The sequence below is a fragment of the Micropterus salmoides genome, unplaced genomic scaffold (genome assembly GCF_014851395.1).
Source record: "Micropterus salmoides isolate LMB-PRFRI ecotype aquatic unplaced genomic scaffold, ASM1485139v1 Ms_hic_scaffold_5, whole genome shotgun sequence".
Taxonomy (NCBI): Eukaryota; Metazoa; Chordata; class Actinopteri; order Centrarchiformes; family Centrarchidae; genus Micropterus; species Micropterus salmoides.
The window spans coordinates 19613977-19757566 of record NW_024044237.1 but is presented as its reverse complement, the minus strand read 5'-3'; the positions used below and the strand labels follow the sequence as shown (position 1 = coordinate 19757566).

Below are 143590 nucleotides of genomic sequence, written 5' to 3'. Positions count from 1 at the left end.
TATCAACAAAATGTACTTTCAGTAACAAAGGCAAAAGTACTCATTATACATGCAGAAAGGCCCTTGTCAGTGTTATATAATTATATATTATAAAATCACTGATGCTCTAATGTGTAAACTGCATTTTAATGTTGGTGCTGGTCATGGGTGAGCAGAGGTTACATACTGTTAGCTTTATTTACTATAGTAATGCATCTTATTTTATATACTTATAAATTTTTTAAATCTGTAAAGTAACTACTAGCTATAGCTGTCGAATAAACGTAGTGGAGTAAAAAATACAACATTCCTAATTGAAATACAATTGAACTGAAATGTAGAGTAGAAGTATAAAGTAGCCTAAAATCGATACTCAAATTAGTCTTTCTTTCAATACTTTCAACTTCCTTACACTCGGCCCAAAAGCCCCTTTGTTCCTACCATAGACATACATCTTTAAAAACAAGTGACAAACATATAGTTTCATTTAAAAAAGGCTCTGTCAATACTTCCCAGCTGGGCATTTTATGTAAATATTACTTAGGTAGGAGCAAGTAGTGCATTTGTTGGGGACTATTTTCAGCTGTGGAGGAATACACTTTTTGTGCTCTACTGCAGTGATTCCCAACCAGCGGCTCCTGTACTCTAGAGGCATCTTCTGCACTTGCTATTGGAAAGATTGTTGAGTAAAAAAATATTAAAAATTTAGTTAAAAAAAAAATTCCACATATTTGTGTTTAGGAGAAACATAAACACACAAATATGATTACAAATGGGTATGCTGATCTTTAGTATTTATTGTCACAATAACCAACAACAGTCACAATGATGAGATGTGTCTATGAAGGGGCACTTCATATAGCTCATCTGATTGGGCTGTGGGGATAGTTAAGAGAAGAAAAGTTGGGAGGGAGCCACTGCTCTAGTGAGTATGTAGGGCACCAGGACAGTTTACGTAGGGCTGATTGTTCATTGTAGTGAAGGAACATGTCATCTTGAAGGTGTTGCCTATTATTTGTGTTTTTGAAGTAAATCAGGCTTTGGTTACACAGAAATTACTTGGTAGTAGGATGACTTCATTGTTTGTTTTGGTCTTTTCATGTGATTTGTTTGGAATAAGAAAATGTATCCTCGTCTGAATCAAGAGTTAACACAAAGAGGGAGTCATATGTTGCATACATTGTGAAAGTAAGTTCCTGACCGCATTTATGCACTGCACTGAGTTTACAGAATCTTTTCTCTTGTGGCAGGTCTGGTAGTGACTTTGAGTTTGGCCTGGGCTCATTTAGCTTATTGGAGGAGATCGTCACAGGTCAAGAGTGGGCCAAGTTCCTAAACCCCAACCAATCAGTCACCTCAGCAAATCAGAGACCATCAGAAGAGCAGCTGAGCCATCTCAACATCCCTGCAAATCCTCACGACAGCGGTCAATCATCTGTGATTTTGAACCAACAAGGAGGTGTGAACAACCAGTGGAGCTTCAAGGGCACTGAGGCATCAGGAGTTTCAAATTTCAGCACGGCACAAACATCACCTGATACTTTCCAACCTGTCGGCATGGACATAACAGAAGAAAAACAAGCTGGAGTACAGGATGCTCAGTCAGAACCAATGGAGCATGGACATATCCGCAGACCTCCCTCGTTTACAAAGGTTAGAGTCACTATTTAAACAAAAATCATTTAAGAGGTTCCTTTAATTCATATCAATACAAGGGGCCAAAGTAAAAACACCCAAAAGCACATTTGTGAAACTCTAGCGTTTGTATTTTTTAATGAATTTTACTTGTACTTGTGTGTTGGTCACCCTGTTATCTGTTTGTATTTGCAGCCTGCAAATATTGCGATCAACTCAGCGCCAAAGAGCAGACTCCAGCTCAACAGAAAGAGACAGCATCAGTCAGCTGAGAGGCTTCAAACTGAGGATATCAGTGACGGTAAGGAGGCAGACAGGGGTCAGAACAACTTAATGCTCTGCACAATCAGATATTTCAGGCATCTGAGTTGACAGAGGTTGTTGTAGTTGCTGCTGCTGATATGGCTGAAATTATGTTCTTTAGAAACTCAGTTCTCTTGTCTCTCATCTCACAGAGCGGCCCTCATCTTCACTAAGCCTGACAAGCAGCCATGTGATGGAGACAGGAGAGTCGCACCATGATAAAGTCATGCCTTTATACATCCTTAACTCTTCTCCTCCGCCTCTATCTTCATCTCCTTCTACTCCTTTTGCTCCTGTACCCAGGGGTGTCCTCAAACACTCCATATCCCAGAATTCCAGAGAATTGCCAGAGTCTTCAATGGAAATAATGACAAAAAGGGTAAGTTTAAAAACAGTAATTGTGTATAACGCTGCCTCCTTGTGGTGTGAATAGAAAAAACGCCATCTACACAGCATGTCTGTGTCTCAAACTCCATTTGAGTAGGTAGTGTGGTGACATACTCAAAAGAGTCATTGTTCAGATATAAAAAAACCTGACTTTTGAGTGTGCTGCTGACGCTATTCTCCCATAATGCAATGCACAATGGAACCGGAGGAGTTGGAGGCAAATGGCTCTAGAAAACTACTGATAATTACTTTTATTTGATACAGTGTTGCAGTTTGATTGCCTTTGCATGACAAATGTATTCATAAAAGCTAACTGCAAAAAACTACAGATTAATATACACTGTATCCAGTTAGTGAGTACTGTAGTATGGAATTGGAAGATGTCGTATGTTGCAGCTACGTAGATGAGGTTAAAGTGGCTATGGACTGTAGATCTTGTGATTGTGAGATTTATTTATTTTTTTCATACACAATGCTAAAAAGAAACATATGTCTCAGACAGATGGTTATAAAGTTTATAGATGAAATTTTCAGGTTTTTTGAATATTGGTTTATTGTTTTATTTGTTTATTAGCAGATGCCGAAGCAATCGGCTGATCTTTCTGGGGTCCACAGCTGACATACTTTACATAACACATTACATTAAATTGCATTAATAAAACCACCTCAATACTTTGTATTAATATTTTACAAAAAAGAAAAAAGAAAAGTGCATCTATACAATTCAAAACATTCATATATAATTCAAGCTAGTCACCACTGAACATACAAATTAGGTAGAATACTGATTGGAAAAGATGATATTTGAAAGAATGAGAATTCTTATGAAACTATGTAATTTGGTACTAATTGTAAGGAAAACTAGTAATTCCCTTAAAAGAAAAGCTTAATAAAACCCATTTAAATATTAATTCATTACTCTTTTTTATTTTAAACTTTATATATGTACAAATTTGAGAGTTGAAAGTTGAAATTGAAATAACTTTCTAGGTTAAACTTGCAATTAAATGTAATAGACTGATTAAAACTATTAGTAAATTGTTTAGAAATAAAAGATTCCTTAAATAAAGTATTACCGAAATATTGAGTGATCAATGTCACATAGCCCAAATATAACACTTTAGAAAGATTATGAAGTAAATATGACATTTTATTAACTATTTTTTTTTCTGCTGTTTTCTATTTGTCTTTCCTTTTTTTTTAATTCCATTCATCTTACTTTGGATCAGAGGCGAGTTGAGGAGAACCGACGGGTTCGTTTTTCGGAGGAGGTGGAGACCATAGCGCTTCCAGAGCAGGATCTGGATCTTACAGACTCAGAGGAGGATTCAGGAGCGGATGAGGACTCTGTGATAGAACAGGAGTTTGAGGTGGAGCAGGCAGCAATAGAGGTGGTGGCACCACCACGCCGGACTGCTCTCCCTACCTGGATACTCGGTCTGAAGAAGAGGAACACTGGGAGGAAGCACAAATAGTGAAACTGCAAAGATTTGAATTTAGTCTCACAAACATGTCTTAAAAAAAAGGAATGAACAAAAATCATCTGGGTGTGTTTTTGAAAACCCTGAAACATGTTCATTGCATCATAACCTCACCTTTTGGGGATTTTTTCCCCCTACTTGGCTTGTCAGAAATATGCTTTTAAGACTTATAAGACAACTAAATATTATGTTAAGGTGAGGATTTTCTGCAGACAGACGGTTTGCTGACTAGATTTCTGTCTGGACACTTAAAGCCACCTCTTTGTGGAAGTGCTCCTCGTCTCTCTTGAGACCACCACATGTCAGACTTCTTTAAGCGTCACTTTTAATTTAAGAGGATTGCTTTTTTTTACCCTTTACAGTTTCCTGTGTCCATGCTGTCCTCTCCATCTATTTCGACTGGATTATGTCCTGACATTCTGGCATCAGCTGCATAAGTGTTTAGAGTAAATATTTTACCACCATCTTTTTAACAGCTTTTACCATTAATATTGTATTGTCATCCTGCTGTCTGCTTCACTGGCTCACTCTGTCTCTTGTTAATGGCTCCCTGTCCAGCCATCCTAGAAATTATCTCCAGAAGAGAAGAGAGACAAGCAGTGGCCGCTGCAGACTATTAGTGGTTTCTGACGGTCTGCAAATCTCTGCAAAAATGTTGAAACCATATTTTAAAGTTGAGTTTTTACTCTGAGTCATTATTATTGTCATCATCAGGGCTCACATCAGTCATCCTTTATAGGATAGTACGCCCTGACAACATTAACCACCTCTGTTTAAGCTGTTACAGACTAGGCCTGTAGCCCATTAAAGGAATAGTTCACAACATTTTTGGAAATACGCGCATTCACTTTCTTTCTGTGAGCTAGATGAAAAGATAGATACCACTTGTATGTCCATGAGTGTGTGTGTGTGTGTGTGTGTGTCATTTTTACACAGTTTTTTGTATGGATTGAACTAATGGAGAGATTAAAGAGATATATCTTAATTTGTGAATTTTATGTGCTGGTAGGTGAATTTTGTTCTTTGTGTTATGCTAAGCTAACTTACTGCAAGTGGTAATGTAGCTTCCTATTTACCATTCAGACATCAGTGATATCATCTCTTTTAAGTTACCACCCTAACTTCTTATTATCCTGGACAATGGTTTTTTTTAATTTGTAGATCACATTTTTAAAGTGCTTCACAAAGGCAAAGAAAACATTTGAAAAAACATTTTAAGGAGTTGTGGAAAATCACCCACATTTTGCCTACATTGTCTCCCCTACATGAAAAACTAGATAACGTACGCACTGCTTTCCATGTTTCACAATAGCACACAAATCTGGCCTTGCTTGGCCTTTAAATGCTGTTCTAGTTGTCAGAAACTATTTGTTTATTCTGTCCAAAGCTTCAATGAGTGACCAGAAGCTTTATTTAGAGAGATATAGTACCTCATGGCACTGTCTATCATTTCCATTTTCTGTCATGCATTATATTGATTTGTGTGATTAAATTAGTTCACCAAACATTATGGCTAACTGCTGTCCTTTCCTCTGTGGCCTCCTTCTTCTCCCGTAAATCACTGTCAGAGCCATTAAGAGGCACTTTAGCTGATCTATTAGTGGTGGTGGGAAGGGGGGGGGGGGGCAGACAGAGGAGGACATTAAAATGTACAGTATGTGTGTGACAGAAAGAGAAAGAAAGAGAGAGAATTGCCTAAATGTGGGAGTAAACCAGAGAAAAGAAACAGAGAATGTTGGATCCATTTTGAATTGTCTGGACAAAAAAAAAAAAGAGTAATTACATTAGTCCATCAGTCTACAGTAGCTCCTACCCTGTGTCATCAGCCAGAAGTGGACTAATAATGGCCCATTTGTAAACCTCAAGCCACACACACATTTATCCCACTGCTGCCCTCTCCCATAACACACACACACGCACGCACACCACATTACTGACCCTATCTTTACAGCATCAGCATACTCTGTAGTGCTTTTATTTGCACATTTGAAAGGCAGCTGGTGAGTGTGTGCACATGACAAGAAAGAGAAATACTCAAATGTTAGCGCAAATAGTTTATTCTCAGCACTATTTTTCATATTAAATATGTTTTTTTGAATTCTGCCGCCTCGTGTGAGCAAAGCTAACTGAACATGAGAAGAGCATTTATTGAGCTTTAATATTTTGCCAGACAAACTGGAGGTTGCAGTTATAGTTAAGAAGTTGTAAAATGTCTTGTAAAATGAGACTGCTTACAATAAAATAACATTTTTACTTCTGGTTGTTTCCCTCCCTCCGTTGAATGACTGTAGTTGTAGTTATACTAAGAGTGGACCATTCATTGAATTTCATCTTAAATCCTTCTCAGGGGAACTTGATTGTTGCTAATCAGGAGGCTACAGTGTGCCAGCTATTGTCATGAGCTGCAAGGCTGTAGTTCTTTTCTTCTGACTCCTGCTTGTAGTTGCGAAATTGTGAAGACGACAGGCGAGGCAATAAGGGAAAAAGAAAAACAGGAATGTCCATTTCTTCAGATTATTGTCAGTCAGATGACTTGGTCAGCGGTACCGAGGGAAAGAGCTCCAGAGTCACAGGAGCTCTTGATACCTGGCTTGAGTGACAGCTGGCTGCCAGGGCTCTGAGCCACTGATGCTTCTATCTGAGCCTCCGACACCTGGAGGCAGAAAAACAATGACAATCTGTGATAAAGCTCACCTGGACTCAATGTCTTGGTCAAAGCCACTCTGCCCTTACTGTCAATAGTCAAATGTGTCCAAGTATATTACTGTATTATAAAAAAATGCATCACCTCTTCAAACTTCTTGGCTTTGTACTGATCTGCCCCTTTCAAGAAGTTCAGTAAGATAATGTCACAGAGAACTGTACCCTGTCGACACAGATAAAAGAAAGCTGTAGGCGACAAGACAAATAAATTTTTTTTTATCATCTTTAGCCTGATCAGAAATTCCTACCAGTCCAACAGAGGTGAAGGCAGCTACCAAGTTGATCAGTGTTGGGATTGTGTCAAACTTCCCTGCCTAGAAAAGACAGATATTACAATGGAGTCAGTTTAGGTGACATAATGTATAAACACTACCAGATAGAAGTGTTCTTTCCAGAATTTTTACATTAAACAATAATAATATTTCCTTTTTTAGAACAGTGTTTTGTTTATTGAAAAGCACATACATTTTTAAAGATGATGATATCAATATACATTTACAGTCACGGATGGAGATTTTAAAAGGGCTATATGTAGTTTTTCAATTAAATCACATCAATAAATAAGTTTTTTTCTGCCTATTTGTCAACGGGCTGTAACCTCACATAGATATTAAGCACACTCCTGTTTTCTCTGTTGCTTGAAATGGCCACTATTCTGCTTCTTATGTGAAGGAATCAGGTTGGGCGCTCCCGAGCCTCTTGCCTGTTACAGCGACAACACCGCAGCTAATGTTAGTAGACTGCCTGTCAGTCCACTAAAACCACAAAACGACCAGCTCTCAGCACAACACAGACTCCAACACACACTCCACGTAAGGATAAAAACAACAACAAAGTTTTATGCGCTGAAACCCATCAGGCCAAACGAGAATCAAATCGATGTCGGGTGAAAACACGGTCAACATGAGAAAGACTTAAGTCACGGAGAGACCTCTGCTTTGTTTTGGAACCAACAAATCCGACCCAGGGTTGTCTTTCAACCTATAGGAGAGGCAAACTAACATCACTGCAAAGCATGTGAAATAAATTGTGATGTTGTGTATTAGTTGGCTCAAGTCAGGTAACAGCAGTGCTAACATTATTTGGTGCAAAATACTGAAGTTCTATGGCTGGCCATATTACTTCACCAGCTAATACAATCCATTTTACTATCCTGTGTACCACTGGTATTATGTCAAAGTGTTGATATTAGCCTGCAAGAAATGAAGTAAGGGTACACAGCAAATGTGGAGTGATATGTTTCACTCATCTATAGTGATGCAAGGCAGGGGCAGCCAGCTGTTAGCATGGATCCGATGCTGTTTGCTTCATAACGTTCAATTTATTGACGCTTTCAGGTTCACAGCTTCTTCACCCGTCTCAGTCACTGTAACTTACTTGGCCCACATAATAAACAACTATGCAACATAACGGCGCAAGACAACACCACAGTGCAAGACCAATTTAGTAGAGTAATGTTACTAACTACAGTCTAACTCTTATAAAGTGGGGCAACAATCTCATTTATAAAACTCAGTCCTGCTCACTAACTGTTTTCGTTATCATCCAAAACATTTAGCTGTGCTGACATTGCTGCCTCTCTGGTGAAAGAAAACAAATAACATTAGTTCCTGAAAAACAGGCAGGCTAACTTACGTCAGCGTATCACATTGGCTAAATGCAGTCTATGTAAAGTTATCATGTAACAATCATGGATTAGTTCAACCTCAAGATGATAAAAATTTCACTGTAACATTGCAGTGGGAGATTACATGAGTTTCCAGAATGTTGCGTGAAGCCAGTGAGTCTGTCTATGTGTGTCGGATTCTGCTCGCTCATGAGTTCTAGCACGCGTATGAGCACACACATGGTTGCAATCTAAAAACCGCACTGCTAGTAGCCACTGAAAACTACAAATAGCCCCTTTAATTAAGATCGATACCACTCTCACGTTTGTACAGTAAATATGAAGCTACTGCCAGCAACTGGTTAGCTTAGCTTGAGGACTGGAAACGGGGAAACAGCTAGATTTAAAAATTCCCAGATTGACACGATTTCACACAACTCACACTGCCAGTGACCATAACATCAAAGCGGATAGCAAATGCTTTGTGAAGTGTCCGAAAATCAGTCCCGTTCTCTGTCTTGAAATATTTGGCAAATCTGCATTCAAAGAGAAGACAAAAAGTGACCAAAGATAGAAAAGGAATAAAAAGATTGAGTTCACATCCAAGAGGAAAATCAGCCTTGCTACCTGAAGTTGTAGCCACTGGAGACGTCATTCTTGGCAAATGGTGTGTCCAGTCGTGTAAAAGAGTACCTTGGTACACAGTATTCAATGTTCAGGTCCAGGTTACACTTCCACTGAATGTTTATTCCTATTTCTCCACCCTAAAAGAGAAGGGTGATGAAAAGAGAGGGTCACCTTGAGCACTACACCTGTAAGTATGTGGTCAATAAGAGCGTACCCACTAGTGTTCAGAATAGATTTATTTTAATTGGGTTTATCCTTAATGACAGTACAACCCTCCTGCTCCGATTTCAATGCATGTCAACAAAACCTTCACTGTGTGTAGTTTCCTGTGCGGTTACAACATTTTAGCCTTGAGGATGAAGAGTGTGGAAATTTTGAGGCGAAAGAGGAGGAAGAAAGAGATGGAGAACAGATAAGACCTTTCTTGCCAGGGCAGAAACGTTCTGTCCGGTGTAGCGCAGCACGTCTCCCACACGAAAGATGGGGCAGAAAGGGTTCGTATCCGGATGGTAGATACATTTCTTGATCTGTGCAGACGTCATTGTGTTGGGAAAGTTCCCTCTGAGAGAGAATTTCATGTTTATGATCAAATGATGTAGTTCTTTAAAACTTCACATATTTTCCACAGGGGTTGCACACATCCATATACTGTGACGTCCATTTTGAGAATGTGTGCGCACGCTTCCGTGTGACCTACCGGGTGACATTGAAGAGTGGAAAGCGAATACTGTTCTTGATGAAGATGGTGAAGTTGTTTACATCCAGCATCGGTGTGCTGTGGAGGATGGGGTGAGGTGAGAATGAAAACGGAAGTTTTTAATGACAAAGCATACAGTATGTGCATGTATGTGTGTGAGTAAATGTTACCTCTCGACAGAGTCGTCCTCTGCTGGACACCATCCTTCAATCTCGCACTGACCCATTGAGTCATTGGAGGGTTTAAGGCAAACACCTGTTATTATGCCTGTTGTGTCAGACAGAAGGAGAGGATAGTTAAAGGCAGACACTCATTGTTTTTTGGGGAAATTATCTGGCTAATACGGTGCATTTTTGTGTGTGTGAAATATTTTCACCAATTACATATCTTTTGGAGTGTGTGAATGTGGAAAGATGCTACTTACTTCCTGGTTTTTAGCTTCTTGCTCTTTGTTTGCTGACTGGACGAACTAACTTATCAGAGTCAACAATGATCCATATGACTTACCAGAACGTTACACTGAACAATGGTTATGTATACCCTAAGCTAATTTTAAGCCACTATGTATAGGATTTAGAAAACGTTTTACTTTGACCTGGTGGTGGTATCAAGAATTCCACAGCATCCCCATAAATCTCACACATAGTCTAGATATTCAAGAGCCCCTTTAAGTTCACTTTTTTTTTTATATGTTATAAACTGGCTTTGCATGTTCAGGTAACATCGTGACATCTACAGTAAAGAAGGGAGTAGAAAGAACAAGTTAGACTCACCATTGTAACGGACGGAGCCAAACTCCTTGTGACAGTCTTCATCTGTACTACAATTAAATTTCTTCATAAACACACACACACACACACACACACACACACACACACACTTATGTGAGTAGACTGTTTTAGGGCAGTAAACCTGGATGAAGTGTAGGGCTTTTTTAGACAAAATTATTTTAATTATTAAACATTTCAGTAGTATGGATGGTAACAAAGATATAAGTAAGAAGGTAAGTTAGAACATAATAGAGAAATATTCTATTTCTATGTCTTTCAAGTTGATTGCCCTGAGAGCTCTGATTTGAAACACCTGCTCTTGTCAGAACATCTGACTGTTGTGATTTCATACTGAAGGGGGCTGCGATGCCAACCTTTTCTAGTTGAAATAAATGGTTGCATCGGCGTTATGAGTGTGCAGCTTTCCCAATCTTTCTTATTGTTGTGTTATATATCTGCCTCTGAGCCAGCACCTCACTAGAATAGCTGTGCGTTTTCCCTCAGTTCTTCAACATCACACAAATGAAATACAATAAAATAAATATAGCAGAATAATTTCTGATGTTAAACTGATTTAAAAGATTTTCCCGAGTCTGAAGGATGATATAAAGAATCACATTTGGTCATGAGCAGGATATAGAACTTGTCAGGAGAATGCTGCCTGAGGATGTGAGGTTGCACTCTGGCTCAGAGGGGATCACAAACTCAGTAATACAGCTCAGAACTAGCCCATGGGGTACTTCAAATGTAACTTAAAACCTTTAAAATCCACTGAGACTGATTGGCAACCAGCGATTTGAATGTGTCCTCACCTCTGCACATCTTCCTCGGACCTGATTTTCGGTGATGATGAGTTTGGTCATGATGCAGAACACACCTGCACCCTGAAACACAGCAAAACATTTATGGTGTACTGTGTGTTTATGTATGCAATGTGCCTCACATAGCACCACATCATAAAAATGATTAAGACAAAAATAGAACCACAATTTCTGGATTAACAATGGCGTTATCAACTCACACTGACTTCAGATACTGACTTTCAGTTGCTTCACATGCCACACAAAGCACCACCAAACCTGGTGAGGTTATGTGTGTCGTCTGTCTGATAGGGTCCCTCAGACAAAGGTGAACCATTTCACAAGATAGTTATCTGAAAGCAGTGGTTGCACCTAAAGGTCATGCTTAATGTCTGTTTGGGCGTTGTCAGGGTCACACACCTGTGGGGGCAAGACATAGTCAGCCACATCCATCACCTGGTCCTGATGGTAACCGAAGCCTTTCACTTTGGTCATCAAAGAAGACTCGATGCCAGTGTCAGTCACCTGATAAGCTTTCTCGTGGATGAAGACCCAGCTGCAGGAAAAACGACATGATACACAAGATTTAACAGCAGGTCAAGAGTTCAAATTGAAGAAGTAGAGAATCCAAAAGTTTTGCTTCTGGACACAATTAAATGGGAGCCTGAAACTGGTAACGCACATTTCCCACAAGTCTTGTTTATATCAGATTCACGAGGAATAATAAGGTAGTGAAAGTAAGTAACTGCCTACCCCAGCTTTAAGTAAAGGATTCGAGTTCTTCTTTGTCCTGTTGTTTGACAATTTAAGAAAGGGGATTTTGAGCAGGTGAGGCATGTGTTTTTTTACATTTACTTCACTTGGTGGTATTTCTTTCTATTTGATACTTTTTCTTCTGGAAGTAGTTCCATTGAAAACTGTGGTATCTACTTAAGCAATGTCTCATGCATTCGTCCCTGTGAAATAAACAAGTAAATAAAAAAACATGATTTTTTTTAAACCTCTAAGAACCACAAACAAAATTCCCATCACCTCCATTGTATTTGCGTGACTGCAGAAGTCTCAGAGGAGGTTATCTCAAAACCTGTCCAAATCTAACCAAAACTATTTCCGTCCCCAAATGTAACAAGGGGTGAGTGGAAACAATTTAAATCTTTGTAATTTGGTCAAACCGATCCATTAACAAGAAAAAATCTCAGAGCTTTTAATCTCTTTTCATTTAATACACAGTTTAAAAAAAAAAAAAAAAAAATCAAACCTGACAGATAAGAAAGAAATCCACAAAATATGCACAGAAAAAAAAATCCTCACACATCACTGACCCCACAAAATATGAGATGATGAGCAGCTGTACGAGCCGGTTGATGATGCCAACACACCAGCTCTTGACCACCACAGACTTGGTGGTCTCGTAGGTGAAGAAGTCAGTGATGCAGCCCCATACGAAGAATCCCATGGCTGCTTGCCAGTACAAGTCAGAGAGCAACGACTGGTCAGGTCCTCTTGAGTCTGAGAGAAAAGTCCAATTCCTGCCGAGCCTCAACAGGTGCCTTCAGACAAGTGTGCTGGTAAAACAGTTTGATTTCCAGAAAGCTCACTCCTGATTCTAAGAAGAGTAATGTAGTCTTAATCTTCAAACTGGTCCCGTCTTTCACTCGTTGGTGTGGCCTGTGATCATCTGCTTCATTGCATGTCTGATTACTCTCACTCTACTCCCTTACTGTCTTCGTTTCATTGGTTTATGACACAAACTGGACCTCCCCTTCCTTCACTTAAATGAGCAAGAAAAGTGTAGCTCTGTCCCTCCCTCTTTCCCTTTCTTTCTTCACCACAATTTCCCATCTTCTGTGCCCCTTTTCTCTCACTATCTCTAGTTTATTACAGCTATGTACTGTTGAAAATATACAGTTATTCAGGGACACTAATCGCTAACCCATACATCCATTTTCATTTGCTCCAGACACATGTCTGACATGCTTTTAGTGGGTTTTGACATTTGTTTAGTGCTTTTATCTAAAGCAAGCTACATTACCATCACTAGATTCATGTCTCGGTGAGTGACTTAGAAGGAATCTAACCCACAAACCTGCCTATTTCATTCAGAAACATAAATGATGCAACGTCTAAAGCTGTTTGATAGCAGCAAGCTACAAAATAAAAATAAGTTTGGGCATTGCATTACCTGTTTATTTCATTGGTTTATGTATTGGTTCATTTTACAGCGAGGCTCTTTAACAGGCTTTACTATAAATGGGACAGAGCTGGTCAAAAGGTTTTCCTCTGTTCACTCTGGTCAGATGTTACACAGGCTTCATGAGGATTGCTAGTTAACAACATACAAGTCTATTAGTTAATTTCTGAATCAGCCTGGTCCCTTTGTGTGGTTTCAATCGTAGATCAAGCTGTTGTATAGTTTGGATGTTGTCCTGTTGGGGTTTTTTTTTTTCATCATTCCTTCACAAAGTGAAAGGGTATTTTTCATTGTACAAGTTTGTCTTAAAAGGCATTTTTAAAGCAAGATGACCATTCCTTCATCAGTTTTAAAATACATCTATCCATCTGTTAATCTTTTGATATGAGCGGAACCGATTCACTGTATATGGGACACTATTAGCGGGGGCGGAGCTAGATTCTTAGCACAGTGAGGGCGGAGCTTCATCATGGGGCGCACCTGCTACAAATTAATTTATACCAAGTTTACATGACCCCAGACTCGAGCTAAGCGCAAACACAGCGCACTGCTCGACGACCTTGCGCGCATGTCGCGGTCAAACTTTCGACAAAAGTTCGATTATTTTGAACTTTGACCGTGGCATGCATGCTGCGCTTTGCGCGATGCAACGATAAACCGCCAGTGAATATAATGGGTTTTACAGCGCAGCAGTGTGGTTGTCTCAGTCTGTCTGAAAGGCCCATAAGTCTGTCCCTCAGAATTCCCATGATGCATGGCGATTAAGAAAGTTTTGTTAAAATTTGCTAATAAGCCTCTTATTTATTTAAAATACAAAAGAATTATAAAAAATAATTGTCATTCTTTACTATTGAAACCAGGAGTGAAGTGCCTGTTTCATTTGATAAGAATGGCTGCACTGCATGTTTTTACTTTGTTGTTATCTCAATGTAATTCTTTTCAACGGTCACGTCTGCATGCAAATGTCATGACCGTTGATGCCAAACATCTGCGGCCCACGTAACGGGTCCCCTACCCAGCCAGGGCCCTGGGTCGACCGCCCCGATTAGTGATGTGCGATACAACTAAATTCCTATTCAATCCAACGCCAAGTAACATCCAGGCTGGTATTATCAATACAAATTTTTTTACATATTTATTTCTAGTTTAATGTGACTTCCCCTCCACCCATTTCTGTATTTGAGGGAAATAAAAAGTAGGCTGTAGGCTTACCAATTTCAAGTAATAGCTGCATAATGACAAGACATCAAACTAATCATATTCTTTAATTATAATAAAAATATCCTGCTCAGAACTGCCGCTTCATAAAATCATCATATTATTTTGACTTCATCTCAGATGTTTAGCGAAGTTGCCAAAGTATTTCAGCCAGACCTGACTGCTTTTACAGTCAGCCATAGTCTGTATTCAATCGCGGGAAATGTAAAGGGCTGCAGCGGCTCACTTCAGAGAAGATCCGTCACAGAGCCGTAGCACAAGCATGACTTTGACAGGCGGAAGGAGAAGTAGTTCCTATCAACCGACTATAATTATTGACAGTATGATATACACACACTCGAATTGACTGTGTTTAGATATCGATCCTTTACGAGAATCAACCCTAGAACAGGAAACGTTGGTATCAGAAATATCAATACTTTAGTATCCATCCGCACATCACTAGTCCCCATCATACAGTCTATGGTCCCCATGCACCCACGCTACCTCAGCTTATGGATATTAGCTGATGGTTAAATAATTTTTGTATCTAAAGGCAACCCACAACCAGCAGGGTCTTCCATTTTCAACACCACTGACAGGACAGCCAATCAAGTTAATCTGAGATCCATTTACAGTTTCTTGAAAGTAGCTGTGAAAACTTCTTAAAATGTCAAAAGTTCAATTGTAACCACTCAGACAAAGGCATATGTTCAATATGTCTCCATTAAACATCATTTTGATCGCCAAAAGTATAGAAAAAAAAAAGCAATCTTATTCTTTACTTACAGGGCCCTATATGAGGCTAGAGTCTCAATGCACTGTAATAAATTACAAACTGTGTTATTATTGACAACTGTGCAATAACTGCGACACACGATAGGACCACTTCTCAATACACTCACGAGCACCGACAGCATCACTGCCTCTCATATCAGGGAGATAATGTAATGATGAAGTGTGTGTGCGTGTGTGTGTGTAGATGTACGTGCCTGGAGAGTATGTCATTTCTTAAGTGGTCCATTATGTGTGTGGTCAATTAATGGTAACCTAATACAAGACACACATAAACACATGCTTTGTACTACAGACAAGCACAGTTGCTTTCAGGCTGCATCTGACTGTAATGTTTATTTTATTTATTTATATATATATATATATATATATATATATGCATTCCTGTAATGGTCAATGATACTGTGAAACCTGTACATCTAGAAATATAAGATGCAATTTGTCAGATCCCAGATGAGGACAAATGTGAGGAAGGAGGGGGAGGATTTTCTGTAGATTTCTTTGTGAAAGGTGAAACCATTGTGAAAGTGATTGCCATGTAACAGGAAGGAATCTATGTAAACACGTTCACACTCAATCCATCTTTTGACCCCCACATTTAGGACATGCCAGCACAAACAGCCCAAGATCACATGAACACAACCTCACACATTAACACACCTACATGAAGGCAAGCACAGACTCTCTTAGTTGGTTCCATGGAAAGTAGTTAAAGATGCAATGGGTAAGAAATGAGGCCACTCTACACCTGTCTCATGCATACAGCGTATCACATATGAGGTCACACTGGTGCTGAGTCCCAAATGGGCACCAGAACTGTATAGAGGAGTGAGCAGCAACGGAACCGTGCTCAGCCTCACAGTGATCACGGACAGACCGGGGCTGAACACAGCCTCTGAGACAGGGCAGTTTGACAACAGGGAATACAGTACCGAGGTGTTTTACAGCAGCTCCAACCAGGACTATGACTCCGGGGAAGACAGAGGCAGGGCGGGTTCAGATGGTGACAGGAGAGGCATCAAGCAGAAGAGCGAGAGGGAGGTCGGGCATCAGAGAGGCAACCAGAGCCAGAATGTAAGGTGTAAAGAATATTTCCTTTCTTGACATTGTGAGTTTCTTTTGTTTATTTATTAGACTAAAAAAAGACAGGTTGTTTAACCCAGCAAACTCACTGCTTGCACACATCTCCCAGCTGAAATTAAGGGGGAGGGTTCAGGTCACAACACCGTCCAAGTGGAAGTGAACCACACATCCGGGAACGTTTAGCTCTTAAAAACCACCCTGTTAGACCCTAACATAGCAGCCCTTCTACAAACCGCTGTGCTCTTATGCTTCGGCCTCCCATTTCAAAACCACTGTCTCTCTAATATTCACCAGTGTCGCCATCTAACTTGCCCTGATAACATGCACTCCCAAACCACCCTGCCTTGTTAAATGGGCCTGAAGACTAACACCAGTGTGGATAGGAATTCTATGAAAATTTCCCATGTATGGCTACAATAACAGCTTGCTCGGTAATGTAGTGGGGCCGCAGCGGCATTCTTACAGCGGTTAGGTGGAGCCTTTCATACGGTGAAAGCCTATGGGTAAAACCATAAACATAACCAAGTTTCATAACATGCACGCTTGGAAGGGATGGCAGCAGGCATTAAAGCAGAGTACCGGGAAGGGGGAAAAAAAGATGACTGTTAAGCATCTTCAACATTGTAAAATTTGACTGATTCAATCAGGAACCAATTTTTACTCATACATACCATTAAAAAATGCCGTCCATATAAAGCCAAAGACACCACCAGAGCTGACATATGCAAATAGAGGTGACATCCTGCTACACTAGGCCTTTTTCACAGCAGACAATTTGACTTGTCATAGTTGGAAAATCACAGGTGTTTCTAATAACTTTAATGATGGCTGTTCACTTTAGGTATCCCACTAAGCCCTGACAGTGAGCCAGCATACACAATGCCAAGACACTGAAACTGAAGCAGCTACATTGAATTCAGCCATCATTAATTGTATTATTTGCACTGATTTTTCTACTCGTGTGAAAATGTCAAGTATATTTTTAAATAGATGCTGCACACACTCACACAGCTGTTATTCAGGTTGATTGCACCTTCTCTCAGGTCAAATGGGAGCAGAGCTATGAGGGATTACATGGAGGTGACCAGACTCCTTGTAGGAATGTGTCCCACCCTAGCAGGTGCAACAAAGTAAGACAAAAAAGGATGTGGGCGATGTCCATTAGGCCCATATAGTCCTGAGAAAAAGTCCAAAGTATATATTGGGTTTGCGAAGCCTTAAAACTTAAAGCTGCTGGTTTCTATTATCACCCAGCAGGATGATGCAAACATTTAATTACAAAACAAACAGCAAAGTGAGGATTTATTAAAAATGGATTTATTTATTCATTCAAGGCTGTAAACATGAAATGGCAAAACACACCCCAAAAACACTTAACTGCAGTTAAATGCTCTACAAATGAAAAACAAAATGGTTTCACATCTGCTTCTCTCTGCCTTATCCACATTAAATCTACACTCCTCAGAGCTAAATAGATAAAACTACCACCACCACCAACGATGGAAAAAACCCTATAAGAATTCTGGGGAAAGTGGTGCACCAGCATACCATTTCTCTGAACTGTCAGCAGGAAACACATACTCAAATATCAAATCATTACATGATATTTTAGATTCAGCCACAAAATGTGTGCACTCTTAAAGATAAACATGTAGAAGATGAAGAAGGTAAAGAAACAAAACCCCAACTCAAGTCTGCTGATTCTGTCAGTCCATTTGTGTGATATCAACACAGAGAGTACAAATGCTTGGTCCTTGTTTGTGTGTACGGTGGGTAAAGGTTTTTGTGTTTAGTCAGACTCTTCCTCTGAGCTGGCAGGCGTGGACACAGCCTCTTCCTCCTCTTCATCTGAATCCTGGTTACAAAGGACCAAGAAAAGGGGGTAAGAACGTGTGTAATAAAGACAAGATGTTTTTTAATCTCTCTGTAATTATAGGATGAAGTTAAAATATGTAGATGTGAGCGATACTGAGGCTTTACATCAATTTTTTCAGTTTAAGTAAGAGATAACACACCTAATGAGTTGTCAGGTATATGGAGCTAGAATTGTGTCTCTATTACATGCGAGAAAATAAATGATCTGAGAGAAAAAGTTATCACACTGATAGCAAAAAATAATATTTGAGACTAAAAAAAAGTTTTGAGAGAAAGTATTTTCTCTTAGAACATAAAAGAATGTAATTTTTTTAATTATTTGAGAAAAAAAATCTCTCAAAATACTTTGAAAAGAAATCTCAAATATATATTTTTTGCTATCAGTGTGAAAACATTTTCTCTAAATGCTAAAGGTAAATGCTCAAGTTAACTTGTGATCCAACAGCTGTAGCTACCGTCGCTCATTTCACTCACTCATTTAGCGCACACACACAGAAGTTGGAAGCAGGGGTGGTGTAGGCCATTTACGATGTAGCATGGTCTGTGCTCACTACTGGTGTGTGAGTAGGTCTGCACAACACAAACCGAACAATGGTGTAATGGTTCAGTTCGACTCCCAAGACAAGATGATGCTCACCCGACTGGCCAATAGGAACGTGGCCCCGCCCATGACACAATTTTCACAGCGAAAGCAAAATCCTGACACGAGAGCAAGAAATTGCAAATTTGCAAAGAAAAGAATTTTGATTTTTTTTTTTTGAGAAAATGTTTTCACACTGATAACAAAAAATAGTTTTAAAGTATTTTAAGAGAGATTTTTTTTTCTCAGAAGTAATTTCAAAAATTAATATTTTTTCATGTTCTATGAGAAAATACTCTCAAAACTTTTTTTAGTCTCAAATATTTTTTGCTATTGGTATGAAAACTTTCTCTCAAATATTCTTTTTTCTCTCATGAAATGCTTTTTTGCCATCATTGTTAGAACTTTTTCTCTCAAACTTTTTTTCCCCCTCTCAGATCATTTATTTTCTCGCATGTAATAAAGACACAATTCTAGCTGCATACAGGTGGTGCCAAAAATGTCAATGAGATGTTTGAGGTAATTTAGAAAGTGTTTCCATTCCATTGTTTTTCCACCAGAGACAAGTTCATTTTTCATTGGCACAATTTCCCACTCGGTCAAAATGAACCACATTGAAGAGATTATTTGTTTATGGTATGTTAAAACTAGGGCTGAACGATTAATCGCATTTGTGATATCGCAATGTGATAAAATGAGATTTTCTAATCGCAAAGGCTGCGATTACGCACTGGTCACATGACACGCAAAAGTAAACCAGTCTGCAGAGGAAGCATCAACTTTGCAAGTTTCGCTGTACCTCGACTTGTTGTTGTAAAATAGCACCCGCCACCCACGGGTAAATTGGTGGTGGTGGGTGAAATATTTGGGCCACAAGTACTACAGAGGCCCAGTCTGTCCCGAGTTACAGCCTGGTTACAGCCAGTGCGCTACTTACCAGCATGGGAGACTGCGGGGGTGAGGGACTCCGCTGTTGTCGGAGAATTACCAAGCTTGTCTATTAAACACGAGAGGCGTCACTTGGTTTTATTTTCGGTGGCCAACTTTTGAACTGAACCTTAAACTGAGTATTTTTTTGTTTGCGTACTGGGATATAGAAAGATTGACTCCTCGGAGATTTGAACTGAGATAAGGACTCATTAATTGGTGGTTGAACTGTGGGTTTTGTATTGAGTGCTTACTGTATAACACACTGTAACGAACTTAGTTTTTCTTGTGGTCTGTAGGTAGGCCGACCTGATATTATATCATTATTTAATGCCATGACTTGACTCAAATTATCTTTCTCAAATTTTAAAAATTTGATACTTCTTCCCCACCATTGCTTATAATAATTCATGCATCACCAAATTTCATTAACACAGGCCTGACCCCTAAAAAAGAACAGTGTGTAGTATGTTTAATCTATCTAATCTCTATATTTTGTTCGTCATACTACACTGATTTACTGCTTGTCCGTTTTGAATACAGGAGGTAAAGACCTTAAAAATTAATTGCATATTAAATCGCAATATTTATAAAAGAAATTGCAATTCGATTTTCCAAAATCATTCAGCCATATTTAAAACATTTCTGTATCACTGGATATCCATATATAGATTTTTTTTCCAACTCCCAAATAATAATTAATATCAGTCTGGTTATAGCTGCATTACACACACTAAGAGAAATGATTGATTGCTTCCAAATTTTAAACACACTTTACAAGAACAGAGAATACCGGTGCACTTTGCTACGTAGTATAGCAGAGATACCTTGCGTTCCCATGTCTCTTATATACACATATCACCTCTCTATCACAGTCTCTTGCCAACTCTAGCTCTCACCTTCGACTTCTCCACATCCTCTCTGATCCTCCCCATTTAAAAAGTCCTCCCTTTCCTCCTCATACCATGAGTTGACTTGGATGAACATAAAACATGTTTGAAAATGAACATCCCAAGTCCTTACTAAGTAGCTATTCTATCGTAGCTTATCTATAGATCAGTTACTTGTGTGTGGATTTTTTTATATTAAAAATACAGCTTAACCTCTAGTAAGTTTTACTGTCCTTTAGTAGAGTTTAATACTGCAAACAAACACCTGCAACATTTTGGGTATAATGTACTCAGTCACTAGAATCTAATGGACACCTGCTAGTGAATCAGAAACAATCAAATAGCCTCTATACTGATCTATAATGCACAGCCAGAAGTGGTGGGAAACAATGTTACACCCTAATGTGTGTTATCACTACCAATTTGTTTTATCCAGAAAACTGACTCACTGCAGTGAGTGATGACATGAGTGTTGTGGTGAACGGAGAGAAACAAACTGACGAGGATGAATCTGATAATGGATCCTGCTGCAGCCTGTCTGATAATCGGCACATCATTAACCATTACTGGCTTTACCTTCTTCCTCTTGGACTTGCTCTTGTGGTCGGAGTCTGATGAACTCTCGCTGGTCTCTATAAACTCTCGACTCTTGAAGCTGTCGTTGCCGCCTGCCCTCTCCTTGTCCTTATCTCCTGCAGCAGACTTCCTTTTCTTCTCCTCCTTTTTACCTCCAGATTTTTTACTCTCCCTAACGTTTGAAGGGCGGGGAAAAAAGTCACATGTGTGTAAGACTGGTAGAAAGAATAAAATGAACATGAGTTGCCACGTTGCAGGCCTTACTTCTTGGAACTGGAGGTCGGTGCTCCGCCGCTCTCTTTGTACTCTTTCTTTGCTTTGTCATACTGGCTCTTTGCCTCGCCTGCCTTCGTTTCCCACTCCTGTAGGAAACGGTGAAGAAGGAAAGGAGAGGAATGAATAAAACATCACAGGACAAATGGATAAAGACTGTAACATCATTGGTTTGTTTTAACATTGACCTGCATAGCACAAGATCAACGCAGCACAGATGTAATGAAACGATCATAATTAAACTGTTTGGTGAAACCAATCTTTCTGTGCTTTCTAAAACTAAATGCATTTAGACCAATTAATACAAGCTTACTTTCCTAACACAAAAAATACAACCTAAGATAAGTGTAGGCTCTGTTCTGACAACTGAGGCATGATAAATGTCATGGCCAAACCTTAAGCTAGACACCCTTTATACATTACATCAGATGCATTTTTTTGTTTTAAAATATAACCCCTTACATGATACTTGTAAAAATGTAAACAATCATACAAGACTTTGAGACTATAGTCTATTAGCGGCATCTCCTGAATAAATTATTCAAGCAAGACTAAATTACAAACACTATTTCTAAGTCTAATTTATTAAGTGTTTTGGTTAGTCAGATACAATCTTAGGGAAACACCAACAGTGGCTGCAGAGAAAAAAAAATGTAAAAAGTATCTATCTATCTATCTATCTAAATTAAAATGATCATGACTACAGCTTGCATATTTCTTGCTTCTGAATCATTCTATGGCTATTCTCACTGAACACAACAGTCAAAAATAAATATCTAGGGTTGTGAGAGCAGAGGAGAAAACTAAAGCAAATTGTCTAAATTGCAAATTGTCATGTCTCACCTCCTTGTCGTCTTTGCTCAATTGCCTCCACATTTCTCCGGCCTTCTTGGAAATCTCTGTGATGGAGATGCCCGGATTCTCCGACTTGATTCGCTCGCGGCTGGAGTTGAGCCACAGCATGTAGGCACTCATTGGCCTCTTGGGCCCGCCGGTATCTTTCTGTTTCTTCTACTCCGATTGAAGGAAGGAAGGAAGGAAATTAAATGTTTGCAATTATACAGGTTTTAAAACTAGGGGCATCCTTCTGAAAAAAAAAGAAAAACTGCTGCTTGAATATTGTCTTCTTTTGGCTGTTAAACTAATGCCGTAAAACCAATGTTTTTCTCATGTTTTCTCCCTTTGCCAACCGCTCTCTCACCTCTTTGCGTGGTTTCCTTTCTTTTTTCTCTTTCACCACTTTGGCTTTCTTGACTTTCTTCTTCTTTGCGCTCTCATCCTCGCTTTCGTCCCCATCGTCACTGCTGTCGCTCGCTGAGGCATTGCTGTCGTATCTGATTGACAGAGATCGAGAAACAGAACAGGAGGGAAATTTATAAGCTGGTGATAAAGGTAATGTAGCAATATATTCCCAAGGAAAAGGTGAACAGACTCAAAACAAACAGCAATATTAAGAAAAAGTCGCTCACTCTTCTGCAATGTCGTCATCTTCTTCTCCAGGGTTGAAAGACTCATCTAAAGAGTGAAAAAGGACAGAAAAGCCCCCAATCAAATCTGCTGATTTTCTGAACTCTACATGTATGGCCTACTTCTGTCATACTGTGACCATTACTCACCGCTTTCGCCATCTGATTCGTCGCTGTCGTTGCCCTCCTCTCTGATTTTGCCCTCAGCCTTCATCCTCTCCAGGTAGGCATCGTGCTGGTCGTCATCTGAGTCGCTGTACTCGTCAATTTTACCCTTCATACCCTGAAAGTAAATTGCATGGTCAAAACCACAATACAGGATAACCATAGGAGAGTCCTCCTCATGTAAGACCATTTTTGTATTCTTAACTGTCATGTTTCTTTCACCAACATGTCAGTCAAGAGTAAATAGAAGAATTTCACACCACAATGTTGTCTGTCCTGTTGTCAGAAAACCTCAGACAAAAACATGTGTTCAGACTGCAAAGTGACCCACATCTGATTTTTCACATGCGGGTCACTTTCAGGCAAATTGGAGTCTGATATGGGCCACATTTAAAAAAATAATGTCAACAGTCAATCAAAATAATCGGATCTGGGCAATAAATCAGAATTGAGCATTAAGGCCAACAGTATATTGTTTCAGCATCAACATCGCATTGTGCCCATGCGCAATAGTCACATCGCAGGACATGCGATGTAAACCAAGTCAAATTAACTCAAGTTTTTTGCTCCTTGATACAAAATGAAAACTTGCACAGTTCTCATTTTCCATGACTAATCTACAGGAGAAGTCTGTCTGATGTAACAAATTACTCTGATTTAAGGGTTCTTGGATACACGGAGTTTGTTGCTACTGAGAGACAAGCCAATCACAATACTGTTCTTCCTCAGTTTATTAAACAACCAAAGCAGGCCCCCGCCCCCCGTTAGTTGTTGACAACAACTTGAAAATAAGTGAGGAACAGGAGAAAACCACCACAAATCCACAGTGGATTTGTTTACAAAAAGAAAAGCAATTTTTGTAAACCACTCAGGGGGCTGGTGTTCAGCTGCTCTTTTTTATTTAAAATACATTTACTGCATTAAAGCTCAAAAAATATGGCTTATTTGTTTTTATTATCTACGCATTTTCCCCCACACACCGAAACACCCCGATAATTTTAGGATGCTTAATTGAGCAACTGGAGTCATCTAGTGAAAATTCCTGTATTTTTTCTTATCGCAGAAATAAAAATATTGTTTTTTCCAATATTATGCAGCCCTAGCATACAGAATGAACGTAGCCATAGTGTCATGTGTCAGATGTTATCTCTTACTTTTTAGGAATACATAAACGTGTAAGGACTTTTAGAGGCTGACAGTGTTGTAATGTTATCTTAGACCAAAACTGAACTATTTTCTCGCTGCGTTAGTTCCCTTTGTCTGTCAGGAGACGGAGAGACAACAAACCAGGGAGACTCTTATTAAAACAACAGGAAATGGAGATCGGGCCCATTAATTTTCATTAACCTACTCCGCTGACCCCATCACCATGCCAACTACCAGTGAAACACAGTTGGAGCTTCAGCTGGGTTGACCAGGAACTTGGACATGTCAACAGACAGCATTGAGAATAATGCAATCAGCACTGCCTGTTTGCAGCAGTGGTCGTGATGACAGCTGTGTCGAGTGTTAAAGCACACCAAACGTCCCCGGGCCACACATTAGTCAGCACGATGCAAAGAAACACACACAATCAGTTATCGGAGTCCCACACTCCTTCACCCTCATGTCCCATGATTAGTCATATATTCACTTAGGATTCATCATGTTTGGTCTGACCAAAATCAAGATTATAGGACAATTCTATTCTCACACACCGCAGCACACCATGCAAGCAAAAAAATAAATTAAAAAAAATCACTCCACATCGCCAAATTCAAGTGTATATTCCACATGTGACGCCCATAACCATACCCACCTTCTTCTACAGGAGTACAAGGACAAACACATAGGAGAAGGCGAATCAATATCTGGTATGGAAGTCTGTCAGAAGTCATGTAATATCTTTGCTTTCAAACTGGGAGATGTTGAAATGTGAAATGACAAATGAGTTACCTCTTTGAATCCTCTGTTCTTGATGTTGAGCTTCTTGGCATTAACAAAGTCAAACAGTTTGCCGTACTCTTCTCTAAAGGAAAGGAGAAAGCCTGGGTTACTTTGGCTGAAATTCACAACATAGGATCAGGGCTGGACGACATGATCTAAAATGTATGTTTATCTCAATAACAATGGATGCAAGTATTTTTCAAATACATCAATACATGACATTTCCAGTATGGCCAGGTTGAGTGTCTGGACTGATTACTTGACTGAACTTCTGGTTAGATGTCGTTGGTTTCTTGCTCAATTTTGTATTTACTGAAAACGGAGATCAGGTTAAATTTTGGTTAAGATTCAAAATGTCAGTAATTCAATAGATTTTGTGCTCTGAGAATGTAGTAAAGTATAATAAACTAAACTCAATGAAAATGTGTGAAGATCCAGGTTGGAATCTCATCTGAGGAGGTAGTTTAATTCATACAGTCTTTTGAAATACAATCATGCATTACAGCAACTTTACTGCAAACCTCCAACCTTTATGATGACCATTATTGTCATGACATACTGTATACTGTTCCAGTCATTAATACTTGCTAAGCACCTAAATACAAGTAAAATTCTCTTGGTTATTTGAACAACCTGTAATGGTTTCCCACCACGATGCACTCTTTTAGGTGACATTGGCCGAGTTGTATACAGTTTGTTTGCTCTCAGATTTTGGCTCTGCTGATAGCTATACGCACAGGGTGTGAGACAACACAGCTCTACGTAAAGAAGCAATAATCAATAATCTGCTTTTCACTGTCTGGATGTTTAAAAAAAAATCCTATCCTTGTTTCAGAAACCCAGATAGGCCTTTCTGACACTGACTGTCACAATTCTTTTCTATTGATATCTTCAATAAAGACAGTGTCATTAAAAAAGCAGTCAAGATATTGAGCCTACCTACCATTGTAAACCATCAGAAACCTGGATAATGTTAGGATAAACTATATGGGAGTATGAACAACCAGGTCACTCTATGATCCATAACAACATCATGTCCTGATCATCTTGATCAAAACCACGATGGGAGTCATAACCAGGATGCTAGTGTGCATGAAAAAGTTACAAAGCTTCTGCGTGTGGTGTCCTCACCTCTCAATGCTGCTGAAGGTGTACTGATTCCCCTGCTTGGTCTCAATCTCAAAGTCAAAGGATCGCGTCGTGGTGGTGCCTCGCGCGAAGTTCACGCAGGAGATCTCCTCAAAGCGCAGGTGCACGGGTGGCTTGTGGACATAGATGAAGCCCCTCTCCAGAGGGTAGAGGAGGCCTGAGGACGCCTTGTAGGAGCAGGTGATGCACTGAGCCCCGGAGTGACTGTGGAAGAATGGGGCATGTTTAACAGGGTCTATTTAAGTATAGAAGAAAATTAGTTTTTAATGTGTCTATTAGGTGCTCACCCCTGGAAGTTTCCAGGCACGGTGATCTTGCGGTTGACCAGAGCCTTCATCACCCTGCTGACCATCTCATACAGAGACCCTGACATGTTTTTACTGAGTTTGCCCTCAAAACGGCGCTCCACGTCCTCTCTGTTAGACACACAGAGGAAATGACAGAATTACTATGTTGGAATTAAACACTTTCCGGTATCTGTAACAAAGCAGAAGAACAGAAGAAGTTGCTGGTGCCACTGTGAACAAATGAAAATCCCTCCTCTAGATATTTGCTTCCCCCTTGTGGATACAAGCTTTACAACATAAAAGGTGATTGTTGACCACACTCAGATTTTGTGTTCTCATTAAGTTGTGTTGCTATAAGAGCGGTCTTGCATTACCAATATAACAGGCTCATATTGCTTTTGACTAAATGAAACTCATGGCTTCCTTTACTATCACACACTCACTCGCTCATGTTGAGGGTGAGGCTGATGTCCTCTTCCTTGGAGAAGAGCAGGATGAGAAAGTGATAACGAGTCTGACCCTGCTTGATGGGAGGATCCAGACTGATCTATTAAGACAACAAAATAATGACAAAGAGTGTGAAAGGGAACAAGAGAAACAGCAAGGGGAAGGCTTATTTGGGTTACAAAAATAAAATATAAAGTCCACTTACCACAAAGAACATCTGCCTCTGATCCTTGTGTGGCAGCAGGAATAGACGGAGGACGGTGGTGTAGGGAATCTTGTAGTCAAAGGTCTTACCATGCAGGTGAAGGAAAGTTGGGTAGATACGGATGTCGTATCTGAGTGAGCAGAAAAGTCAAATCAGAGAGCAGTCTAGTTAAATTCTTAACTAAGTTGAATGGTGTAAACAACAGTACTCTAAACAAGGGAGTTGAGCACAAACTGTCATGTTTGGACATTTACCAATGTGGCTTCCCCTGCCAATACTGCTTTAATTCATGACACTACAAGCTGGTGCTCACCAACGTTCAGTTAGTTTTCAATTGACGGGATAACATAAATGAGGAAATCTGTGAGTGACTTGGTTTTGTGTTTAAACGTTGATCTTCTACCTTCCTCTGGGTGTAAGACACTGCAACTCTTTGAAGATACACACAGCGTCTCCTGTGGCCTGGATCACGTCAGCCTTAGACAACACACTCTGGGCAAACGCCTGTGGGAAAACACACTTTAGTACTATTACCAACATAGATTAAAAACAGAGCTTTAAGCAATATAACAGCTACTGGTAGAAAAGGAAGTAGCCCGTCCTTCTTCACCTCGACAGGGTCTTGTCGTTCATCAGCCTGGCTGGGTGGGACGTAGAATCGGACCTCCATGAGGGAGACCTCGGTGTCGTCATTCTGGTGAAATTCCAGAGTTACTTCGTTCTTCCCCGTGGCGCACTGGGACACGTTGGACAGTGGGATCTCAAACGCGGAATTGTCGTTTACATCAAATGATAACAGCGGCCCTGCAATGAGAGAAGGAGTCACAAACAAGAAACCTAGTGTCACAGTGGAAGCTTATTATTTTTTTTAAATCTAATTTTCACTCAGGTTATATCATTATAGGATCTTTTAGTTAGTAAAGACGAAATTCAGGTCAGATAGACATAACAACATTATCGACTTTTTAGATTTGGGTTGATAATATTGATAATGACATGCTGAATCATTGAGAATAAAATGATCTTGACAGCCCTAGCTGCTAATTTCACCCTGGTCTTCACTTGCAGAGCATAGTATACATTACAAATGAAGTGAAATGAAGTAGGTTATTTAATTATTTATTGGCAATATTTGATCATTTCAACATTTCAAACAAAAACATTTTTGTTTTGAAAAATCTGACATTTTATAGTAAAACCAATTAATTGAAAACTTGCAGATTAAGCGATAATGAAAGTAATTAGTAGTAGTATTTAGTTGCAGCACTTGTATCCATTACTACAGTGACGCTGTGTCAAAAATAATCTTGCAGAAGCTTACTGGTATGGACATTTCAGTCGCTGTGTGTTTTTACCTGAGAACCTGGCTGTTCCCCAGTTCCATCCTTTCACACACATGTCCTTCTCCACCAGCTCCACCTTGTAGTTAGTCTTGAAAAACTCTGAGATCTTCTCAAAGTCCTGAAACAAAGTTGACAGGAGAAGAAGTGATGAAAAGAACAAGAGGAAGGCTTCAAGTTAGCAAGACAGCAAGACCCTGGCACTGCATGGGTCAGGAAAAAGAGGGGTGAGGGGATGGAGGGCTAATTAATCACAACGCAATTATAACCACGCCAGCCGCTGAGGCCTCTTGGGAACACTGGAGGTGAATGTAATCCATCCGCCCTCCCTATCCTCCTCCTCCTCCACACACCGCTGCTGACAATCAGCCTGTTTATTTATCCTGCAGGAAAGGACACGCACTCACACACAGAGACAAACACACGGACAGTCTCTCACACACACACACACACACACACACACACATGTGGAAGTGATTGCGGTGCGCGAGTGTGTGCAGGGTAGAGAATGGGACTCTGTGGGAAACAGAGTTTACGCACCTGGATATCTGCCTGTCCATAAGGTTATTACAGCCAATTAGAGCCCAGAGAGTCAGTGTGTGCGCGCACTACAGTTCATCAGTGTGTTTGTCAGCCTGGATTAAGGCGTTGTTTACATAGCAGAGCATGTGTGAGCAGATGTGTAAATGCATACAAATCAAGAGTTTGTGCAGAAGTGGCCTGTTGGTGTTGATGTATGAATGTGGGTGCGTGTTTATTCCCAGTGTCCTCATCAGGGGCGCTGTTGAGTGTTTCTCATTCCTCATTACAGTTGTGGCAGATTTGTTGTTGCTCAGCTCATTTAATCATAATAAACACAGACCCCCCACTGTCCACCACAGACATACACACAGGCTAACCATACATAACCAGCCCCTGTCTGTCTTTTATTACATTTTTCAACCATGCTCTCCAAACAATCTTTAACCTCTCATCTATTAAAACCATGGATCTATTAAGAAACACTGGTTAATGTGTTTCTGCTTCCACGTGTATGAGCCCCCAGAGACACAAATGGCATTACAATTATTTAACAACAAAGCTCTTCAAGACTTAATGGATCAAATTCTGATTATACAAAGAATCATGTCGGGGTGTTTGTGATACTCAGAAAAGTGTATAAATCGTTTTACAACCGTTCCTTTTCTGATTGTATATGGGGGGGAAACAGTATTTTTGAGCCAGTGTGCGTCATGTAACGCTACGCTACAGAGTTTGGCCATTACATCAGAATCACCTCACAGACCAACGCTGCCTCAATACTCACATAAATGTAATGCTGAAATTTGCTGGTTATATAACTCAGTTTCAGTACTGGTGCAAAATCATTGTTTTCTATACCTGACTTTGACGAATATAAGCATTTTGTTCACCTAAAAAAAGAAGCCAGATTTATTTAGTGTTAAAAATAGAATCAGCTGTACTGGACTTGTCTAAATAAAATACAGTTCAAAATCAACAACTCTTTTCTTTTAATCAGTCACACCTGTTAATAAGTAAAGGAGACTATGAATCTGACCAGGCATTTAAAGCCAACTTTCTTGACATTATTCTAGATATAATTTGTCCCATAAGAAAGGACTGAGGTTGAAACATTTCCGTCTTTACCAAAAACACTTTGTCGTTCGATAAATCAGCAAAATGTAACCAAACCATGCAACTGCGTACATTCAATGCCCATGTCTTGGGCCAATTACAATCTCCACTGCGACACAACATAGCGACACAAACAGAAGTGACACACACGCCTCTACACCCCTAGATGCTCCAGCAGACATTTACAGGTCAGCTACATAACAGCCTCTCTGGCAGAGAGTCAATGTCGTGCTCAACAACACTTCAGAAGGACAGATGCAGCAAAGCTTCTGTACAGCTCGCCAGCGGCTAAACCTCCGAGCCAATTCTCGATTACCGACACTGGCTGTGGGATAATAAACAATGACATCACACCCTGTGCTTTGGGAAGAGAGGATCCATCTCCAAAAAACTATGCTGATTAACCCCAGGAGACGCCACCGCTCACAGCCACTGACTCTAGGTTATACCCGCTCCTCGATCCCAGTTTTTTTACTTGCGTGCTGACATTCCCTATACTCTGAGCAGCAGCAGGGGGGTGATAAAAAACAAACAACCACATTTTTTTCCCCTAGTCTGTCTTCTGAGCCAAATTGTTTCAGTGGATTGATATAAACACTGACTCACATGAACCGATGATTACACTGTTTATGGAACGCACATGCTAGCGCTGGTTTCCCTCATTAATCCCATTAGGAGCCTTGGAGAGAAGAGCCAACTCATTCACATACTTCTGACACACACACACACACACACACACTCAAGTGGTGGCCTTTTCATAAGATGGGACAGTTTTCCGTGGAAATGTCAGACAAGGGATGGAAGTTGTTTATCGGCGGTCCCCTTGCTTGTGTTACATCCCAGGTCATAAACACAGCGGTGGACAAACCCAGTGGTTTGTCTCAGTCTGTAATATTCCACTGTTGCCTTGTTCTCCTCTGAGTAAGGTAACAATTATTTTCCAGAAACCGAGAAGAAAAAAAAAAAAAAAAAAAAACACAAGGGAGAAAGATTTACAGTCTGCTGAGAGCCAGATCCACCTTCTAAACCCCAAATAGAAATTAACATATCTACAGGGAGCCTGCAGGTATGTCTCCAGATAAAAGAACCACACTCACCGTGTCCCTGAAGCCATCATATTTGTAGACATGTCCTGTGCTGGTGCCCAGCTTGATGCCGTGACCTAAACACACACGTCTCCACTGGGCCAGGTTGAGTTCACTAGCTGGGATGCTGTCCACCTTCCCTGTCTTGCTGCTCTTATAAACAACATTTTGCTTGCTGAAACGCAGTCGCCCATCGTTCTGCAAGGGGAAGAGATACAGACACAAAAAGACACAGGACTTCTGTTAAAATTATGGATTTTAAAGCCCCAAGAAAGCTTGGTTATAGTAAAGCTGAAACGAGAAGCTGATTAAATCGACTGACAAAAATTAATCAGCCCATTTTGACAATTGACCTAACAATAGTCGTTTTTTGAAGCAAAAGGGAAAAAAAATGCACTGGTTACAATTTGTCAAATGTGAACATTATCTCTGGATTTTAGACCGTTTGTCGGACAAAACAATCAATTTGAAGGCGTGAACTTAGACTCTAGATTTTTTCCCCTTTTTTATGATATTTCTGACCAAACAACTACTAACAAAATAATCTGCAGATTAACTGATAATTATATGAACTGTTATTCTGTGCCTAGCTCACTGGGTAAACATCCAAATGATTTTGGGCGAAAAACTATGATTGATCATTTTCCCCTTGACAACTTTGAACATTTTGAACCAAAGGTGATTAACATTTAAACATAAATAACATTCAGCGCAGAAGAGTCTGTAGAACCACAAATCAATGATTAAAACCATATCAATAATAACGAGTTTCAGCAAATACAAAGCAGGTTACTCGTTTCAGACTTACGCCTATACTATGGTTACAGGGTCTGTTTAAAAATTTACAACAGGATGTTTTTATGTTTGACTAATTTTACAAATTTATTCAGACACACGTTTTATAACTCCACAAATGGACAAATATTTGGAGTATTGCTGAGCTGGTATTATGCCTTTTTAAAGTGTAACGTTATATCAGCCTGCGTTTCCAGCATAATTCCTCTCTATGCATCAGTTAGAGAGCAGAGGAGGTTGATGAGGATTACTGACCCAGGAGCCTTTGACCTCCTGGTAAATCTCGTTGAACTCCAGTGTGTCTCCCATCTCAGCTACAGGCGAGGACTGGTGCTCTGCAGGCAGAATAAAATACATTAGATCGACCAAACACCCGGGGACTTATATCAAGCATGCCATTTATCATTGGTTTATCGTTTGTATTGCTCCCCCTGGTAAAGTTATCAGTTTGGTTGATGAAAACATGATGGTCTGACGCGCAGTGAGCGAGCCAGACTGAAGAGAGAGGGGTACCTGCCATCCTGTGATGCTGTAAATATGAAAAGCTGATTTTTTTTTCTGTTAACTGTTGGATTTATTTGTGTTATGCGTTAGAGTTTAAAGCACAGAGTAGAGATGTGAGCTAGCTAACGTTAGCTAACAGTTTACGTTGTTGGCAGTAAAAGTCATACAGCGAAGTTTCACGAATATTTCAACCGTTATTTTCTGCTGACGTAACTCATCTCGTTAAGTTAACGGTTAACGTTAGGTCCCACTGTTCCTGAATAAAAACGATAACTTACGTCAATGGGGCGCCTCTAACAATAGCCAGGCTAACTGGAACTGCAGCGGGTGCGCTTGTTTTATGACTCGATGTTGCAATGAGTCCGACTTGAGTACTCAGTTTAACAGAGTTAACATGCAGCACCGCCATGTAGAGACACGACGTACATACAATCGAGCGCTCCGGCAAAGCAAGGCCGGTGTAACGTTAAAGAAATCAAGTGATGTTCAGAGACAATTTTGCAAACGTAGTACGACCAAATAAAGCACGTTAGCAATCTATATTCTTTTTACGTACAAACATCCCACAATTAGTTTCTAAACAAGCTATAAAACACCATTTCAAAACTTCAAGTCTTACTGTCTATATGCTGAGCAGCTTCGCCTGTTTCCCGCGTGTAGCATCGGGCGCTAGCGCTACGTCACAGGAAAGAATCAGAGGATGCTTGTATCTACTTCCGGTTTGACCAAGTTGTTTTTTTCTTTTCTTTTAATCGATAAGCTTTTAATGGAAAGTACACACATACACACACACTGGAGTATTTTACTCGCAGATGTGTGTGTGTGCTCCTCGGAAACTCCTGTCTGAAAACAGAGGCGGAGCAGACTGCAGTGACCACGCGTCACCACTGGAGGGCACACAAGACATCTAAGGAAATTATAGAAAACACAACTGAACACAGAGTGCAAATCTGCTGGGGTACCTTATCTCTGGTGCCATAGCTTACGTTATTAATACGAGTGAACGGTGAATAATAGACTACATAATTTACTATGCCACAGTCTAAACAGTTATTTAAACTTTTGATACAGAGCAGACCTCATGTGACCGTGGGAAAGTCCTGCATCACATTAAACACATGCGGGATAGGTGGCCAGATTAATCTGCCAGGAAGGTTTGCGGCAAAAATTAACTGTTTGGTCCCTACAAACTCTTCTGTTTCTCCCACTCTCTGTGCAGCGTGTTAATTTTTTCTTCTTGCCCCTAGATTTGCTTCGTAGTAATTTGATTAAACAAATTAATTTAAGAAAATTAAACAGCCTTTGGAAAAGCACAAAACTGAAATAAAAAACAGGGACTCATTAGGCCTATATCAAATCAGGGCCCTTTCAAGGCCCTTATGTCAGGTGACACTGTGTTTTAGTGGTGTAGCTTATAGGCCTAGTCCAAATTTTCAATCAAATAAGACAAAACCAGTTGACACACCCTGGAGCCTGTCAGTCCATAGAATAAGGTCTCTTTATTCAGGAGCGCGATAAATAGGCCTATTAGCATACGGAAGAATTTTACCAAGAGGCCCCGGGAGGTAACAGCAGAATTTTTATAATTTTTTTTATTTAACTTCCAGGACAGATTTAGTATCCGCAGTGATGCTTTTACCAGAATCTCTCTCTTATGTGCGCGCGCCACGGTGTAGCCTATGCTCTGTTGCAACTGAGTGACAGGTGGAGGTGAGAGAAGAAGATCACCGTAATCCCACTGTCAATAAAAACTAAAACCTGAGGAATGAAGGGAGAGGAAAGAAACTCCGAGGAGCAGGCAAACACTTGTCTTCATCCTCTTCCTTTCTAAGAAACAGACAGAAAGCAGACGGTAATAGCCTATTGTTTGACCCACTGATTACTTGTGTCGAAACTTTATCACGAAAGGCCACAATTTATAGACCCTCGTATTCTTCTGATAGTCCTGTCCACAACTATCCGCGTTACTCAATAAGCCTAAATACGATTGGCTTTTGAATCATCAGATTTTTAAACTATATGATAGCCTATTGTTGAGATTGATTATTGGTCATTGTTGAAAGCCTATTTGAAAGTTTTAATTTACATGCCTATAAATTAGGTAGCCTAATTTAAGATTAGGCTACTTTGCGTAAAGAAAGCGAGGGGAAATTATTATTATAAAATAGCCTACATTTAGGCTATTTAAATAAAGACCCCTGGATGAAAACGTAGGCCAAAAAATCCATAGGCTTTTTAAAAAGGCAAGCGAACACTTCTCGTTTTTCAAAAAGTTGGACAGACAGAGATAAAGTAGAGAGGGAACATAACCTAATTCCTGGTTTCCTGAATGATTTAAGGGTCGCTGGGTTGCCGGGTCCTGCTGGCCTGCAGTGGACTGATCCAGCCGGACTCGCGCCTTATTAAAGGGAAGCAGATTAAAGATCAAACGGCCTCAGTCAGATCGTGTTCAGGGGGATGACGAGGGGAGAGAGACGGGAATGAGTTGTGACAAGTCCCGTGGTTAAGAGACTCTGTCAAGTCGAGCTGCAATGCCTCAACGCGGTGAATCACCAGCACCGAGGAGGAGGACAACGAAATAAGGAGAAACGGGGATGGGAAGGAGGGGAGGAAAGGGAGAAAAGGGTAGAAACAGAGGAGGAGGAGGAGGAGGAAGGAGCCTACATAAAGGCTCTGCCGTCGTTCAGTCCGTCACACGGACCACAAGCACCAAGTCAGCGGATCGTCAATATTTCAGCTCCATCCTGAGACTCTCTTTCTTTTAATATAATCAATACGGCCGATTATAGGATTTAAAAAAGCGACATCACCTGCATTTATTCCCTTCATCACCTCCAGTGCTGTCTGAGGGAGGAGACCAGATTTAATTGAGCACTAAGAATAGTTTGCGATTAATTTGAAAGAGCGAACTAATCCAGGAGAGGAGCGGAGACGCTTATCGGTTTATTTCAGCTCCTAAATTTGCCAGCGGATGAACTCCTGAGAGCGCACTGAACGGAATTAAAGGAAAAAATGAAAAGGTGTTGTGGAGGTAAGCAGATTAATCTTTTTTTTTTAATGGAAGTTTTAGAAAACTTACACGCCTGTCATTCCTGTTCTACTCTAATAATGAGGCTTTTATAATATTTAGATGCAATTTTCCTGTCGTTCGTTGATATTGAGATTTCTTTTCTTGCAATTCAAATTAATACTAAAGGTTGTGAAAATGTTCAAAGTTGGGAAGGCCAACATAACATGTGGGCGTGAGTTTTCTGTTTATGTCCCCTTTCTAAATATCATCCTATCTTGTGGGTTAATTGTGCATACATTTATGCAAAGAATGAAATTAAAACAGGCTCTTATATTCCCTTCAAAGTGTGTTTGTTACCCTGGAAAGAAACTTTTTTTTAATGTTTAAATGTACTGATGTTTTAAAAATAAATGAGAGGTGATTGTAAATCATTTCTTCAAATTAGAGAAGCTGATGAAACATATGGTTTTGGTGGCTCACCAGCAAAACCTCAGAGGTTAAGGAATTAATACAGAAAATCAAATGTTTTTTCAGATTTTCTAAGAAATGCAAAGCCAACCAGAGAGGAATGTGAGATTAACAGACCATGAAAAGAGAGAGAGATGGGGAGTAAGAGGAGTAAAAGACTGAAAGAAAATGTATGTATAAAAGATAGAGAAGGGGGGAATCTTATTCACAGTAAAAAATGACAGGGGTTGAGGGGGTCAGAAGCAGCTAAAGCCCCTGTCTAGTTAGCTGTCACTGATATGAGAAAGTACATGATTCACGTTAGTCAGGGTGTGAGAGGACACACACACATACACACACACACACACACACACACACACTTTTCCCCCCTGGGATAACTGGTGCGGCTGCTGCTCCGTGTCTATGAAAGGAAGGAAAAGGAGGTGAAGGAAAGAGGGAAAGACTGAAGGATGGCTGTGTGATGAAATGATGCGCTGAACAAAGGATCACCAAGTTCCTCTCCGTCCCTCTCCCTCCCCTGCCTCCCGTCATCCTCCGTTGCCCTCCTCGTCCCCCGCCTAGGTGGTCACATCGTGTGAGCCGGCCCGGCCATGAGCAAATTTGGTGTAACTTTAGAAGGACAATAAATAGAGAGAGCCCAGTGCAGAACAAGCTGCTGCTCCCACTGATACTCAAATGAATAAACAGAAAGCTCAGCTGTTGAAGACCATGCTCACACACACACATACACACACACACACACACACACACACACACTCGCCTCCCCAGGTAGACACACACAAAAACACATGTTTGCAGAAACATGTTTTTTCTTCCTTTTAATTACACATCCCCCCCTCTGTCTCCCCCCCCACACACATACACATACACAAGCACACACACACACACACACACACAGACAAGGCCTGTTATTGCTGCGAGGGTTGAATTAGTGTCGGTGTGTTTCAGATAAAAGCGTTAGTGTGTGTTGGACCAGCAAACGGACCGGCCAAGGAGGAAACAAAGGAGGAGTGAAAAGAGAGAGAGAGAGAGAGAGCAGGGGATGTGAAAAAGAACCTTTCACATCTTTTGATTTGCTCAGCGCCATCCTCAATTCTTCACGGTATATATATGTGGATGTCAAGAGGACATTTGTGTGTGTGCATGTGTGTGTGTGTGTTGGGGGTGGACGAGGGTAAAGAGAGGTAGAGACAGATAAAAGTAAATACAGATAGGGAGGGATAAGGAAAGAGGAACTGGCGGTAGAGGGGTTAATGCAGTGCAGATTCACGATTGACAGAAGTTAGCAGCACCCAGAGGGAAAGAGAGAGGAGAGAGACGGGGGGAATGATATAAAATGAGTCGGTCACGCTTTGAACAGTTACACATGCTGTTTACATTTTTCCCAAATTAACATGGCCCCTCGCTTCACAAAACTCTTCCCTCCACCAACTCCTTTTCCTCTCCCTCCTCCCTTTCAAATCCTGTCTTCCTCCTCCTCCTCCTGCTCCCCTCTGTCTCTATCCTTCAAGACCCCAAAATATCTTTCCTCACGCTAAGATCCAGATCCATTAGTTAAGTAACCTTAGTAATTCAACAACATAAAAGTACTCTTTTAATAGTCTGAAAAAATTATGTTACCAACATTTTAATGTCATGGTGGTTCAGGGTGGAGCTAATTTAAAGGATCTACTATTGAGCAGTGTTAATGTCTGTATAACAATGCATCGTATATTTTAAATGCTCATTTTAGATCCATAAAATCTTAATCTGCACAGTGAAATAAATGTAAAGTGTAAAAAGGACAATATTTACCTCTGAACCGTAGTGCAGCTGAAGTAAAAAGTGGCATGCAGTTTATTGAAATACTTAAATTGAGTAGATAAGTATATAACTTTATTTGTTCATGCACAGCAACAAATAACAAAATATACACAAGTCAAGCAGCTCACAGCAGACAACGTACCGCATGAAAGACACACCATCATGCTAATAGTAACACTAACACCCAAACTAATACATAACTAACACATATTCCAAGAAGACATAGCTCAGGGGCCTGCCTAGCCATTAAACTAAAAGATAATATATTAATACAGTCAATCAACAAATATATAAAAAGCTGACCGAAAGTGATGCAAAAGACCAGTAAGATAAAACATAAAACATTTAACAAAAAATTAACAAGGGGAAACAGACTAAAGAAAGGCCCTACAGGGCTGCAACTATAACAAATATGTTTTATTAACAATTAATGTTCATAAAAATCACAGCATTTCAAAATCACAATTTTCTAAATCCCCAGGTGGCATCTTCAAATGTCTTGGTTTAAATAAACATCAGCAAATCCTCATGATGTACACTATACATGTGAGAAGCTGGACCTAGAGGAGAGTTTCCATTTTTTCACTTGAAAAATGTCTTCAGCGATAAATTCATGTGTCTGATTTTTAGGTCATTTTAAAAAAATGAAAACAAAGAGGTGGAGGTTGGGTGTAGCCGGAGAGAGGGTAGCGGGGGAGTGTGGGGTGGTGTTAAGAGGTAAATTAAAACCCGAAGGGCTGAAAAGGGCAAAGGGGAGGGGGGGATAAAAGATGCTGATGGAGGGAACGGGTGGAGCCAATTAGTGAAAGGAAGAGAGAGGAACGGTAATTAGGGAGAGAAGGGAAGGAGACTTGAAACTGGAAGTTTTATGTTTCAGGAAGATTTGGGGGGGGGGGGGATGAAGCGACAACAAAATTGAAACCAAAAATGGCGATAAAGTGTGGAGCGAGTGGAATCCACAGAGTTTAAAAAAGACATGGATGGACTGGCTTATAAGTTACAGAGGGAGACAGACATCAGGGTAAAAAGGGGAACTAAACAGAGGACACTGAGTTTACGACTAGCGAGAAATTGTTGCGCAGAGAGTTTCTGGACATAAACAGAATTTTTATTGGATTTTTTTTATGTGTTTGTTTTTGGGTCATTGATGTTATTTGGCAACGCCAGTGTGTGTCCAGTGCCAAGAGGATCAATTTGAAATTCAGTATGAACAAACTGCAGAGGAAGGAATCTCATGGGAGAAGTGATGGGAAAAGCGTGTGTGTGTCCTTGAGTACACAATGGTTTGTTTATATGTATTTATTCAGTATAACGTCTGTGCATACATGGATCTGCGCTCTAGTTCACTGTCTGGATGCGTATGTGTGCATGTATTTTCTCGTTTGTGTGTGTTGAGTTAGTGGAGGAATGCACATTTGATTGAGTACAGGTTGCACATAAATCTGGCCTTTAACTGTACACAGACACACAACTCTGACCCTGACCCCGGACTGTCGCTCACCCTCACTCACCTCGGCGGCGGCCAAACGCTTGTCTCTGTCTGTTTCCACTGTGGCTCTATCTCTGACATCAGGCCTTTGATGTGTACATGTTTTTGTCCCAGGCATCCTGCACAGGTGTGTTTATGTTTAGGGTAAGTGTTATGACAGGAGGAAGAATTGCCACCAGGTACATTGCAGCAGAATAATTTTTAAAAACTACGCAAGAGTTTGGCAACGATGGGTCTTTTCTGTCAACGAAGCCACAATGAGCCTCCAGCTCTGTCTCTGACACATTAGCGAGATGACAACAAATATGCAAGACACATGTGAAGTAAAAAAAAACTGGTTATAGATACAATTTTAAAGCAACAAGATGGCTACATTGTGTGGATTTTAATGGTACTGAATGATGAACTAACTTAAAGAGTGTGGAGACTCATTTATGATGGAAATGCATCTCTGATCAAATATTCTAAACTCCGGGTTTACTTATTAGCTTTCGAGCATATCCTACAGTCTTCTTCATCTTATGTGAATTTCTCAGGTGTTGTCATAAGAGCCGAATTTGAGTTGGTGATGACACCTAAACAAGTGTGGTTGCTGAAGAGGACTGTGGAATACGATTACAATCTCTGGAAAAAGCTAGTAAGTGAGTGTATGCTGCACGCACACGACGTGGGCGGAACAGGAAGGACAGTAAAACCTCCTGTTATTCTGACTTGAGTGTTCACTTGTTAGTCCAATACAAAACTGATGGCACATCATTTAATGAGCCTAAATTAGCATATATGTTTTATGTGCTTGATAACATATGAAATCAATCACATTTTGAAAAAAGTTTATGGTTCATTTTATTTTAAATTAGATTAATCAATTCTATTAGTGTTAAGATTGGATTTAACTTAGATGTAACTGCCAGGGATTGAGGATTTGCAGCCATTTCTCCAACTGTTTGTTGACACTTCTGTAATTCTTTTCAGCTGTAAGAAATTTCTGATGCCTCTAACTTCAGCTGACGGGATGTTTTGCTGACTCTGCTGCTCTAAATCACATTCTGAATGATATGACGTGAACCTGGCGTTACAGCGTTTTATCCCAGGAGCTTTTTCAGAATTGCAGCCCAGATCAAATTGTCAGTTCAGATCGTAACCAGATTTCTTTCATCACTTCTGGACAGAAAAAATTGCATTAAAAACAATTCATGTACTAAATCAGATAAAAGATTTGTAGGTATTGATTTCTAGAGCAGTGCCTGAAGACTGACTGAAGAGTGGATTTTGATCTGTCTTAAATCACTCATAACATAACATATAACACCCATGTCTCATTCAGGGAATACAGCTTGAAACATGGCTGGATACATCGCCATTTCTGTCACTAATGTTGTCTAATATTGTCCTCTGGTGGAGCAGAGTTCTGCACAGTTCTGCCCAGTGAATAGATAACACACTGAAGTGTGAAGAGTGAGGATGTTGAAGGCAGCATGTCGTTTTGGTTCTGGAAGACCCACCATGGATGATGTTACAACCTCTTGTTACAAAATCACTCTGCATTAATGTTAAATCTTGTCTATTTTTACAATGTATAAAAATAAATATGCTGTAGTCATCCTAATCAAAGTTACACTGGAAATGATAAACATCTAATTTGGACTGAATTCATAACATCTCCTATATACTGATGTTTCGTTTTTGTTTAAGACCTCTTTCAAGTGGTTAGAGCAATGGAGGGCAACCTCTTCTGGCACTGGAGCTAGTTTTCCTGGACCAGACCAGAGAGATTAACTTGCACATGGGTTTCCCACAACACCAAATTCTGTTTAAGTGCTTGTTTAAAACCTCAAATGGTGGTGCATGCTGGGAAAGATGAAATGCTAGCCCCCTCAGATGGAAGCGGTACAACAGACACAAACACTGGGTCACCGGTTTACCAAAACACCGTCTGGAGTGTAAAATGTCAAGTGCGTTACAAGGCTCTTTTTGCCCCTGAACGCAACCTTGGGCCCCAAAATTCAACTCTGAACCCCATCGCTGTGGTGGTGTTTAACTTTGAGCTTTATGGAGCTCAGAAGCTCTGGCGCCTGAACTTCATGTTCGGCTCTGTATTGCAGATGGCAGCCAGACTCCCGAATGCCAGATCTGACTTTACATCAGCGAAAAAGACGTAGATAACGATTTGATCTGTTGTGAATAATGGAGCTCCCCTGCTCGTGCATGTGTGTAAACCTAACAAGTATGTCTGCCAAGATGTGCACAGAGTCACACATACACATAAGTGCACAGAGGCAGGTCATGGTCGGCCGTTGTAGAGAACCCCTGTGTTGCTGTAATGCAATCCTCCCATGGAGAATGTTCTGGTTTCAACCCTGCCCTGCAGAGTGCTTCCACTGCCAGGTACACAGACACAGCCCCAAGCCTGCAGGGCTCCCGCTTGAAGTCGGGCTATATGCCGGCTATATGGTAGTTACTCAATATAATATTATATAACTGCAACATGGCTCTGGGTTTGAGTTATCTCAGTTTACTCGTACAAAAGAGCGTTTGTTTTAAGCCACAGTGCAGGATGCTTTTAGACATGTCAGCGTTCAATCAAAACAACAAGAGAATTTCACGTCTGGCAATCATCTCCGAGCATGTGGCTGCAGACAAAAGGAAATGCTTTGGAACTGTTTGGGTTGATTTTTGCCAGGGAGAATTTTCTGTCTCTGTGCAAGGCTCATTTTGTTTTTGATACCTGTTTATTCCTTCTGAAAATGACCATTTTTGCATAGTGTGTGTCCTTTCCCTTCAGGGCTATTTACTCTGAGAGTCAACGATGTCGTGCTAATTTCGGGGTGTTTTGATGCTGATGGAGGATGTTCCGGGGGGGAGCCCGTGGCTTGATGAGCTCCAAATGTTCAGGCGTCGCTGAAAGATGCTTATTGCTTCTGACAGGTGATGAGGCTTTTGCGGTTGAAGAGGTCGGAGAAGGCTTGGCTGACGGGGGCTGTCCTAGTTGACTGATTTCAAGGTGTGTGTGGGAGCATGTGGGAGTTGCCCCGGCCCAACCACAGTGTTTTAGAAAATAGTCTGTTAGGATGCTTTGATGTAGCCGACAACTTGGGGTCAACAGGTAGTGGAAGAGATCAGAGATGAAGGAGCTGTTTTTTTTTTAAAATAAAGCAGCTGGCTTGGTTGTTTGTTCAGGTTTTGTCCATGTCACTCTGATGACAAGCATTTCTAATCCTGTTTTAATTTGAAACTTTCCCAATCTGCCATTCAATCTGTCAAAAGTCATTGGATGAGCATAGGGTTTTTTTCAGGGAGCTTGACCTTGATTGAATATTTTGGAAGCAGAATAGGTTACTTTAAAAAGAAATGTCATCACAGTTCCTCGTTACCATGTCATCATCGCAATTTGTAACATAATCAAAGGGATTAACTCTTGTCAGTGTATTCTAGTGATTTGTGTTCTTTCCGATTGCTTAACATCCTCAGTAAGGGCAGATAAGACAAAAAACTAAACATGAAACTTAATTTCTGGATATTTTCTTCTGTGACACATTTTGTAAAGACAAAGTTTCATGCGTACTGCAATTATACACATTCTTGTTTTAAGTGGCACTGCAGACAATAGCCGTTTTGGTATTGAGTAGTATAGAGTACATAACATCATTCATTTTCTACCAAACCCTGTTTGGGAGTGCATACTGACACGTAAATGTTAGCGGTTGAGTCAGAGGAAAAAGGTGTTGACTGTTTCAGAACTCGTTTTCTTAGAACCACTGGAAACGTGCTGAAGTTAAACGTTTTGCAAGTGTTTAAGCCTTTTGCTTAAAAACTAATTTTCATCCTGTGGGGCCAGCTGTGACGGATAGATGAAAGAAAAAGAAAAAAAGGGCAATAGAGAGAGAGCTGTAATCGGGGTTAATTGGCTGATGTTATTTTAACCCGAGGCAGAAAAGAGATATGAGCATCAAGAGGAGAAAAGGGAAGAAACATGGGGAGGTATGAGGACAAAGAAAGGAAAGTCTGAGTGCGGTGGGGCTTGTTCAAGAAGAGAAGGTATTCAAATTGGTGAGGCAACGGGAGGCCCGAGGTGAGTCAGAGAAAGACAGAGTGAGCGAAAGAGAGAAAGCTGACAGGGTCAAATACACTTGTGCAATACATAATTCACACCTGTTGAACAGCAGCATGTTTTGCCCATGATTACAAGCATGAATCACTGCCCTCCGTCTGGGTGTCAGAAGGATGACACAGACAGAGAGAGCGCAGACAGGATGGGAGAGGATGATGGAGAGCAGAGACGACGAAGGAGGAGGATGTGTGCCGTGCTGGAGTGAAAGGGCCGAGGAAGTGTTGAGAGAGAGAGGGTTAGAGAGTGTGAAAGTGGACACGTCCAGACACAGAAAGCAGGGGACAAAGAGAAGAGGACGTACATGACGTTCCTCAAGTTGAAAACCACCTTTCAGCTCCAATTTTCCCTGTATGAAACAAGGGCACTAAAAGGTTTCCAGTGTTACAACCCCCTCTCTCTGTCTCTCACACACAAACACAGACTCAAAATCATTGTGTACACTCACTGCCATGTGAATTTAATCCACATATATAATTACGGCTACAAACATTCTCACAAACACTCACACAGTAACATAAAACACCCACACAAACACTCTGAAACCTAAACAAGAAGTCCACAGCACATACAACATACAGCAGATACAAACACATTAATGTTTGTGATTGTAAAGAAAGCCACATGTCTTTGTTTTGGGGATATTGGTCAGGAATGAACGTGTGTGTGTGTGTGTGTGTGTGTGTCTGTCTAAGGCTGGTGCATTGAACATAGGAGCCATTTGTCTGACTGTCTGAAGCTATTACGCGAGGTTTTATTTGAAGCCAGAGTAAACCTCCGACAGCCAGAAACCTCTAAAATTAGATTGGAAACGGAAAAAGCTTTATTGGCAGTGTCAGATGACTCTGACCTGGCGATACATAAACAGACAAGGCCATCACCATAGAGACAAAGAAATAAACCAGAATATTGTAAAAAAAATTCCTATAAACAGTGTGATGGTGCGAAGACTGGAGCAAAGCGTGGAAACTGTTGCTGGGGGTGATTTTTGTCTGTTGAGCTCTCAAATCATCAAATTCATTAAAAACCAAGCATCCAAGTTAAATAATCACAAAATGTCTGAGAAAATAATGTCAGGGGAGAAATTTCACCTCATTGCTATGACTACAAATACCTCTGCAGTGTGTGTTAATTATCGCTTGGACACCAATGATGTGAGTGCCATTAAAGAAACATCTCACACCGTCTGTCTGAGTTTTAATCAGTCTTTTTTTTTTTTTTATGTCTCCACAGTCCATCAACAGCAGCTCGTCTTGCTATTGGCTGCTGCCATGGCAACAGCCCTGGATCCTTCACACAACCTGGCCAGCGAGAGGAGTTCGATAGAAAGCACGTACGAGCTGACCAAATACCTGGAGTATCAGCTCAAGGAAATCAAGACATATATGTGAGTATTATTATTTTAGGATACAATTCTGTTTTTTATAATTTCTTCCATGGAAATGTTTTTGATTTAATCAGTTTTTCATAAATTTAAATGTATGTATTAACTTCACTTCAAAACAGGTATGAACACTTTTTGAAAAATGTTCACCTCTGAAGGAACTTTATCCCAATGAGAAACACTGCTACAAAGGTTCCCATTAAAGCGGCTAAAATCTGTATTTTAAAACACCAATGTATTAAATCACATTGTGAAAACAATGTGACAATGAAAGGGGTCGCTCACATAAACCTACAGAGAATTATCACCTAAATCTGCAGCTCTCCTCAGCTTTACAGAATTTCATTGAGAGTTTCAGCTCATTGTTTAGCTGTCCGGCCAGCAACTTTACTGTTGTGGTTCAATCTCACCACTCACTCTCATGGCGTCGTTTTTTGGCCACACCAGGCAGCAGTTTTCAGTGAAAAAGCTTTAAAAACCCACTGTGCCCTACCTGTCCAACAACAAACTGCAGACGGACAAAGTTAGACTAGCTGGTGAACATAGTGGAGCATTTAGCCACTGAAGAGACAGATATTCCCTTCAGGATTTGGAAGAGCCATTTAGGGAAGCTACAAACATCAAGTCATGTTTGTGACATGACTTGCAGAGATTCAGATGAGAAAATCACTAAATATGATGCAACTGCCAGAAGCTGGTTGTCAAGGCTTAGCATAAACACAAGAAACAGCAGGAAACAGTTGGCCTGGCCCTGTCCAGCACCAATTAGCATTTGTTTGTTTAATCCATACACAAACGGAAAAGTAAAAACAACCATTTCTGGTTTTAAAGGGAGTAACATAGTGTAACTATTTCTTGATGGCAGTTCAATTCAATTTTATTTATATAGCACCAATTCATAATGGCAGGTATAGAGTAATAATGTAGTAATGTTATTTACAGAAACCTACTGTAAAAGTTCCCCAAGGACACTATTGTTATTGATTGATTAGCCTACCTTAAAGAATTTAGTCTCACCTGTATCTTATTTGTGTAGTTTTGGTCATTGATCTTCTGTGTACACATAACATTGTACTCACCATGTTAATTGCTGCAAATGTCTCAGAAATAAATATAAAGAAGTCTGTCAAGCCAAGAAACATGAGCAGTCAATTCAGATCAGTTAGCCAACCTAATTCAGAAAAGAAAACAAAGTCAAACAGCAAAGTCATTGTTCCATCACAGTTTAGAGGGTTGACTTTCCGGTTCAACTTTGTCCTACTATACCTGTTTTATTTGTACACACAAGGCTTTCCTGTGTATTGAGAGATTATTACAGACACAACAACTTTCAGTTTAACCTCCAAATAAACAGGCTAAACTGTTGGCTTATTTACAACCTGTCTGATCATGTTTCTTGGCCTGACAAACTTTACTGCATAGTCATGATGGTGTGTAAAGCATTAGGATGAACGATGGCCCAAACAAAGTAATAAACCACAATTATCGTTTAAACATTCTCATCTTTTCTTCTCATTTCTGTATATTTCCTCCAGCTGACCTATCTTGGCCCTCCATTCAACGAGAAAGACTTCTCCCCTCCACGGCCCAACAGCACGGCTCTGTCCCTGCCCAGTGCGGCCACCCGCCTGGAGCTGTGGCACGGCCTGGAGAACCAAGCTCGGCTTGCCCAAAACCAGAAGGCCTACTCTGTGCTGCTGGCAGCCGTCAGGGAGTTGGCCCGCTCCACCCTCTGCCCTTCCCTCAAGACCTCCCTGCTGCACTTTTGCACAGGCCTGGATGGGCTGCTGGGCTCCATATCCGCACTGATGACCACCCTCGGTTACGCACTTCCTCCTCCTTCTGCAAACCTGGGAGTTAGCACTGGAGAGCTGCAGTACCCTCAGAGGGGGGCTGGAGTCGACCGACCAGCTCCACTCATGAGCCAGAGCCTTTACAGGTCCAGAGCCGGGACGAGGACAGAATCCGGTCAGCGTACCAACCAAAGAAGAAGCGGGACAAGGGTGGTTGGAGGAGAGAGGGAGGATGGCGTCACCGTAGACCTGGTGGAGAAAAGGAGAGGGAAAGAGGGCAGGAGAGCGGAGGCGACCGCCGCTGGAGGAAGGATTGGCGGATCGAGGGAGAAGGGAAGAGGAGAAAGAGGGAGGAGAGGGAGGAGGGAAGAGCCAGAGAGCAGGAAATGGACCGCCAGCGAAGAGGAGAGAGTAGGGGAGGATGAAGAGGAGGAGCTGGAGCGAGAGGGAGGGGTGGAGAGATGGGGGAGGAGGAGAAGGTTGTTAAGTATCAACGAGGATGGAGAGGAGATGGACAGGCAGCCTGAACCCAGGGTAGACGTGTCGTACCCGGGCACAGAAGGCTCCCTTCGACAACAGACCATCCAAACCAACGCCAACAATCAGTACAGCTACAACCTGAACTCACTTCAGCCAGACACACTCAGAAAAGAAGATGGATTTATTGTAGAGCGAAGCAGAGTGTTATTAATGGAGGAGGAGAAGCAAATAGACATGGAAGCTACCTCTTCTTCCTCGACATTCCATCATCAGCGTCGGCCTCCTCGCTCCCTCCTCCCCCCGACCCTTCAACCTCCCCTGTCTACCCTCTCTCCTCTACCAGTTCGGTGCGGGTGAGGAGCACACCCTCCTCTCCCAACCCATCCCTTTGTCTTTACAGAGGGGCACCTCCCTCCTTTCGCCTCCTCTGACACCGCTCCTTTCCCCCACCTCCTCCTCCTCTTCGCTGTTGTCGGTGCGGCCGACCATGAACGACTTCGCCAGAAGGTAGAGGGATTTTGGATATTGCGAGAGCTACAGAGTTGGCTGTGGCGATCGGCGAAGGACTTTAACCGCCTCAAGAAGAGACTCAGAGGCTGAGAAGCCAACACACACAAGTGCAGTATATCAGAAATCTGTCATTTGCACAAAATCTGAGTGGAAACAAATTGAGAGCTTTAACAGACAAACTCACATAAACACATTCATGCTTAACACATTCATTCATACCGTACTGGAATAAGTGAATGAAGGACTATTTGGCAGGTCACCAGAAGTGCTAATGGAATATAACAAACACAAAGCCAACACATTACCAGCACTGTCACCCGTCTGATGCACATAGCAGCTTGTTGAGCGAGACACACTGAGACTGGGCTGAGTTACTGGACTTCACGGCTCATAGATCAACAGAAATACCACTGTAGGTGGTTACACACACACACACACACGGGGGTAGAGAGTGTGACGAGTGTGACAGGCAGCGAGACAGACAGTGCAGCCATTGAGTGAGAACTGATTCAGTGACCCCAGATGTGTGAATCAGCAAACATTCATTTTCTCTAAAGGAAGAAGGAAACATTTCTGAATGGGAAAAAGACAAAAGGGGAGAAGGAAATGGCCAGAGGGATGGAGAAGCAAGAAAAGGAGAGGAAGATGGGAGGATGGGTGAGTCAGGGGGATGAGCACGGGAAATAACGGGCAGAGGGGTATTGCTGAGTAATCAGAACTCGGTTGTTCAGTTACAGTAACTCTACAACAGTGCTACACATAGTGTCCAGACAGAGAGGTGGTCAAACACACGCACACACACACACACACACACACATACATTTATTGTGGTTAGGTGCCTTAACATACCATTTGATTTAGCGCTCATTCTTTTTACCACTTTTTAATGATTTCCTTCTATAGCAAGACATATTTAACACAGACTGAAAACTTCACATAGAATAGAATCATTTTCCTAAAAGAAACACAGTTGTGTGTATAAAGAAATAGTTAAACATTTTGGAAAATATGCTTACTTGCTTTACTGCTGAGTAAGATGAGACCATCCACTCTCACATTTGTACATTGAATATGAAGATGGTCAGCAGACAGTTAGCTTAGCCCAGCATAAAGACTGGAAACAAGAGGGGGAAATGTGAGCCTGATTCTGTCCAAATGTGACAAAATCCAGTGCCAGACAAAAACCAAGGTGTAAAAACGACATGTTGGAGTTGTGGAAACTTGTTATCATTGTAGGGTTGTTAGGCACCTAACAGAGATCTACTTTTTAAGCCTTCTGGCTGCAGAGCATTTGCACAAGTTATATGCTGAATGCGTTGATTGCCAATGACAAGAAAAGAATGCTGGCCTCACCAGAACCACGGCTCTGCTGCCGTTGCGCTCCTTACCCACAGTGTTGCTCACTTGACTGGGTGTTTGAGCCGGATCTGTCCTCTTCTTGTGTCGCCTGTGCACTTATCTCGCCATTGGTTTCAGTTCATTTAGGTTAACAAATAGATACAGAGAGAAACTAAATCAAAATACTTGACAGGTATCATTCATTGTCCATCACAGTCTGAATGAAAAGTTGCTCCTTGCTATAATATACTGCACACTACTGTCATGTGGCCATATCTGTACTGTCACTTTTTAGTGACACAAATCACATATCACAAATGACAACCTGTGACCGTGACAGTTACTAAGGAGGTCCTTTCTTTAACGCGTTGCTTCAACCAAGCTAACTTAACTGTCTTCTGGCTCTAGTTTCATGTTTAACAGACATTTGAAAGTGGTATTGGTCTTCTCATCTTACTCTCAGAAAGAAAGCAAATAAGCACGTTTCCCAAACTATTCCTTTATAATTTTTCATGCCTTTTAAAACATGACTATTTTCCTTTTGGCAACTTACAGATGGCTTAATTTCCTTTTCAGAATAAATCTAATGTATCTTTGCAATGTGCCTTGGATGATGTCGCTAAAGATTATGATCATGTCATATCTCTATAATATTTATTGAACAAGATGTTTATTTATTTTTCTCCAGTGTGAAAATACTTGATTGTAACTCAAGAGAGAATAAATACTAGCTTTTGTACAGAGCGTGGTGTTATTGGTCATTTGGGAGCCCACTGGGAGGAGAGACAAAAAAGAAATGCATATGGGATTTTTGTTTGCAATGGTTTTAGTTTTATAGGGATGGTTTCGGGTGATTGGCACAAGGGGAGAGGAGTTTGGGGTCGGGGCGTTTTCTGGAAAACAAAGGCCGGCTCACATTCATGACAAAAAAATAGAGCAAGAGAGAGAGAGGCGGGGTATGAGAGAGTTTTATTTGTCTGTCCTGGTGAAAATTTACGATCTTGTTTTTCCTTTCATCTCCCTGTTCCCTCCTCCCACTTTGCTTTCTTCTCTCATCACACTATCTCACGAAGCTCCTCTTCCCCCAGAAACATCCCTCTGACCTGTGACAGTGAGGGATTTACATGAGCACGAACAGGCACAGGTACAAACACACCCCTCATAATCCCACCAAGTGCCCCGACGCTCTTGTTGTGTCTGTAGTTTCGATGACGCCGTTCTCCCTTTTTCTGTCACCGCATCTGCCTCTTATCGCCTTTGCACTTCGCTTGTCTTCTACACCCACTCTTTTATCGCTTTCTCACCTGTTATCGCCTTCCTTTCTTTCTTTCTTGTTTGGCATTATTGCTCTCGACTACACTTTTTCCCCCCACATGCTCTCTGGCTCCCTCTCCTAACCCCCAGGCCAGATATTAAAGGATCAATGAGAATCTCCCTTCCGTCACCTCCGAGGTACACACCTGCACTCAACCGCACACACCCTCCCTAACACAAATGTGGACCGTGTGCTGACAAACAAGTGCACACATGGACCTTAGAAAGCTGCATTAGCAGAACAGGAAGTGACCTATATGGGAGGTCGACCGTATCAACGCTGACACACCATCACGCACGCTCATCTCATGACTCTTGCAAAGTGGGGGAAAGGGTTAACGCTGACAGAGACATTACACATGTGTATACACACACGAGACGCTGTGTGTTTTTTACATTTAGTAAGCAATGACTGAGGGGCCGCCAGTAGTCAACAAAGGCAGCTTTGTATGGTCTATGTGTATGTGTGTGTGTGTGTGTGTGTGTGTGTGTGTGTGTGTGTGTGTGTGTGTGTGTGTTTATCTGTGTATGTGTATTGTTTGGGCTTGCAAACACAGCACGTGTATGAATCATTATCTCTATGTGACAGAACTTTGTTGGAATGAGGCTTGTCATGCATAGCTATCTAACAGCCATCGCTCACCGTTGTCTTTCTCTTTCTGTCTGTCTCTCTCTGTCAGCGAAGCAGAGACAAATTGCCGTTACTAATACGTAACAGGATAGCCGAGCCCTGTTTGTATGACTCAGCTGGTGACTCCTTCGATAAGAACAGATACTGTGAGTGACAAGACATCGATATCATTGGCTCTGCTGCTCAGACGGGCCTGTCTGTCTGATTGGCAGGCTGTGATTTAAGACTTTTGACCTACAGAGGAGTTGATGTGCGGGCCGGTCTTGTGTAAGAACTTTTATTTGCTCTTGGAGAGCGCCTCTTCTGTTCTTTTTTCTGGCTCCTTCACTCCGCACTTCACATCCTTTTATTCTTATAGTCAATTTCTCTGTGTCCTCCTGTGGAGATCAAGCGCTATAGTGCCTCATTTTCTCACTTATACATATATCATGAGGTAGGATAGTACTGTAGGCTACTGACATCATCTAAAAAAATGAAAAAAAGTGTTTGAATTTTTGAGAGTAGAGAACCGATTTAGCATTGTACTCCTATGACAATGTTGGACTCACGATGGACATATTTAGAAAATAATCCAAATCGACACACCGCTGACATTTCTTTTGGAGATTCAGGACGTCACTTGGCGCAAAGTCTCTTCTCTTTATACAACTACATATGCAGTAGGACTCCCCAAGACCTGTGAACAGACTTTAATGTGTAATTAATGGTGGGAGGGAGTCCCCCTTCAGGATTATGCATTCTGTCTGGAAGCCTAACTTGAAAGGCTTGGATAGTCAAAAGATGAGCAACTACGTAAAAAAATATTAGACTAAAAGGTAAATGTAAGAGCCTTTGTGTATGACAATATAAAGTCCTATCATTTCGGTAAGAAACATCTAATCATAAGCTTATACTTTTGCATACACAGCTAACATTTAGCTGAAGCTAAACACTTTGTAGACAGCTGTGGTACAGCATATTTTCCCCCAGTTACAATAATGAAGCATTTTGAATTTGTTACAGCTCTAGTTCGTGCTGCTATATGTCTTCTTCTTCATAGTGGTAGGTAAGTATATCACAGCATTTATAGCTAGCCTCTACACCAAACTAACAAGTAAAAATATGGTTTCTCCTGGTTGCGTGTCGAAGTGTCCTTGGGCAAGATACTGAACCCCGATTTACCCCTGGCGGTGTGTGAATGTTAGTTTGAGCACTTAGGCTCAGTGTATGAATGTGTGTATGACTGGTGAATGCTTTGAGTGGTCGAAAAGACTAGAAAGGTGCTATACAAATAATTATGACTGTAATGTAAACCTATACTACCATTTAAACTTGAGGTTATGTTGAAGTTATCATTAAAATAAAACTGTCAAATGGGAAGAAATACTTCCAGAATCTCCCAGATTCCCAGATTAATATTTGCTTATTTCACCTAAAATATGTTGCTAAAAGCAGTTTTCTTGCTCAGATCAAGAGTAAAACACCTGCTCACGAGTATGTCTTAGTGGCTCAGTGCTCACGTCAGAAAGAGGACAAAATATTATTTTATGTGGTTACATTATTGAACAAATCGGAATATATCACAAGGGTTAGGAAAATACCAGGATGTTGCCTAGGTTGAATGTAGTAAAATCATCAGTTAATAGACACAAAAGAAGACTATATTATCAATTAAAGTTCATCTTTAATGCTTTCTTCCCAGAAAGCATTCAACATGATTATTGTGTGATATAGCTGACCATTCTCTCAAAGACCTGTGTATGCCTTTAAGATCCACAGATGCACTCCTCCTCTACCTCCCTGTCTGTGTTTCTCTCTCTTATTTGCTCTTTTTTTGTCACAATCCTTTTCCCACATGTCGCTCTGCCTTCTTTTACCGAGTCCATCCATGTGCCATCCCCTCTAACTGTATGAGTAGCCATTTTTGTGTCATTTTGTGTCAATTTGCTTCACTTTCACCCCACGTGTCCCCTTTTCTCTGCTACAATCAAACCCTTTCACGCTTTCCTCAAATTCCCTTGGCCACCCCCGCGTTCTCTCCCTCTTTTTCCATCTGTCTATCTCCTTCACTCTTCTTCTCTCTGTCTCCTCGTCCCTCGCCCTCCCTTTCTGTTCGGCTCACCTGCAGCACATAAAAATTCCTCTTTTCTTTCTCCAGAGGATTGTTCAGTTGCTTAGGGATTTACTGCATTCCTCTATGTTTTCTCTCCCTCTTTCTCTCCATTTTGGCAGCACTACACAGCATTTGATTCAACCTATCTTCTCCTTTGTCTTTTTAACACATTTATATCCGTCTTTGAGCCCTTTTGTGTTTTCTTTCTCCATCCCTCCCTGTCGCTACAATAACACTTACTAATCCTATACCTGTCGTTTCCATGACCCCACCTTAATTTTTTTTCTTTTGCTCCATATTACCCACTATACCTGCCCCACCTGGCCTCTCCCTCCTGCTGGGTTTCTGCCATGAGCTGGAACATCCATCCTCCACTTACTTAGCTGGAGGGCGCAGGGTTGGGCTGCGGCTTCTCACTGCCGTTTTTTGGGTTGGTGGAGGTGCGCTCCTGGGCCTGGGGCCTGGGATGAGGTTGATTTATGAGTTAATCAATTGGTCGTCCGTGTGAGTGAGCAAAACCGCAGAGGTGTGTGAGCTCTTTCATGTCACTGTCTGTGCTTGTTGACTTAGTTCCCTTAGGAAAACACCGGGAGCTGTCATTCCCCGTGTGCTCAGCTCCTCGACATGTTTTCAAAAGCAATTAGGGAGAAATGGGGCTGGGTGTTTGTTCATCTGATGGTTGAATGGCTTGTATGTGTGGATGCTCATGTATGGTTGTGTGGGTGTTAAAATCTTACAGAAGTCTCACCTGATTACAAAAAGCATTGAGATTGCCCATACGCATAAGGTAGACTTTGGCCTTCAAAACAAACTCACAGAAAGAATCTTATTTGCTGTGTCAACTTTTTTGCTTCTTATGAGTAAAGTGACAGCAAACAATTGTCCAACATGACTTACACAGTCCCAGCAGACTCAGAGCAACACTGGAGTTATCTTTATCACAATCTGTTAAAACAGTATCCACTTCAGGGTTAAAATACTTTAGAAAAATACCCTTAGTGAGCCCCGGTGGCTCACCTGGAGGAGCATGTGCCAGATGTCAGGGATGGGTCCGGGTCCGGCCTGGGCCCTTTGCTGCATGTCATCATCTCTCCCCTTGCCTTTCCTGTCTCTCTTTACAGTCACAATCAAATAAAACAGAAAATACCAAAAATAATTAAATAAAAAAACTTGATAGATGAGTTCTTTACCACCCCTTTACGTTATCTCTCCACCATTTCAATCTAGCTTGTATGAGCTTGTATGCTGGGAGCTGCTGCCCATGAGACTGACAACAGGAGTTACTTGAATTCTGTATTCTCCTTGATTGTGAAACCAAAACAATGGCTTAAAAGTATTATTGCTCAAATTGTTCTTTCTCAGTGGGATTGGCAATACTAGCAACCTTTTTTACATTACTTGTTTACATTACAGGGAGTCATGTGATTCTATTAAATAGCAAACATATTGAATACTTAAGCGACAATACTGGATGAGGTGTCCTGAAGTTATGGTAACAGATAAGGGGGAGATGAGGAAGGCAACAATGATTCAAAGAAAGTCCCAAAGAAGCAAAGGTTATCACAAGGATGCAGAGTGAGATGTCCAGGTGGAGGCAAGGATGCCTTTACATATTAAAGCTGTTAAATCTGTTGTTAAAGCATCTTTGCCTTTACCTTGTCCAGCACATTATATTCATCAGAATACTTTGGAGTGTATTGTAATCTCACACTTACACCAACTCAAGTCAGGAAAAGGAGTTGTGTTTAAATCATAATGTTTTAAATAGGGATGCACCAAATGTTTGGCCACCAAAATTAATTGGCCAAAATAGCAACAAAAGCACTTTCGGTGTTCAGCCTAATAAGTCAAAAGACCGACGAAATTTTACCAGACAATTACGTTGGCATGTCAGCAGTGTGGAAGCATTTTAAAGTGTAAGAAAAAGATTTTTGTAGACACTGTTCTGCTGAATTGTCTCCTAGCACATCCACTCCATCTGTGGCTGACTTCTTAGAAAAGGCAACAAATGGTCTGACCCACTTTGAGTGTTTCTGTCACTCGTTTCTGAGAAGGCAAGACGCACCTAAATTTGGAGTGCACACGTATTCAAGCCTTTATGATAAATCCACTGAAACGGACCAGTGGGAGCTGATAGTCAGGTTAGCGACTTTATCCTGTCAAGTGTTGCAGTATGAGAGTCCTACCTGAAGAGAGATGATGAAGTCTTCATATTGCGCGATAGGAGAACCACATTCAACATTATTTATCAAATTGGGTCAGACATGATGAATTTAGCGCGAGGATACACATGTGACAATGTCTCGTTTCAAAATAAGGTGTCTATACAGGATGGAAATAAGATCAATTTGATTATATTCACAGAAAGTATAAAACATATTACATGTGTACATTAAAAGTAAATGGACACATGTAATTTACTTGACCAGATCCTCCTGGAGCTCTGACCCACCCACCATAGTCCCTCCAAATCCTGTGCGAAACACTGAGTAAAAAGCACATTTTGACTATTAAATTATTGCAATGTTTTTTTTAAAAAAAGGCAAAATAAATGGAAAAATGTGAATGTACTTGTTCGGTATTCAGCATATTTATTCATTATATTTGGCTTCAGCCAAGAATTTTCATTTCGGTGCATTCCTACTTTTAAAGTTTGTTTGTTGTCACTTAGGTCATGGCAAGGCCATTTTCATCAATAAGAGTAGCATAAGCATTAAGCACGAAGCAGATGTACTGTTGCTGCGCTTACCTGAGGTTTAATATAGCTTGCACACTGATTTAGAATAGTGGTTAAAATGTCAACTAAATCAGTTTTAAGTGTCCTACAATGTAATCCTGAACAGACACCTGGCAGCCAATCAATAACAAGTATTTTAACATTGTAATGCCACAGTATTACAGTCTATGAGGGTGGTGATGGCGCAATGGATAAGACACATGCCTTTGGTGTGAGAGGCCTGGGTTCAATTCCCCACTGTGACCCATCCACCATTGTGTCCCTGAGCAAGACACTTAACCCCTAGTTGCTCCAGATGTGTGTGACCTCTGATATGTATAACATTTGTAAGTCGCCTTGGATAAAAGTGTCAAATAAATGTAATGTCACACCTGTTGTTTGCAGATAACAGTCAGGGTTTTCTCTTGATTTTTGTCTGTCTTGTCAGGGTTTGCATTTAATATAGTTTCGTATGTGGTGAAGGAGTGATGTAAAGGGATAACAAGCGAGAGCTACTTTTAAGCAGAGAGAAAGACTGAGAGAAAGCAGAGCCAGATGACAGATACATGATAGAGGAGATGTTTGATGGCATCTAATAAGTGTGATAACTGACATGCATCCTGGCAAAAGCACAGAAGCACAAATTCAAACCAGAAAGGGAAGCAGCAGGGGCAGGTGGGAGGGACAATGAAACAGAGCGAGGTAAACACACACAGGATATATCTCCCCACCTTTGTTCCCGCAGCCAAGCTATCCTGAGGTGATTCCAGCACTTATAGCCAGGAACATCCTTCAGCTCATTTTATGACAATCAGATACCTCCCCATCCCTTGTAAAATTTTATTTATGATGAATGGCTGCAGTGGTGTGTGAGCAAAAAGATTTTTTTCTCTTTTTTCTTTTCCCCGAGGCCATGGGTGGGAGTCAATGAGGCGTTTTACATGTTGCTGTGTCGCGGTCTACATTACATGTTTGACGTGTCATGGTTTGTTAGAGACTAAAACGCCTGTTTTGGACCAGCTGTCCACCCACACTAGGAGGACTTGCAGTGCTCTCTCTTGCTCTCTCTCTCTCTCTCTCTCTCTCTCTCTCTCTCACACACACACACACATACACACACCTCCATCCCACTCTGCGACCTAAAAATGGGAGAATGGTGTGAAAGGTAAATAGAAAGCTTTTAAACTGTCTGCGGGACACACAAAGACAGGAGATTATAGAAGAACTACAGACTCCTTCACACACACATAGTCACACACACACATAGTCGCACACTCGTTTTTTGTCACTCAGGAGGAGACGTTACAGTGACTAACATTCATTCTCTGGAGACCTACTCTAATCGTAACCCTAACAACTACATGGTTTAGTGATGTTCTATAAAATAAACAATAAATGTAACCTTCTAATAACCATTCTCTGTGTAGACAAAGCCTGATATATCAAGATCAAGATAAACTGTTTTGTTAAAATTGGAAATTTGTCTTGGGCAACAGTGCCACGCAAGGCTTAGTGCTCTGGTGCATAGACCTCTATTGTTGTCCAAAAACTTAAAAACACATCAGTAAGCCACACTGTTGTACCACTTCCCTCTTTATGATGAACCCACATACACCATCCTGCTGCTATACTCATTAGAGTCTAGAATTAGACTCTAATGAGTACTCTAATCATTAGAGTAAATCTGCATTAATCTATGAAAATAGTCCCCAACAAATACACTATTTACTCCTGTTTGAGTAAAATGTGTTAAAAAAAGACAGTGCCAACCTTTTTAAATGAATTGAATCCATTTTAATGAATCCAAGTATATATTTCTGACCCATTTTGAAAGATTTCTGTTTATAGGAACCTGGGGGAGTCAGAAAACAGATTAATCAGACTGATTCATTGTTGATTTTGGTCTTTCACACACTTGTTCACGGCTTCCTCTTTTTTGCTTTTCTCAAGTCTTACAAACACTGGATCATTTTCTTTTTCTCTCCCACAGTGCACCATTTCAAAAGTGTAGGAAAGGCAGAACCAAACATTTTCCCGGTCCAGGCGTGGAAAGTACACAGGGCATATCTTTTTACGGTCCTCTTGAAAAACCCCACAGTAATGTGATGCTTTTTCTTCATTCCGTCACGCTGTCTGAGTTTTCTTTTCTTTAATTCTTTTTTGGTCTTTCACCGTTTGAGCACATTAAGACAAGACTGGACCAAAACAAACTTAAGAAAGGCATGCCTGTGTCTGTCTGGAAGGACGGACCTGGATGAGCAAGTAAGAAAAGTTTCAAGAAAGAGGGAGAGTCTGGATTCTGCTTTTTTCTCTTTCTGGCCAGACAGATGAATGAGTCTGAGCGGTTTTGATTCACATCCTATTTGTGACAGCAGTTTGATGTTTGACAGGGATGTGCTGAACTCTTCATCTCAAACCTGCCGAACCACACCACTGCAGATATCCAGAGGAGAGATTCCCACAGTGTGTAACAAGTCTCAGTTGTGTTTCTCTCAGTGCTGGCAGTTTGAATGCAGAACGTTTTAACATGTAAAAAGAAATAGAATGATCTCACAGCTGCCATGCAAGTATTTACTGCTAGAAGCAAGAATATTCAAAGGGATCCAGAACAAGTTGTTTTGAATAAGTTTGTGCTTTCATGTTCCGTTTGCTTGGTAGATGGAACACAGATCAGATGCGCTGGTCAGTTTCGCCCTGGGTTCCTTGGTTCTGTGTGACAGTCAAAGTTAATCCCTCTGCAAAGAGCTCAGTGGGAGCTGAAATAACGAGTGACTAGAATTAGATTTTGCGCAATGTGCCCCGGCTTGATTGACACATTCTACAATCAAATCAAAGTGCCAACAGCTGGGACTGATTTCCCACAACTGCTGTGGTTTAGGGACAGAGAACCGAACGAATGGGAAAACAAAATACAGAGAAACACAGTAAAACAGAGACAAAGCTTGAAATAAGAGTAAAGAATAGGACTTCTTTTCCCTTGACATGAGATTATTATTTGGAGCTTGGGTGCTATTTGTTTTCTATTAGACTGACTGTTGTCACTTTTGACTGGGAAGGGTGACTGAAAAGTAGGAAATTGAACTGCACCACAGAGATGCTCAGATACAGTTGTTTCACAGCACCAGCTAAAGCTTGCCAAGCAGGCCAGAGGATCATTTTCATTATTTTGAGTAAACTCAAAAACTGACATTTTAAACTCATGAGTTTAAAATTAATGTGTAACAAGTTATGTTTACAGTTTCAGAAGCACAAGCAGAACCAGAAGTGTGGAGTACTTCAAGGCATATTTTTAAAAAAGTGGCTACTTGTGAGCTGCATAACAAGCTATATTAATATATTTTCACCATATAAAGTATTTGGCACAACATGTTAGCAAACAGTTGCCTTACACAACCATCAGTATATCTGGTCCTGATTAATGGAAGTTCCATATACACTCTCTTTTTGCTCTTTTTTTGGTGTCCACCAACTCCTGAGGGAAACATCTGTCTCTTCAGCTGCTTAATACTTCACTTTTCACCAGCTAGTCGCTAACTGCGTGTCTTCTGTTTGGTGGTGGGCAGGTAGGGTACTGTCTGTTCATCAGGGCCTTTTCACTACACAGCTGCCTGTTGTTGCTGAACATCAAACTATGAGAGTGAGACACTAAATTTGCGGGCCATAAAAACCGCCACGAGTTGAAATATGTTTAAATGGTCCATGTAGAGCTGAGGGGAATGCAGAATTGTATGATAATTGTCTGTAGGTTCATCACTAGTGACCCCTTTCACATCGCACAGTCATCTGACCCATTGTTAATAAACAAATACTGATTTGATGGGTTCAGTTTGGTTGAAACAAATCGTGCCGTCCAACCGTATCTAAAGCCGTGAGTGTTGAAGCCTGTTTCAATGGCTACACTCTGAGGCAGGACATAAAGGCTGCCTCCATGTGGCTTTATCACATGGCCTCCTTGATCCCGCTACAACGGTTTTGCATATTTTGCGTGTCTTTGTAGTCTGGATGTGGTGATTTCATACAAATGGCAATCACAGCAAACACTTTCGGACTCTCTCTTCTCAAACGCCTTCATTTTGTTGCACTCAGAACACATGAGAAGTGATGTTGTATATGATATGCTTACATTTCTGAATACTTGTTCGTACTGGAAGAGGGATCCCTCTTCCCTTGCTCTTCTTAAGGCTTCTTCATTTTTACATATTTATTTATATAATAGTTTTACATAAAACTGACTTTACTATACATGTTAAGTAGTCATAAGCAAAAAAGAGCCTGACAAGCACTTTTTTAGATATCTCACTCTGACACATGATTCCAATAAGGATCAAAGTTTAAAGTTGTCTCAACCGCTGTTGGATTGACCCCAGTGATGAGGGTGCGGGCTCCTTGAATTAACAACTTTTCTACAAAGAAACTAAAGTTTTCTATTTTTAGTTTAGTTTGCCCTCTGCTTCAAATTTCGAAAAGAACGGCGAAGAAAGACGGGAATCCGACTGCGGCTGTTCAGACAGTAAGAGAAACGTGATGAGTGCAAAGAATGATGAGAAGGGGATTCGGGGTTGAACGCAAAATCAGGACCTCAAAAACATCTACCATGAGCATGTATTTTCCTAACTTGCATGGGACCCATCTTTGCTTCTCTCTCTCTAAAGCTCTTGGTGGAGTTTCATTAAAGTATGCTTTTAAGTTAATGCAAGATCTTATCACGCATCTCCACTCAGCTCAGCTCCTCTCTCTGCCTCTTTTGCTTCATTTGTTATCACTTCCAATCTTCTTCTTCCTTCCAGTGTTTCCCACCGCCTCGCTCAGTCCAACCCTTACCCCCACCACATACACCTTTTCTCTCTCCCTCCGTTGTTCTCTGTCTGATTTACTCAGCCTGCTTCAAGGCACTCATTATCTACTTGAACTTATGGAGCTCCTTAAAAGGCAGAAATAGAAGAAGGGCGAGCGGAGAGGGGTAATACTTGAGGCCTGAGATACTAAGACCTCCACTATTCTCTCCTCCTCCTTCAATCTGTCTTTTGTTTTGCCTTTCACTCCCATCGCTCTGTCCACAGTTTGTGTTACACCGGTAGCCGTGTCTCTTTCTCCGCTTGCCTTGTTCATGTTTTCTTCCCCTGGCTCATCCATCATGTGCTGTCGCCGGCGGTCGTGACGCTGTCGTGTAATTATCATATTCATGCGAATATGCTTGTCCTGTCCTAGTGCTGCCTTGGTTTTATGCACACTCAGGGTTTCTTTGATTCCATGCCGTTGACTTAAAAAGCTTCATGTCATAATTCAAGACAGAGACATATGATTGGCCCACAGGCCCAACAGCACAGCGGGATCTCTTTGATTTTACACCCCTCTCAGTGGTGGCTGTCATTTTCAGACAGCAGGAGATCCCATGGAAAAAAATACAAGATGAATGTGCTAATTACTTTTAGGCACCTACTCGCCTCACAGGGTACAAATGCGCCATAAGCAATTTAGAGGATACATTTTATTATTGGTCTTTCTTTACTGTGCAAACATACAGTTTTAATTTGAGGCCGCAGTGGGAGTCTAACCCCTAACCACAGCATGGCTGGGGCCATGCTCTGCCCATTGAGCTTCAGAGCAGGAGCGTGTAGAGAAACAGCGGGGAGGGTAATCACGGCCTACACTCAATGCCCTGAAGGTCCAAATGCCCCTTGAAAGTATAACTCAGGCCACGTTCAACCTGGACTCCATTTTCACATCTTCTTTCAATTCTGAAGTCTTATTTTGTTATAATAAATCTCTGTACGTTTTTCTTGCCTGCATGCCTGGCTCCTCGTGCCGAAAAACAACCTCAAAAGCTCCCAGAGCCTGCTTGGTTTAAAGTTGGTCTATTTTCTTCACTTTTTTGAAAGGAAATATAAACTATAATGCAGCTATCTTGGACATTTTTCCGTTTTTCAAATCGGGATAAAACTGTTTTTGGACAAAGCTTCAAGCTGGGATTTCTCTTTGCAGCAGTGGACTGACATCTTATGGAGAGCATTACCAGGAGATGTGTTGTCAGCCTCCTTGGTGCACTACTAACTGGAGCACGTCATAGCCCTGTACACCCTGTATAAGATGTTTTTTCCCCCACTTGTCCACATAGCATTGGTTATGTACCATTAGTGATTTAAGATGTCTGTCCTTTTACATCAATCAAGATTTGTGCAAGTTTGTATTTCACTCAGAAAGTGGAAACCACCAAGCGAAGCTAACTCGCTTGCGTGTTTGTAGTTGTCCGTTAGCAGCTTAAACAAGATTCAGAGTGTGATTCAGAAATTCAAATCTTTTCCCACTCACCTGCTCGTAATTACGGTCTCAATATTATGACATGAACATGGCAACAAAGTCGTCCACCCCAGCTGGTTAACTGTCTGTATGGCTGTTGGAGATGAAGTGATATGTTGAACTATGGTGCCCACGACACAGTGACTTCCCAACTTTGTGAAAGAAATTTCTACTGCTACTAAGACATTTTTACTTAGGCTAATGAAATTAAGTTAATTTTAATTTCAGTTGGAATTCAACATTTTCAAGGTATCTGTTCCAGTTTTGTTACATGACCATTGTTGTCTCAATAAATTATACCATTTGCAGGTGTGCATTATCATGTTTAAAACAGATACTGTTCAGGCTGCTATGGGGGTTTATTTTTTGGTAAATCCATTTATCTTACAGGATTGACAGGCCGCACCCACATAAGGAAGATCTATGAAGCGCTGCAGCAAAGCAACTGATATTTGGCAGAGTCTGCGTAATGAAGAATAATGGGAAAATACTAGAAAAGCATCCAAGTCACTAGAGGGAATAAGAGGCTGGAACCAAGATGTGTCAAAAAGATGTATTCATGCTTTGTTTTTTGTGTTTGAGGAGAGCACTGGATTACATTAAGGAGAAAGCTCCTGCTTCAAATCTTTCCAGGGGATAAATAACCCCACTGGAAACTGTTTTGTTTCAGCCCACAGTATTGTTGCCTAAATGATTGGCCAGTAGTTTCAGAGGTTAATAGATTTATCTTGTAAAGAGTAGCATCATGCTGTTTTTATAGGCCTCTGTTGCCCTCCTGTGGCGAGCAGTGAGCATTACTATAAGAAGTGCATGACATGTCTCAGGAGCTGTGAGTGTGTTTGACCACCTGTGTGTAGTTTTGAGCTGAGAAGAATGATGTGTTTTGGTCTTCTGCTAATGGAATCATGGGATTAGATATGTTTTATGTTTCAGGTACCGTGAGACTTGCCCGCTCCCCTGCCAACCCACCAACCGTCCCCACATTAATGAAAATTAAGACCACATTGAGTTTGAGTGTGTGAGTGTGTGTTTGTGTGTGTGCGTTCACTGATTGCTGTCTGGATCTTATTTAAGTAGAAACAGATTGAAGAATGATAATTAGGTCTAATAAGATGGAATTTCCCTAACTATGTCAAACAGCAGCCGCATCACAGGGCTGTTTTTAAAAGGGGCTTCAGGTCAATTGGAACCACACACACACAGGCGCAAAATGTAATGTGAGGCCTATAATCATTTCTGCTATTATCCTTATAGTAAAGATATTTTTTACATTTACAAAAAAGTTTGCTTATGCAACACATTTTATACTTACATGAGACGATCAATACCATCTCGTGTGTCTGTCAAATATGAAGCTACGGCTAGCAGCCGGTTAATAGCATAAAGACTGGAAACAAGGGGAAACAGCTAGCATGGCTCTGTTCAATATTAACAATCCACCTATCAGCACATCAGGAAGTCACTGCACCTGGCCAAAAAATAGTCCAGCACATAACTCGCTGTAAAATCTTGGCATTTTTCCCACTTTTGTTTTTGTACAGGTTAAACAAACAGGATACAACATGTTAATCAGTAGAGTTTTTGTGGTGCTGGTAGGTGGATTTTGTAACCTTAAGAGAGAGACAGGCTAGTTGTTTCCAGTCTTTATGTTAAACTAAGTTAAGGCTGTGGGAAATATTCATCTCTGATAGAAAGTTAGATGAGAAGATCGATACTGCTGTCATTTCTGTATGGTAAATATGAAGATACAGGTAGCCCCTGGTTAGTTTAGCTAAGCCCTGGAAGCATGGGAAAACAGTTCCTGGCTCTCTTTCCAGCACGACAAGATCACTAATGTTATGTTTAATTTGTTTAATCTGTACAAAATTGTTAAAATGACTATTCTCTGTTGTGGGTGGAGTGATGTGCCAGACTATTTCTTGGCTGTGATCAGTTGTCAGTCACAGGATAACTTCCTTCTTTCCAGTTTTTATGCTAAGCTAGAGCCTTACATTTAACAGACAAATATTAGATTGGTGATTAAGCCTATTTCCCTGAATGTCTATTCTTTTAAATGTTAACTTTACCCCATTTCTCACATTAAGATTGGTCAGATGGTTAATGCGTATTGTTCCTACACTCTTTCACAAAAGTGGCAGCTATCTCGTCTGATTTGGATGCCTCACCGTTACACATCTAAGAAACCTTGGCCTTTACCGTGAGAAAAGCCATCGGCACACAGGTTTGAGAACCAAGTCATGTCATAATCAAATGCAATCCCTCGACATCTCCAGGGGGATGTTGACGCCTGTCAGTCTGGAAAATCTTCCAAAGTCATTCCAAAAGCTCCAGGACTCCACTGAATCCCAGCCAGCCACATACCGTACAAGTGGAGAAACTCTGGGACAGTTGTGAATCTTCCAAGAAGTCCTGCCAAAATCTCTCCAAGAGCAAAATATAAAAATCATATAGCATTTCAACATCCAGGAGTCTGCAGGCTTCAGTCAGCGTTCATGAGTCCAGCATCAAAAAGAAGCTGGAGAAAAATTTTATTCATGGCAGGGTGCCAAGACAGAAACCACTGCTCACTAGGAAGAAAAATGAATTCTTGTCTGAAGTTTGCCAAAAAGCACCTCACTGATCCTTAACAGTGAAGACTTTTTGGCAAACACACAGCAGGCTTCAGAATAAAATCCCCGCTGGTTATGACAGAAAAACTACTGGTGCATTCATATTGAGATGTATATTCATTGTCAAACATCGTATAAGTACCGTTATTGTTGTTCCTGCATTGTCAGTGCATCTGGATTCTTCAGGCTTTGATTAAACTCCTATGTCCATAAAGCTAATCAGAAAGTCTGCAAATTACCTCATCAAAGCCAGAAGTCTTGGAATGGATCCGGATACTTGATTAGCTCAGTTATTTTTGTTCCTTGTTATCAGGACTGGTGTTTTTCATTGAAGCAATTAGAAAAGCAGAAGTATCTGCAAACAGTTATAGAATCCACCATGGATTTCTTTTTTTCACAACAAACATTTTGTCAGGTGTTACTAATAAAATTAATGATGGCTCCGCTCTATTCAAGTGTCCCAGTGAGCCACATACACAATAGACCTTTTTTACAGCAGACATTTTGGTAGTTAATGGAGTTAATGTAATTAAGACTTTTTAACTTTAGCTTTTAACTACAACTGGGAAACTAATACAAAGTTCCAGAAAACCAAACAAATATGGACGACTCACATCAGTGAAACCATCGTTTAATGTTATTAAACCCAAATGTAATTGCCGATATAATCTTTCCTGTCTCTACCATCCATCCCATATGACGTGAACAAAAGCACAGGCGTAACTGATTACATTAACAACAACTGCACTTAATTAAAGGTGGGGTAAGCGATTCTAATCCAATTCACGTCTTTTTGTCAAATTCATTGAATATCTCCTCACGGTCCGCGAGCTGTCCATTCTGTGTGCAGAAAAGAATTTGGGTATTTGTACTCAGCCCTGGCTCTGTAAATGGGAAACAAACAATGTGGCTCGGACCGCTCCCCACAACACTATTACTACTAACCAGCCAGGGTTTGTGTGTCTGGTGATGTTAAATGACTTGTCCACAGACATTCAGCTAATTTTGTAGTTTGCCAAGCTATGCTGTTGTTGTGATGTGAGCTATAGTAGCAGGAGAGTTGTGAGTATCTCTGTCTGGAGCTGCTGTGCTGGCTCTGGGACTATTTTGTCAGCAGCAGCAGCAACTGTAGCGACAGTTTGCTAACCTACAACTTAGCTAACATTAGTTAGATTACTTGCTGTGTTGTTGTTGCTCTGTATCATAGTATTTGTCATGGAACTGGATATCTCCAGAATCGCTTACCCCACCCTTAAGGTGTGCTAGTTCCAGGGTTTTGTGCACTTTGGCTCACCAGTATGGCTTACTGGAACACTGGAATGGAGTCATTGTTATCTGTGACTTTGTTCCACCTCTGCTTTCCCTTCTTTGGCAAGTCAAAATGTCTGCTGTGAAAGGCTGGTTATATTTACTGAAATATTGTAAAGTAAAACAAGCACTTTGTGCTTGAAAACCACAAACGTCTCTTGGGTTGAATCAGTTCTTCTGACTTAAGCGTAGGTCAAAGTGCTCAATGAGAGGAATGCTCACTGTGAGAAGGATTGGTTTCTAAGTGTTTGGCTGGCTGCAAAAGTTATTTCTAACTGTGATAACTACTTTTTGAGTTTATGGGGTTTTGAGTTATTTTCTCAAAATATATTTTTTTTCTGTCTAAAAAATTGTGACTTCCGATAGTCAGCTGTTGCAGAGGACGACAAAGCAAAAGGCTGCAGCAGTGTCACATTTTATCAAGTACAGATTTTTCCATACATCAGTTCCAGAGGCTACAGAGAGTAATGTAACAAGTTGAAGCAACTCACAAGTATTTCCTGTTGAGAGACAGATAAGAAGAAAGATACTTAAAGGGGGTTGAAATGTAGGGTACCGATTATGATGTGTGGAATTAATTGTTTTGGCTTAGATTAAAACCTCATTTTAGATCTTAGTTCTCACACTTAGCTGAAATACACAAATTGGAGTCGTTTCAGTCACGCTAACATGCAAACTCATCTATGAATTAGTCAAAACATGCTCTCTGTACAGTTCATCTCACTCTGTTCAGAGTCATTCATGGAAGTCAGATGTCCACATTTAACTCATCAGACTCTGTATCGTTTGTCCAAAGTTTGCTCGTTGCTCATGGTGAGACAACATGTGTGGACAAGAATCATGTCTGTGCATGCAGACTAATAATCTGTCTGTATGTTAGTGGCTTTGATACCCCACTTTAATGTGTTATTATAAGAGCGCACTGTCCATGTGTTAGCATGTGCAGACAGCTTGTGATTGACGCCCACATTATGCTGCATTTGTTCTCCTTAACTGCTTCTAATGAGCATCTCCATGACATTGTTAATGACATATGGCTGCATGGAGCTTTATGAACACATTTTGCAGATGAGTGATTTCCTCGTGTTTATGCCGAATGTGTCACCTATTAACTAATTAGTTACATACGTGATTCATAGAGCCACTTTGGCCAGCAGGGCGTCACAGTGAGCAAATAGACTGTTGGTAAATCCAGCATCCGGCTAACATCCAAGAGAAACACACACAATGTGTGCTGTGTTGAAGCTGACCTCTGACCTACCAGTGATGCAGACAATTCAAAAATGAAATAATAGCAATCATGACCATGTAAACATCACAACATCATGTTTAGACGAGCAGCTTCCATAATGGTTTAAAGCTATCATAAATGCTACTAAAACAATGCAAATAATTCCACAACTTATACACACAACTTTCTTTTTGTATATTAAGTTTTTGATTTAATTGCAAGATGATAAATGAAAGGTGCTTTTGGATCAACAAGATTTTTGTTTTTTTCCATGACTTGCAGAAAAAGGACCTGCATTAAACTGGATATGTGTGCATGGCTTACTACTTCAAATTTAAATATGTAATTCTTCCCTGTGGTTGTTGCCTGATTCCCTCCCCAATACTGTTGCCTGTGCAGCAGGTGGAGCCCTCTATCAGGAGTCCAATATTTGCATCCTTTGATTTCTTTAGCTGAGTATGATGAAAACCATAATGGGTGTCTGACTCCATAAAAAATTATAAATTATAATTAAATTTATAATCTTATCACTTAAAAACATCTATACAGGTGTCATTCTTCCTTATTAATGGATTTCAACTTTGGCAACATCAATACAACCTTACACTGATGTGTTCAATCAAATATAGATGTTTAAATATACACAAATTATGTAAATTAACGATAAAAATTAGTTTTGGTACTCACAACTGGCAGGAGGGCAATGAAATGCATGCTCTATTGGGTTAAGGTCAGGTGATTGACTTGGCCAGTCTGAAACCTTCCACTTTTCCCCCTGATGAAGTCCTTTGTTTTGTTGGCAGTGTGCTTTGGGTCATTGTCCTGCTGCATGATAAACTTCCTCCTGATTAGTTTCAATGTACACTGCTCAAAAAAATAAAGGGAACACTTAAACAACACTGTAACACATGTAACTCCAAGTCAATCACACTCCTGTGAAATTAAACTGTCCACTTAGGAAGCAACACTGACAATCAGTTTCACATGCTGTTGTGCAAATGGAATAGACAACAGGTGGAAATTATAGGCAGTTAGCAAGACACCCCCAATCAAGGAGTGGTTCTGCAGGTGGTGACCACAGACCACTTCGCAGTTCCTATGCTTCCTGGCTGATGTTTTGGTCACTTTTGAATGCTGGCGGTGCTTTCACTCTAGAGGTAGCATGAGACGGAGTCCACAACCCACACAAGTGGCTCAGGTAGTGCAGGTCATCCAGGATGGCACATCATTGTGAGCTGTGGCAAGAAGGTTTGCTGTGTCTGTCAGCGTAGTGTCCAGAGCATGGAGGCGCTACCAGGAGACAGGCCAGTACATCTGGAGACGTGGAGGAGGCCGTAGGAGGGCAACAACCCAGTTGTGCTTACAGCCCAACACCGTGCAGGGCGTTTGGCATTTGCCAGAGAACACCAAGATTGGCAAATTCGCCACTGGCGCCCTGTGCTCTTCACAGATGAAAGCAGGTTCACACTGAGCACATGTGACAGACGTGACAGAGTCTGGAGACGCCGCGGAGAACGTTCTGCTGCCTGCAACATCCTCCAGCATGACTGGTTTGGCGGTGGGTCAGTAATGGTGTGGGGTGGCATTTCTTTGGGGGGCCGCACAGCCCTCCATGTGCTCGCCAGAGGTAGCCTGACTGCCATTAGGTACCGAGATGAGATCTTCAGACCCCTTGTGAGACCATATGCTGGTGCAGTTGGCCCTGGGTTCCTCTTAATGCAACACAATGCTAGACCTCATGTGGCTGGAGTGTGTCAGCAGTTCCTGCAAGAGGAAGGCGTTGATGCTATGGACTGGCCCAACCCGTTCCCCAGACCTGAACCAATTGAGCACATCCACCAACGCCACGTTGCACCACAGACTGTCCAGGAGTTGGATGCTTTAGTCCAGGTCTGGGAGGAGATCCCTCAGGAGACCATCCGCCACCTCATCAGGAGCATGCCCAGGCGTTGTAGGGAGGTCATACAGGCACGTGGAGGCCACACACACTACTGAGCCTCATATTGACTTGTTTTAAGGACATTACATCAAAGTTGGATTGGCCTGTAGTGTGGTTTTCCACTTTGATTTTGAGTGTGACGCCAAATCCAGACTTCCATGGGTTGATAAATTTGATTTCCATTGATAATTTTTGTGTGATTTTGTTGTCAGCACATTCAACTATGTAAAGAAAGGAGTATTTATTCATTCAGATCTAGGATGTGTTATTTTAGTGTTCCCTTTATGTTTTTGAGCAGTGTATTTCTCCGTAAATTGGCAGACAAAATGTTTCTGTACACGTCTGAATTCATTCTGCTGCTACCATCACCAGTTACATCATCAATAAATATTAATGAGCCTGTTCCAGAAGCAGCCATGCACGCCCAAGCCATGACATTACCTCCACCATGCTTCACAGATGAGCTTGTATGCTTCGGATCATAAGCAGTTCCTTTCTTTCTCCACACTTTGGCCTTTCCATCACTTTGGTAGAGATTAATCTTGGTCTCATCAGTCCATAAGATTGTGTTCCACAACTTTTGCGGCTCATCTCTGTACTTCTTGCAAATTTCAATCTGGCCTTCCGATTCTTCCTGCTGATGAGTGGTTTGCATCTTGTGGTTCGGTGTGCTCTATATTTCTGCTCTCTGAGTCTTGTTCAAACAGTGGATTGTGATACTTTCACCCCTGCACTGTGGAGGTCGTTGGTGATGTCACTTGCTGATGTTTTGGGGGTTTTCTTCACAGCTCTCACGATATTTCTGTCATCAATTACTGTTGTTTTCCTTGGCCGACCTGTTTGACGTCTGTTGCTCAGTACACCAGTACTTTCTTTGTTTTTCAGGACAGTCCAAATTGTTGTGCTTGCTATGCCCAATGTTTGTCCAATGGCTCTGGTCGATTTTCCTTCTTTTCTCAGCTTGACAATGGCTTGCTTTTCTCCCATAGACAGCTCTCTGGTCTTCATGTTGCTTTATCCTCTTTAACAGGAAATGCATTCTTTATGGGTTTGAACCAAGGATGAAAACTTAGACTAGTCATGCAGAGCTATTTAATGTTTGGACAACCAACCTAAAAGGCAACACCTGGACAACAAGATACATCTATCAGTCACATGTTCCAATAGTTTTGTTAACTTGAAAAATGGGTGGGTTCAAACAGAGGGTGGTATGTCCTGAGTTGTTTAACACATCTAGATGTGAATACCACGAAATGAGAGCTGAAATTCTGAGTCAGTATAAACTGACCTTTTTTTTTACTTGTTCATGGACACTGAGGTTTGCAGGTGAGGTCAGAGGTGAAATTTCCAGGTGTCCACAGCTGGAGAGAACTCACACAAATTCCAACAGGATTATTTTTATTAAGAGATTGGGGCCCAGAGTTGCTAGATTTGCCCCTGCAGCTGGAACAAATGTTTTGTGACTTATTGTAAAGCCGTGACTTTCAGGAACCAACTATGGCAAATTACTGCATGTTTGAAATGGAAAATGGACACTTCCCTGTAGAGCCCAGCAGGGTACCCACAGAGCTTTGTGGTGTGAGCTCTGTGAATAAGCAGGACTAATACTTTTGTATGGAAACCAGAGTTTGTGGACAATTACTAGAGCTCAGCTCAGGGATAAAGATGGAAGCTGAACGTTTTGTTCATGCAGGTAAATTAAGCTGATATAAGATTATGATCTGCACTATGACTTCTTGTAGCTTCCCTCTGAAGAACAAAATATATTCTGTGCTTTATAACAATGGTCACTATCATGTATGTCTTTAGTTAATGGGACCTGCATGTTTGAAATGAGAACTGGATATCTAGTAGGCCATAGACTCTGTAATGCCCAAATAAATCTGAGGGTGCAGTGCACAGTTGTTGCTTAAAAAGTCAGATTCACATAAGAGTCACCTGACTTCACATTGGCCTCCCCATTTCAACAAAAGGCTTCTGACTTGCATGTGACAAAGCTCCAATGCGTGTTCATAAATTTTCGCTTTACATCACTCCCCCGAGTATACCAATGGTAAGCTAGCTAGCAATGAACGCAGTGACTATGTGTTAATGTTCGGTTTATTTCTGTTCCCTCCAGTGTCTCTCCTCTTTCGTCTCGTCTTTGTACGTTTATGAAGCAGATTAACTAATACATGCAAATTCTTTGCTCCAGTTCAGTTCGGACCACCCTGGTGAATTTGTGCCAAATCGCATATTTTCAGTGAATGTGTATGCAATCATAGAGTCACCAAAATTAACTAAATCTCTGTGTCTGAACACACCAAGTGGCAACCTCTGGGTCTGAAAAGTGAAGCCAATGTGGAAGTGCCTTGAACCTGCATTGTTTCTAATGGCCAGAAGGGGGCGACTCCACTGCTTGCAAAATGATGTCAGATTGGATTGTAGTCAACCATTTACACTACTACGTTTTAGTTTCAAAACGGAGACCTGTTGGTACACTGCTGACCCTGTTTTTGTTTTAAAACTCTGGGGTAGCGTTTTAGTGCGGACAGGCAAAAACACAGGACTTCAAAAACGATGACGCAGACACTCACATCTGGTTTCCTGATGGGTCATATATATCACGCAAAGCAAAAACACAAATCCACTGACAGTGTTTTAGTTTGGGAATTTTTATTAAAATATTTTGTACTGTGCAGATTATGCTTATACACTTGTAAGTTACTGTGCATGTCACCGTATTTACTTTTGACAACTCCCTGTTACCACCGCCAAAATAGCTTATATATATATACTTTTAAATGTTGTTGGTCCATGCAAAAAAATCTCTGGTGGGGTTCTTTGTCTGTAGTATTACTTTTTTCTTTTGCCAAATCTTCTGCAACTGCGAAATAAACAACCTGCTTCCTGTTTACACCGGCACACGCATGCACAGTGTACGTGAATGGTCACTAGATGTGCGTTTTCATTCGTTTCAATATAGACAGAGTTAGAATGGATGGAAGGAGTGTGGATGTAACCTCAGTAAACACTTTTCTAATTAGTTTATGATCTCAATCGCTGGTTTTAGGTTTTCTTCAATACATCATGATGTTTGTTTTGCAAATTATGGTTCCATTTAGATGAAAAATGGACGATAAACCAGGTTATTTGGGCATGGCTACCTTGTGATTAAGAAGTTGCTCATTTAACAGCACTGCATTTAACCAGCAGTGAACTTTTTTTGTGTGCTGTCTGTGTTGTTTGTTTTTTCACAGTGTGCTTTCAGTTCATGAAAGTTATTTGTAACATTTTGGTTGCCTAAACATGTCTTGTTAGGCGTTTGGTTGTACAAAGAGACTGTTTTCGCTAACAAAAATTAGCATCTCTATTAGTATCACATTTAATGTGAACATCTGAATATGTTCACTTCTGGTTCCAAAAGACCAAGTTAGCGATGGCCCAAAGTCCAAACTCGAGGCTACAGAATGGTAGTCTACAAATCAATGGGTGACAATCTCAAGTTAAAAGGTATGCTGTAGAGTTTTGACGACCAGTGGGATCCCCGTTTTATTTGTTTTTGCATGAGGAAGCAATACACATTCCTGCCAACATTTAAAAAACATCTACTTTGCAAATGTTTTTGATGCCCTTAACATGTTTGTCAGGCCTCAAGGATACCAGACTGGTTTCACAAAATGGCATATGAATAACAGGTCAATGTCTTAAGTCGTTTTCAGGCAATTTAATCTGTACTGACTTCTGTTTTGCAGGGGTGGTGTTGTCCTGCGAATGTTGTAGTGAAACAATGTCAAGTTAATTAGTAGAAGCTAATGAGCAACAAAGTCCGCAATAACACAAGACTGGTACCCAGGATTTGTGTCCTGTGTGAAACCAAAAGTCAACATTACCTCATTAAGTTTTAAGATAACCTACTTACCTTAGCTTATGTCACTTGTGTAGGCCTAATGTAGGCCTAATTATTTTAACCCAAACCACTGTAGGCTAGTTGTGTTGCCTAAATCTAACCAAACCTTGTACAACGACCATTCACATTGTTAACCAGGTGTTTATTTAGGACTTCATCCTTTCCTGCACGTCAAAAAATGCGGCATCTAACGGATTTAAAAGACGGGCGAAAAGCTTAAAATGCGCCACATGATGCATGTAGAACATAAGTTCTTTATTGCAATACAAAAGCAAGGGCAAACACAGACCAGGGGTTAACATATAAATAAAAGAAAATAAAAGTAAAGAAAATAATCAGCAGTTCAGGCAATTAAGAAATTTGAACGTTTGAAGAGTGCTGAATAGTTTGTATGTATTGTTGCAATTCACTCATAAATACTTTAAATAAAGGTTTGCGGTTACAAAATTTACTTGTGAATGTGGAATTTTCCTAAAATAATCAAGACATTTATGAGATAATATTGTTTTTGTTTTAAAGTGCAGGCATCATAAAAACCAAGTTCCTTAAAACTGGCATGTTATTTATGCCATCCCATGACATCACGTTGAGGATAGAGAGATTGTGCTTTGGTGAGTAACTGTGAATGTAAACATACGTTTTGTTTGTTTACTAGAAAACTCCAAAGGGCAACTTCTCAATTCAGTCTATTCCCCCTGAAAACCTGCTGAATGCCAAAATAGGTAAAGATCACAGAATTATAATTAAATTTAGCATATTAATTCAAGAGTTTAGAAAACATGTAGGCTATTACACAAGAAAAACAAATAATTTGTTGCCATGTTTCCTGCTATTTGTTTTATGTCTGCTACTGTCACCTGGGTGACGATTTCAAAAGAACACATTAATGGTGTTTAACAGTATTACTGATGCAAGTTTTGTCAGAACTGCTCTATAAACTTGTAAAAACAGGTGTTTATTGTTCTGTATGAACCCAACACTGCAAAAAGGATAGGTCACAACAGCAGTAGAATCTTGTACTAGTAGGCTATCTAGTATCAGGTTTGTCTTGTTTTAACATCATTAGCTATCATTATTATTGTTTATCCCTGTTGCATAGACTATAGGACATAGTCTTTCTGCAGACTGTATTGCTAAACGAATTTGCTTTTGTAGACGTGTATGTAGCCTAATGTGTTCTCACATTTTGTTTGTATTTTAAGCATTTTAATCCTCGGCTGCAGAATCCACAAGGGACATTTGCACGGAGCGAGTTGAGGTAAAGATTTGTCCTGTCCTGTGATCCAGTGGTGAAGAAAGGCAGCAGGGTGGTGGCTTTAGAAAGTCACTGAAAGAGGGAGGGAATTAGAAGTCAAATTAGGAGGAGAAGAGGGGGAGTCTCTAATGAAACATGAGAGAGAAAAGAAGTGTGGAGTCTTGAGGATTAGGCTACTATGAAATCTCTACAAGAGAGAAAGGAAGCAGAAGGAAACGGTTTAATTCGGGCTCCTATTGCTTAGGCTGCTAATCATAGAGAACAACAAGCAGATGTGAGAGTCGACTTTTTCCCTCATTTTGAGCAACAAAGGCCTTTTCATTTGAAGCATTTTCCTCTCTAAGAAGACATAAAACTGAAGTAAGTAGACTATGAGCTTTTTCTCTAGTGTTCACTATGTTGCCACTGTAAGTGTGTAGGCTATACTGTAATAACGTGCCTAATGTGGCGGCATAACACGTGGCATGAAACTGAGACTTGGCCGTTTTTTACGTTATATAGTCTACACAAAAGGCAGTGTGTAGGCTACATATGCTGTAGCATATTAAACCCGCGAATATATGTAAAAGGCTCATTGTCTTCACAGAGAGGGTGAAAGTGTCAGTAGGAAATAAAATGAAGGTGAGAAGATTTGTCGGAAGTGACTTCTCGTGCTTTTACAGTAGTTTGTGTCTTTCTTTGAGAAGGAAGCTCTTGCTTTCTGTCAGTTCTCTTAGTAGGTAGGCTATGTCTATAAGCACGTGGCTGCAATTAGATTTGTGCGTTTTACTAAACTCTTACTTAAATGTTATCAGCGTTTTAGCCAAAAGCATTTGTGGCAGACACGTTTGGTTGCCTTCATGGGCGGCACTTAAAGTCAGATTTTTAAGACATATTTTATGATTTAATTTAAAAATGACCTGAGAATAAGGACACATGTAGCCCAGGAAATTACGTGTTTAAGTGGGCTGTGTTTCATAAAGTTATTCAGAAACTGTGCAAAGGCAGTGATAACCACAGTGGCAAAAGTAGGCTAAGTTGTCTTATAAGCTACATGGGGACTGCAACTATTATTTATTTATTCATTTATTTTGTTATTATTCAATATAAATAGTGAAACATCATCCTCATATTTTTCCCAGACCGCAAGGTGACATCTTTAAGTTCTTATTTTTTCTGACCGTCAGTCCAAACCCCAAGCATATTCAATTTACAGTGATGAATAACACAGAAAAGCGTCAAATCCTCAAATTTGAGAAGCAAGACCTGACATATGTTTGTTAGGCTACTTTTTTGTTTCTGAAATTACTTTGCTAAATGATTAATCAATTAGGCGTTGGCAATTGATTCTCTGTTTATTAATTGATTTATCAATTAATCATTCCAGCACAATTATAAAATTCTTTTGCCATATGTTGCTCTTTATGCCTCCCTCACTGTGTCACCTGTAGGCAGGTGTGTTATCCACCACTTTTTGAGATTTTGGACAGCACGCGGTTCAGGACGGATCTTTGCAGCGGCCGCCCGCGGAGAGACAGCTGCTTGCCGGCCGGGAAGCCTCGGGGGTTGCGCTTTTTTGGACTCCTCGGGGAACAGAGGCTCCTAGAGAGCGTGGTTTATTTTCTTGGAAACTTGTGAGGATAAAGAGTTTGCCCTGCCGTCCTTTATGTCCTGCAGAGGTTGATAAACACGGCTGGTCGAGGTCAGAAACATCCCCGCGGGGAAAAGAGAGCAGGGCTGGATGGGAGCATTAACAGAAAGACTTGAAAGGAAGCAGGACACGTGATGAATTCAAAGTGGTCAACTCAAATTTTAATACAGAAGCAGCAGAAAAAAATGTTTTTAATCCTAACTAACGTAAATATAATATATAGCTTAATATAATCCCCTTCCCTATAAATACCAATGCTCTCCATGGCCATAACAGTGAAACTGATCATGGCATGGCAAGATTGCATCAGTCACTGGTGCTCAGGTATTTCAGGAAGCAGCTTCCTTATATGGTGTCATAGTGCAGACTTCACCTGCTCTCCCTACACACACACACACACACACACACACTCCACTGTGTTATGAGAAGGGCTCACAACTGCCTGCCAACCATATTTAATTTCCTTTCTCATGTTTTAGCTTGTTTTCAAGTCTTTGCTATGTGCGTTGAATCTTCCCGCCTCACAAACACCAGGATACTCCTCCTTATCACCAAGGCCTCCTATAGTTGTAATTGTCGTCAGCCTGTCAGTGTTCTCCATAATGACGTGACGTTTTCCAGGTAACTGCTGCCATAATAAGCCAAACAGGCGGGAAACTGAGAGGAGGAGGAGGCAACAGGGCCAGATCCCTGTCTTGAACTGGCATGACTCCTGTGTCTTGCATCAGTTGCACATGGTCATATAACCTGATCTGAAACACTCACTGTGGAGCAGCTGATAATGCCTTTGTCGAACACACACACACACACACGCACACACATACACACACACACACTCACTCTGTAGCAGTGACTCTGTGTTGCATTTACAACATTGTCTCCTGAGTGTGTTGTAGGCCCAGCACCGTAAATCGAATCCATCATGTGACAGAAGCCTCTATACAGAGGCCTTAAATGGACTGTGACTGTTCTGTCTGTCCATTCTGCTGGATTAACACACTAACAAATACTTTATAACATTTACTGTCCTGGTTTTTGCAACGTGGTCAGTTTCAAGACTGGTTCTGCACGTAATACTTGTCTGAAATGTTCCATAAAGACACAAGACAGTATCTTAGTGTTTTTGGTCAGACAGAGGGGGCATGGAAAGGATTAATGGTGCTCTGAGTGACACAGCATGCAGAAACTGGCATTCAGTGGGGAAAGCGTGTGTAGTAGTGCCAGCTTTATTCATTAATATAATTATGTTAAATGCAGACATTCTGGTTTTTGGGTCCACCCTGCCTTTAGTCAAGTCATTGTTATACAAGAAACCTAATGAGGAGCAGCACAGTTAGTGAGTAGTGATCGTGATGCGCTGACGTTGACAGGACGGCACAGTCGAGATTAAAGATAGGTCAGGATCACTTTACCACAGGTTTTGCATCCTCTGCCAGCATCTTGGAAATGTCTGTCATTGTTATACTATTTTTAGCAGCAGTAGCTCCCACAGTTTCATCTTCTTTCGCTTGTTTCCCTGCTTCAGGCATCTTTAGCGGTTTGTTGAAGGTATAAAATACTCACAGACTCAGACTCTTTTCACTGAAAGCTCTTTTGACTTGACTGTAGGAGCTAGTGGGAAACCTGCCTACTACATCCTCTCCAAACAAGAAGTCCGTAAAATTGCTTTGCTATTTTTAGCATCACAGGATGTTCACAGGCAAAGGGTTTGTGTTGATGTTAACAATTCGCAGGTTAACTCATTAAGAAAACTCACAACTTGATATGAGATACGTATGTATATGAGATGTGTCCTATGGCAACGATGGTGTCACGGTACAGGTCGTTTGCACAAAACGTTATTTATGAAGCATCTATGATACATATTGTATGATAAGTGTCCGAAGAGGAAGATATACCCCTAACATGGTGAAATGTGTTCAGTTTGATTTAATAAACAATAAAAAATAAACAGGAACATGAAGCCTTCGCAAGTACTGTCATTCATATGTCAGGAAGCCATGGACTGGGGAAAGACTGAGCTGTTAGAGTCATGTCAATATTGAGATATACAGTATTTCCAGTAGAGCTGCAAAGGTTAGTCGATTAATCAATTATTTTATAGGCAGAAATTATTCTGCAGCTATTTTGATAAATGTTTTATTAATTTTTCTTGCAAAAATGCCAACAAATGTATAGTTCCAGCTTCTCTAATGTGAGAATTGGCTGCTCTTCTTGGTCTTACATCACAGTCAGTTGAATATTTTAGATTTTGGACTGTTGGTTGGACTAAACAAGACATTTGCTGAAGTAACGTTGGGCTCTGGGATATTGCAATTATTAAAACAATTGTTAGCTGCAGCCCTAATTTAATTAAAGTCTCACCCCTGATTATAGACACCCAGAATGAACAAGTTAGCCTCGTTACTGCGGTTGATCTCTTGTCTTGTTATGCTCTGTCTTCTCAATACGATGCTCTTGTTGTTTCATGAGCGTCGTCTTGCTCTCTCGCATCGTTGAAAGTTGGGGAGTGGTGTGTGTGTGTGCTGAAGGCGTTTTCAGCAAGCGGTGTTACAGTTAAAGGGAATTTTCAAACACTCTTTTCAGCACTAAGGCTGTTCACTGGACATAGTTAATTGCATTAAACGCACGCCTCTTGAGCAGACATAAATCTTTCCCATTAGATCCTCTCTCTCCCTCTCACCCATACAACACACACACACAAGCTGAAGATATGCCCTCATTAGGAAGTACAGAGTAAGTGTTTCCTGTTTGAGTCCCCGACACACCCCGCCTCTCTTCAAATCAAGTGGTTGAGACTTTTCCTCCCCTCTGTTCCTTTCCATTTCTTCTCTGGTTTGCTGCTAAATGGAACAGCTGGTTATATTTGGATCTTTCTTGTTTTGTTTAGAAGCTTTCCAGATGTGTGTGTGTGTTTCCAGGTGGTCATAATAAACCTGACTTTGTTTGGTCAGCCACGTCATAAGTGTCAGATTTCTGTTTTGTTTGTGTCTGTATTGTTTACATAAAAGCTGTACCACTATTCACTTTTGAACTGTTAATACCAGCGAGATAACCCCAAAGCCAAACTGTAGCTACTTGTTGTTGAAAGACTCCTTGAGTGCAACTCTGTGCTGCTTTCAGGTGCAAATGTCAACCTTTTAAGATGCTGTGCCTATTTCCAGAACAAAAGCAGACAGACAGACAGAGTGCTCGACATTGTTTCCATCGGTCAAAATCAAGGGTGAAATAGCTGTTCTGTTGATAGCAGAGTGGGAGCATTTCTGAGAACAATGCAGTGCAAGGTGTGAGGTACGATTTACAAAACAATCGCTGGTGACATGGGGAGTTGACACCCATTAGGCAATCTGAGAGAAGAATGTCCTGTCTTGAGGGACTTCCTCGGGTCTCCCCACTGGAGTAAACTTAATGAATTATCACAGATTATTTTATTTGTGGAAGTTAACTGAGTGAAAAAAGGAACCCTTTTTTAAACCCTTATGTGGACAAACGGCTCTCTTTGTTCTGGTTAACAATATGTGGAACGTCTTACCCACAGAATTCATAATGGATCATGACTGGGATCCTTTTAAGCTCAAGTTGGAACAGCTTTAAACTGTAGTGTTAACTGTTTGTGTTTTGTACTGTTTGTATTGGAGCTGCAACTGATATGTCAATCAGCGGAAAATTAAGTGGCAAACATTTGATAATCGAATAAAGGTTTAAGCATTTTTTGAGCAAAAATTGCTAAAATTTTGGGCTTCTCAAGTGTGAATATTTGCTTGTTTCTTACTCTCCAATGATAGTTAATCAAATATCGTTGCGTTATTGACTGTTCATGTTGTGGTCTTGGAAATTGTGATGGACATTTGCCTCAACAAGAAAGTCATTTGTAGGTTGATCAATAATGAAAGTAATTAGTTGGCATATTATTATCTTGTTATCTTTTTGCTTTTTGTTTTTATATATTTTTTTGTCTATTTGTATAAAGGCTGATCTAGTGACAAGCCTTGCAAACTAGCTAAGGCACTTTTGCATGCTGTATCATACATTCCTAAAGAGATTCAGTTTATCTACTTTACAACATATATGACTACTTTATAACATATATGCCATGCCTGTGGTGTGGGAGACCAGGGTTCGAATCTCACTGCGACATATCCACCAATGTGTCCCTGAGCCAGACACTTAACCCCTAGTTGCTCCAGGGGCGTGCAACTTCAGATAAATATAGCAATTGTAAGTCACTTTGGGAAAAGCGTCAGCTAAATGAATTTAATGTATGTGGCTTTTATTTATATATATAGAGGAAGGTAACGTGATATATATATTCAGTTAAGACTGTTTCATAGTTGTTGCATCCAGTTTCTTTAATGAAACCTTGCGTGAACATTTAAATTAATTTCTTCCTATCCACTCCCTTCCCATCTTCTCCCTCCATCTGCCACTGTCCCTCCCCCCTCTTCTATCACAGAGCAGCAGCGATGGCGCCCTCTCTCGTCCAGGCCTACAGGAGGCGCTGGTGGATGGCGGTGACGGCGGTAATTGAAAACTTACTGTGTTCGGCTGTGCTGCTGGGCTGGGGCTCCCTGCTCATCATGCTGAAAAGAGAAGGCTTCTACTCCCACCTGTGCTCAGGTAAATTCAAAATCTGCCTCACTAACCATAAAGTTTTTGTTTGTTTTTGCTTTAACAACTTCATGACATTGATGATTTGTGTTTTATTTAAGTGATTAGTGTTTTTACACAGCACATAAGATCCCACATTAAAAAATGTATCTATTTTAGTTGGAGTTTGGTAACAACAGTTTACTTTCCTGGGTCTAACCGATCTCAACGCATCGGCAACGGCCATATTTCAGGGTGTTGCAAACAGATCTCCGGATAATGGATATCCGGGCCAAGACTTCCTCTTCTGTACACCATGTCATTGTTACAGTCTGAACCAAGTTTGTCTGTAGGTCCACAGAACATACCTACTACATGAGACGCCCTCTAAATGGTCATAGTTTTGTTTGGTTAAGGTACCAAAGCTATAGGTTTAGGAAATCATCATGGTTTGGTTTTAAATAAGTAACGTTAATCCAGGGAGTTATTATTTCAGGGGGCGTGTTGTGTAGTAAAATGGGTGTGGCATGTAGTAAAGTGGGTGTGGCATACAGTTAAGTGGGTGTGACATGTAGCTTGCGAGACTGCAGATAAACCCTTCTCGTCTGATTACCAATCTCTGAACCCGTTGTCTGTTGTCTGATGAAGATTTTGAATGCAGATACATTTTTTAAAAAAAGCTAACAATTAATATTAAAATAGCTAATCTCGAGGTTTCCAAATTTGGTGAAAAGCTAAATCGTCATCAGACAATAGCCGATTTTGGCCAATGTGTTCCACCTCTTATGCTTTCCACACGGACTGTTTGCCTGCATCTAACCAAAGTCCGCTCAAACGTGATTGGTCAATACTACTACAGGCCAAGCACTGTTTTTGTTGGAGAGAGAGGCTGATTATCATCAGCATCTGTTCTTGCTGGTGAGAGCTTCTTGCACGATTTTCTTTCTCAAGTGAATGCATTATGCTTCCATAGAATATATATTTGTTTAAATATACCTCATATAACTTTTGAAACATTTGTCCATATTTGTTGTAACATCAATGCTTTATTCTCATTTCTGTATTTTGTTAACTTTATCAAATGCACAAGCCCAGTATGTGGAAGGCTAACCACTTCAGTACTTTTCTACATGTTGGGTTCAGAAAATTCAGGAAAAAAGAGAAAAAAATGGTTCTTTTTAAAATTATTACACAAGGGTTTGTAACAATGGTGTCTATCTATGTTGTCTACTCCTTCTCACTGATGGCTTATGTCTAACTTCTGTTTGATTATTTTTTGAGATACAAGTTTTGCATCAATGTACTACAAAGAGGCAAAGATTAGAGCAAAGTATTAAAAAGAAATGTGTTTGATTGGGCTTTCTCTGTACGTACTCTTATCACTCTACCATCCACACCCGGCTCCCACAGTCAACGAGTCCGTGGTCGTGTCTCTGGGCAACTCATCTGGCAGTGAGGTGGAAGAGTGGCTCAGCTGTGTGGACCAGGAGGAGATGCTGAATCTGGGCTTCACAATTGGCTCATTCTTGCTCAGCGCTGCCACCCTGCCGCTCGGTATCCTGATGGACAAGTTTGGGCCACGCCCACTTCGCCTGGTGGGCAGGTAATTGTTGTAAAAGTAGTCACATTTCTGAGGGAATGAGCTCGTCTGTAGGGATTATGTGTTAAAGTTTCTATGTTCAGTATAATTCACAAACACCTAAACTTGATGAAAAATTGTCATTTGGAGGTTTGACTTTATAAATGTTATGATTCTGAAGTTAAAGCTTCATAAAAAAGGAGCCAACAGTAGTCAAAAAAAGCAGGCAGAGCACATTCTGGCAAGAGACTGTGTGTGTGGATGAATGAATGTAGGTGGGGCACTAGAATGTGTGTATGCACTTCGTGTCTATAGTAAGTAGTAAAATTCTTTCTAATTGGGTGTGAAGACAACTGTACTTTCACATGCAATTATACAGCGGGATGCCAGTAGTATCTTTAGAAATGCGCAAATATAAACACACACACACACAGACACATACACACTGAAATTGAATAGCCATACCAGACTCTTTGATAATGAGATGAAAGTTAATAAAATTGAAAAATTAGATGTTAATCTGTAGCTGCATATGTAAACAGTCAGGCTGCTAAACTACTGACAGTTTCACTCTTTGGCAGATTAACAATGACTCAACTGCACTGTAGTGCACTGCACTTTTATGTTATTTATGTCAGAAAATTTAGTTTAACTTGTACATCTATATCTTATATCAGTGCTAAACAGTGTCACTCATTTGCACCACACGTTTACTATATATATATATATATATATATATATATATATATATATATATATGACTTTCAGCATGCTAAAATATTATCATGAAAACATATCTAATAATTCTGAGATAAGTATTTTGTTTATTTCGAAAAACAGGGCAGACTTTTTTTCTCAAGTAAATGCATTACGCTTCCATAGAATATATACTTGTTTATAGGTACCCATATAACTTTTAAAACATGAAATATTTCTATATTTGTTGTAACGTCAATGCTTTATGCTCATTTCTGTATTTTGTCAGACCTTATCAGATGTGCAAGCCCATCATGTGGCAAAGGGAAGGCCTACCACTTCAGTATTATTCTACATATTGGGTTGAGAATAGGCATAAAAGATAGAGAAAATAATGGATAATTTTGTAATTATTACACAAGGATTATCTATGTTGTCTACTCAATCAAGGAATGTAGGTAGGGCAATAGAGTTGTTGTGCATGTCAGTAGTGAAATTACTTCTCAGTTGGTGTGACCACAACCAAACTTTCTCATACAATTATACAGCTCTTTACTGTCTGAATAGAGAGGGATGTCAGTATTATCTTCAGAACAGGGCAAATAGACTCAGTTAAATAAAATCTAAAAAAAGAAACTTCACACTCACACACACTTTCTCTGTCATTTTAGCGGTTATGAAATTGAATAGCCACGCCAGATGAAAGTTGATAAAAATGGATAATGAGAAGTTTATCTGGAGCTGCATATGTTTAAACATTCAGGCTGCTGACAGTTTCAGTCTTTGGCAGATAACAACTGATAAAGTACGCAAGAATTTAGAATGTCCTTTTTCTTTTGTTGTAGTTCGTGTTTCGCTCTGTCCTGTGGTATGATGGCCATATCTGCCCATGACCCTCATGGTGAGTACAAACACACACCACATACACACACACACACACTAGATATAAATATATTATTAACAATATATATATATCAAAAGAAATATGTGACAGAACAAATCTGTAAGATACAAATACTTATTGTGGCCAACACGTTTATATGAATATTGTGTTGCATCAAAAATATTCCACTCAGTCAGAAGCTTCACTCAGTTGTCGTTCAGTGTAAGTTCTGAGAGACAGCTGGAAGCACACCACCTGAGGTCATGGTTTAATTTAAAAAGGCCAGCTGTTCAACTGGAAGAGCAACATTCTCCATGTTAACGTATCCATATCACCAAATTATTTCCTCCACATTCTTCACACCCCTTCTTTCACAACTGTCTTACTGGTTGCATCAGGCTGCAATGGAAACGACATAGTTTCAGATGGTCGGAGTGTGACTGAAATCAGGGTCAGGTTCGTAACAATGGCCAATAGTCAGCATCCACACTACATTTTTAAATCACGGTGGCTTAGCTGGTGTTGCCTGTGTGCTACCTAATTTTTAAAAAATTCCTACAGCCTGTTTATTGAGGTCTACTACTGCTGCTTCCAATTTATAAGGGCATCAAAAAAGTGCCTGTTGAATCATCTAGCAGAGCCTGTATCTTGCCCCCCACATCTTTCCTTATTTTTGTCCCAACATATTATCTATTATGTTTTAAATGCTCATGGCAGTTTGCAAAAATTAACTTATGTAACGTAGCTTTTTAATTTCTAACCACAGGCCATTACTCTGATAAACAATTTACTCCACACATACAGTGTCAGGAACAATTCCTGTGCAATAACCCTGTGACTCTCACTCTTACATTTACCTGTATACTATTTACTATTTATTCATCATTCTGGCAATTCAGTAGCTGTTGTTTATACTGCATATATTGTATCTACAGACCTCATGAACATAATAATACATGGACAAAAATATTTGGTCCAGCATCCTTTGCACTCTGCTCCACTATACTATTGTCTTGCCGTCTACAAATGTTGTTTTGTTTACGGTTGTGTGCATGTGTGTACTGTAGTTGGGTCTGTTTTTGCTGCGCTTGTTGTCCTGTTTGTTAATGCTTGTTCTGTGTATGTACATTAAGAGCAATGCAAGAACACAAAAACAAGCAAAAACACAAAAAAATAGAATTTCCTCCCTAGTATTCCCCCGCCAACCAGTTGGGTTCAATCATTCAATTCAACATACTTTATTTGTTTAGCGCCTTTCGTCAAAAATAACAATACAAGGTGTTTGACATGTGGTAAAATTCCAGCAGGTGCTGTTTATATCCATGTCTCTCCACACTCACATAATATACGTATTGAATACTTGGAAAACTTGTAATAATAATACTTGGAATACTTATAAAATGTATTTTTTGGTTAAATTACGATATTGGTGAATGTATGATTTCAGTGAATACACATTGTTACACTGATTAATGAAGGATTATTACAGATGTAGTGGCTAAACAGCTACACATGTGATTGATTAATATGTAAAGATTGATTTTTATAGAGTGTAGCTAAAAAAACGTGCTTTTGTTTTCTACTGGCCTTTTTAGATGCAAAGCTACAGGTGAGAACTCACTCACAGGATCGCGAGTAGTCAATCTCCCCATCTGTTTCTGAGTTATGGTGCTGAATAATTAACATCATCAAGTCTTGAGTTATGGCCAAGTGCGTTTTATGAGGTCACAGTGACCTTAGACCACCAAATCCTAACTGGTTCAACTGAAAACATCAGGTGGAAGTTTTTCCTAAATTTGAAGAAGTTCTTTCAAGGTATTCCTGAGATATCAGATACACAAGAATGGGACAGAAACCCCAAAACATTATGATTAAAATCTGATAAGAAACAGAAAAGTAAAAATAGGCAAATAAACAGTGAGTAATTAGTTAAACCGTTGAGATGTTTGGAAATTTTGTAGCTGAATCTGAAATGTTTTGTTTTAACCTGTATATATCCACCTTTCGCATCATCTTCAAATTTGTAAACCTTTTAAGCCTTTTAGTGGACACGCTGGAAGACATGTCCTCCTCTTGCTCTGAGAGGGAACAGACTGGCATTAACTCTTCTTCTGTGTTCCTCTTTTTTCTCTTCAGTTCTGTCAGAGCTCATTTTCTTGGCTCTCTCCCTGAACGGCTTTGGAGGCATCTGCTTGACCTTCACCTCTCTCACGGTGAGACACACAACCAGCAGGAAACAGTAAAGAAGTTCTGACTGATTAATAGAGGAAGAATAATACTGATATATACACATGAGGGTAGTGTTGTGATTATTAGACAATCAGTAGCACAAACTGTACATAAATCATCAGTGTGTTGCAGATGTACACACTGCAGATGTTGTGTAGTTGTTTTCAGACTGCCAGGGACAGCTAGCTTCTGATTTACAGCATGAGTAGTATAATTGTCTCTTCTCTGGTCTTGTTATAAATGCTGTAAGGAGACAATCACTCTTCTCTGTGCCAGGTTTCATTGTTTTGGTGGGTGAGTTTCTGCCCACATGCTCAGCGATACCCGTATTTTGATGGCCGTTGTGCTCGTTTTTAACGTCTATGCGTAAGACCTGTTGTGACAGAAAAATATGACAATGAGGGAGAAAAAGGAAATGGCCACTCAACTGTGGAATAGACCGTGTTTGGGAGTTTCATCATGTTAAATATTAATGTAGTCAGGATCATTTTTATCTGTCACATGTTGGCACCTTTTTTCTCTGACAAAATTAAATGTGTCTGTCGTGGTTACATAACTCATATTCTGCAGTACTGATGTTGGGTGATGTTCCTGGAACTAATGAGCAGGTGGGTTTTGGTAGCTGAGAGTCTCAGCGTGGTCGAGGCCTCTATTTATCTCAGCTGAGGACACAGTTTGCGTTGTGACTGGGAGCCGTGTTTGTTGACATTCACATCAGGCATGTGTATTTGCGTGTGATATGTCAGCTGGTACCAACATTATCAAGTGTGTTTTATTGTTGCCGCTGTCTCTTGTGTCCTTGCAAGCATTTAGGTTTGTGTTGCGTATCGGTACTACATATGAGTGTTAACAATGTTTCCATTCGAGTTGCACATGACTTCTGCCAGATTTGTCTCCGCCAATAACAGCCTGTAGTTCACCACACACCCTCCACAAAGCCCGGCCCACTGACCTCTATTCAAAACACTCAAGGCCACACTTTCTCTCCACTGTCTCTTCCCTCCTCTCTTGCTTCCTTCCTTCTTCCTTTGTTCCCGTCTTCTTATCTTCCCGCTCTCTCACTTGTGTCTCTGTACCGTCCGGCAGTCAGCAGAAAATCAATGCAGAACCTTTTCAACTCGGCATGACTGTGCACACGTGTGGATGTACGAATGGTTATGTACACACAGGGAGACGAACACGAAACAGATGTTTAGATAATGAGGGTCCAAGCTGAGTATGGACAGATGACCCTCTCCTCTGACTCTGTGTGCTGACTTTAGGCTGGTTCTGTGGAAAAGAAGAGCTGAGACATATGTCTCTGTCCATCCATATTAAAGTCAACTGTGCCACCAGATCTCACTGAAAATTGCTAGCAATGTGAAATAACAGCTGATGTGGCTGTTTTACAGAAGGAAAACATCAAAGAAGTTTGTTCCCTATTGAGATATGGTGCACGTAAAGGTCTATTTGGTGATTGTTGAGACAATTACATTAAACCCAAGTAGGGGTCGGCTGGGTAGCTGGTTGGTTTTGAATATGTTTTCTATTATTTATTATTATTGTTTCTAATACAATTGTAAAAACGTATACATGCAACATAATACAATTGTATAGAGTTAATTGTTTTTGTTTTCTTTGGGTTGCAGTTAGTTACCACAGTTTTGTTTGTTCTGTTCTTCTTATGGCCTTGCTTGGTGCCCACCTTGTGTGTATATCTGATGAACTTACCCCTACTATATTGATTGTGAGCTCCCCTTGCACTGGGTTGTGTCAGCTGGTGTGTCTGTTATGGGGTAATTGATCTATCAGCCAAACTGTCTCCTATAAATTAGTTGATCGATAAAAAATGTAGCAGGAATTAATCCATCACACAGTGCAAAGCATGATTCAAGCTGACAACATGACACGAGTGCACATATTCACGGAGCCTTAGTTTCACACGAGTCTCTCTCTCTCTCACACACACATGCACATACAGTGATGAATCCTGGCAATGAAGATACACGTCATGTGGCATCTCCAATGGAATCAGAACCTGTTTGCTTCCTTGTGACTCGTTGTAGCAGCATCACAGCAACATTTTAGTGTTTGGCCACTAACACACGCTCACATAACCCTAGCACAGGAAGACACTGTGCTCTTTCTATTCCATTAATCACACACAAACACTTGAGTAATGTTCACCTCCCCCTTCTCTTTGTCCCTGTCTGACCCCTGCGTCTCTCTTTCCCTCCCTCTTTCCATCTCTAATGGGGTTGGCTGTACAAGCATTGACTGACCTCCACGCTGTTGTTGAGCAAATGATGGCAGACTGAGACACACACACACAAGCACGCACGCATGCACACTCATGCCAGCATGATTTAAACCATGTGCTTGAGGTTGATAGCTCAAATGGATTATGAAACAAGACAAACCTGTTCTATTGAGTTATTGTTTAAGGAACAAACAAGCGTCCTTCTATATTCAATTACCGATAATGAAGGACACAATCCTCTGATACTGAGGGTCTGTCATATGATTTGATACAGTTACGCATGGCTAATAATAATATGCAACAATAGCAACAATAAAATACATGTTATTATTAGCTGGTGTAGTGGGGAAATTAAACAAGTTTGTAGTACAAAACACATACCATAATATCATAACATACAACATTTAAACTTTAAGGAATGTTTTGAAATTTGCTGGTGAAATAATTTAACTGCGTGACCTTGATCGAAGTAGTTAATTCCCTCGTGTTGTGCGCACATTTACTGTGTATAGTAATAATACATAAAGTCTCGTTGCAAACAAAAGCTGGCAGAGAAATACAAATTCCTCAGATGTAGCCAATAAGTTGTAAATCAATGAGTCACACAGCATTAGTTCATCTGAAAGATTGCAGTGTGCAGTGTGTGACTGTTTTATTTCAGGATAACTTCTGTATTTTTCAATCTGGACCCTATTTTCCCATAGTTTTGTGTCTATGTGACTAATTGGGACAATATTTTTTAAAACTGGTCCAGTAGTACTGAGCGAGCACACTGCAGTCAGCAGCAATGAGACAGGGCTGCAACGAAATCCTTGTGGGCAATTGTGCCTCTGTGTGCCTGACATCTTTATGGAAATGATCCCTACAGAGATAGAGCCTTTTTTAAAAGAGCAGCCACTATAATGTTCTCATCAGACACTGGACTCCTTGACAAAAATTGAATTTTACCCCTCTGGTCTACTGCTGCCTTGAATTTTGGAGATTGTTTCCTATTGAACTGTAAAAGTTGTTTCTTAACTTGATAAAAGTTTGAGGTTTGCTCCATGGTTGAATGTGGATACATCTTTTTACTTCCTTTGCAAAAACTATTAAAAACTGACCTGCAAAACAACTTTTTTCCTAATATTTGGTTGAGACTGATCTCTAGCCTCATTACCCATGCAAACACACCCTTGTGATTTTGAAGTTCATGTAAGGGCACTGTTGCATATCATAGAGGTGATTCACACTAACCTTTCAGAAGCACACAACCTTCAGCAAGTGTACTTAACTACCATTAAAGATGAATATTAACTATGTACAGTATGCCTGCAAGTTTGTGTGTTGCCTGTGTCACATTGGTATTGACGGCGTGAGGACAGTACTCTTCCATGGCATTGCCCTTCAACAGTACTGGCTGCATGCAGGGGCCTGTCTGATCACAGAGCAGAAAGATTGGCTGAGCTTCTTTTAAATTTGCTCAACAAACTTGGGCATTTGTGAATGACTCTTGGGTTAAATACAAAGAAAGCTCAAGAAGCGAGAGTCACACTTCATGGTTAGAGGCTTCCATAGAGGGCAGTCGGACCACTTTACATTAGACCACTTTTGTGTTATAAAAGTCTTACTGAAGCTGAACAAGAGCACTGTGAGGGAAAATGGTTTGACCAATCTGTGAGAAATGGCTTCAGAGAACTGAGGTGGAGAGAAGAAGCCAGCGCTAATCAGGTGTGTCTTTAGTGGTTCCTGCTGAGAGCTGCATAGACAGAGAGGGGCTGAAGCCGCAGCCTATCCTTGCTTAGTTTTCTACAACTCTCTTTCTTCTTCCTTTCCTGTTCCCTGTTATTCCACTTTCTCCTCCCGTATTCTACCTCTCTACCCACATGTCCAGAGCTGCATTAAAACTTCAGTGCTCATTAAGCTACTATTTGGCCCGTTCTCTCAGTGATTAAGGTCTTAATTAAACTCAGTGCCAAAGTCTTACAACACCCAAGTGGGTGAGCACAGCAGGAGTAGAGCCTGAGCTAATTAGTCGTGACAAGTGAACGGCCAAATCTCCATTTGTGTGTGACTCTCTGACAGCAATTGACCCTCGTGTGCCTCTACAGAGTCACGCGTGGTTTCTTTTCACGTCCCCCTGGCAGCGTTAGCATGCAGGGCATGTGCTGCAAGGCCCTGTGTGAAATATGTATTTTATGAGAACTGCCAGAACTCAGCAGTGGGAATCACGCCTGCTGCTGGCACATGCACACACACATGTCACGCTTTGTCTTTACGTTCTGCTTCACACATTTATCTCTCAGACACACTAGGGGTGCTGCTACCACCCTTCTGAAAGCAAACGTCCGTTAGCTGATATCTCACATGGCTGGAATATCTTTGCTTTAACATTAGTAAGAGATGCAAAATCCCCTGTGTGCTGAGGGCCCTCTCGCCTACATACCACAAACCTCGACAGTCCAGCGCTGTAGATCACATGGCCACAGACAGGCTGTGAGGTATTTCGATTCTCAGAAGAGCTGAATGAGGACGGGTGTTCCCTGGGATATTTTTCTGATGTCGCTCAGACAGTCAGGCTCTTTCTCTTGAACATCCTCAGGAAGGCTTTTTTTCCTGTTTACCTGCCAAATTGCTGTTGTGTCAGCTCTGAGGTGTTCTCATGCTTCCTTCTACAAAACACAGGCACACACACACAACCAGACATAAACCATCACCATAGGCTGATGTCCAGACGGCAGCTGACCCCCTCACAAAAACATCTACTTTCACAGAAAAGCTCACATGTAAATTCTCACCTACATCCATCCACCTTTACATCTTACTGGACTGAGGAATGTCCATATGGGGTTATAAACTTCCTGGAAACTCTTCCCTGTGAGTTATTTCATAAATTCTGACCCACCAGTGAGACCTCTGCAAGTGTATAAATAAATATCAAGGTTTTGTGACTGCATCATTATAAAGCATATAACATTTTAAAAAGATAATCATTTACACAGTCTAGGTTTCTATGTTTTGGGGAATCGAGATCCTCTCCCGGCCTTGAATGCACATGCAAGGAGAGGAGAGGAACAGCAAGAAAGAAAAACACAAAAACAATCTCACAGCTCTGACCTAAACCTTAATAAATGTGGACAGACTAACATAAGGAATATAGAAGAAGGATAAGGATATATATATATATATAAGATATAACAATAATAGTAAAACAGTAATAATAATAATAGTAAAAGAACATGCATAAAAGATTAAATGTAAGAGGACACAATTCTCTGCCATAACAGTAACAAACCCACAGATAATTATCGCTTGGCACTCTGCAGTTGCCTTCAGCTCTACGAAACTTTATAGCCTCTTTCATCTTGTTGTTTTGGTTTCCCGACCCCCAACTTTACTGTTTTGTTTCACTCTCACCCCTCTCACATTTGTCAATTCCAGCTGCAGCAGGCAGCTGTTTTCAAAAAAACCTCTAAAGACCCAGCTGTAACTAAGTTAGCGGCTAGCTGGTTATTTAGCACCTTAAGAGCCGGAGGTGGGACCAAGTCACAAGTAAGCCGGACCGATCGAGACAGGCAAGTCCGAAGACAATCTCACAGCTTGTCAAGTCTGACAAGTCCCAAGTAAACTTTGAGTGTTGAGTCCTAACAAGTCATAATGTGCTCTTCACCAAATTAAATACCATTTCATGTTTCATAATTTCATATTACTCATTGACTTAAGAAACATCATTAATTTATTTGAATTTTAAAATTTAATGCTTCTTTTTAAAACATTATTATATTTGCATTACCCCAAAATCCTAAATAGCCCCTGAAATAAGAAATAGTAATTCAACATTATTAACTTTAAACAGCATGTAGAGCGCAAGAGGATGACAGCAGAGCAATGTTTCCCGTAGTTGACTGCTTTGTGGGGGGGATGGGCTCTGAGTGTGTGTGTGTGTAGTGTGTGTGTGTGTGTGTGTGTGTGTGTGTGTACGTGTGTGTGTGTGTGTGTGTGTGTGTGTGTGTGCGTGATGTAAAGCAAAGCAGGCGGTAGGTGAACTATACTATATAGTGAAATATATTGTATTTCAGTGCGGAATGTAACGAGTTGCGCTAAATAACGCTGAAATACAAACGTGGTGTTCTGTCCAGAGATGCAGTGACTTAAACCAGCAGTGAGAAAACTATAAATTTGAATGACGTTAGAAGACGCGGACATAGTAGATATTTTACAAGCACGGACCAGGTAAAGCAACACTCCTGGTTTAGTGTAAGTATAAATAATAATCCATCCATTAACTATGCCCGCTTATCCTGTATGGGGAAGTGTAAAATGCCACAGGCTAAAGCCAATAATGTTAAAGTTATAGCAGTTATAACCCCAGGTCATGTCAACTTGAGCTGAACTGAATCACAGCCTGGCAGAAAGTGAGTTTGGACTTTTAGGGAAGGACAAGAGCTACAGCTGTAAATTTCTAAGACAAAACAAGTTTCACTGTCAAACGGCAATGATTGTTTTTTTCCATTAACTTGTTATTATAATCAGTAGAAGCCAAAGTTGTATTTGAGATTAAAATTAAATTAATTGCACAGCTCTATGTTGATGCAATGCAACATAGTTTTTTTATATATCATAATTTATAAGCACCTATTTGGGCTTGTTGTCCTGCCCTGAAGTGGCCAAAAAAATCATTTAATTCAGGTTTAGATAACTTTAATGGGAACTGAAATACTTTTTACAATGCTTATATTCATTTCTTCATCTTAGAATAGTAAATAACGTTCTGAATTGGTTGGTTTATTGTTTTCATTAATTGCTAAAAGTGTGAAAAAAATGTTGCTTGTGTTCCCAATTTCCCAACTGTGACTTGACGTCATTTGAAAATGCACACACCTGTGGGAGGAAAAAAGAAAGGCACACTGACACGACACAGTGAACCCCGAACCCGCGGGGAGATTAGGGGATGCCAGCAAAAGTTTGGATAACCCTGATCCATGTTGAAAGAGAATAATGAACTTGTCATTCAACACACCTAAAATCCCACACATGTGATTTTATAATTGTAATTGACCCATTTAAGATTCTAATCAAAGGACACCGAGTGTGCTGGCAGCACAATAGGTCATTGTTATGTTTGCTAAGCTTCTTACTATTGTAAATAGGTCGACCTGATATATGATGTGTTAGTGCCTGGTGCCCGCCACCTTGTCCCCTTTACTGTGTGTCATGAATGTCCCCACGCTGGGTCCACAGAGCCCTCTGAATTTCATTGAGAACTGACTATAGATCGGCCTCCACATGTTTAATCCTACCTCAAAGAATTTGTTGAACTAGCAAGAATAAAGACGGTGGATGTCTGCCTGAGTATAGCTTAGTCTGTGTTTGAACTGTGGAGTCTGGAACCAAACTGGGTCATGGCTTTGTTTCATGTTTCCTCATGACATGGAAACTAGTATTTTTTTAATGAGTCTGCTCTGCAGAGGGAGAGATGGGTTACCGGGTGCAAACTCTATAGGCAGGAGCAGTTCAGTGTCTTAAGAAACTCCTCAGTGTGGTTCATCCTGGTTACATAAAGCAGCTGTCTGCCCTCTGTTGGTCAAAATAACATACTACACTTAGATTATTTTTTGACTCATGACAACCCTGAGATGTTACACACACAGGCTCAATGTATTTCATGCTGTTGAGGTCTAACATTTTTTATTAGTGTAATAACTGACATCTAATGTGTCTATATATATCATTTCTTATTTCTCCTCTCCTCTGTCCCTGCAGCTCCCCAACATGTTTGGTTCTCTGAGCTCCACCATCATGTCTCTGATGATTGGTTCTTACGCCTCCTCTGCTGTCACCTTCCCTGGAGTCAAGGTACATTACGAAGGGTATATTAGAAGAAATTGAAGATAATATTCACAGTTTTCTCAAATAACTACTCAAATAATTTTCTCAAATAAACCATGTAAATAAACTGTATAGCCATAGTACTACATAATGAACATTGTGGGTGAAATCAGCGAGCAAGTATCAAAAAAAATTTCAGTCAGTGAGGGTTTTTTTGGGAGAAGTTGTGGTCAAGCTACCTGCAGCATCAAACTTAAGAACATGACTAATGTTGTGTGGAAGTATAGATAAGCAAATGTTTGTTACCATGTTCACCAACTTTACTAGGTGACAATATGTCAGTGTTCTGTTGCCCCCAAGTGGCTAAAAACATAAATGAATGCACCTTTAAAAGTAAGTGCATGTTGCTTGAAAAATATAATAACCCCCTCTCTCTTCTTTCCAGCTGATCTACGATGCCGGCGTGTCCTTCCAGGTTATCATGTGGGTGTGGGCGGGTCTTGCCGGGTCTGTCTTTTTCAACTGTTTCCTCAACTGGCCCACAGAAGGTTTCCCAACACCTGACGAGGTAGACTACAGGTCAGTGTGGACGCCAGCCTGTCGCTTTGTCTCTTTCCAGAGACACAAAAAATGTTTATCAGAACATTGCTCATTCATCTAACCTCAATGTGTGTGTATGTTTATATATAAAACAGCAAGATCCTAACACTACAAGAGCTGCCTTCGTCAGACCAGAAGGTTGTTGGAAAGAGACTGAGCCAGAAAAATGGAGACGTCCGACACTCGACAGAGAAACTTCCTAATGGAACTGACGCTGAACCCAGTGAGTCAACAAACACACACACAACTGCTATGCTTGAAACCATTCATGCTTTATATCAATACCTCTCCTTTTTTTGGATTGTGTCCCTTTAAAACAAAACTTGGGACCCCTCATTTACAAGAAAAGTCTTAAAAGAAACAATTCATTGTGCAGAAATTTGCTTTTTTCTGACTTCACAAAAATATCTGAGGGGTCACGAGATTATTAAAGGTTCAGTGTGTAATATTTAGGAAGATATATTGCCAGAAATGCAACTTCGTGGTGAATTAAGACCCTACATAATGAACCGTTATGTTTTTATTACCTTAGAATGAGCCATTTCCATCTACATACATACTGCCATTTTTCTACAGTAGCCCAAACAGACAAACTACTCTACAGAGCACCTTCCGTCACTACATTGAATACGTACAAAGAAGAAGAAGAAGAAGAAGTCCTAGTAGTAGTAGTCATCTGGTTTGTTAGAAGTAAGAAGAGAAGTGATATTTGGACAAATGGAAGACCACACGTATTATTTAGACAGAGCGTGTCGGCCAACATATGCCGTTTTTCCAATACCAGTACCAGCTCAACTCACCTCGACTCGGTTTAGCCGTGCTCCGTTTTCCATTGCAGATAGTACCCAGAGACAGTACCCATCAACGTAGCTGGTCGTCATAGCAACGCCACACACAACGTAATGCGACACACACACAGCTGTCTCTAGATTTAAGTTAACACATTTCAACATTACTCAGAATTTCCTCTGCCGTTGTTGCTGCAGCAGTCTGTGTGACGGCGGGACCAGAGGGCTCTGTGAGCGGGCGGCTGGCCGGCCTCGGGAGCTCTTCCCGTGGGTCCGCCACTTGCGGAGTTCCTCAACTCCAAAAACTTTCAAGCACAATTTTGTTCCACCATAAATTTTTGTAAAACTGTCAATATTCGAAATCTACACAGATGATTTCTCACCTCAAAACTTCTCAGAAGTGGATTTAGTGATGAAATAATGTATGAAAATTGTAAAATATAAAACTTTCTGTTGCTGGCCTCTGTCCGGCGCGCACAATGATGATGCAGTGAATATGGAAGATTCTCTCTGACCAATGAGTAGTCTGCCATGTTTTCACGTCACATTTTAGTATTGCCTCAGCTTGCTTGGAACCTCGGCAGAGGTGATATAAAAAAAAGTACCTGGAAGCAGGGACAGGTACAACTTTTCCACAGTGGAAAACCAAAACAAGGCAAGCAGAGTCGAGGTGAGTCCAGCTGGTGCTGTGCAGTAATAAAGTTGCTATAGTTTCTACTACGTGCTTGCAAAGGGAGGGGTAAGTGGTGATTGAGCTGTAGGTTGCAATCTGCAACCCTCACAAATAGATGCCACTAAAACTTACACACTGAACCTTTAACAGGATAGAAGGGGTCATCCCTCCGTGGGTTGCGACCCCCTGGTTTATATATGACTATATATATATATCTATATATATATATATATATATATATATATATATGACTGCTTTGCTGAAAGAATGACAGACTGGATGCCGCACAGCTTATGCATTTAAACTCTGACTAGAACAAAATCCTAATCACCTGCTCTTAACTTCTCTTTGTGTATGAAAGTAAATGAATGAACTCACGTTGGACAACACCGAACGTCTCCTCCTCTCTCAGACGCTGTTCCCTTCCGTCGGTCTGTGTTCTCTCCCATCTTCCTGTGGAGTCTGATTACCATGGGGATGACCCAGTTGAGGATCATCTTCTTCATGGGGGCGATGAACAAGATGCTGGAGTTTATGGTCACCCACGGTAAAGAGCATCGTGAGTGTCAAACCCTCAACCACATTCTCAGCAACAATTATTGTTAAACATAAAAGACTTACTGACAGAGTGGGTCTTTGTTTTGTATTTCAGCATCTGAGCAGCTGGTGATAGAGGCAAAAGAGAAAGGTGAGTAGGGTAATAAAACATCTTTAAATTTGTATACTTTGTGTCTGGCATATGTGTTTTTTTCTTCATCTTAATTTGATTTAATATGTCCTCCTTCAGTGAGTTTCTACTCGTCCATTTTTGGCACACTGCAGCTTCTGTGCCTGGCCACATGTCCTCTTATTGGATACATCATGGACTGGAGGATGAAGGAGTGTAAAGAGGACAAGACTGTCTCCCCAGCTACAGAGCAGAGGTAAATGTCAAGTCATGACAGTTTAAAAGTTGTAGAATCAACAGTGTTGATACAATTGATACAAATCACAGTGTCTACATTCAAGAAAATCGTGAATATTCTAAACATGACATGGTCCATTTTGTTTGATGTAACCAGATGTGACAGACAATGCATGTTAATGTTGGATGGTGTCATTATAATGGTCCATTATAATAGTCCAGCATACTATTAATGTTAAAACACCCCCCCCCCCACCGTCCCCATCAGACAGACCAGTGGACCCAAGAGAGACAGTAAGATCCAGAAAGTGACAAACGCCATGAGAGCCTTTATTCTCACCAACATGCTGCTGCTCATTTTTGGATGCTGCTGCCTCATAGACAACCTGCCTCTACAGGTAGCACAAACACACATACCTGAACACACACACACGTAATGGCAGCCAGAGAACAAGCAAAGAATAAATCGATCCAACAGATCCATTGATTGTGTCGCTTCTTTACTCTTTTCCTTCCTCAGATCTTGACCTTCATCCTCCACACTATGGTCCGAGGCTTCATCCACTCCTGCTGTGGAGGCCTTTATGCTGCTGTGTGAGTGCTGCAGAGCCACCTCATCAACCACACCATCTGAAGCTCTGTGTAACGCATTCACATCTTAGAGGAAATGGAAAAGCATAACCTAGTTTCCAGTTCATTAATAAGATAATAAACATGCAAGTTTACAAGAGAATAATATTTGAGACCTGACAAGACTATTTCCTGACCCATTTAGAGCTGTTTTCCAGCACCATATAAACACCAAACAAAGCAGCACTTTACAATGTGATAAAGGCAACCAGATGTGGTACAAAAGTAGGTGATGCTGTATTATGTGTGTTAAACAACCACACCACTGCAACCACTCAACATATTCTTTTATCAAAAGGCTCAATTGAATCAAAAGTCTACTGCTGAAAAATGCATTACAATATTAAATTATGTAAATAATTACAGAACATGTTGTCATGTAGGTTTCGTGGTAGTCCATTACCACACAAGACAGCGTGTGGGCCTGTACGCAGCAGAAATATGTCCCTATGTTAACTGGAGGAATGTAAAAATCACTACGACAGGCTTTCAGCATCCAGTCAAAACATAACTCACTAAAAAGTTACATTGAATGTTTTATGACCTGAGAAGAGCTCACTGTCTCGGTTTCCTATATTGCTTCTTCTGTGCTCTCTCTGGCAGTGATTAACAGTTTCCCATCATAAATTTGTACCACAGAAAGCAACAGCTCATTTGTTTTATAGCATTTTCCTTACTGATGTGGGGCTCACTGTCATTTAATTTGGTGTTTCAAACTTTTGTTAACCACCCGTATCTCTCCCACAGCTACCCGTCCAACCACTTTGGCACCCTGACAGGCCTCCAGTCCATGATCAGCGCTGTGATCGCTCTGCTGCAGCAGCCCCTCTTCATCGCCATGGTGGGACCACTGAAAGGAGACCCGTACTGGGTGAGGATGCACACTTATCTCCAACTCCAAACACCTCCAGCGATGTATGGAGTTATATTTGTGTCTCAGTTCCGAGGGCGCAATGAGACATTTTGAGCACCGTAAAAAAATGTTTTGAAGCACATAAATTACATTTTGTAGAGAAATTATAACTGCTGTATGCTCAATCAATTTATTTGCATGTTTGCTACATTATAACCACATAATCCCACAGAAATAACCTCTGACTCAGTTTTTCTCATTTGCTCATTCCCTTTTCCCTGATGGCTGATATTCAAAATAAACTCTGACACCCACTAGGAAGTGTATGATTGTAACGATCCACCTGTGTCATCCAACTACCCCTCAGATCAACCTCGGCCTGCTGATCCTCTCATTGGCTGGCTTCCTGTTGCCGGGTTACCTGTTCTACCACCGCAGACAACTGGTGAGGGAAAAGGAGGCGAGAGACAAACGGGCCGCCGAACAGGAAATGCTGGTGCTCAACCACAACGAGGCCAACGGCTACAAACCTCACAGCAACGGCCTCACTGCCGTAGAGGCTTAGAGCGATTTGGGGAACTGTAGGATTTATTTTTGGATGTGCCTTCAAAATGAGCATCAGCGATCCACTCATCCACACATATTTACAGTGTTGTTGTTTTTGGACATTGCTGGTGCACATTTTGCTCACCATAAACCATTTCACAGAGCAAATACAATCCTCTTTTTTATATGACTCAGAATTAGACTTTAAGTTACTTGTGATTTTGGGAGAATCAGTGTCATCATCATTTGTAGCTCTTTATTTATTTTCAGTTTAGTTCAAAGAGCCAAATTAGCGTGATTTAAAGCCATAGATTTCACTCATAAGCACACGCAAAGACACATGCACACATCCCAGTATGGCCTGTGTGTCAGAACTGTGGATATCACGGTACTTGAAATACTGTTACATAGTTTCATCACAATCACAATCCTCACTGACACCAAAGAACAGCTTAAAGACACTAGGAGAGCTACACAATCTACTTCAGTATTGTTTCAGAAGTGTGTTTACCGAAGCAAACTCTTAGTATATTGTGCTGTTTCTACTGTAATCCCTTAAGCAAAAGCTATCTATAAAACACTGTTAAACGCATACAAGCTGGCGAAGAAAATGCAAAGCATGTGAACATCTGAATACCAGATTTCTGGTACATGTGAAGAAGCTTTTGGGACATTTTCAGAGCCCAGTTATTCACACACACACACAGATAGGCTGGTTGTAGAGACACCTCATCTACCTCCTCTGTTTCCTTTTTTGTACTGTCTCTCTGCAGCCGACCCCTATGTCTGTCCATCTGTTTTTCTCACATTAGGAAATGTTAATAATTTGATAGTCAAAACACCCAAATTGAATTTCTCCTTGTGCAGTCATGTTCTTTAGAGTATTACTGAGTCAGCCCTTTGTATTTCTGCAATTTTGATATGTAAAAAAAAAAACATTTTATGGAAATTTAACGAGGAAAAGTATGACTGATTTTTAAATTCTGACACACAGTGTGTGTCAAAGTTAATGAAACACTTTGTACTGCTTTATGCACAGAAATGAACTAGTGTGTGTATGAATATGTATTTAAGTGTCTTTTTATACTCTAGCTGCAGTAGCATTGAAAAGGGAAGCGTTGGTTTCAGCATCAGTAAATGTTCTTTTGTAGTGTGCTAATTATAAATGAAGCTCAGATGATTGGAGATGTGTATTCTGCTTTTGCCTTTTTGCGTTAGTCATGTATTGATTTTGGAGCAAACCAACATCCACCAGAATTATTTTTTGTAGAAGGAACTGAGGTGTGTCTTGTATTTTATTACATATTCTGCTTGCTTTACTAGATATGGGTGTGTACAGTATATTAACTGATGGCCGAGGAGACACTGGCTGTGGCTAAACTTGATTTTTTTTCCTGTGATTTTTCTGCTTGGATGCTCAAATTCACATTAAAAAGACAAATCTAGCTGCAGCCCTTGATCCCTTTTTTTCAACTGGCTGCTGCAGATCAAAACAGAAAAATTTGCGTTCTTCATGTTGGTTCTGCACACAGCAACAACACGATGTAGATCTATGCAATCAGCTGTAATGTATAAATTATATATTTTTTTGACTCTATCCATTTCGGTGTCCGGACAGCTCAAGCAGATTTTCCCTTTCTTTTCTGATGAACTTCTCTCCTGCTGTCTGGTTCAGCCTCTTGAATCTTTGCTCTCTCACTTTAAAGGAGATTCTGTTTTTGTTTTAAGTACGTGCCTTTTTCCATAAACCAAAGCCATGTATAGGGACTGCAAGCTAGTCGACAGGACGGCACTTTTCCTCAGGAGAACACACCGGAATGCCTTACAACACAATACTTTAATCATGCAGTAAATACCAGTTTGGTTAAAATGCTTGGTTTGTGTTGATTGTCCCAGGTGTTGATTCAGCTTGGTTGTCATCTCTGAGGATGTACTTTGAGTAGTTTAGTTTAAATGCTGTTAAGTGCAGTAAGCATTTCAATCTGTGTTTGAGGTTTTCCTGTTCAATTAAGGTTGTTTCATTCCTCTGTCTGTAGTACAGTATTTTGTAATGTTTGAGACAAATGTACCAACAATTCCAGTAAGAACTATCTAACCTTTTGGTACGTCACTAAGTTGCTGTTAGCCCTCTATTAAACCTGACAAATACTGCCAAATGGCGTTTAAGGTAATGTGACTCCCTTGTACTTACCAATAGTTGCAGCATGAATCAACACCTCTGACAATCTCTTACACAAAATTAAATCATCTAATATTTTAAGACTATCATCTACAGTGGCTCACCTCATCTCTCAACCCTTGGGGTTAAAGCGTTGGTATGTCATGCTAAATATGCACCTTTCTTTCTTGCCTTCAACCAATATCCAGCTTATGTATTTGATAAACAAATAAACATATGAATGTAAACGTACTGTCAAGTGACTTTTTTTTGCCATCCATTCAAACAATTCTCTCAGAGCAGCAAAAGAGCCTCAGCATCAGCTCTGTTTGTCAATATGTACCTAATGATATAATCTTAATAACCAACAAATCCTACAAGCAGACAAAGACACAAAGACAATAACCAGTTTATTTGATTTTGGCATTAGGGTCAAAAGATATCACAACGAAATCAAAAGGAGGGACATACATACAGTGCCTGCACAGTCATCCAAAGGCTTTCTGCCTTTTACACTGCTATGCTATTTCTTTCCATCATCACACACATCCACTGTGTCGCTGCTCCTTTAACTCTCGCTCACGCACACACACACACACACGCGCGGATCATTTGATTCATCTCCTCATTAAACATTCTCCCAGTAATACAATTATCTGTAAAACACACACGCATCCTCTTACAAAATGCACAGTCACACGCATTCAAACACAAGCGTGCACACAGTGGGCTCCTGTCTATCTGAGGCTGTTGCTGTTGGGTTGTGATCCAGCAAGGCCGGGGTGGTCTGGACTGTGGCGGTTCTGAATGAGGACAGAGAGAGCAGCAACGCACAGGTTTATATTTAATGTGCATCAGTGACTGTGCCATTTAACCAGACTACATTTTACTTTTACAGGCATGCCGGGGATGAAATTGAACCGAACACACAGCTGATGTGTTCACTGTTGCTAGTTAACATGTACAACAAAGTGAAGCAGGAGGAATTCAGTGAGCCTACACATCCGGTACATTTGAGAGTCTGTTTAACACTGAATTTTGAGGGGAACAAATAAGCTTTCTATCAGCTTTTGGAGGGAACTGATGAAGATAATTTTCCAGGTTTTGTATATTCGAGGGATTTGACTATAACTAGTAGATACAAAAAGCTTTTGAATCTGTACAGTAGATGGCTTCAGCTGGCAGCTGAGAACCGGGTGCAGGTACTGTTTTTCATATCATCTCCGTTGAGGTTCCAAGCGAGCTGAGGCGATACTAAAATGTAACGTAAATACACTACAGACTGCTGATTGGTCAGAGAGAATATAAAATTTATTCTCTTTCCAAAACCTAAAATAAATCCAGAAAAATGCCGCTCTGGGTTGTTCCTAATGTAATGTTAGTTAGCTAACTTCCTAAACACATTACATTTATTCATTTAGCTGACCCAAAGCGACTTACAAATGCATACATATATATATATATATATATATATATATATATATATCTCAGAGGTCGCACATGCCTCTGGAGCAACTAGGGGTTAAATGTCTTGCTCAGGGACACATTGGTGGGCCTGTCACAGTGGGGAATTGAGCCTGGGTCTCTCACACCAAAAGCATGTCTTATCCAGTGTACTGTCGCCACCCTACTTTCTACTGAATGTAATGTAATAAAGCCCTACTGTTCTGCTTTTTAATGATTGTGATAATGAATAGAGGCCTACCCAGCTTTACAGGAACAGTGTTGACCGTTCATATCGGTGTCTTTTGTCTCAATCTTCGGGGGATGAAGTGGTTCACTTGTACTGCGGTAGGCTTTAGCTTTTATCTTTAATTTTTTTCACGTCCGTTTGAGTCATTTTGACAGCCTGAATATAACGTTCAAATGTATAATGCAACTGCAAAACTGTCTGCTTCTTTCGATATCTACACTCCCTGGAGAAAAATTGTCAAATTTGTTGGAAAAAGCGATCTCAGAAAGAAGCAGACAGTTTTGCCGTTGCAACAGTTGACTTCTATCAACCTCACTGGGTAGCGACTGTAACTATTACACTGCTGTATGGATTCCAGAACCTTTTGTACTTACTAGTCATTCTGACACCAAAATATAAGAAAATGGGGCCCGGGTTTTAAAATTATGAATTTATCCTTTAAGATAATAATGTTCAAGAATGAGTTTGGTGCGGTTAAGGTTAGTATATGGGTCTCTTCCATCTCTGCCCATAACTGCATTAGTAATAATAATACCGCATAACTGAATTACTGACGTCTTGATAGATGAACTTACCTTCTTCTTTTTCTTGTCTTTCTTCTTTTTCTTGCGGTCAGGGTCATCGTCCCTCTTTTTCTTCTTCTTCTTGGGATCAGAGTCTGATGGAGTTTCTGTGTTGTCCAAAAAAAGCAGGTCAGTGGTCTGAAAACATGTTACATTCCTTTGCGTTTGTTTATACTGTACATATAGTTTACCTTGTGGTAATGGGTCCTGTGGTCGATGGTGTTTGTGCTTGTGTTTGCTCTTCTTTTTTGGAGGCTGTATGTGCATCAGTCTGTACTGTTCTGGGAGCTGGGAAAAACAAACAAAGCATTCATGAGTGTACATTTTGAATTATACAATATAATAGAAATTTAATTTGCTAATAGTTTGGGTAATCGGTATCTGCATGATGAAAATTTGTGACTTTAGAACTTGTGCGTGCGTGTTGTGTATAGTATTCAGGTAGTACCGGTCCTGTGTGTAGTCTGAAGCCTGTGAGCAGAGCGCCGGTCAGTGGGCTGAAGGAGTTCCCACACACTGGAGGCTTATCGATCAGAGAGCGCAACGAGCTGCCGTCCTGAGTGCCCGGACAGTCGATCATACCTGCAGCACAGAAGAGGAAGGACAGAAGTGACAGAGATCAAAATACAAGCAATAAAACAGCAAGGTGGTAAGAACTGAAAACACAGCTATGAAGATGTAAAAGAGAGGTCAAAACTACAGCAACACTTGTAGCATGAAATATAAATGTATTTTAACACCTGTCTATTTCAGCTTGCTGCCTTCTTCTACGTCATTGTTTGATCAGTAGGTTTGGGGGCAGCAGTGGCTCAGAAGGACATACATTAATGGCAGAGCTGGCGGTTCCACCCCCCGACGACTCCTGTGCATGTCCTTGAGCATGACACTGAACCCCATGGACTACATTTATAGATCATTTTTCTACCTTAATGCCACTCAAGATAGAAAAACGATATATAAATGCAGTCCATTACCCTTTGTAAAGAGAAGAACAGGGAGCAACAAGTTTTAGATGACCCTGATGAAGGTTACAAGCCGAAAATTGACAGCCAGTTTTAAACACTGCAAGTGTTGCTGAAATGTTGACCTTTCAAGATAACAGCTCCATTCCCAGTGAATCTGCCAATGAGCGGCCTAGTATAAAATGAGTGGAGTTATGCAGAGCTATCAAGGACAAAGTCACTTGGAAACTACTGTCCTACTTTGAACAAGAATCTCTGCCTTTACTAGTTATTATTTTCTAATGGAGGTGTGTGTGCAGTCCCCTTCATTAACACTTGCCTGTCGGGCCACATTCGTTATTTGCATAAACCCACCTGGTAACTCTGGAAGAAAGTTGCTGAGCTTCTCCTTTACCTTCTTCCCACAGAATTTGTTGTAGGCATGCTCCAGGTTGTAGTGCGTGATGAGGTTGGTGTTGCCAGTTAACTCGTTTCCCACTAAGCACACAGAGTCATATTAGTGTGATCCATGCAAACACCATCAAGTCATGTCATATATAAATAACTAATAGATTTTATTTAAATTGCTGTGTGACCATTTCCAGCTATTAGTTCAGATATGATTTCTGCATGACGTTTAACTTTAAGACACAGGAGTTAAAACCGAGGAAACTCAATTGGAAATGTTTGTGTCAGACAACATTAAAAACAACTCTTCCTATGACACACTAGTGAGGTAACACCGGTATTTACCTTACTCAATATTCTCGGTAACACTTATATTCTTCTGCTATCTTTTTTGCTAACGTTAGCTAGCATTGTTTACAAACTGCTGAGCAACCTTTGAGTCCGGCTCACCCATTTCTTTAAATACAGACAAATAACATACAAAGCATACGACTGTTAAAATAATTCCGACAGTACCAGGAAGCTCCCGCAATAAGTAGAAAGGTTCATTCATGGCTCCGGGCTTCCGCAAAACAGGCCCTTCGTCCCCGAGCTGCGGTGGCATCTGCCCCGCCAGGGAGACTTGATTCTGCGGCAGAGGCGGCGGAGGTTTCCCTGGTCCGAAACCCAGAGACGACGAGCCGGGCGGTCCCTGAGCTTCATTTTGCCCGAACAGAGTTGAAAACATTTCCGTCATATCGATCACGAATAATACATTTATATGCGATAAAAAAGACGGTTACTTCAAGTGTATGGCCTTTTTACGATGAAGCTCACCGTGAATCCATCCCAGCGTCAACTACTCGACTCTTCACTTCTTTGTGGCATTATTTTCACGGCCCCTGTACCGTAATACCGGGCACAAACACAGACATTACCATAATGCTTGGTGTATGTTGGCCCACACGGATGTAATCACGGAGATGACAAAACAATTTTTATTTCCAAGTTTTCAAGTTTATTTTCAGACAAAACAGACATAGTAAACAAAATCAATTATGTACAGTTGTGTTATTTGATATATCTGTAGATCAAGATTACACATCAAAGACATCAGCAGGGCAGAGAGAAGATGCCAGCCTTTCAAACTCTGTGACTGATGCCTAAAAGTTGAAGGACAAAAGAAAAACAACTGTTAACACTCAAGGCAAACTTCTATTTGATATATTAGACTCCTGCAAGATGAAAGGAGGTGGTGTTTTACGTCGATGATCCTTGGTGCTCAAACACAGTTAAGTTGGACACCGTTTACCAAAATTCAGACTTTTTATTTTAACGACGAAACCTCATCATCTTAATGATGCTTTGTACATTCTCCCCGGATGCAAATTCAAAAAATGCACTGCATAATATTCAGTGTGTAAATGCCTGTATATATGTATTTAAGTCATTGTATTGTTATAATTTATTTTATATGTTTCCATATTTTAATATACAATTAGTTCTGTGTGTGTAGCATGAAAGGACTACAAATTAAATTTTGTTATATAACCTTGTGCTGTATAATGACAAATAAACAACCTTATACCATGCTGTATACTGGTATGTCTACTTATATTTTGGTGCAAATTTTGGCCCCAGCTGTCAGACAGTGTTCTCCTACAAACAGTACAAATGCCAAAACAATGCTTTTTCTCCTTTCTTTTTCAATAATTAAAAAAAAGCATCCATCCATTTTCTGTATATCAAAGTTATCAAAACTTACACGAAATGTCAAATGTAGGTAAAATTGCAGGAATATGTTTTCTATGTATTATGTAATAGAGCTTTGGCGGATTCATCTCCAGATGACATCGACTGTCATAAATAAACTTTAGAGTAAAGACTCAAGAATTACTTAACACTTATTTGCACAATATGTTTTTTGATCTTCCACTCACCTTCCACTCATCAACAGCGGTAGAAATACGATGTTCAGTTTGAGCGATACTCTCTCTACCAGCCTGAACCTTCTGTGCTAGGGAAGCGTTCTCTACTTGAATCTTTTTTAGCTCCAGTCGCATGTAGGCTTCTTGCTTCTGATAGTATGGCATCAAAAAGCTGCAAAGGTCGTGGTCGGGAACACCACTCGGCCGCCTATCAGAACAAGTGAGATGGTAAAGGATTAAAATGTTTAGTATTTTAATCATGTAGCAAAATAGAAATATTACAGTGGTGATATACAGTGCAGTGAAGAAAGGAAATGTACCTGTATCACAGGTCCTATAGTGAGACACAAGAGTGTAAAGTAGAGTGTAGCCAGACAATTAGATGTTCCTTAATGATTAACATAACAATCCCGAAGCAAATTATTGGTACGGTTACCCAACAACTGCCCACAAAGTAGCCTTCTGTATCTACTTTGAAGAGTTCTGGAAATTTCCACGATGAGTAAGTTGAATATTTTCAGTTAAATATTTGAATATCATAAAACACTTTTATTATTCAGTTCATTAAATGAGACAGGGGTGGAAAAAATCTCAAAAGTTTGCATTCAGAAACATACAAAATGTGCGGATTTGCTATATATGGCAAGAAAATTAACTTACTACTCGCGTGTTGTTACAGTCTATTTGAATTAGTAGTGGTAATGGAAGCTGGTGGAAGTCAGGATTCAGATATTTACAAAGAGGGGAAAGTGTTTCACAGGGAAACTAAGCATTTATAACTTGACGTAACCAGTAGAACATTTCAGAGGAGAGAAAGAAGAAGATGCTTGAAGGTGAATAATTTTTAATGCTGTTTACTGACCATGCAGCCTCTGGATTGTTCTTGGCAGCACTCTCCAGTCTGTCCAGCTCATTCAGTTTGAACTCTAACCGGCCTTCTTCAATCAATCTGCTGATGTCCTCCTTCATATATACAGACACAGGCATTTATGTAAACAAGTCAAAATAAAGGCAGGTAGAACAGTGCATGCATACTGCATACAAGGCAGTGAACATCCATTGGTTGTTTTTCATATGTGGTATTAATGTGATGTGCAGCACACCTGTATAGTCCTCCGCAACTCCTCTATGAACTGCTTGTGAATGCTCTCCATCCTCTGAGGGTTCTTCTTGTACAGTGGACGAAATGTGCTGGCAAATCTGTTAAAACTGTGGGTGAACGCAGTGTCAACCAAAAGTGCAGTGAAGTGGGCCTTTTCCCATAATACCAACCTTTTTCTCAGTGACCTAATCTAGTAATGAAATGATTATTTGATTAATCTCGAAGTTGATCAATAGAACAGTAATTGATGACAACAGTTTTGACTATTGAGGAATTGTTCAGTCACTTAAGAAGAGAAAAGACCAAATACCATTTAAAGCATCTCAAAAGTGAGTATTTGCTACTTTAGTGGTGCTGGACTGGTAGTTGGACAAACAAGAAGGCGTCACCTCGGGCTCTGGGATCTTAAGATGGACATTTTATATCTAAACTAAAATCTACTGATTAACACAAAAATCACTGAGTATTATTCACGTTAAACAACATTCATTAAATTAGGCAAATCTTTTCAACAAGGTCTGGCTTGTGCATTTCCTATGTGTCAATGAATGCTGCAGTCAGGATCATCTTTACATTTATGTTGAGTGCCAGCTTGATACCGTTTGAACCGTTGACTCACCCCAACGATGATCAATAACACGATAACTACAAACGGGGACTGCTGCATACAGGTCTTTCAGAGAGATTACAGAAAATGACACGTTAAGTTACCTGGCATGCTCGATGAACTTTTCCAGGCTCTTCTGCATCACTTTGTCGAACAACTTCAGCCGGTTATACCGACCTTCCGTCTCCTCGGACGGCTTACTAACTGTTTCACGGTTTGACATCTGTGAGGAAATGTCGCCTGTAGCTTCTTTAGTCTGATTTTCAACAGAGTCTTTCACGCATATGTTACCAACAGACTCCTTTTGTGTTGCTATTTCGCTTTCCTCCATTTTTTTCAGCTTCCTCTATTTACGTTTTGCAGTGCCGCCAAATCTACGGCGAGTCGCTGCGCCCATAAACTACGAAATCGATTTGTTTGGCGCAGGCGTAGTTTGATCAAGCTACCACGTTCAGTTACTTCAGCTGTCACTCCTTCTCAAACCCCCTCTTGACTGTCGCGTCTGCCAAGATGGGTCTTATCACAGGACTCTGTACTTTCTTGTACCATTTACCTCAGATATACAAATGGCTGCTGAAGCCGTATTATATCACTTCGTTCTTCATGACCGTCGCCTTCCTGGTGGTCCGAAAGGCTCCAGGTCTGTGCGATCACCTGGCGACCGAGCGTGAGGACGGCAACTCCTGCGACTTTGACTGGGTGAGCATGGTGGGGACAGGGTTGCCCTGCACTGCTGCCTGGTGCTAAATATGGTGGGGCTGTGTTGGCTGCTTTATGATGACTTAGCTAATTTACTATGTTTTGTTTCACAGAGAGAAATGGAAATACTCATGTTTCTCAGCGCAATAGTGATGATGAAGAACAGGAGAGCGAGTGAGTAACCCCCACCCCTACACACACACACACACACACACATTTGTCTATGTGTAAACCAATATGACATGTTAAGTGTTTGTTTACATTAAACAGTCACAAGGGGGCTATGCATCAAGGCATTGATGCCCAATTTGGGAGCAGGGAACCACCGAGCTTTATTGACCCATAAAATTAATGGATCTCCTTATTAAACCTCATCCTTAACCTAAACTGTAAACACTGGTTGTTCAACATCATATCTAACAACAAGGGCATAGGTATCCTATAATGAGTAACTGTTAAACTACAACCCAATAGGTATTGTGACCTAATGTGTAACTGTTTCAAATCCTTCACCTGAAGCCCTGAATCCAAGCCACATTCAGGTGCTGTGTAAACTTTGCTTTGTTGTGTAAACATTACTCAGTGTTAATCCTGCCTTCTTCTGACCTTGAATCAACTGCTTGAAGTTTTTTTTTTCCTCTGGTGCATTCATTGTTCCTCCTCTTTTCTCTCTCTCTCTCAGTCACAATGGAGCAGCACATAGGCAACCTGTTCCTGTTCAGTAAAGTGGCCAACACCATCCTCTTCTTCAGGCTGGACATTCGGCTCGGCATCATTTACCTCGCATTGTGTGTCGGTCAGTGGCCTTGTTACAAATACTGCCCCACTCATGACTAAATGTGAGTTATGGGAAGGGATATTTGTGGACAACCGTCTTCCATCAAGAAGGACAAATTACAAGTGTTTCTAACAAACAGCAGGGTACCAGCCCCATTACCTTCACCACAAAATGGTGAAATTAAAATGTGTCTTTTGCTGTTAAACAACGGCACTATAGATGCAGGTATCCCTATTCCACTGAGGCATTGTGGATGTGCACGCAACCTACCCTTGCGTCTTCAAACAATGCTTGCAATGCAATGGTTTTACAGTAAATTTATTAACCTAAACTGACATTTTCATAGCTTTGGAAAATGTAAAACACACATTTAGCCATTGTTTTCATCCTCTGGGAAACTATGTAACATGTACCTATCTATCTCTTGGCTCCAGCATTCGTCATGACCTGTAAGCCACCTCTCTACATGGGCCCCGAGTACATCAAGTACTTCAGTGACAAACCATAGATGTGAGTGTTACACAGACCATGCTGTATTGCATTGTTTAAATTCTTGTATATTAATTTTATGGTTAAGACGACCATTTGGATGTCCTCTGATGTTAAGTTAAAAACTCAACATATCAAAAAACAACACAACAGGTGGGAATGACCACGTGGTAGTATTTATATGCATTATAATAACGTAAAATGGGAGTGTCTTAGGTTGTTTTCTTTTTGTGCTAATCAATTGCACAATGCAAAATTTTTTAGCATTTCAGTGTCCATCTAACATGGAAGTCCCATCATAATTGCAGTATCCAAGTTAAAATTCTAAAATGTTAAATACTATGTCAGGCATTTTAAATTGAAATAAAATAAGTGATGATGTCCTCCAGTCCTGAAAGTGAGAAGGAGATCTACACCTGTGGAATCTGCCCTAATCTAATGTTGTGTTGGATCATTAGGAGGAGCTGCAGAGAGACAGTCGTGTCACCTGGATTGTTGAATTCTACGCCAACTGGTCCTCCGAGTGCCAGTCTTTTGCTCCCGTTTTTGCCGACCTTTCTCTCAAGTAAGAGTAAATGCAGGCCTTCTGTTCCCCAGGCTCCCCCCTTAAGTAAATTTGTCATCATTGGCTGAGCTGCGTTCATGCAAGACAAAATTCTGGACGAACAGACACTTTTGACTATAAATCTACAAATCAGCAGTCACCTGCTACTCAAATAAGCAACCATGATGTATATGTACTGTGTAGAAAGTATTCTGCTTGAAGATGCTAAACCTTGATTAATACATTTTTTGAATCTAAGCATTTTATATGCTTTTATTAGAATTCATGGCTGTTCTACATTCACTGTAAATCAATGGTCTTGGATGTCTTGGATATGAATTTACCAGCTACAGACACTGGTGTCATGCATTCGATGGAAGATAACTCCTTTTCTGTATTCCATGCTGTATTTCTGTCCATATTTTACATTTTTAAAGTTTAGGTTTTAATAAAAATAAGCAGGTTAAGTTCTCTTTTTAGATGCATTGAATCTAATCAAAATCACATTGTCAGACTAGACTGCCGTGTTTGCTTAAATGCAAAGGCTTAAATGTCTGATGGATCTTCCCCTGCATACTGCAGGTACAACTGTGCTGCACTCCGGTTTGGGAAGGTGGACATTGGACGCTATGGAGAGGTTTCAGAGAGGTCAGTCATTTTCTCCGCTCTGCGCCTGTCTTGAATGATACAGTAGTAGTTTTAATGTCACAGTATTTTTTGTTCATGCTTTCCACAAATTCCTTATTTTGACAGATTCTCTGAGCACATGCATTGACTGTCCCATGAAATCTTTCTGAACAGGTACAAGGTTAGTACTTCCCCTCTGGCTAAGCAGCTGCCCTCACTGGTGCTTTTCCAAGGAGGGCGGGAAATAATGAGACGTCCAATGGTTGACAGTAAAAGGAGAGCTGTATCTTGGACCTTCAATGAGGTAAGTCTAGTCTGTAACAAACATGTTCAGTATGTACAGAGTAGGTGTTGCTCGCAGCAGCCTCACATTCACACATAAGACGCTAATATGAAGCTTATTTCATCCTTAGGAGAACATAATCCGAGAGTTTAACCTCAACGAGCTCTTCCAAAAATCCAAGAAGCTGAGCAAAGGTTGTGATTTCCATGAAAAGGAACAGAATGGCTCTCAGCCAGAGGAGGGCAGCGATGAGCTACCTCCGGGAACCAACAACCCAGCGCTGCCCACGGAGAGCAAGAAAGACCAGTGAAGGGGACAATTCTGAGGGGCTGCATGACGTCTTTCCTTTTCTTCCAACATTGCTACGCCTCACGTAGAGGAAAATAGGTTCAACCAATACACTAAGTCGTTCCTGTGACTAATAAATACCCCAAAAAGCTGGACCACAGTTCCTGGTCTGACTGGGGATGATGCAGTGTGGTTTGAGTGCAGCCATGTAAAAGAAATGCAATGATTTGGGGATATTTTATTACAGCCATTAAGTTATTTAAGAACAAATGCCTTTTTTTAATGATTGCTTTTTGGGCTGCTTTCAGCACCGTCACGGTGTGTAAACTTTTGCTTCCTGTATTTTGCAACCAGTATGTTTACTTATGTCTCGTATTTCAAAACCAAAGAAACTGAAATAAATAAAAAAAATAAGTGTGCACAGATTCATGATGCATTCGGTTTTTCATCAGTTTGACCTTTTTATTCTGAGAAGACATCTTTTTAAAAATTCTTTATAAGGCCATTTTGGAAATGTCTTTAATGTACTCGTTACAGATATTCGTGAAACTCGTTCCATTCATCATAGCCCACAATGGCGATGTTTTATCTCCCAAAGAAGTATACCTACTATACTCACATAGTAAAATTGTTCAGTGGCCAACATCCTTGGCAGGCTGCTTGTGCCATTAATGATGCTTCTTTTCTTGTTACTACCCACTCATGAACCGGGTGGGCATTTGACAGTATTCTCACAAGTACACACGCCAGTGAAGCATTCGGCACGAAAACAAAAATCCACATGCACACCAAAGACATAGCCTGGGAGGGTTGAAAACTCGTAACATAGTCGCTTGGGTTGAACAATGATACTTGTGTGCTTCAAGCGTGTACTTTCCACAAAAGACACGCTACATTCAGCCAGCTTTGACATTCTACTGCAAACACCGCTGTGGGCCTTGATAGAAAAATAATCAAATAAATAAAACCTCTACTGTAATGCCCCATCGTGAAAGAAAAACTCGCATACACCTCCCTTCCCCTAATTACTCCTTTTTCAACATGGCTGTGTACAAAAAAAAAAAATTGTACTTTGACAGAAGTTTTTTTTAATGAGCAAGTTAATCAAAAACTGTAATATGCCTTACATTTCTTCCCCTCAGTGTAAAAAATAAAAACCCAATAGAAAAAATTTAAATGCAGTTGACTATGAATGGTCTCAAGGCAAAAAAAAGTATCCAATTGCAAACCAGCCTCTCCTTAAAAATCTATTCAGTGGCGTATTGCATTTACAATTTCATGTTGTTGTTTTTTTTCATAAAAGAACAAGAACAAACCGGTAGAGACTGGTTTAAAATTTTGTCCAAAACTACATGGTTATCTTGTCTAGTGAAATAAATAAGCCCTTCCCTCACTGCCCCTATTTGTCTGGCCATCAGTTAAAGGTACAAGGATTCTGCTCGCATCTGGATTGACTGAAAAGAAAAAAAGAAAACACCAAAAAGACATACATTGACCTTAAAGCTACCAACAGATTTTGCATAATGTCTCTAGCATAAACATTACAAGCGTACATTCCACAAAGATGCTTGTGCTGCAGTTGTGATTCAGAATTTCTTTGTGGCTTTCCAAAAAAATAAAAATAAAATAAAAATTAAGCTCAATTATTTGCCACTTCAGCGGTCCACCAAAGGATCATCCTTCTCTTTGGACGATGTCAAATCCAGCAAGAGCTCACGAGAGGCTGATGCAGCCATTAAATATAAACAGGCAACTCATTTGAAATCGCTTTCATGAATAATTACAAACAGTCCATCTGCCACCGTTATCAATAGTCATCTTCAATACCTGACAATTTGATTCAATAATAATCTGCAAGATTTTATACATTGGTATAAAACAATATTTAAAAAAAAGATTTATAAAACTAAAATGACACCGTGTTTACAGGTTGGACTCTTCTCTCCATGACTCTCATTGATAAACAAGTTGTGTGGTCCATGCAGACAGAGGAGAAAACGTTTCTATTGGTCAACAGTCCTAAATCCTCCCTCTGAAAATTCTACATCCACTGGATAAAGGCCATCCTTTCCTTAAGTGTTGGACACTGTGGTCAATACTCTGTGTGCTAATGTACCAAAGTAAAACAGCAAATCATTAAATTGCTATGCATGATCTATAGACATATCTGTACCCAGCGGTGATCATACAGTTACATCAGTCTATGGCTCACAAAGAGGCTAAATGGAGACAAACTGTTCCTGTGAAAAATTAACCAGTGTCTCCTTTTAACTCTTTGTTGAAATCTGAAAGGCTAGCAGAGAAGAATGGCCAGTGGCTTTACAAAGATAACAAAGTGAGTACCAGATAGGCCGGCTCCTTTAGTCCGTTGCTGCGGAGAACAGTCATGTTTCAGGGGCCTGCGGTCATGAATAATATCCAGCTCAGGTAAGAGACAAGTGGAAGTAGTCCAGTGACTTTTTCCCCACTCCTCGTGATAGACCATGAAGGCTGTCCATCACTCAAACTGATATCTCGTAAGTGGTCCCTCCGACGCCAGTCACCTTCTTCACCCCGCCGGCTGGTTTGGATGTGGTGTGATTGGCCAACACTGGGCGAGAGGTTGATCTGATTGGACAGGCCGGGGGAGGGGTGGTGGGGGGTGCAGATTAGGGATGAGGACAGGGGATAAATGGATGTGGAGGTGAGTAGTTCTACTTCAAATACAACAACAAACAAGCGCAAACAGCGATGTTTCTCTATCATTGATCTTGTAAGGCATTTGGTAACTATACTAAGTGAGAAAAAGACAAGGACAGAAAAGGCTACAGGACAGAAGTAAAGAGCAGCATGGTAAAGCATGCTTTCACAGAGCTAAACACATACTAGCATGCTGTTAACACTAATGCACACATTCCACCAACTGAGCCAATACAACTTCCATACACACGTCCAACTGGAAAACACTAAACAAGCAAAAGACTGACTGTAAACTGTGAAGGAGGAAAAGGAAGACTCACACAGATCAGGGAGGAAGAGCAGGGCTGACACAAACCAGGGAGGAAGAAGAAGAGGATTAGAAGAAAAAGGAGGAGGAGTAGCAGGCTGAGAGATCTGGCGACGGATCACTACTCACTGTGGAGCCTGTTGCCCTCCTCCAGCTGCTCCCCCTCCCAGCACAGTGCCACCTCCTGTGGGCCGAGTCTTGTGCTGAGGCCTTGCCTCCCCAATGTATGACTGGGACTTGCCGAGGGAGAGGCCGCGAGGTGGCGGGGAGACAGGGGGCTCTAGTGAGCGAGCCCCAGGGGAAGAGGATGAGGAGGAAGGGTTACGAGAGGCTCGGGAAGAGGAGTCCTGGTTATGCTGGAGCAGGTGCTGGATCTCAGGAAGCCCAGAGGAGGCGGGAGGGGGCGGGCTGACGGCACGCAGGTAAGCCCTGTGGGGGGAGGAGAAAGTGACAGAGCCCTGGAGCAGCTGCCCCTCCCTCTGCTGGGCAAACTGAGCTGAGAGGAAGGGCGACGTGTAGCCCTGCAGCCGGGTACTGGGTGACACCACCTCAGGCTGGCCTGTTATAGTCGCTGAGGGAAACGGAGCATGAGGCTTCTGTGGCGACAGCTCGTGGGCCGCTGACTCGAACTCTGGGCTCTCGGATGGCGTCAGCAGGCTGTCATAGGACAGGCTGCCATTCCGAGGCGTCTGATTTGCCAGGCTTTTGTAGCTGGTGTCTGTGGTCCCTTCTGAGTGGAGCGTCGCCAGCGGATTATGTGCCGTCTGCGCTGAGCGCAGGCTGGAGGAGCGGGAGCCACCAGTAGACAGGACCAGAGAGGATGGGTAGGAGGTGTAGGAACGCCCAGTCAGGGAGTAACCTGACATGCCCCCTGATATCCCCCCAGCAGTCCCGCCAGGGCCTCCGGGGCCCTCACCCCTCTCCCCTCCCCCTCTGCGCGCCCCTACACCTCCCCCCACCACAGTGGCCCCATCCAGGCTGCTCGGCTCCGAACGGTAGCTAGGCTGGTGGCTGGACTGGAGGATGGAGGGAGATGGAGAGTCAAGACTCTCCCCGCGGATCATCTGATGAAAAGCGAGAGAAAGAGAACACACCAAAGGTAGAGAGGGGGACAGGGAAAGAAAAAGTGTGATGAATATGAAAATCACCATATTACCTCAGGAATAAATAACATAGCACAAAACAAGTTTTCTACAGATTTTAACAGGGAAAAAAAGAGTGGTGGGGAGAAATTGGATGCTTGACCGGTGCTCTAATCCATCATCACACTACTGGATTGGAAACATTGACTGGCTTGAACAAGCACTGACACTGCATGTCAAAGACTGTGTGTGTTAACATAAATGGAAATAAAAATACATACAGTACATGAACACCACATTCCAGTCAATGCAGTCTCAGGGGAAAAGGATAGATCCACTCAAACACACATAAACAGCCAAAGGGATAGACACACACACAGATGACACTAGCTGAGACTTACTGATCGACCGAGGGCCACTGAATGATCAATTTAAAGTAAAAACAAAAAAAAAGAGGGGCATGGTATTAACCACAAAGGAAATTAGAAGGGGCGGGGCATATCAGCCACCAGACCATCTGTGACTGAAATATATGGGATATTGTTTATTCTGTTCTCTTTACTTCTTTGTGTGCAATAAGGTAAACCACATTCCTGTGTGTTTTACAAATGCTAAAACAAGCTTGCTATGTAATAATCAGCAAGGCTGTGGGTATTTAAAAGAATAGATTTAGATTTACATCTGTCTTACATGTAAATCATGCGGTTAACTTCCTTTAATACTATGAATATACAGTACCTACATCATGTTATGTAAATAGTTATACCCAGTACCTTGAGGTCTGTGTAAGTGTAAATGGACATGTACCTTGTTGGGGTGTGTGAGGGCTGTGTGGTTCCTTCCTGGGCTGCTGTAGGCTGGTCGGTACTTGTACATTGACGGTGTAGTTGGAGCTTCAGTCAACAAGCTGCTCTCTGATTGGCAAGAAACCAAAAGTGAAATTTGAAAGAGGCGTGTGTGTGATTAGAAGACAAACATTCAGCTATTTACATAAGAGGTAATACACTTCAAGAACCTGGGTTGCACTTGATAGTCAACACAGAGATGGTTATATGTCAGGTGATATACCTGCAACTAGTTTCACTTATGTGTTTTTGTGTGTGTCCCTGTCTCACCCTCTGTGTCAGCACGGGGCAGGCCAGGGTAACGAAGTTCTGGCTTTGGAGGAGGTGGAGGCTCTGCATCAGCTGACTGGCTCTCCATCTGATCTAGACTGCTCTTGGACTGGAAAAGACACACAGACATATAGTTTTAGTTCGTGTTCAGACTTAACAATTGAAAACAAACCCTGCCTGACACAGCAGGCTACAGTGAGAAAAAAAAGTGCAGCAACACAATGCAATACAAAATAAGTTGGCCAATCAAATGACTGCAACGCACATTGCAGGTAGATTACTTTTTAACTTGAGCAGTATTGTTTACCTTATAATTTATTGAACGGAGGATAGAACAGTTGTTGCTATAATAACTTCTTGATGTATGAAGTCCTGTTTCATACACCAGTGTTCCCGGTTTTGACATCTGATCTGATCATCTGAACTTTTAAACTCACTGATGTTGAAGTCTGAACGCCCACTTACAACCTGATCAGTGAGTAGCTTTTGCAGTGAGAAGCGTCTTTTTCTAGTTGTTTTCTGTAAGCAGTAAGAGTTTTGCACGGTGCTAATGCTCCCTGAGTGTCTCATGTTTTAGACACTCGGAGCGCCTCATCTTTTTGCAGGAGAGCTCTCAACGACTCATATCAGAGTCAGCGCAGAAAAGCGCCAAATGTCATTTGGCCCCCCCCCCAAGGCAGTGTGATGCACTTCTGTCTGATCGGGGCCTAAAGCAACTGTTAACACGTGGTAGGCTTTTCTGGTATTGTATTATACTCTTATTTAGTGCGTGGGTGGTGCTTCAGAAAGAAAAAATAATAATAATCATCAACATCAACCACATTAACACAAAAATTTCACACCAAATGCAGCCAATTTTGTTTTCACATATTGGGAAGGATGGGAAGACATGTTTATCATCTGTCCAGAGTCCTACATGGTCCCAGTTTTACAAACCTGCCGCACACATGCAAAGGACAGCATTGGAACCAATCCATTAGGTACAATTATCTCTAAATCAATTCCTGCTCCAACCTGGCCTTAAGTATTAATATGAGATTCACAACCCTCCATTTTTCAGTGTCTCATTTCAACTTCTGTTTCCTCCTTCTCAGACCTTTTCAAAACTGTGTAATATTACACCAAGCTAGCACAGCAGGGATACCTTCATTTATTATTTTAATTTTCCGATACAACAGCAGGATTTAACTGTGAACTGACTTTGTGGGCTTCTCTGACACTGGTGAGTTGTTTTGAAAAATTTAAATTTTATACATTATCATCATTTGTAGAATAGCAGCATGCTAGCAAATCTCCAAAGCCCAGGTTTTAACTTTTTTCGGTCAGGACAGCTGGATAAATAAGGATAAAGAGATGAGTTTTTTTCAAATATGGAGAGCTGTTGGAATTGTTATTTCATCGATTTTAACTATAGTTTGCCGGTATCCATGCTAGCTGCTGCTGCATGGATATACGCTGCATCAGCTGCCTGTTCACCTTTCTGTGTTGCTTTTTACCTTGCAGTATTTCAACATGAATAGAAAAGCAAAGAATCACGCTCAAAAACGATCTGGCAATATATTAATGTGAAATAAATCTTACAAAATAGATAAATAGAAAATAATAAGCTTAATTTGGAGACCACCAAAATTTTATTTGGACATTTTAGGAAGGGTTCTAGGTATTAATTAGAGTGTCCAGGATCACCAGTATTTCACACACACACTGCTCTTATTGTTCTTTATTGTTAACCAGAGGAGCCGTGAAACCAATTCAAAACAAAGAAATTCTTCCAAACAACAATTTTCTGCAACAATGTATACAGTCAAACATACAGAATATCCTAAAAAAGTTTATTAACATGAGGACACATAAGAATGTCTGTGGAGTACCTACATCCAAACTTCCACATGTAGACTGCTTGTTATTTGTTGATGTTTGTTGGATTCAGTATCACTCACCCTGGTGCTGTGTCGGTCATTCTGGATCCCATTGTCCAGGACTTTGGCTTCTAGCTGGGCCTCAGTGAGAGGCGGTCTCAGAAATGGTGGCTGTACTTCCACTGCCTGAGGGCTCCGCCACCGGCCCATGTATCTGTCAGAGGAACATATAGTACATTTCCATCCTGATTAAAATGATACAAGCTTTAAACAACAGGCTTGGCAATATGTTTGTCTCTACAGACCAACACAATCGAACACCAAAAAACACTCTCACTGAAAGCTTGTGCTCACATAGTATACTCCATTAACTATACAGACTAGTGAGAATAATAAAACAGGAGGGTGGAAAAGTGGAAGGGGAGAGAGAGCAATGGAAGGAAAAGTGGGAAAAGAATAATTGTAGAGCAGAGTGCTAAAAGGAGGGCAGAAAACAGATGGGTGCTGAGGAAAGAGGTAGGCTGACCTGGGGGCCTGCGAACTGCAAAGCACATGTGAAATATTCCTCAAGCAGCCATTGGTGAAAGGGTTAACGCCTCCCCGAAACTTCCCTGTCACCTACAGTGAGAGGGAGGAAGAGAGAAAAGCATTCCGGCTCACCAACTTTAATAAAAATAAAACCAAAGAAAAATCTCTTGATTCAATGAATTCAATGTGATGACCAGCTCTTGTATGTACCTGTTCATTTGTGGTCCTGCCGCGTGCCACTAACACTATGTGGAACCCAGTGAGGCCAGCGACAGGGACAAAAAACAGACCAGCCACACACATTACAGCCATACTGGGAGGAGAGAGTCAAGAAGATCACAACAAATCCAGCAAAAAAAGGAAATAAAAACAAACACTAGGCTAAAAATCACAGCACAAAAAAAAGGGATAACAAAGTCCTGTAATTTGTCCCTCATCTTTAAAAACTGCAATGAGACAAGTGAAGGATACGTAACAGCAGCATGTGGTGTGTCCAGCTGCTGGCGGTGGTGCAGCACATAAACCAAGCCAAAGCCAAATACGTTCATGATGTGGGTGGTGAGTGACAGCAGGAAGAGGAAGAAATGGCGATAATTCCTCCGACCAATGCAGTTGTTCACCCAAGGACAGTGGTGGTCGAAATCCTGAGAGAGCATGGGGTCAAAAGGACAGGAAGGTGGAAAATAATGACAATAAGCACCAACTACAGCACATCAAAATCAGATGCCCAGTCGATTTCAACCTCCCAATCTTACACTTGGAAAACTAAGAATAGGACAGATCTAGGTTGAGCTACCAAGTCACACAGGAGGTAAAAGGCTCACTGTAAAATTAGGACTTGCTATTAAAACTAAACACACACACACACACACACACACTTAATGAAAATTCATCTAAGTAGCATTTTCAGACTTAATGCTGTTCAGACTTGGTTACACAAAGCCAAGGATGTGCTGTAAAAGTTCCACAAACATTCAATCAATAAATGAAAAAGCCTGTATAATCACACACTGTCACCCTGTTACACCCAATTCCCCTGTATAACTTTCATTCATATTTGTATTATGGTGTGAAATAAATAATTAAAATGTATCTATTTTGGAGTCACAATACAACAAGCCCATGATAGTGTTTGTGTGTGTACCTCCACACAGTTGTCACAGACTGAGCAGTGAGAGCAGCGCGGCGGGCGGTAGAAGCGGCAGGTTGAGCACCACTTCATGCGCACCTGGATGCCTTTGATCTCCACTGTCTTATAAGCGGAGCTCGGAAATCGTCCTCTTTATCCTCATCCTCCTCCGCTAAAGACAACAAACACATAAACTGAGGCTGTACCAACATCGTGATACCTCGGCATCATGCCGTACTATAATTATTACTAGTTGGTTATGGTCATTGTGTCATGTACTCAAAAGCATTACATATGCGTCATTAGTACACGATAACTAACTTTCTAGGGCAAAGACTTGCATACCAACACGGTTCACGCGTGTTTACCTCTGGGGAAGACTCCGGGGTCCATGAAAGTTGCCATGCAGAAGTTGGCAAGGGTGAAGAGGAAGATCACAGCAACGTAGATGGGAATGACAAAGGAAAAATACTCTGACAACCACGGACACCTGGACATTACAAAGAAAGGACAGAAACAAAATTACAGTTTGACATTATTGCCATAACTACCTGTCTTTCAAAGTCTGACATATTATCTTGGTCTAATCAAGACGGAAACAGCAGCAGATATTATACAAGCAGACTGGAATCCCTGCACTTGCTGGCAAGAAAGAGATGTGAAAAAATGAGCAAGTAACACTCCACGCACAACCAACACCGCTGATAAGCCTTTGTGGAAGGCAATTTACTCCCAAACAGCTCCAGTGAAGCTGTTCAGAGGCCAGAAATAGAAGACAGTGATTGAAAATGGGGAGCTCCCGTGTGGGACTGTGAGACTGTGTGAATGCATGTGTTGCTAAAAAAAAGGGGCAAGTTTTTTAAGTTAAATAAACAACAAAATTAACAGGACGTCTTGAGATAAAACATAATGCATGGGGACATTTACATATGCGGTTAGTAAACACAAATATGTATAAACATAATGGACCCTTTGCACCACGTTTGCAATATGTACGAGAATGAGATACTTACGTGAAGCAGAAGAAGAGCGTGGTGGATCCGACAAGAAAGGTGGTGGCTGCAGACACCGGGACATATCGGCTGGGTCGAAACGGACGGGGAGGAGCAGTAGCAGGGACACCTACTCCTCCCCCAACCCCCCCACTACTGAAGCCCGGCATCAGAAAAAAAAGACAGGGGAGGAAGACAGAGAGAGGTAGATATCTACTGTCTACCCACTGTAAAGGATGCTTTACTGGTCAAAATGGCAAATATGGTGTTTGCTTGGGAGGAGAGGCCATAACTACAGACTGGAAAATAAAACAAACTCTATGCAAACATGAGGAATTCTCTGTGTCCAGACACTAAATGTCTCTCAGCACTAATACAATCACTGAAAAAAAGAGGGGTTATTTTTATTTAACAATATACAACTCTACTTGCATGTGTTCACCTTGTTGTAAATATTTAATTTGAGTGCATAATCTTAATAGAGGTTTATAAAAGCACAACTACACAAGAGCAATGTGGTACAAAAATATGCGTAGGTAATTCATAAATATTTTTGTATGGCTTTAATGTAACTGTATTTGGTGCGACAATATAAATAAATCTAATCTTAAGCTGCTCCCTGGCACCAGTGCAACCGTAATGCTGCTGTGTATGTACACAAAAGCACAGACACTCTCACACGGACTTAAAGTGGAGCAATCTAGGTCTCTCTCCACTCCTGAAACTCAGTGTTTACATTAATGCTAGTCACTGTGATTGAATTCTGATTATGCCTCTCAGAGAAAATTAATATAAAAAGAAAATAAGACCAGGAAAAAAATTAAAGAGGTAGTGGGTGGATAGCCAGCAGGCCGAGAGCAGAAGCGCATAGGAGAACAGGCAGAGGATTGAGCGCGGCAGCTGCTGATGACTTCTGTGATTGTTCCACAAGGGCTTATTTAGGCACTGGGTGGGTGGAAGAAACTGAGGATGGCGGCAGGAGGGACAGTTCCAGCGTTTCAAACTAAGTCAGCAGGGGAAAACAACTAAACAAACAAATTCACTTTTAAACCAGTTGCAAGAAGCTGCTTAACATCAAACAAAAGTCCAGCTGGATTAAATTTTTTCTTGCTTAAAAAGTTTTTAAAAAAATGATGTCTAGCCTTGCCTTTACAAGTAAAATAGCTCAAATAGCCAAGCAGAGTCCCCTGGATCTTTGGAGATCCCCGCCTTCAGTCTTTGTGTGAATACGGGGACAAAATCAACTCATTCCAAAAAGAAGCCCTGTGTATGTCACCGAGGTGTCACCACACTTGGCCGTGTCGGGGTGTAGAGACCTCTCCCACCTCCAAATTCTGTGCAAATGGACCTCTTTTCCCATTTTGCATCTTTTAAATAAAGCCATGCGCAGCAGTAGAGTTACATAGTCTGATGCATTTTAGTCCTTTTTTCCTCTTTCACCTGCTGGCACTGTGGGTAAGTTGTTGGGCACCCTTTAAAAAAAAAAAAAAGAAGAAGAAGAAAGTATTACACTATCAGTGGACAAAACCTAAGAAGACAAAAACAAATATTGCAAATAATTAGATCATAATCAATTAGATTATTGACTATTTTGATAATCAATACATTCCCTAGCTACCCATCCCGTAGTTCAGGTTTTCAACTGTTGGTTGAATAGCAAAGCCAATTTGAACATTTACATTTACTCATTTAGCTGACACTTTTATCCAAAGCGACTTACAATTGCTATATGTGAGAGGACACACTGGAGCAATTAGGGGTTAAGTGTCTTGCTCAGGAGAGGTGGATGCGTCGAAGTGGGAATCGAACCCTTGTCTCCCACACCAAAGGCATGGGTTATCCACTGCACCACTATGTTCACGATTCATTGAAAAAATGTGTGGCAGATTCAATCATTACATAAATAGCTGGGGCCATGTTTCATTTTGCACGTTTAAACTTCATTTTCTAAAGTTGATTTCCTTGTTAGGTTAAAAAAACAGCCTTATGTGAGAGAGAGCAGAGGTTTCACAACAGTCAGGCTGACTAAGCAGCTTCTTACTATCTACTGTGCGAGTACGTATTTCTCACTATTGCTTATCAAACAGAGCTGTTCAACAGACAGCTGTCACCCTCAGTTAGTCGAACTGAACACCTCCCACTACTGGAAAACCATGGAGATAACGATCTGTGTAGAGGGTGCCCGCCTTTGACACATACATCAGGCTAATTACCCTCATCTCCAGGTGAAAAACTACCCCGTGCGGTGTGAACACACTGGAAACCGATCAGGAGTAACAGTGTAATCTGATAGTTTGGACACACCCCTCTTCTCAACAATCACCAATTCTAAACAAAATACAGAACTTGGGCCGAGGCTGAGTGTCTGTTGTTAGTCATCTCATCTGCCCCACAACAAATCTCGCCCCCCCTCCCGACTATAATGGATGTTAATCCTAAAATCTCCGTGTCGAGCCCTGTCTGTCATGTCACCGCAACAATCTGCAGCTCGAGAGCAACATTATTAAGTGGCCGATCAAGCAAATTTTATCAATTTTCCGAGCAATTATGACACACTGATAGTTGCTATCTCATGTCTTAATTACGATTATGCCATTCAATTGACTATTAGTTCAACTTTGATCGATCACACGTTGAAATAGACCAAGCGTTAAACAGGCCATGGCAGTGCTCGGATCCAGTCAACTACAACAGTAAACCTCATTTGGACACGCTGTTTTAAACTAATAATAGACGCTACGATGTTTTAGTTTGATGTAATAAGGGCCGGTGTAGTAAAGCGAGATTTAAACGCGACCCATACTTAGATATCAGTTAGCTCTTACCTAGCCTCAAAGTTTTTTTGCGACACTGCTCAGTCCTTTACCACAGCTAAAAGAGTTAGCCAACGTCACCTGGCTAGTATAGACGCTTTACACTCGCGGAGTAGCTTTCGTTAACGGCTGACAAGATAACTGTAGCTACGTTCAGCTAAACAGCCACCACGACGAACAGGTAAAACAAGCGGGACATGCCTGATATCGAAAATGCGAGCTGTCTTGCCTGTAGGGTGTGGGTCGTAACCGTCCTCCTTGAGTTAGCCGCTAGCAAACTAGTTAGCTCGCTTGCTAGGCCGACTTCGGAATCCCGGAACTATTCCGTCGTCCCTCAGGTGGGATGAACAACCAATCAGAGACCGAGGAGGTGCGGTCTCAGGAAAAACAGCTCAACACCCTGCATGAGCATGTAGCATTGATTATTATTATCAGGAAAAAAGATTGTTGTAACTCTCATACACTTTTACTACCAAATAAAGTTAAAGGACTACATCTTAAAGTAATAAATAAATATTATCCTTGCAAATCGCAACACATTTAAGGCGAGACACCACAAACAGGCTTTTTTCTCAACTTTACTCATATCAAAATTAAACTCTTCAAGAAAAATGTACACATAAATAGAAGCTTTAATTATTTTTTTTATTAGAAAATATATTTTCTTATTAAATGTGCACTGATTTGCATATCAAATCCATTTTCCAGCACACTCTTTTTTTTCATGGATTCATTCAAAAATACTAGTCATATGTGTGACAGACCCCCCGACCTCTTTCTGAATCTACGAGCGTTGAGCTCCAGGCTGTTCTGGCCGCACCAGGACATCAGATGGTCGATCTCCCACCTGTAGGCGGACTCTTCCCCACCAGAGATGAGCCCAATGACAGTGGTGTCTTCCGCAAACTTCAGGAGCTTGACAGACTGGTGACTGGTGGTGCAGCTGTTGGTGTACAGGGAGAAGAGCAGAGGGGAAAGAACGCAGCCTTGAGGGGAACCGGTGCTGATGGTCCTGGAATCAGAGAAATGTTTTCCCATCTTCACGTGCTGCTTCCTGTCCATCAGGAAGTCTGTGATCCACCTGCAGGTGGAGTCTGGCACGTTCAGCTAGGAGAGCTTGTTCTGCAGCAGGGCTGGGATTGATGGTGTTTGAAATCCACAAACAGGATCCTGCTGTAGGTTCCTGGGGAGTCCAGGTGCTGGAGGATGTAGTGAAGGGCCATGTTAACTGCATCATCTACAGACCTGTTGGTTCTGTAGGCAAACTGCAGGGGGTCCAGGGGTTTGTGGTAGATTTAAGGTGGGACAACACAAGGCGCTAAAAGACCTCATAACCACCGAGGTCAGGGCGACGGGTCTGTAGTCGTTGAGTCCCATGGTCCTTGGTTTCTTGGGGACAGGGATGATGGTGGAGGCTTTGAAGCAGGCTGGCACATGGCATGACTCCAGTGAGGTGTTTAACACCGGAGACAGCTGATCTGCACAGTAAAGGTTGAATAGGGAGACAGAGTCCGGCCCTGTCGTTGTGTACAGGAAACATGTCATTTTGAGAACATGGCAGTTAAGAATTAACATAGAAACACACTTAGTTTACATTAACACATCTCTTATAGATATAGGATATATGAACTAACCAACACTGTGTTCTAGAAAACAAACTTTCAAATTAAATATGATTCAATATGTACAATTTTAAAAAGACCGGTTGAACTTTTACATGGAAAATGCTAAAAAAGATTAAAATTTACACAATCTGCGGTTGATGGATTTGGTATAAAATAGACAAATTATAATGTTTATATGTATATTATTCAAGATTGTTTTGTGCATTTTATGAAAGTATGGTAAAAATAGTTGCAAAGTAACTTGAAATCTCAAAATTGACAGATTGAAGCAAAATCATCATTTTGGACAGTGGTGTCTTACCTTAAAGATAACATTTCATCAACTTGCACATTTTGCAACATTGAGGAAGGGCATGTCCACTTATTTCATAAATGTCCCTACTAACCTCTGGAGAGAAGTCTCTCTACTCAAGGAACTAAAACAACCAGGTGTCTTGGTTTTAGGTTGTAATACTGGAAACTCTTTAACAGATGATTCCGTTAAAAAATATGTTCCTTCTTGGAAAGTTCCACAAAAAGTCAACAATAATTAGTCTGGAGTCTTTGCTTTTTTTCTTGTGAAATCCTGCATAATTTTACATGTAATCATTTGGCAGATGCTTTTGTCCAAAGCTAATGAGATCATCCAAGCCACAGTAGATTCATGACACAAGTTTTCTGGTAGATTAAACCATCTGACAGTATTAGCAAAAAAACTCAGACATACTCAACTTATGACAATGGATTAAAAGCAGACGCTGCTTCATTTGAAGGGGTCATAAGTCAAAAGGGTTGGGAACTGCTGGTGTAAAAGTATGGCCGTCTCTAGGGTTTACTGATGTGATTCCCCCACCACAACCCAACCCCCCCAAAGACATTTTTGACAGGTAACCAAAAAAAAAACATTTTGGGAACTGGAATGCCATCACAATTTCATCTTTTTTTTTTTTTATTTGCTGAGTCAAAAATGTGTGATTTGTGTGCAACTGCAGAATATATATTTGAAAGCTTGTCAGTTCATATGTTCTTAAATACAAAGATCTGTAAAAAGGAGTATCAATCAGTAACAATGTTGATAGCTAATTAACCAAACTTCTTGTGCAAGTAGCTCCTCCATATATATTTTTGGTTAAAAAAAAAACATCCTTGATCGGAAAGCTCGATTACCCATAAATACAGAAAACATAACAATGTGGGCATACACATATGAAGGAGTTATTACATTTAATTATTCAGACTAAAAGTTGACATGAAATAAAATTCTTCTTTTCTACTTTCTTTCAGGAGACCTGCACAGAAACACTTTAAAATATCCAGATACTGAAATGGACAGACTGCATTAGCATGTAATACTACTGTTATTAATGTAACATTATTTATCATTTCTTACAAAAAAACTGAAAAACAATACTAACGTGCTGTGGCATTAGGAAGGACTTTTCTTTGTGAAGTTTTCACCCCAGATCCCAGATGGTCAACTCAAATTCTCCACAACAGTCCCACCTACAACAAAACCACATCCTGCTGATTAAAGCCAGTGTTTAGAGCAATAGTGTAGAAAATAAAGGGTAAAGAAAACACACTAAATATACAAACCAGGACATAAATTCATTATGCAATATTTGTCTGGGGATCACACAGTATACACTTTTTGAATTTGACATATTTTTACTGTATGTTAATAAGTTGTGTCCAACTTAAATTGTTGTTCACATTGCTCTCGTAACATTTAGAGACGTTATCTACATCTTGAGTGTGTCTGTGAGTGCCTGTCAAATTCTGGATGAACTCTGTATGAGCTGGCAGGTGTTTACAGGATAAACAGCAGATGAGCTGTCATTGTTGTGCTCCTAAACAGTTACTGCCATACTGGTCAGTTAGGATATGGCCTACAGTTTAGTGCCCCACTTATGTCCAAACACACATGGTGGACACTACAGGATGAATACTTTACAGACACATTCATAATGAGTTTGCAATGGTGGATGAGGCTTGGTAAAAATATTTTTTGGGTTTCTTCAGTGGTGAAAGCTCAGGAATTTTAAGAGTTTTTTAAGGTTTGAACAAGTTGTAATTAAGTACAGACACACCCATTTTAATAACCAGCCCATTACGTATTGGGCATATGCAAATAAATGTGAACTAATATGCAGGATAGGAAAATATTCTGACCAGGCAAATTAATATTATTAAACACAAAACACAGAATGTTTTACATTAAACATTTATTACTCAAGAGAAAAAACAATGTTTATGAAATAGATTATCAAGAAAATAATTCCTGCACTGATAAAACATCCTTTGCCAAAACATTGCCTAAAGATATGTACATGTGGTCTATAAAATGGGGTATCATTTACAGTAGCCACCAACTTTAGAACTTAAATTGTTTTCTCTTTTGCCCTGTGTAGTCTTTGTGAAGCAAGTCGACTAGGAAACACAATCTAGCTCCTCTGGGACAAAATCCCCCTCAACAGAACTCTGTCCCTAATATGATCCCCACTTCTTTCACAACTGAGTCCTATTCCCTGAAGAGTTACTTCATTTCATGTCCATGAAGCGGATGTCCATGATAAGCAGAGTGTGTCTGGGCAGTGGTCTGGGTGCTGGGGACAGCACTTTCATCACCTGTGTTTGCGTGTCCACATAAGTCACCACGATAAAGCCACACACAGGGCTCTCCACTATACCCTTTCTTGCTCCTTCCTCACCATCTTCAGCACTGCTCACACTCAGCACATGATATGTGAGGTCTCTCCCTGGTGTCACAGGCACCAGCTTTAGCTGGGTGTCATCCTGAGACATTCCCAGTGGCAAGCACGAGTCTGGGATGGATGGTGCCCCAATTTTGTAGATGCGGACATCTGAGAAACGCACTTCAAAGGAAAAAGGGTAGAACGATACTCCACGGAAGCCATAAAAGTACTCACGGATCTTCTCATCCGTGTATCCCGCCGGCACTCTTTGGAACGCTCCACTACCCCCCCAGACTTGGGTAGGAGCACAACCCGCACAAAGTGAGGAAGGTCTCGTTTGAGTTCATTGTAGAGCCTCTCATGGTCCAGCACCAGCACAACATCCACCTCAAAGGCAGAGGCACAGTGGACCAGAGCCTGGTATCCAGAGCCCTTCACCCAGCCGCAGGTGTTGATGATACAGCCTCCCACACTGGCCTTCCTGTTCACCTCACAGCGCTGGGAAAACACCTCGGCCAGGCGTGACGTCAACTACACGTTATGAGAAAAGAACAGATTTATGTGGGCAGATACAAACAATGACAACGCAGACTAAATTTGTACTTTGGCAGTGGGCTTATACCATTATGTTATAAAATGTCCAAAATCTTGCTTTTCTTACCTTATTGTAAAGTTTGATGTTGGTCCCTGGGGTAGTAGAGCCAAAGTGGTAGACCAAAGGAGCCTGGACTGAAAAACCCTCCTCCACGTCTGCCGGGCGCTCAATGCACAGTGCCGACACAGTCCCAGGTACAGACACCTGAAGAGCAGAATGTACTTTAGACTTAGTATTGATAGGATTTGAGATTTCACTAGTGAACTCGGGTAGTTCAAAAAAACAACAACTGTGAGAGCGTTGGTTGATTATGAAGGGAGCACTCGTAATTTCCATGATTGAATGGATGAACAAATTGCCATTTGTCATTAAAACAGTGCACTAAAAAACTCCAAATATTTGTTTTCCAGAAATTACTGTACATGTAAATTAACATAACCAGCTACATGGGCATGCTTTACTCCTAAATCTGAAACATCTGTTTTGACCAAGAGGCGAGGCATCATAACTGATCTATTATGTAGATGCTGTAGTTTCGCTTTGCATGAATTCCAGATGTGTGACATGAGGCAAAAAATAAAATCTACCTGTGATAATCCTCTAATTTCAGACCTCTGGGTGAATGTTTATTATGATAACTCCAATTCATCTTACCCCACTCTGTCCAACATCCAGTTCCACCAGTGTTGGCCTCCGGCCCACCCTTACAGCATAGCTTAATAGCAGCCGGCACACTGTTGACTTCCCCACATCTGTAGGTCCAACCACCATCACCTGAGGGATGATTCATTATTCATTGTCAATGCAAAACACATTTACTGGGATCTGACAAGTTTGCCTATAAGGCCCCCTGAAAACAGTAGTTCTTTATTCAAACCTACCCTCGGCCCCCTCTCATTGTCCCGCTCTGCTTGTTTTCTCATCTGTTCCAGGGCAGCGTGTGTGTTCAGGTAGAGCAACATAGGAGTATCCTTGGACACATAGGCCACCTGTGGTAGAGAGATGCTGGTTATTTGAGCCTCACAAAGCCACACATGTAAATGTGACACCAAACCCCATTAATGAGCTGAATCACAAGTATGCTGAAATAAACACACGCATGAAAACATTCACACATGTGCATAGACCCTCTTCCAGGTGCTCACCTCTGGCTTTCCATAAAGATTCACACTGCAGCCTTGCCAGGTGAAAACTGCAATTTTGGAGCCTGGTCCAAATGTGTACTTCTTGTTGCGGTTCAGCTCAGAACCAAACACCTCAGCCATTCCTGTAAGGAGCTCCAGCTCAACTTGCTCTGCTGCCTCCCCTGCCTCCACCTCAAACCGAAGCTCAGTCTCCTTCTCCAGGTCAAACCTGGTGCTCACCTTCCCAGGTACTGGAGCATCTTCACTTGTCTTTTCCACACCCTCAGTAGCCATGTCTGACAAGAAAAGGTCTGTCATAAATACCTAGCATATTGAAAAGAAAAAGTTTCATGCAAATACATTACTTCAACACAATACAATTTGTCACAACGTCTCTAACAGCTGCCATACTTTGAGGGCAGGTTATTTTCATTTTGTATTAATACATGTCTTTATGAGTAATCACTGACTCTGTAAAATGTTGAGAATATCAACAAATGTTTATCAAAAGCTGAGCCACAATGCTTATAGAATATCAAAATGGCAAGCATAGTGTAGTTAATGCAGTCACATAAATAAACAATTAATTTACTACATTCACTTAAGAAAGATAAAATAGTACCTGAGAGGATTAAGAGAGTGTAGCCCCAGTTTGTAATGTAAATTTGTGCACATTCCATGTTATTATTTTTTTGTATTAGTATTATTTTGTCATGTGTACCAATGTAAGCACCTATACATAAAAAGGGAAAATTCCTCGTATGTGAAAATTTACCTGGCAATAAACCTCATTCTGATTTATGTCTCTCGCTAATAATGTTACATCTGAGGTACAATCTGGGGCTATAAAGAGAGATTGTTAACATTTTTAACCGATCAGATTACTTATTTTTTCAAGGTGGCGTTTGAATGTTTTATTAAAAAATTTATGATTTTACTTAAAAGATACCCACAAAGCCCACCAAAAACAACCCAAGTATTGAATGAAAGTAGTATGCCATCGGTACCTCAAGTCCGCAGTAAGTTAGTTGAATACTAAACTTTCTATCTTACTGAGGGTTCTCACGTTTAGCTGAAAACGCTGCTCGTTTGTACGCCATAGCCAAGCCTTGAGCTGCCTATTCTAAGACATTGTACTCTGGATGTACAATCCAGAGTCAAATTACTCGTGTGTACACATACCTGGAAAATAAAGCTGATTCTGAGTCTGACATTTAACATGTTTACTAATGGATGAGCACACTCAATTTTGCCATCGGCTATTTGCAGGCTAACCAGCTAGCAGTTAGCACGCCGTAGCTAACTCAGCCTAATTTCAGCAGTAAACGCGGAATGAAAGCCTACAAACATCCTGAATGTCAATAATCTACTCACTCCCATTGAGTCAGGTGAACGTATACGAGTTGGTTATTTTTAATTAATTGTACTTACGGGATAATTTCAAGCCTTATTGTAGAATTAAGTTATGCTCTCAACTCAACAGGAATCGCTGCTGGGGCTGGTCGCGTGGTGATGACGTCACGACCGTAGCAGCCAATCATTTCTTCCACTTGCTTCAGATGGTGTATACCATAGACTGTATGGTGGAAGCCCTAACCCTATACGGTCTATGGTGAAAACAATATTTCAAGGTTAGGAAATACATTTTAAGTCAGGAAAGACCTTTTTTTAATACGATCAGTTACTACAAATACTTATTACAGCTTGAGTCGTTAAATGTCATTGAACAAATCAAATGTGGATAAACTATGTTTTATATAGTTGAGATATGTAGTAACTTAAATGTATTGAGTTTTCAGAATACATTCATGTTTTTTTCAACCCAATCCAGTACAGCAAACAATCTCTTAAGGAGGTTGTTGATCAAAATAATTCCTGAAACTACGGAAATACCTTCCCACATACGAATAATGACTGCTTAGCTAGAGTAAAAACAACACAAACCTACATTCATATAATAAGTGACTCACTTTATTTACCAAAAACAGACATAAAAGCACAATAAACCATTGAGAACACAGCAGGACTGTGCATCTGAGAAATGTACTGGTTCGGAGACGCTCCACTAGGTGTCACCATGTATCCAGAAGATGTGAGCTGTTGGAGCTTGGCTCATCGGAGGAGGGACTGAGAACATCCCATTGATCACTCCTCGTCATTCTGCTTCCGAGGACCACATCTCCTGAACTCTTGGCTGCATGTAAGACAAAATAATATTCTGTTAAACTCTAAAATATAAATATTTCTACCACACCACAGGTACGAGCCCTCCTCACCCCATCTACCGATGAGGCTGTCAGTCTCAACCAATAGCAGTACAGACACTTCTTCATGTACTGGGGTAAAGTAGTTCTGCCTAATCTGAATAAATTGAGTTACACATGGTTTATTAAAACCTGATTCCACACATGCAGAAATTAGCATGTAAGCAAACTGTGGGATTATTTCATTTTCAGACCTGCTAATTTCATGTTATACAGGGGTCTACACTTAGCCTGCTACTGAAAGGAATCTGTTAGCTATGGTCTAATGGCTGAAAGTTGATGCTGTGTCAAAGTCTCTACCAACAAGCAATTAATTTCTCCCCTAGGCGGGTGACTCATAAAATGCTAAGACATGAAAGGAAATCCAAGTTTAGGCTATGACACTTAGCTCTGGGGGGAAAATATATACAGAATATGCAGACAGGGGACAAATTAAAAGGAAAACCCTGGATCAGTGAGAAACATCAAATGCAGACGCTTCTCAGCACCAGACGTCACCGAATGGTGTGACGAGTATGAAAATGACGTAAATAAGATGCTACAGTCTTTGCAGTCGCCACATCTCAACTCAGGTACACACCTATGGAAGATTTTGGTTCAACATGTCACAATAATGCTCTCCACAACCATCCCCAGAAGACCAAATGATATAATATAAACTTTCATCTTCAAATCTAATTAGCCATGTCTGTGACTGTCCTTTCGTTATGTCTGTTTGTTTTTCTTTCTATCTGCTGTACTCAGGTTTCTCTTGATCTCACTGAGATTACCAGATTAAATAAAGGTTTAATCTATAAATGAGGAATGGTGTTCATCGCTCCAATAGAGAACCACAGAATTGGAAAGGAGCATTGAAGCTAATGGTTTTCCTTTTAATTTGTCAGTATATCCAGACAAATATTAACCAGCATCAACTGCTTGCAAAGTATCTTAAGAGATTCTGGTAAAAACAACTAATGTGCAAATACATGTGTATTAGTCTAGGTTTTATGATAAAAGGGTACAACATTAAACAAACAAATGTTTAAATACAGTTTGGGGGAAAATCCTCCTAAAAACCTAATTAATTCTTGTCCACAAACATTTTAACTCCTTTTACCTCCAGTACAAAATAATGTACCGAGTTCTCAAGTTTCACTTCACAGTTGAATGAAATTAATTATTTAGTTTGACCGTGCAATCCTTGGTTCATTTTGTATCTAGTGTTTTCCGTGTTATATATTATTCTGTCTGACAGCTTTGAAATGACAAACCTTCACTGAGTGTCTACTCTGCCTTCAGAGCCTCCTGTAGGGCAGCAACCACGTCATCGGGTTGAGGAAACTTCAGCTTACGAGGCGGACCCTTCTTTATTCCAGTCCACAGAGATGTTTCTTTAGGGATGAGAAGAGAACAGTGTCGTTTGTAAGAACAATATAGAAGATAAGCAATACTACTCAGGTGTTACAACGATCTCTAGAGGATTAGAGTAAAATCAAAATGTTTTCAAGACGATTTAAGATGTGTTAGCTTTGATGTTCAAAAACAAAGTGAACAGCAACTGGTGTACTAACTTCTTAACATTAGCACAAACACAGGGGACACATTATGCCCAATAACACAGGGTTTGTGCAAACTGTATTATATCTGTGAGCTAAAGTCCTGATAAACACAGCCTCCTGCTGACTGTTTGAGCAGGCTTTAATGACAAGACAGATTAGTCGAAGTAAAAGTTTTGGCAAGATTTTCCTTTCTTCACTTCCTTAGTTAACACCTCAGATCCACAGCTGATGTGAAATCTTTTCTATAGAAATTGTGTGGTGTGGCTTTACTGAATGATTGGGGAAAATGTGTTTAGTTTAATTCTGATTAATTCTCTGGAGGATTCACAGGCCTTGCTACAAACCTTATAGGAACTGTGAAGATGAAAAACACAATGATGATTCGCTGGAGCACGGCCTGTGATTATTCTGAGTAACTGGGGCATTATTTCAGAGAAGACGTGTTGCTTAGAGATATTTTTCAGTGCTATGAACACCAAATGAAATTCCATTCACCACCACCATCTTGGAAGTGAATACATCATAACCTCAGCAAGTAAAAACAAATAAGTGCATAGCAAAACAGTTTTTTGGGGGAACTGAACCTTTAATAGGCGCTACAAATGGGTAAAAGTCCAAAATCTGAGATAAAGACGCTCGACAATGGAGTTTTTGCCCCCCTCACCTTTGTCATCATTCAGCAGAGTGATCTCAAAGCTGTTCCTGCGGGGTTTCTCAGGGTTGAAGACCACAGTCAGATCAGGGTGGGCAGCCAGAAGGGCAGATTTCACCTCCTCAGCATTACGCCCATACACTCGTCAGCTCTTACTGCCAGAAATAACAGATCAATAATCAGGAGGACATCTGTGCAGGCTACTGATGTTATCCATGAGGAGCGTGGCTGAATCTGACAAAGCAACTACATAAATTTATCTACGTAAATCAAATACTGTCATACAAGTACAACTTTGTGGTACTACCATTTTATGTGATTCCCAACCATTTATGTCCAACATACCTGCATAGCCCTGTGAGATTGGCTTAAGTACCCCTATATTATACCCCTTCGACAGATGGGATGGCTTTTGGTCAAGTTTGTATTCCTGCTACCACTTGAGGTGACAGAAGCTGGACGTTTCGACCACTTGTATGTTACTTTTAGCGATCTAACTTTTACTTTAGCTTGCTGACTAGTTTTCATGTACTCTCACTCACAGGTTGGTGGAAAATTGAGACGTGTCGGCTTATCATAGCTGGAAGTTTATTGTGACAACAAATCACTTAAGTTCAACAAAAGAAAATAAAACCCAAACAAAAGAAAGACCTACTTTACATCATCAAGATTTGACATACAAAATACACCATCTTATAAATATAATGCTTGATGATAATGGTTAAAGTGAGTTGCGAAGTGGAAGGAGCTCTTTCTAGCGCCCCTGGTTTGAGAAGTAAAAGTCCCATTAATTTTCCCCACAGACGATGTTAAGAGACTTACAATTGGAGTTCTCTCTGCCGGTTAAATAATCAGTACAAAACATTACACAACATTAGTATAAAAACAACTGCGTTGGAAAATATCTTCTTTGATAAAAAGTAGAAGCCTGAAGAAAACGTTCAAGGAAGAAGTCAACTACAACTCCCAAGGTGCCTTTCGGCAAGAACCCACCAATCATCACGTGCAACACTAACTGCAGGTAGAAGCTAAAAATTGTGCAATTTTGTGGTCAACTTTGGTTGAACACATCAACTATGGTGCCCCATTATGTAAACAAATGTAACATCGAAGCATTTTGCGATTTCTTATAAACAACGCTTAAATAATTTAAACTGGTGGTCCTGACGTAAACTTATATGGTTTTTACATTATCCGGGAGAGTCCTGTGCTAGTAAGTTTGGCAAAATTGAGGATAGTGTTGGAAGAAGCAACAGAAATGGGAATATATAATGGCGAAAAAACATTTCCAGACCCAGCAGACCCTCCCACTTCACAACACCACCTCAACCATCTAACAGGACACCTCTCTTAACCGGATGTTTATGCATTAATCAGTATCATGTTAATACTAAATTCAGTAATAGTAGTGAAAGAGGAAATTCTAAGTAATACTTTTGTTTTTTTACATTTTAGTCATTTCTGAACATTTTTTATGTATTACTTCATTACTTTACTGCACATTTGATAGGCTTCTACACTCTGTTCTTAAATCTCTTTTAAAACCCACCTCTTTAGTTTGGCCTGAAGTTGATAAGTTTGATCTATTGATTTTATTGACTAATGGTTATTGCTTTTTTTGCCTCATATGAGCCATGTATTTCATGTCCATTTATTTTTCTGTACAGCACTTTGTCTGTTTTAGTTGTTTTAAAACTGCTCTATAAATACATTTTGATGATTGGGTGATACTTTCAGATGTGATTAACTGCTGAATGAAAGTATAAGTACTTATTGTACTACAGGCTGATTTCAATAAGTTACTCACCAGTGTTCAATGACCACCCTTTGGCCTTGCTGGCACTTCTCCCCCTCTCCCTTGTCCTTATTCTCCTTCTGGGAGGCTTTCTCCTCATCAGCCTGAACCTCTGCTTTGCGCTTCGTCCCTCGACGACCTGAACACACGTGATGTTACATGTTTGTTTTCATAACACAGATTAGCTTCCTGATACAATAAAGACTGTTGTAGAAGATAGCACTTAATAAGGCAGTGAGTCTGCTTAGCCGACATAATGTTAACCACACTCACATTGTGTAGTCAGAAACTGCCTGATGTAACGTTACATCTTTCATCATTAATAAAAGTTTGGATACTACTTTGCTCCACTGTTTGCCATTTGGCTAGCTGATGTTAACTCTATGGCAGCCTGAAAGTCTAACCAAACTCTGTAGTCGTGGTATAGCACACTATACCTGTATATTAACTACACAAGATACATCACATTAATATTGCTACATAACGCAGTTGTATTTGTAGTGAGCATGTAGCCACAACACACCCACCTGCTTTAGACGCCATTGCTCTTACAAAACGTTCGCGCGCATGTGGAGTCGACTGTACCATATTTGGTTGAAGGGGGTTTCAGAATGACGGAAGAAACCATTATACAGAGGGTCATAACAAAATTCCGGGTTTTCTTACTGGTACTTTGACAAATATATAGGTATATATTACGCGTAGCAACACACGTATTCATTTTAAACTGTTTGCTAAAAAATAGGCTGTATTCATCATATGTACACCAAAGGATTTTGTTTATAAAGTCCGTTGGCTTATTTTACCTTGCCACCATTTGTAAAACCCCATTTGCTAAATCGTTATTAAATAGTTCATCACAAAGATCCCAAATCAGAATATATTTTAATGACCAGGCATGTGTATAAACATACAACGAATTTGGCTCCTGTCTTACATTGCTCTCAATACATTCACAGAACAAACATAAACAAACAGGACAACAAGCTCAACAACAAAACAGATACAAACTACCATGTAGGCCTACATATACAGTAAATATAACATACATAAAGAACATAAAAACAACAAAGTTTGTAGACAGCAAGACAATAGTGTAATGGAGCAGAGAGTAAAGGATTTTAAAAGTTTTAATAATAAATACATTTTGTGCATGTGTTTTTATGTTCATGAACAGCATGTGTAGATATATTTTGAGTAATGATATATATGTATAAAAATAATCTGAATTACAACAATAAAAAATAAATAGTTTACAGTATGATTTTATTTTATTTTTTTCTCTTGAACAAGGACACTAATCAAAATCTAATTCACCCAAAGCATTGATGACAACTTCACTACTACTGAATGAATGCGACAAAGGAGCTTAATACAGAGACCACCTATGGACTTTCTTGTAGTATCACAATTGATTTGACAATGACAGAAATTACTGCATGTAATGTAAAACATTTTCAACAAGTAAACCTCTTTTGATGCACAGATGGAGGGTCCGGACCTCTGACAGAATCATGGGAGTCAGACTTTTTTTGGTCTCACATTTGCGTCATCCACCTAGGAAAAACCTAGATACACTTTGAGATTGTTTCCCCCTTCTGGTTATTCCAACTGAAGTATAATGCAAACAGTGGGACAGATGAATTGGTCCCAAGGGTTGTGCTCCCATATCCTCTAATTCTTTGCATAATCTCCAAATGTAGATCTAGCTGAGACATGACTAGAAGACAGCATCCAAAACAAACAAGAGGAAAGTGAGAGAAAACCCTGAAGAGCAACAGGCGGATGTGTGAATTCTCCAAAGCCGAGAGCAAATATGGTTTTACCGGAATAGCAATACCAAATCTTGTGTCTTCCACAGTGGATGTGGCAGTCACATTTTTGGACTCTCAAGCAAATTGTCTGAAGTACGTCACAAGTTGCGTCTCTGCCAACAAACCTATACAACCTCCCAGAGCGAGGCGGTGTGACTGACTCACAGTGGCTCGTCTAATCACTGTTCTTTTGTTCTCTTGTTAACAACAAACTCAAGGCCCACACTTGAACAATTTAACTCTGCCTTTACCATGTGATCAAATCTTTCCCTCTTTCTGAAATACACCAGACAAAAAGGCACATCAGATATCTGCTGTCTTTGGATCCCAATCTGTCTTTGCATTCTGTTTCAGTGTATTTTTAGCCACGTGCGTAACACTTCAGAGGTTTTGAGGATGTCCCCTCTCTTAACCCCCCTCTCCCCTTTTATGTCTAACTGACTCAAGACCGGATGCACAGACCTTTTGACTGCCTCCACATTTCACAATGTGTAGTCCTATGATCACGTGTTCATGCTCACAAACACATGCATGCACAGCACATACGTATTTCATAGTCACAACAGAAGACAGATATTTCATTCATAAATTCAGGGCTTTCTTTGGATGTTTGCTGCTCTCAGCTGCAGCATCTCAAAGGTATATTGTGATGTTTAATTTTTTGATCATCCTGCTGTGCCTTATCCTCTTTCAATCGTTCTATGTAACATTAATTAGTAATACAACTCATGTATTGACATTAGATGGATTATAAAAAGATTTGTTGTACCCAGTAAATCCTTGTGTACTTTTTTAAGTGGTGAGTAACATAGTAATACATTTTCTTAAGACAAACTTGTTCTGAGGTAGTTGAACTTGAGTATTTCCGTTTTATTATAACTATTATATTGTCAGGCCGTTTTTGTAAATAAGAATCTGTTTTTAGTCAACGTGCCTGGTCAAATAAAGGTATAATAAAATAAAAATATACTTCTACATTTGAAAAGGAAAAATTGGCTTTTTTAATGCGCTGCATTTACCTGACAGCTAACTTTTCACATTTAGATTTTTGTGACCCCTCAACAAATCTTTGGGTCATGTTTCAGATGTCTATGAGTTGTTAGAAGAGACCCACTCTAAACACATGATTTAATTTGAATAACTGTTCAAATGATCCAATATTTAAAAGTCCAAAACAGATCAGATACGTTTTTGTTGCAGATCTTTGTTTTTTCGTCATTCTTCTCTACCTACTTCTCTAAACTACCTACTTCATGTAACTATCTTCACATTTTTTTATCTTTAGGTTTTGATGGACTTGAAGAATTTAATGAACTTCTGTGGTTTGAGTCTGCAGCTTTTGAGGTTATGAAAGCCATTTCAAAACCAGTTGCATGAAATAAAACTATGAGGTAAAAGCATCTCCTTTTCTTCTCCTAAAGTCCTCCTTTTGGCTTTTTAAAGAGACACCTTTGGTTGCACTTTACAGTGATACACACACACACACACACACACACACACACACACACACACACTATGGGGTCATTATTGCTCAGTGGGTGAACTCATAGCAAAGTGTCACTGTTGCCACTCAAAATGATTTATTCAGTGAGAGGATCTCCTCATCTCTCTATTTTGCTTCCTCTTCCATTTGATGAGTTGTCAGGAGCAAAGGTTCACTGCCCCATGGGCTCATGTTTCTGGACAACAGTGCTGAAAATGATGTTGATGAATTATGGATGTCATGTTGACTGCAGCACTGCTTTGTCATGCTGTACTTTTAAACCTATTCTTTTCATTAATGTCAAGAAAAGACAACTTTTCTATTCTTTTAGGGAGCTCTCAGCATGCAGTGCCAGTGAATTAATCCAATGCATCCTTCTGAAAGACTCTCTCAGCCTCTTTGTTTCCGTTCTTCGCCCTCTGACGTCAGGGTGTGAGTCTCGGTTTGCCCTCTGCAAATAGGATATGTGTGACGGTGAACGTCAGCGAACACGCCAATGACACGCAAGCGAACACGCCAACTCATAACACACAGGCTTGGCTAAGACAAGTATAACCATGTGGGGGAGACTGTGTGACAGGCAGAGAGAGAGAGAGAGAAGTGCTAGAGTGATAGGGGTTCAGATAAAGACTGAGTGACAGCATATGAAAGGCAGGCAAACAGACAAAAGAGAGGAAGAAAGGCAGAGGCAAGAAAAATAGGATAGAGAATTTGGGGAAAATGAGTGGGCACACTGCGTGATGAGTACACATCATCAAAGTCTGACGACTTCAGAGAAATTCTCCCTGCTAATGGCCTGGTTGTGTTCCATCACTGGAAAAAACAGTAAATATGTCCCTTGACCACCCACCCAGGCAGCTGCTTTCAGGCATAGAGGGCACGCCTACAGATCTGCCATTAAATACCAACTTGGAAGTATATGAAGGGTAATCACATTTGTCACGAGTAAAGTTTTTGATGTGCATTTCTCGAGGTGGTTGACACTGGCAGGAGAAGCTGAAAGAAGATTTCCTCTGTCATCCATTACTGCCAGCTGCACTATTCTGTGAAATTATAACCCACAATAAATGCCTTTTTTACATAATGGAAGTTCAGACCTGTTTTACCATGCAATAAGTCATGATATTAAACATTTATGATTCAAAAAGTTGAACATGGTCACCGTCTGCATGTAAGTGTTCATCAAAAGCTTGAATTGTTCAGACAAATGTCCTTTAGAACAACAGCATCATATCACAATGTCCATGAAAAGACTAAACCCAACGATGTTTTTATCATTGCAGGAAGCCTCTACTTCCAGAACTCATGCTCTTGTTTTAAGAAATGCTTGAAGCAAAAATTTGACATTAGGGATATTGGTGGAGAGTTAGATGAGAAGACTGATACCTGTACAGCAAGTATGAAGCCAGTAGTTGGTTATCCTAGCTTAGCACAAAGACTGGAAATGGGGAAACAGCTACCCTGGCTCTGTCCTTTAGTAACATAATCTGTCTACCAGCACCTCCAAAATGTCATTTTTACACTTAAATTTTTGCACTGTTAAATAAATAGGATACAACGTGCTTTCCAGGTGCTAGAATGTAGATTTTGTCTCCTTTGGACAGCTTTCCCAGGTTATCAAGTACAAGAGAGCAGGTGTAAAAGTAGTTATCTTTCTCCAAATTAGCACTCGTGGAGGGCTTAACAGCAAGTCCTATCTATGGAAAAGACAGAAAAGACATGAATAGACTTTTGGAATAAGCAAAAAATAATGCCCCAATTATAAAACAAGAGAGGTGAGATAGGTTATTGTCTAAATAACTGTGTGTATGCTTAAGGCTATGTACTCTCTAAAACATATTCACTGTCCAGGCAATTTTCGTAAAGTAAAACAACTATATATTTGTTTTTTATTTGGCCTACTTTCTATTTTATTTCTCTAATTCAAAATTTCTTTTATCAAGAGCTTTTCCAAAAATGTGGATGTTAGTGCCTGATAATACTAAAGCTATTAATAGGCCTAATTTAATATTTTTAGCCATGCTTTAGGATTGGCAATGATGTCTGTGGGTTCACCACCTTTCCTCCAGACGACTATCAGCTATTGAATGGATTGCTATATGTACAAACATTTATGTCCCTCTTAAGAGGAATTGCAACAACTCTGATGATCCCTTTTCTCTAGCACCATCACCAATATTTAAATTTGTGTCAGCATGCTAACACGCTAAATCAAGAAAATTAATATGGTAAGCATTATACCTGCTAAACATCAGCATGTTAGCATTGTCATTGTGAGCATGATGTTAGCATTTAGCTGAAAGCACCACTAAGGGAGTGTGTCTATGCTCCCAGGGTCTTTCCCAGCTTAATATCCTTTTAATATGACACATTGCGAGAACTTTCAAAAGGTTTTATGTTCTGTGCGATGTTTTTCTCCTAGGTCAAATGTTCAAATGTTATCCCTAGGTCAATTTAGAAATCCTCACCTAAAGCTTATACAACTTACTACTTACTGATATTATAGTCCTTGAAACCTACGCCCTCAAATTTATGGACAGTTTTCACATTGATTTCTCCACAGTGGCTGAGCATATTTTTACCATTCAAACTGCATTTGACATATCTAATTCCCTTAATTCTTTTGCAATTTGAACTGCTAAGTTATAAAAAGACACACATGCTCATAGGACCCTGGGAACACAGGAATGGCCCATACCTACAGACTCACAGAGAAGCTAGCATGGCTGTAGACTCTTTTAGTCTTGTTCTCTAAATAGTGAGATCCTGTTGCTTGTGCAAATAGCAGATTTTCCTGCTAGACTGGGAGACAACAAGGATTTCTGCAGCTATACGCTGGACCATGACCCAACTAAACCTCTATGGCACTGCTTCACAATATCTCCATTATTTGATTTCAACAAACTCTGTGTATTAACAGTGACCACATTTGTACACTGAACTTGGACAGCATGTTGTCTCAGAGCAGTGCACGATCAGCTTTAAACAGATCTTCTTTGTGCGTCTTGAATTAGACTGAAAAGTTGTAGAGCAGCAAATAAAGAGTTCTGAAGGAAAGATCCTGTTAAGGACAATGTGGGTTGTTGATGATGATGATTTATCTGCTCTAAACTATGAGTGTAAGGAGTGAGGGAGCTTTCGTCAGAGAGGAGAAAAGTAATGAAGAGAAAAGAGGAACAAGGAAAGGTGAGAGCAAAATAAGGTGTGAAAGTGATGAATAATTTGTGAGCTGGAAGACAAAAAATATTAAAAGGCCGCTCAACCAAACTTCTCTAAACTTTAATGTGTGTGTGTGTGTGTTTCATGTTTTTAAATCCCAATGGGGATTTGAATGCACCCCAACCATAACCACCACCACACCAAAATCAAGATCCCCTCAGGTAGAGACTGCTTTTTGTTGACTTGGTTATAGAGTTCAGGTTACAGTTAAGTTAAGGGTAAGGATAGGGTAAGGGTTAAGATTAAGAAAGTGGTTTAGATGGTTAAGGTTAGGTGAAGGGGCTAGGGAAAGCATTATGTCAAGGGGATTTCCCCACGTGGATAGTGGAACAAACATATATATGTATATGCAAATGTAAGTGTATGTGCATGTGTCCTTGCACTTGCAAACAACAATGCATGTGTGCATCACCATCATCATCATCATCATCATCATCGTGGCGAGAGTTAATCTGTTGAGGGGGTGTGCTGATTCCGGGACACATTGTCACATTTTCATCCTGGCATTTTCCCCATTCTGCCCCTTCCCT

General features: G+C 40.6%; 11 protein-coding genes across 15 annotated transcripts in view; 4 read left to right on the top strand and 7 right to left on the bottom strand.

The window, feature by feature from the left end:
* zgc:113229 (uncharacterized protein LOC550612 homolog) overlaps nt 1-5288 on the top strand; it is a 9600-nt gene extending 4312 nt beyond the window's left edge. Inside the window, exons 4-7 of the mRNA XM_038698637.1 lie at nt 1230-1632; nt 1810-1915; nt 2070-2296; nt 3534-5288. Coding sequence (XP_038554565.1) covers nt 1230-1632; nt 1810-1915; nt 2070-2296; nt 3534-3779 — 982 coding nt within the window. The 3' untranslated portion in view covers nt 3780-5288. The remainder of the gene's footprint in view (nt 1-1229; nt 1633-1809; nt 1916-2069; nt 2297-3533) is intronic.
* A 538-nt stretch (nt 5289-5826) lies between these two features.
* Nucleotides 5827-12444, bottom strand: p2rx3a (purinergic receptor P2X, ligand-gated ion channel, 3a). The gene is made up of 12 exons (XM_038698971.1): nt 12311-12444; nt 11409-11544; nt 11001-11072; nt 10192-10252; nt 9589-9685; nt 9419-9496; nt 9141-9282; nt 8722-8858; nt 8537-8630; nt 6737-6802; nt 6574-6651; nt 5827-6438 (listed from the first exon to the last, which is right to left on the bottom strand). The coding sequence occupies exons 1-12, from the start codon at nt 12442-12444 to the stop codon at nt 6310-6312; spliced, it is 1224 nt and encodes a 407-aa protein (XP_038554899.1). The 3' UTR covers nt 5827-6309.
* Nucleotides 12445-17549: 5105 nt separating this feature from the next.
* Nucleotides 17550-33125, bottom strand: ssrp1a (structure specific recognition protein 1a). Of its 3 annotated transcripts, none has more exons than XM_038698628.1 (19): nt 32999-33125; nt 32131-32210; nt 31093-31278; nt 28376-28481; nt 27631-27824; nt 27424-27524; nt 27021-27150; nt 26812-26915; nt 26369-26497; nt 26064-26285; nt 24942-25014; nt 24805-24810; nt 22992-23124; nt 22845-22890; nt 22577-22709; nt 22219-22386; nt 21367-21464; nt 21103-21274; nt 17550-18109 (listed from the first exon to the last, which is right to left on the bottom strand). In XM_038698628.1, the coding sequence occupies exons 2-19, from the start codon at nt 32182-32184 to the stop codon at nt 18044-18046; spliced, it is 2121 nt and encodes a 706-aa protein (XP_038554556.1). In that variant the 5' UTR covers nt 32185-32210; nt 32999-33125; the 3' UTR covers nt 17550-18043. The 3 variants fall into 3 exon arrangements, with proteins under 3 accessions (XP_038554556.1, XP_038554557.1, XP_038554558.1); XM_038698629.1 differs by lacking the exon at nt 32999-33125 and adding an exon at nt 32658-32676; XM_038698630.1 differs by lacking the exon at nt 24805-24810 and having other exon boundaries at nt 32999-33124.
* Nucleotides 33126-34855: 1730 nt separating this feature from the next.
* On the top strand, nt 34856-49498 carry clcf1 (cardiotrophin-like cytokine factor 1). Its single transcript, XM_038698657.1, is given in 3 exon segments — nt 34856-35410; nt 44488-44645; nt 46174-49498. Coding segments are annotated over 3 exon segments (1515 nt in total). The 5' UTR covers nt 34856-35391; the 3' UTR covers nt 47512-49498.
* Nucleotides 49499-74025: 24527 nt separating this feature from the next.
* slc43a1a (solute carrier family 43 member 1a) lies at nt 74026-101092 on the top strand. 3 transcript variants are annotated; one of them, XM_038699457.1, is made up of 15 exons: nt 74026-74043; nt 80124-80287; nt 81668-81860; nt 83378-83433; nt 85552-85628; nt 93623-93715; nt 94134-94267; nt 94384-94511; nt 96162-96308; nt 96402-96437; nt 96537-96672; nt 96922-97051; nt 97174-97247; nt 98031-98154; nt 98504-98701. In XM_038699457.1, exons 2-15 carry the CDS (start codon nt 80134-80136, stop codon nt 98699-98701), a joined length of 1680 nt encoding a protein of 559 aa, XP_038555385.1. In that variant the 5' UTR covers nt 74026-74043; nt 80124-80133. The 3 variants fall into 3 exon arrangements, with proteins under 3 accessions (XP_038555385.1, XP_038555383.1, XP_038555386.1); XM_038699455.1 differs by lacking the exon at nt 74026-74043 and adding an exon at nt 74114-74400; XM_038699458.1 differs by lacking the exon at nt 74026-74043 and having other exon boundaries at nt 80134-80287; nt 98504-101092.
* A 141-nt stretch (nt 101093-101233) lies between these two features.
* med19a (mediator complex subunit 19a) lies at nt 101234-105323 on the bottom strand. The gene is made up of 6 exons (XM_038699459.1): nt 104962-105323; nt 104413-104535; nt 103545-103678; nt 103288-103384; nt 103109-103203; nt 101234-101643 (listed from the first exon to the last, which is right to left on the bottom strand). The coding sequence occupies exons 1-6, from the start codon at nt 105179-105181 to the stop codon at nt 101578-101580; spliced, it is 735 nt and encodes a 244-aa protein (XP_038555387.1). The 5' UTR covers nt 105182-105323; the 3' UTR covers nt 101234-101577.
* A 96-nt stretch (nt 105324-105419) lies between these two features.
* Nucleotides 105420-108422, bottom strand: si:dkey-6i22.5 (polyamine-modulated factor 1). The gene is made up of 5 exons (XM_038699460.1): nt 108166-108422; nt 107456-107561; nt 107215-107315; nt 106365-106560; nt 105420-105587 (listed from the first exon to the last, which is right to left on the bottom strand). Exons 1-5 carry the CDS (start codon nt 108390-108392, stop codon nt 105522-105524), a joined length of 696 nt encoding a protein of 231 aa, XP_038555388.1. The 5' UTR covers nt 108393-108422; the 3' UTR covers nt 105420-105521.
* A 115-nt stretch (nt 108423-108537) lies between these two features.
* tmx2a (thioredoxin-related transmembrane protein 2a) lies at nt 108538-112192 on the top strand. The gene is given in 9 exon segments (XM_038699461.1): nt 108538-108760; nt 108874-108934; nt 109443-109556; nt 109973-110048; nt 110401-110407; nt 110489-110592; nt 111154-111219; nt 111373-111502; nt 111612-112192. Coding segments are annotated over 9 exon segments (927 nt in total). The 5' UTR covers nt 108538-108571; the 3' UTR covers nt 111792-112192.
* Nucleotides 112193-112220: 28 nt separating this feature from the next.
* zdhhc5b (zinc finger DHHC-type palmitoyltransferase 5b) lies at nt 112221-122932 on the bottom strand. Its single transcript, XM_038699454.1, is given in 12 exon segments — nt 112221-114376; nt 114885-115819; nt 116645-116751; nt 116953-117061; nt 118893-119025; nt 119338-119429; nt 119550-119652; nt 119811-119983; nt 120484-120599; nt 120602-120640; nt 120837-120958; nt 121482-122932. Coding segments are annotated over 12 exon segments (2184 nt in total). The 5' UTR covers nt 121631-122932; the 3' UTR covers nt 112221-114270.
* A 5153-nt stretch (nt 122933-128085) lies between these two features.
* clp1 (cleavage factor polyribonucleotide kinase subunit 1) lies at nt 128086-131881 on the bottom strand. The gene is given in 7 exon segments (XM_038699683.1): nt 128086-128825; nt 128828-129104; nt 129235-129372; nt 129823-129942; nt 130050-130157; nt 130314-130588; nt 131724-131881. Coding segments are annotated over 6 exon segments (1323 nt in total). The 5' UTR covers nt 130587-130588; nt 131724-131881; the 3' UTR covers nt 128086-128418.
* Nucleotides 131882-132241: 360 nt separating this feature from the next.
* On the bottom strand, nt 132242-137141 carry selenoh (selenoprotein H). Its single transcript, XM_038699684.1, has 5 exons — nt 137072-137141; nt 136557-136683; nt 134762-134904; nt 133810-133929; nt 132242-132486 (listed from the first exon to the last, which is right to left on the bottom strand). Exons 1-4 carry the CDS (start codon nt 137130-137132, stop codon nt 133823-133825), a joined length of 438 nt encoding a protein of 145 aa, XP_038555612.1. The 5' UTR covers nt 137133-137141; the 3' UTR covers nt 132242-132486; nt 133810-133822.
* Nucleotides 137142-143590: the final 6449 nt, after the last annotated feature.

Coding starts and splice junctions, on each gene's coding strand:
- si:dkey-6i22.5 (XM_038699460.1), bottom strand. CDS start 108,392: ATGGAGGAAAGCGAAATAGCAACACAAAAGGAGTCTGTTGGTAACATA. Junction 107,562..108,165: donor AAGTTCATCGAGCATGCCAG/GTAACTTAACGT, acceptor GTTCACCCACAG/TTTTAACAGATTTGCCAGCA. Junction 107,316..107,455: donor AGTTGCGGAGGACTATACAG/GTGTGCTGCACA, acceptor GTATATATGAAG/GAGGACATCAGCAGATTGAT.
- med19a (XM_038699459.1), bottom strand. CDS start 105,181: ATGACGGAAATGTTTTCAACTCTGTTCGGGCAAAATGAAGCTCAGGGA. Junction 103,385..103,544: donor TCAGACTACACACAGGACCG/GTACTACCTGAA, acceptor TGTTTTTCCCAG/CTCCCAGAACAGTACAGACT. Junction 101,644..103,108: donor AAGACAAGAAAAAGAAGAAG/GTAAGTTCATCT, acceptor GTCCTCATTCAG/AACCGCCACAGTCCAGACCA.
- p2rx3a (XM_038698971.1), bottom strand. CDS start 12,444: ATGGGATTCTTCGTATGGGGCTGCATCACTGACTTCTTCACCTACGAG. Junction 8,631..8,721: donor TCCAGTGGCTACAACTTCAG/GTAGCAAGGCTG, acceptor CTTTGAATGCAG/ATTTGCCAAATATTTCAAGA. Junction 6,439..6,573: donor AAGCCAAGAAGTTTGAAGAG/GTGATGCATTTT, acceptor TTCTGCCTCCAG/GTGTCGGAGGCTCAGATAGA.
- slc43a1a (XM_038699458.1), top strand. CDS start 80,134: ATGGCGCCCTCTCTCGTCCAGGCCTACAGGAGGCGCTGGTGGATGGCG. Junction 94,512..96,161: donor TGGAACTGACGCTGAACCCA/GTGAGTCAACAA, acceptor CTCCTCTCTCAG/ACGCTGTTCCCTTCCGTCGG. Junction 97,248..98,030: donor GGAGGCCTTTATGCTGCTGT/GTGAGTGCTGCA, acceptor TCTCTCCCACAG/CTACCCGTCCAACCACTTTG.
- ssrp1a (XM_038698628.1), bottom strand. CDS start 32,184: ATGGGAGACACACTGGAGTTCAACGAGATTTACCAGGAGGTCAAAGGC. Junction 27,825..28,375: donor GGGAACAGCCAGGTTCTCAG/GTAAAAACACAC, acceptor CTCTCATTGCAG/GGCCGCTGTTATCATTTGAT. Junction 27,151..27,423: donor TGTCTTACACCCAGAGGAAG/GTAGAAGATCAA, acceptor CTGCTCACTCAG/ATACGACATCCGTATCTACC.